The sequence below is a fragment of the Pezoporus wallicus genome, unplaced genomic scaffold (genome assembly GCF_028554395.1).
Source record: "Pezoporus wallicus isolate ANWC-B61680 ecotype Strahan unplaced genomic scaffold, APGP_CSIRO_Pwel_v1 contig_8047, whole genome shotgun sequence".
Classification (NCBI taxonomy): domain Eukaryota; kingdom Metazoa; phylum Chordata; class Aves; order Psittaciformes; family Psittacidae; genus Pezoporus; species Pezoporus wallicus.
The window spans coordinates 2,702,182-2,803,144 of record NW_026639548.1 but is presented as its reverse complement, the minus strand read 5'-3'; the positions used below and the strand labels follow the sequence as shown (position 1 = coordinate 2,803,144).

The following is a 100,963-nucleotide window of genomic DNA, read 5'->3' as shown; positions in this document are numbered from 1 at the left end:
GCTGTACGAGGATAATTCCTTTGTATGTATTCACATTTAGAAACTAGTGCTGGTTTTTTGGTCTGTCTTCACAGGCACTGGCTGTGTTGTAACTGATTGTGAATACAGCGTGGAGCTTGTGATACAGTCGGTACTGTTACTGGCATCTGGTATATCAGGAGAATGTGTAACCAATAACAAGATAATGTCCTAAGAACTTCAGACTTGAAGATTTTCACATTTCTTTTCCAGGGACAGACTTTCAGTGCAAGCCCTGGAAGAGACCTCTTTGTGGACCCAGTTACAGGATCCTGCTGAAGCATCTGAGACCACAGGCAGCAGGTTTGGGCTTTGCAGAAAAAGGGGCGCTCACAGCAGCCTCCCATCCACAGCAACTGTACGTACTTAATTCTTTGCAATGTGGCTGTGCACCAGGAGGCCTAAAGAAGCCCTGTATCACCTGACTGTATTGCTGGAATCTTGTTTCTGATGGTTGCTACAGTGGGGAGTTAAGAAATTGGGAGATCTTCAGCTGGAAGAAAGGAGAGCTTTGAAGTAGTCATGACAAAGGCACTGTGGTGGCTCTGAGTTGTCAGCAACTAGTTTTAGGTTTTCGAATTTCTCAGTTTTGTGGGAACAATATGAGACTGCTTTACTTAAAATTTGGTCAAATACAGTAATTTAAACAACTCTTTAGTATAGCTAATTTGAATTATTTCCTCAGCATATGTGTAACAAACCAGAAGGACTTGAAATGTTAACTCTAGCTTTCCAAGGCACTTTGGAAGGCCCTTCTTGTCTGTAATGTGCTGGGCAGTGTGTCCTCATTGTCTCAGGGGTTTTAATCATAGTTCTGAGGATAAGTTTTTTTAATTGTCAGTTTATACAATAAAACTTCCCCTATTCACACAGAGCAGCCTTCTCTCAAACGAATTCCACTGGCAGTAGGAGCTGCTCGAGAGGTGTCAGTTTTTATTCAACGGAGATTAAGGTTCAACTGAGTAGTCAAGTACTTAAAACTTTGCAAACGGTTTAGTGGTTCAAAGTGTAAGACTTGGGTATTTGTAGGTGTTACAGACATTTTCTCAGTGATGGATTGCTTTATGAAACAAAGCTAATGGGACAAAGGCATTGCTGCAGCAATTGTAGTGTGTAGCCTTGAGTTCTCCACCTTTCTTTCTCAAATGGAAGTGAAACAGATGTTAGGTGCTTGTATGCACCTGTCCTCCAGTCCCTGGTATCGGTTTACTTTAGAGTGTATTTCTCAGTACAGCTGTTTTACTTCATCAGTTTTGTCTAACCTGTCCATCTAGGTCTAATCTTCAAAGTTCAGTAGGTGTATTAAAGATGCTCTAATTTGAATTAGATATGTTCCGCAGCTTACTACTTGGCTCTTCAGTCTGGTGAGTAACCTGTTAATAATAAAGTTAAAATAACTTCGATATCTCGGTACATACTTGTTTTTTTACAGGTGGAGGGACTTTAGGGCAGCTTCTATTGAATTGAGCTAATAGTTTGCCATTGAACAATTTGACTCTGTCAAGAAGCTGACAGCCGTTGAGATATATCTGCCATCTCCTTGCATTGATCACGATTTCACATCTGTTGTCAGTTGTAACTCTTTGTATTTTAACATTTCGTTTGACAGCAATTACTTTGAAATGTACACTTTCTCACTTGTAAACTTCACCTATTGGAGACAATCAAACCCATATTCTCCATTTTTTCAGCAGGGCAACAAATGATAACATTTACAATTCATGTTTTTTGGATTTAATGCTATGTCTGTTACCTTGTGTGAAGACATTTTACTGGGAAATCCTATTACATTTCTACTTAACTGAGTTGTGTTTATCATCTATTCCTCTTCTCCCATCCCTACCCAGCAACTAATTACATGAAGCAAAGAAGTTAAAGACCTGTGGACTGAGGTTAGTAAGATAATAAAGCATTTTCTTTATTAATTTTCCTTTTGCCCCATGATCTGAAATGATGAAATACAGCGTTGCACTTATCTAACATCCTTATTTTCATCTTGTAAATTAACTTGGCTACAACTTTATGAAAATTTGATTGAAATTCTTCTGGATGCAGCTCTTGAAAGCTCAGTGTTTGAATTTTTTTTCCTCCTGTGATTTAAATATGCATATGTTCTGAATATTTTGCTTTCAGGCAGATCCTCTCAGCACCAAAAGAGTAGTTCGGTTAAGAATTAGATGTAAAAGGAAAGGTTTTATTGGAGCAGTTGGTTGGAAACTAATGCCTGCCTGCATTACTAATTAGGTTTCAGTCTTTCTGGTGGCCAGTATTACTTTTGTTATTCTGTTTGAACCAGTGAAAGACCCTTGATAATTCTTAATGCAAAGCATGTATTTGATTTTTTGCCATAATTTTCCCTGCTCTGAATTACACAGGAGGCGAATATAGGTACGGGAATACTTTACTAGTTCTTCTGTTACTCTTAAAGGAAATCCTGACTGTTTATAACAAATTCACTTTTACCTTCCAGTGAACTTCAGACTTCCATGGTATGAATTTAATATCTTTAATTTGAATGGAGATTATAATCTCTTGGCAACAATTAATTCTGAACATCTAGCATGACAAACGTTACAAAAAGCTCTGCCAGACCATTTTAAAAGCGATGGTGATGATCTGCTGTGTCTTCTTGATCTATGCCATACTCTACTCAGGAGAAGTGCTGTAACTTGGTTTTGATAAGGATAAAGTGGCTGCACATCTAAATGCATGATGACAAAGACTCTTTAGACTGAGTATTAAACTGTTGATGACTAAATAGTGCAATGACTTCCTGATGATGTTTGACAGTTATAAATACAGCTGCCTGGTTGAGTAAGAGAAATCCCAGTCTACAAAACTGGAGAAGGGCAGATGTGACTTGTATTTCCTCTATTAAAAAGTAAGAGGATTTGGCGTTTCTTCTTAAAATGCAATCTAAGTGTGTTTGCCTGCAATTTATTTATTACGATATGGTAGCCTTGCTGACTGTAGAACTGTCTGTTAAATTGTTGCTCTGCTTTGTTATAAAAGCTTTTTTCCTTCATAAATGTTAAGACTTGGAAAAAACTAACCTTAACTCTCATCAAGAAATAAGTCAGAGGATTTGGAATCAAAAGGAAGAAAATAAAGCTAATCTCTCTTTTCCATTTTTATTATTATTATTATTACTATATTTTATTTAAATTATAAAACTCTTCTTAACCCATGGTTCTACCTTTTCTGTGATTCTCTTCCCCATGGCACCAGGGCAGGGGGAGTGAGCGAGCAGCAGCATAGTACTTGCCAGCTGGGTTTAAACTGTGACAACTGTCTGCAGGTCTTTGAGTGCCCTAGTTTATGCACAGTGAAGATTATAAATCACCATATACAGTGATTAAAAGATTTTATTAAAATGATGTTACCTTAAAAAAAAGGTGGTATGGGTGAAGCCTCTTTTACAATGGCATCATTACAGTCAATTTTCAGTAAGCTGTCTATGCTGCAAGAGAAGTTAGGAAGCTATATGATCTTGACCTCACCTAGAAACCTTCTCCCAGTGGATACTCAACACAGAGTGAAAAGGCAGCTACTCAGAGGTGTATTTCTGGCAGTAAAGCCCTTATTCCCTTGGATTCTTATAGTGAAATATGTGGGATTTAAGTGTAATGGTATCATAATGACGGGCAGAGGAATGAAGGTTCTCTAAGTGCTCCAATCTATTGTTTTATATTCCCAGTACTAAACATTTCATGTATTTGCATAATAATAAGCCACCAGTGTTGTCAGTTGAATCATGAACTGTGAAAGCCTTTGAGTTTGTAAGTTAATAGTTTTCTCAGAATTGCCTTTGCAAACAGAGAATAGACAATCATTATTCTTTTGTGCTGGTCACTTAACCTGTTTGGGTTCACGCTGGCCCTGTGAGTTGTGCTGCAACTTAGAGATTTGCAGTGGGAAGGTATTTCCAGCTCACTTGTGTTCTCTCTGTCAGGGCTCTGAATACAGTGATAGACCCTAATGGTACTGATCAACATGGCATGCACTTTCACCCACAGCCTTTGACCCAAGACCCTGTTTCAGCTCAGCATCTTCTCTCTCTGCTAAACTGGCTGTAGGTATGTCTCCCTAGGTCCATGGACCTCCTTTTAAGCAGCTGTTGTCATTGCCTAGAGGGGTTGTGAAGTCTGTCTCTGGAGGCAGTCAAACCTGATTGCGCACAGACACTCTGCCCTAACTCTTCTTGCTTTGAGTCAAGGGCTTGGATGCAAAGGCCTCCAGAGGTTTCTGCCAACCTCAGCTATTCTGTGGGTCATGTTTGCTAACACTCCAAGACTGTCCATTTTAATCAGGGTGGAAATGACTGTGGTTTTGCCTCCACTCTGCATATTGTAGGTGAAATGGTCCCCTATGTCTCAGAAATAGCTTTTCAGAGCTATATTAAGTTCAAAGGTGAATTCCTATCTTACCACAATAGGCAATAAAAATGATAACAAAGACAGGAAAAAAGCCCCAGTGTGCTAAAGTAGCTTTTGTTAAACTTCCCTTCCATAAAATATACATTTAAAAATATGGTAATACACTATGTAATGTGGGTAACCTCACAGATGAACATTGGCAGCCTCATGATCCAATTAAAACAGTCCCTGAACCCACACATCCCATTGCCAAAAACTTACGCTTTAAACCTTTGTATGTCACGTAAGTTTGTCTCCAGTTGCATCTTCTGTTTGTGCTTCTTGAATGGGTGTAAGCTTACCTGTTTTTTTTTTTTAATCAGGAAATGGGAGAAAGTGACAGTCTCAAGCTGTCATTGTGCACAGAAAACATCGAGACGTACCTATTAATCCTGCAGAAGCAGCATGTTAAATTCCCGCTGTTCGTAATCTTCCGTTGGAACCAATATTGGCTAATGACTTTAATGGTATTGCACTTGGCAAGAATTAAACGCATCTTTCATCCTTTCCTAAAGCTATTTCTGTTTCAAAGCACTGTAGATAAGGAGGCAAAGTGGACAAAGAATTATTATATGTTGAATTTAAGAGAATAGTGTTAAAATGAGTGAGTTATCAGTTATCTGGCAGATCTGATGGCATTTGTCCGGTGTTTCTCAACTGGCAAAGAAATGTTCACTCGGTTCTGACAACCAAATGATTTTGATAACACTGTGATAGTTTCTTGAGTATGGGTACAATATGTGGTGTTGAAAAGCTGTTGTTCTCATACTGTGACAGTGAAAATTTGCTGGGTTTAAGGCCAGTGCAACCCTGCCAATGAATGAGGTCTTATATCTTTAGAGGCAGAAGCAATTCTGTTTCCTTCCCTGGGTAATGACTACTTTACATGGAGCTGAGGATAACAGGCAGTATACAGTCAGACTGCTTGCTTACAGAAATGATTGAGCTACTGGCCTTCAGAATCATTGAAGTTGCTTCTTCTTTTTGACAATCCTCCAAGCCCAAAGCAAAGGTATGATTTAGGAAAGCTAGGAATGTGTTTTCTGTAACATCTAAGCTAGGTAGGTCTTTTTTTCTCAAGGGCAAATAGGTTGAATGCCGTTTTGTAAGTAGGGGGTTGGTTTAATTGTCTGTGTCTCTATTTGAAGCAATAAACAGTTCATTCTTCCTATGGGTAAGTGGGTGACATCTCACAGAGAGCCAGAAATAGAAACAGCTATTGAGGATGTGCATGGGTGAGAGACCTCTGCTCTGTGAATTGGCTGCTCATGATGAGGCAGGGGAGTACTTAGATTCCCCGGCTGCCCAGTTTAGACTCACTGTCTTGCTGCATACACTGTGCTGAAATTTGTACTGTCACAGTCACTCTGAAATGTCACTGGAAATTAGGTTTTGTATCTTGCTAACTTCTCAGTGTTTTCTTGTGACAATACAAAGGAGCATGAATGTGATGGTCTTACTCAAGCCACAAGCAAACGCAAGACACCAACTGTTCTATAAGGAAAGAATACTGTTTGCTCTTATGCTTTAAGAATATGCAGATACAGTAAATACTACTATTTATCCTTTAAAAAGTTACCTTGTGGGAAATCTCCTTTCCATCAGAGGCCTGTCTGCATGCAAAGAGAGAACAGAATATATTCTAAGTATCAGTTAAAACAGTGTACAGAGTTTAGAATGGCAAGAATAGATTCAAATGAGTGTTACGAATTACATGTAAAAACTTGTTCAGGCAAGTTTTCAGCTGGCATCATTCAGGAAATCAGACCATAGGTTGAACAGAACTAAGTAGGGTGATTTCCAGTTTCAGCTACAGTTCAAGATTATTCCACTATTGTTTTTTTTGCCTTTTTCCTTTATTTTTAAAATACTGCCGGTACCAACCTTGCTTTTAACACTAGAAGACATGGTTCTGTATTTTGATGTGTTTGGCTCAGACTTACTGATGTTCTTTCTCATTTGGGAGTGAAGAAGGGGAACAGTGCTGTGATTTAATGTATTCACAGATTCAAGAACTGAGTTGTAAGAAACTAACAACTTGGCTGAGGCATCATCTAAACAATGGCAGGTGATTCGCAGTGAGTTGAAATGTCAAAACACATGTATGTACAGTGTATGTCCAAAACCAGTGGTAGGTACATGGCTGGGGAGCTGTACTTCCGTTGCCAGTGGTGGTAGCTGTGGGTGAATGTAACGCAGTTGGCTGCTGTTCTTCGTGCTTCAAAGTTGTCCCTTTCCATTTCACCTTGCTGAAGATCTGGAGAGTATCTTGTTAAGTCTGAAAATAGTGACAAATTTGGGCAGCCATCAGCTGATTTGATACTCTCAGGGAAATACTTTCTTGGTCTCTTAAAAGGCTGCTGCGAAATGTCTCCATACAGTCTCAGCAATCTGCTGTCTGTGAGTGTATCTTCCTGGATAAAACCAGCTAGTCCCCAGATGCTTATAAGAACTTTTTTCCTTGTGGTACATGCTTTCTGCTTGGCTAGTGACTCACCTGTGACCAGTCCAGCTTCATCCTGGGCCTCCTGAAAGCCCCAGTCTCATGTCAGAAGTCACAGCATTCCCTGAGGAAAGAAGTAAGCAGTTGTGACCCTAACATAGTACCCCATGCTGAAGTTTCATTTCTAATAATGAGTACCTCAAAGCTCAGTTCTAACTCTGAACTTGACAGACCATACAAAACCCATTTTTTCAAGGTCTTTCATTATCTGAATGCTGGAACTTTCAAGACCAAAGTTTTACAACTTTTAGCCCTTAGCTAGTAATGAGTTTTACACCTTAATAAAAGCTCCAGCAAAGTAAGATCTATCTGCAGTTTCTTTAAAGTCACTGAAGAGTCACTGATTTCATTCAGGCATTATTAGTAGTACAAAAGCAGCTTCTTAACAGTCTTCTATAAATTAACTGTTACCTTAAGAAACAGCTTCCCATTACTGTTCTCATATAGTTACTTTTTCTATCCAAATCACATAGTTTGAGTTGAAATATTGTTCACTCCGTTATAAAAAGCTTTCAACACCATTTCTGTTGCCTAGACAGAAATTAGCAGGAGGGAGGTTTCACAGAACCTCCCTGAAAACATACGATCTTTGCAGAATGGACTGCTTATAAAAAGCCTTCCAAATCCTCCTGTTGCTCATACCACAGAGGCCAGGGCTGTGAATGATCTGCTAATAAATAAAAATGACGTGCCAATCACACTTGTTTTTCTCCACCTTCTTAGAGAGGTATTTCAGTGTTCAGTGCATAGCTGAACTCTCTGAAAAACATTCCAGATGATCACTCATTGTGTCAAATTATGCTGTATTAGGTGGCTGATAGGTGGCTATTTGCTGGTGTGCAGCTGTAATTCAAGTTACATATGTGGGTTTAGTAGTCATGGCTTCAGACAACGGCAGGAAATGAGGGAAGTATTCCATTTTAACAGCCAAAGCAGTATGAAAGTAATGGTTAAGAAGTGCCATTTGGGGACTGCTGCAGGGCTGGGGAGGAGAGGACATGCTTCGATGCTGTCCCGCTGGCAAGATGCATTATATGAGATCTTGCCTTCTGCTGGCTACGCTTCTCAAGCACATCTGCTGGCTCATGCTGGCACCAAGCTTTTATATGACTGATTGGGCAAATAACTTCAGGACTGTTTTGAGAAAGCAGTGGTGACAACCAGAACATTCAGGAGATTTTAATTCTTTCAAGAAGGGAAGAAAAGGTAAGGGTTGAATCTTAAAATACTTAAGCCTAGTTCAAATGTGTGGCTTTAGCCACAGTATCTGGAAACCTGGTTTTATGAAGAAAATGAAACACTCATTGCAATGTAAAAATGCTTCTTTAAAAAAAGTCAGTGGTCTGTAAACGGAAAGGAAGTCAGCCCCACAAGCAACAAATCAAATAGAATGGTTTTTATTCTGCCAGCTATTGATGTCCTGAAATAACAAAGAAAAATGCTGTAAATATTGCTGTATTGGAACACTGAATCACTGAATCTAACTTTCCTTTTAATTGGACTGTCTGGAGGATGAGCCTCTGCAGTGTCTGGAAGTACACATGAAAACTCAAAAGGGAGAAAAGGGAATATATTAAAGCAGCTAATTTGTAGCATGGTGCCACTCTGCCCTTTCCATTCTCCCTATCAACAGAAATCATAACAGGCTAATTCCTCACTGTGAAATGTTCTTTGTTATTTGTACCTCTGAAGCTAATGGTGTGCTGCACAGAGTGAGAAACAGGGAGAGGGGCTGGTACTATCAGAGAAAATAATCATCTCATTCCTTTGGAGCAGCACTGTAAGTTACTCTGTAAAAATGGTCACCCTTACAGAAGGGAGGAAAAAACCTCTCTGCTGCCACATAAAAAGCAGAGGAATTTGTGGTTTCTATTGAATATTACAAATCATATTGCTTACAGTTTTAGTAACAAAACTTGATGAGAAAGAGGAAATCTAAATCTCAGAATCTCCTGTTATCTTTATTGATCCCTGTTTGTAGTATAAATGCAGGAGCTTTATTGAGGGAAGCACTCCTGAGCACTGGAGTTAATGCTCACACCTGCAGGCTTAAGGTATTTGCTGCCACTCAAGGACTGCAGTGCTACGAGTGCTTCCCCTAGTTCCCGGTCAGGCTATTGGCTGTGTTGTTGACTTTTGCAGTAAGAGGTGTTCAGCGATCTGTCCTTCAACCTACCTCCTGCAACCCTGCTGATGAAGAAGTACTGTTAAAGGTGTGTGAAGTCAGCACGTTTGTGTTGTGAGGCCACAGGCAGCAACAGGGATGCAGAATTTACAAATAAAGGCATAAAAGAAGGGATGTTTGGAGGTGTTTTGTTGCTCCTGTGTTGGCTGCTACCAAATTTAGAAGTATTTCAAGCTTTTAGTTAAATGGAAAAAAAAAAAATAGGCAACAAAGCAGTCCTTCCACAGCCAAACTATAACCTGAATCCCAGCAGCACACAGCTCTGCTCTCCTCAAATACTGCTGGTCAGAGAGATCTGCAGGAAGTGCCTTAAAGATTCTGTTATTGCTTCAGCTTTAGTTTATATTCATTACAACTTTTGTCTTTGCACAGTATAGCTTAGCATTGGGAATGTTACTGTCTGCTGGCTTTGATTGTCAGGATTTGTACAAAAATGTTGCTGTTTGACTAATTGAAGTCTGGCCAAGTGCACAACAGCAGGAGTTGGGCTCTTCTAATTGCACTGAGCTTCCTACGTGTTAATTTATTTGGATAAATAGTATCAAAAGGCTTTGATAATTAACAGCTATTCATGGAATGTGCCTATCACCTGTCACCATCCCCTTAGACTGTGGTTGTAAAGTACTGTTGGAGACTGCCCCTCCAACTCTGAGCCCTGTCTGTTTGTTGTCCTGTGCAATGAGGCTAAAATCTTCTGGAGACCACACTGCAATGCAGGTAGTAATCCTGCATTGAGATGTCTGCTGAGATGTCTGCAGCTCGTTCTTGTGAGCGTGATGTTCTTGATAAGAAATGCACTTCCAGTAGTGTAGAGCTAGACTGGTATTTCCTAGTGCTAGAGGTGCTATATGAGACTTCTCTAATGTTTTAAACTGCATTTTTCCCCTTTTCTAGAACTTAGAGCTTGATGTTCAGCAGCATCATAGCATTACAACTGCCTTTTGGGTTAATTTAAAACAGATTAAATTCTTGAATAGTGGAATCTTAACAGTGCTATGCTAGATAATGTGCATTTCATTTTCTTCGGGTTTGCATCCTAAATGCCATTACAGATGAGGCAATGGTTTGCACTTTCGTGAAAGAAAATGAGTTCAGTGATGATGTATGAAGGAACTTTCCTTGCCTGGTTCCTTCTTTTGTGTGGCTGTGCTTATTCTTATTTCCAGCAGCAAGAGCACTGAAGACTTCCTTAACTGATGGCTTCATTCAGGTCATCTCAGAGATAGGTAGGGAAGAAAACTATTGACTTAACAGGTGATGCAACCAATAAGATGAATGCATAGCTAAAAATGACATCTTGGGTTTTGAAACATGAAGTTTTCTGGGCTGTAAATAGTCTCTAATAAAAAAGTGAAGCTGAACCTTAGCAATAATTCTTTCAGCAGCAATGGGTCTGTGCTGGGATATTTTTATATCCTAGTTATTGATCTTCTGGAGAGGTGTTGTGTTGAAATAATTATTCCAGAGATTGAAGGAAAAGCAAGATCATCTTTGCACAATAGGGTGGGTTTTTTTCATCACTTTAAATACATTCATTGTAGAAATATCTTCCTCGGATAAAAGAGGTGAAGATCATTCCCAGCATCCAGGGCTGCTTTTTTTTCTGCTCCATCTGCCACAAGTTTTGCAGCTGGCACAATTCATTAATTCTGATCAAACTGTGTTCTTTTAAACCAGCAATGAATTTGATAATCAGCATGCTAGGTTTTGAACATACAGTTTTCTTTTTACTCTGAGCTACTCACCAAGTATTACTGTGCAACACAATAGCTTTTTCCAGGGCTTTCTCTGGAGTGGCAGAGTGGAGACAGCAGCATATAGATGGTGTGATGGCATTTCCATCTCCTTGGTAGGAAACTGGTTAGTAGCCGTTATGACTAACATCAGTGCTAGGAAGGGACCAGTCCTGTCACCTTCCTAAAGGGAAGATCCTACAATTGCCAGGACAGTCCAGGGCATCAGAGCAGACTGGGGCAGAGATTGAGAGGAAGGAAGAATTTGTAACAGAACAGCTAGGTAGCTCAGGGAACATGGACAGGGATGCAAGTATGAAGAAAAGTTACAGGGGCAGTGGGAATGAGCAGGAATAGTAAAAAAAAAAAACTGGAAAGTCCAAGGAGAGAAAAGCAGGTGTGAGCGACAAGCCTATATAAACTTGCACAGATGTAGGCATGGATAGGTATAAACAGGGAAAAGCCAGGCATTTATGACCATCTCCATAAAGCACACTCATCTTCAAAAGCATACTGTCTACCTCTTCTTATTCTTCTGAAAATGTACTGTTTCATGACAAAACCCCAGTCCTATAAAGGCTCCTGATGCATAATTCATGTAAGTAAAGGATTCTCTTTTTTTTTTCCCCTTGCAGATCTTCCTGGAGTACTCCAGGGAGATCTGTTTATCAGGTCCAAAGCAAAGCTTTGTTTTTCCCTCTCCTCCTTGACAAAAAGCCATCACTAAGTTCCAGTGTTCAGAGCAGCATTAGTCTGAACATGTACAGGACCCCATTGTACTGCCACATTCCTGTCAGCTTTCCTGTGAGTGACGAACTGCTGCTGCCTTCATCTCTGTATGTGTGTAATATTAACAGCAGATTTGTTGACCCTCACGTTTGCTTTAAATGTGTCTCAGTAGAACTGAAGCAACGCACACAGTTTTTACAGGGGAAATAATAGGTGACTTAATGGAGAAATCCACCCTCTCCTTTGACTGCCCTGTACAAATATTTCTATAGCTGCTGGTAAATTCATACACGCTAATGAGCTGAGAGCAGCTTCCCAGGGTGGGAGAGACCAGTCCTGAAATCTTCAGCAAACGAGGGCTGCCCATGAGGCAGCAAGTCTGGATGAGTGGTGGGGAATGCAAAGACAGAGCTGTCAGTGCACAGCTGTGCTTGCCAGCTCCATGTCACCCTTCCACCCTCCTCTGCCCCATCCTCACTTGCCCACAATACTGTGCACTCCCCAGAGAAGCAGTTTGATTGTGGTCAAACTGTAGTGAAGTCCCTGCCTCAAATCACTGCACACATCTCTGTGATCCTTGCCCTATGTGAAAAGTCGACAATTCACCTTATCCACCCTGCCCCATACGCCTCTGATCCATCCTCCACATTGTGTCCTCCACTGCTGCAGAAGCCTTCTGTGCACAGGAATTTTTTTTCCCCATGTCTTTTTCACGTGCCCATGTTGTTTTAAATGTAGCATGGATAAATAGAGAGGTTCCTTTAAATATGTATATTATTTCCTCTGCTAAACCTAGATTAGCTTTTTCTGATGGTTATTATTAAAAATCATACTAATTTGTTAATGACACGTTTACTGGCATTCATGCAACTGTTATTGTCAATACACTTAAACTACTGTATGTGTGTTAATTCAGAAGCCAGCCCTACTGAGTTGTGTTTGCAGCCAGTGGGTGCCATTCTGTTGCCTTCATTGGCATTTCAGGTACTCTTCAGCAGCTGGTTAAACCTGCATGCTGTTGGTGGTGGTCTTGTTCTATGGATCTGGGGGACAAATCAGGAAATCTGGACTAAGTTCAGAGTTGCTGTCTCAATAGATTTCCCATTGAGCAGATTGTTTCCTATTGTTTCCTTAGGCAAAGCAATATCTTTTTCCAGCCCCTGTTTGCAAATAGGCATGTAGGCAGGTGGGGAATCCTGTCCCATGGCCTCAGCTGAAAGGACTGTGATGGGTTGGCCCTGGCCAGCAGCTAAGCCCTCACCAGCCCTCCTTTTCTGTTCTTTATTTCTGTTTGGTTTTGTCTGTTTGTAGCTGGGGATTTGTGGGTTTGGGTTTGTGGGGTTTTTGTTTGGGTTTTTTTGCATTCACAAAGGTACATTGATAAATTCTTCACTATTTATGTATTTCTGTTTAAGATGCATTACCCGTGGGGCAGGATGCAGAGTGCATCCTTTTTGTTGCTGGCTGTTAAACAATGTGTCATGTTTCTACTTTAAAATCCCAGATAATTAGCTAAATGTACCCAAGAAACCCTACTTTATACAAGGTTGCTGAATATTGTTACATTCGTTTAAAATTAGCTAGATTGGAGCCTTTTCTGTTCTGCCTTTGCCCATAACCTCTGGAAACGGTGGGGATCTGGCTGTTTGCTGAAGACAAGGACCTCTGAGGCAGGTAAAACATGACCTTTATGCTACTGGGGCATGTCCTCTCACCTCAACACACTGGCGGTATCTGCACAGGAGGGAAGGGAGTTTGGGATGGAATATGGGAAGTTTTTGATCATGTAATTGACTTCTCTCCTTGTGTGCTGAAATACCTGTAAAAGTGTCTTACTTTCTGCTAAAAATAAGTAAGAGAAGTAGTCTCTAACACCCAATTATCTCAGACTGGGAGAAACAGTTGTGTAAGGTTTTAAGGCAGCCTTCAAACAGGCATCTGAAGCTATGTCCAAATAGCAAGCGTAGGCAGATGTAGGATAGAAGGGAATGTGATTAGCAGGCATTGAGTCAAGGGTTGCATAGGGTAATAAAAGAGGTGTTAGAAGATAAAACCAAGGGATGTGGGAAGAGCAAAGCCTGTGAAGTAGCTGTTGATGGAAAAATGGGAAACTGCTTGAATGGAGATGTTTGGAGGAGTGGTCTAAGGCCATCAGCTTTTGAACAGAATTGGCACTCTGGCTATAAGAGTGGGTTTGCTGCCTTCTGGGGTAGGAGCACAGGAAACAGGGTGGCTGAAAAGCAGGTTTATGGAGAAAATTCAGAGTTTTCCAAGTATGTGTTTTCCTCTAGAGCAAAACCAAAACCTTTCTTGCAGTCTCTGTGTGGTGCTGTTGTAGAGGCAGCCCCTCACCATGCTGCCCTGGCTGCACCAGGGCTGGACTCTGTGCTGGGACAGTCGCTGTGCTCTGCCTGCTGTTCCCCTGCAGGGATTTGCATTAAACTTGGCCAAAGCCATGGGTGCAGGCTTGATGAGAAACACACAGTGCAGACCTAGTCTCAAGAGGTAACAACATACCCTTCTGCATGCCCGCTCTTTAACAGTCCTCTCTACAAAATGCCCCAAAACCCTGAGTTCTGTCTGAATCCTAGAGCAGAGAACTAATTTATTTAGGGTTTTTTTTCCACTCCCAGAAATCCCACTCCTGCCTCAGTGCTAGTTTTCATTCTTTCAAGCCTTCTCCAAACAGTCCCCAGCTTCTCAGAGGCTGAGCAGGAGGAAAGACACAAATCAGTGCCCCTCTTGATGCTTGTTGTGACCTGACACACCTGATACGTTTCTGGCTGCTGGAGACAACCAGAGCAGCTCAAGTGCCTTTTCATGACACTTGCTTTCCTTGCAAAGGAAATGACATCTGACTCTTTCTCAGTAACAAAACCCCACCAGAACTCAAGGGATTTGTTGAATTTGCCAACATGCTTCCATCACGTGCTAAAACACTTGGAGGGTGGAAGCCAGGAAGTGGTGTGGCTGCGGTCCCCGCTGGGCTCGTTGTTGTTGCTCCCTACTAGCATCCATCACGACACGTGTCAAGGCCCAGACAGACACTGAGTGAGGGCAGGGAGGGAGCAGATATCCCAGCTCTATTTCTGCAGATACCTGCAGCCAAAACGGCCAGGGTTTCATTCTTTTATTATCAGTTTTCGGATGTGCGTGGGAGACTTTGGCACAGAACTTGCAGCGGACTCTGCTGTTTGTGCCAGCAATCAGAGCTGAGTTAGGGACCTGATGAAGAGAGGGGACAAGGACACTGAGTCAGTGTGCAATCTAACCCAATATGTCAAAGGCAGAGAGGGGGGGCTTTGGTGGTGCTTAATGGACTGTCCTTTAGAAATGCAATGTTTGCCTCTGGGGATGATGCACTCGCCCGGCTGCGCTGGGAGTGCTTGCAGTGAATTAGGCTGTATAATTTCAGGTTGCCTTTGCGTCAAAGAAAGTTTGTGGAGATTCATTCTTTATTTATTGATGTATTTTCTTTTGCTTCAGAGAAAGAAAAGGAAGTTCCCTGCAAGATAAAAAAATAAAACCACTTTCCATCCTGCCTGTAAAAAGTGCCTCAGGATTTTTATGAATTCCTTGTTAAAGCCGAAGTTAATCGGAAGACTGGACAAAAACCCAGATTGTTTTTTTTTTGCTTTACATGGATTATTGCCTTTGCTTTGTCTGAGTGCACTCAGTGCCTGAAATATCAAATGTGTCCATGTGCTGAATACTGGAAAGTTTAAAAAAAGAAAGGGGGGGGGAAGCAACTAAACCAAGCTCTGAATTGCTCAAAATAATTCTTGCATCGTCTCTCGTTGGCTTAGTGCTGACAGTACCTCAGAGGTACAAAAAAGACAAAGCAGCTGTGCTTTCTCTAGTAAAGCAAATCAGAGCAATATGCCAAGACAAGCTTTTGTTGTTCTGCAGCCCCAGTTTTGGCTGAAAGCACCCAATGTTTTGAGCTTCCCTTTTGCTAATCAGGGTGGCCATTTCTAGGCACCAGGGATCTGTTCCACACCAGCACTGGGAAGCCCTGGTGCATTCCTGGTGCCTGTTTGTAGCTGCATCTTCTCACAGTCATGGTAAACTTAATAAACACCTCTGCTGAGAGACCACTGGCTTTTCTTTAGTCCGGCTCTCACAGCGGTGGAAGAAGCAATGATCCGTGCTGAGAACAAGCAGGAGGTAACAGGTTTCAACGTGCTTTACTGCACGGGAATTACAATGGCATGGCAGCTATTATCATTCATTTAGGGGCATGGAGGCTGACTCAGTGGAAGTAAGGCTCTAAGGTGAAATCTGCTCCATTATTTTCAATCAGAGATGTGCAGAGCATAAATAGGTTGGTATCTTCAACATGATCAGCAAAACAGCGTGGATTAACTACCGTGTAATGCCCTGCTTTATTTATGACACGTCTGGATGTGCCTCGTATGACAAATGTCCCCACGTTTAACCAGTTCCCACCTGCAGCAAGGCTGGTGGCCCCTAGCTGCTCACATCATGGCTCGAGGGCTGCAGACGGGGCAGTAAATCCGTGTTATTCCTTGAGCTCCTTTCTTGGCTCAGCCCAAGGTTTGTGCAATTTATGTCATCCTTTGGCAAACAGCTTCCACACCAATGAACCAGAATAAGAGTAACTTATGTCTCCTTCCTGCTGCCTGATTAAGGTTTTTAGGGTCAGGATTCTCTCATACTAGCTGTGTCCTGTACCTGCTATGGTATGGTCCAGTCTCAGTCAAGCCCTTTCAGGGCTGTTTTCGTACCAATAAATGCAACTAGATGCAGGTTGACTTGGGGCTGGATGGTACCATTATATTGCAGTCACATTCCTGAATGGCAGCCAAGGTTCCCTGCCTGCTAAAGAAAAATATATAGTGGCAAGTTTTATGATTTGCTGGGACTATGGCAAGGGGTGCAAGGTGGAAAGTCTTTCTTAAGGCACTCATTTTCGTGTGAGTTTTAAGGTTAAAAGGTTACTCATTTTCCTTATGTGCTGGAAAATGTATAGAGTGTATTTTCTAGCACAAGGGACTCTTATGTGCTGCTGTGAGCTTCACTGACTGGGCTGACAGGTCACTGGTTTGGGCTGCAGTTCGGCAGTAAGACTCTGCTAATGTGCCCAGCTCACCCCAAGGCACTCCTTGCTGATGGCAGGTCCTGCATGGGATCCTGGCACCTCGTGGAAAAATGCATTTGGAGAGGGGAAAGAGCAGGAGGACTCATGGAGGCAGTAGGGGGAGGCAGACGGATGGGTATCACAGTCCAGTGGCTGCAGGATTAATGCTCAGCTGCTTTTCGTCTTGCACAAAATACCCAGGGGATGAGGAGTTAAAGGAACTGAGCAGTGGCTTATACAGGTGTGTGTGTGTGTGTGTAACACTGGCATAGTGAAGTCCATTGTGTCAGTGGTTTTTGACTGAGCATGACCAGAGCTGCCAGCCAGGCACCAGTGAAGGGGAAGAAATATGGGTCTGGTTCTACCCCTCAAGATGCTGCCCTGAGTCCTGTGCTGGTGTCTGTGTGGAGAGGGAGCCAGGTGCTGGTACTGCTGTGGGACCCAGTGGGACTGGCACAGCCCACCAGCACAGGCACTTTCAGAGAGTGTGAGGACACAACTGCCCCATGGCTGGAAGCCTGGTGGCAGGGAGTGAACCAGCCTGGCTCCTGCATAGTCTTTGGGAGAGCAGAAACCACCTGCCTTTGCCCACCTCAGGGCTGGAGATCTGAGCAGCCACTCCATGCACTAATTATTCTATATGTTGATATACACATATTAGTATTATATAATATATATAATATAAACAAGACCTTGTCATAAAACTTTCCATTTTTAAAAGCCTGCTGGCTCCCTCTGCTCTTTGGTCTGGTGGGGAAGGAGAAACAGCAATACCCAGCTTACCTCCCCTCTGCCACCCATACACTGGGCAAGTCTCTTGCAGCTCATGCTGCATGTGCTCTCTGGAAGCACACAGCACTGATGTGTCCTCTGCTGCAGATCTGTTCTTTTACTGCTGGGCTCATGTTTCTGAGACAGCTTGGCCTGAACCGGACACACCACATCAGCTGAAGTGCCTTGTTTGACATTAGCATGGTTGGTTTTTGGTATAACTTCTTCCAGGCCTTTATCATCTGCATGCTGATTACTGATTTTCGCCTTTTCCACCCCTAGCGAGGTGTGAGAGCCCTCTAATACTTCTCTCTCAGCACATTAGTGTAAAGCCTCATGAATCTCTATTGAATTTGAGAGAGAACATGAAGATAGTTTGCAGCTGCCTTGTTGATTTTATATTTCCCTTCATTGTAGTGCCTTGCCGTGAAGCTGAGAATTAAATGGCTAATAAGGCATCTGCTCCAAGCAGGAGTTTCAAGATTGTGACACAAACAGCTTACATCAGGGTTGGGGTTATTGGTTTCTCTTGCCATCATATAATCATGTTATTAAAATCTTTAGAGATACCTGATTAGAGATAGTGAATGTCAAAGCCAGCTTAGCTGGCTGAGTACATGAGTAGGCAGCAGCTGGGACAGTGGAGCCATCTGCATAGGTTGGATGGATGCTGCAGCTCTGCCTGCGAAGTGTCTGCAACCATGGGGCTGGGCAGCATCTGCAGGCAGAGGACTGCAGATGTATGGGTGCATCATGTGTGATTGATAAGCTGGAATCCTTAAAGAAATAGACTCTGAAAGAAACATGAGAGTGCTGTATTTGGGGGTGACAGCTGGAAAAGGCATTGAACGCCTCCCAGCAGCCATCTGGAAGAGCAGCATCCAATGGGAAAAGAACCATCTCTGGAAGTAGGAGATAGGCAATGGCTGGGCCAAGGCCAGGCTTGCACACCATCAAGTGATGAGTTAGCTGTGGGCCTGGGAAGTGACAGTGGTCTTCTGGCTGCACACTTGAGTCGCAGATCCAGCATGGACCGCAGAACTCTGCACATGTATGATGAGCCTGTCTGCTCCTGAGGAGCAAGATGGGGATCAGCAAACTGAAGGCAGGGAGACTCAATGGCAAAAGGGAGATGATGGGGTTGTTCTGAGCCCCAGGTGCCTCAGCTGCACATGGGGGCATCAGTGAGAGCAGGACGTGTCTGTCCCAGTGGGAAAGCTCAGGGGGCATCTTGGACATCGGAAGATGCACTGTCTAATTTTGGCTTGGGTGCAGATAATTGATTTTTTAATCAAAAGTTAAAAATGACAGGTCTGACAGTGTAGTTTTTATGTTAATTTGAACTCCAAGTTCATACTAATTCAATTAATTAAAGCTATAGCTTGATGGAATGGGTCTGATCCATTCTGACTGTGGCCTTAGTTGCTGTGATGAGCAATGCCTTGAAGATAGATTATTTTTTCAGATGTACTGGGCACTGCTTCTTTTGTCTCCAGTTAAAGTGTTGCTTATTGCAGAGATCACAAAGTTACTGTGGCTGCTACAGCGATGCACCTAGGAAAAAGGAAATACTTCTCTTATTAATGAAGTTGCACCCATTTGCATTGAAATAGGTCTGTGCCACTTTGTTAGAATATTTTCATAATCTTTTTTTCTTAATGAGAATTTGCTGTGGGCTGGTAACACACATTTTTAAAGAGGAGGCTGCAGGTACTGAGCACTAAAACTACCACTATAGGCAGTATGAAGCTTGGCTCATCAGCTCCAGAAATGAGGCCACTTTGGCCTTCCAAGGTAAAAAACACTGGCAGCAGATTAATGATCATCCCGTGTGTGAAACAGAGTCTGATTACATTCTGCTTTGTTGATGGCTTTGTACAAATACCTTGTATGGTACAAATACCATGCTGAGGACTTCTGAACTTGGATTCCTTGTGGTGGTCAGCTTTTTCTTCCTGACATCTCAGATGTGGTACCCAGAGCAGAGGTGCCCCTGCAGTTCCGTATTGCTGCGGAGGGCATACAAGCCGAAGTACTTCGTGGTCATTCTGCTGATTAAACCTTCATTAAAGTTCACCTTTACCATCTTCAGCTCCAAAGTTTTTCACTGCAGTTTAATTAACGTTTGAATGAAGACTGATCTCTAATAAGCAACTGTGTCTTCTAGGTCTTTGGCTGCATTGAAATCAAATTGGGTATTTTTATCCTTTTCTTTCCCACCTCCTCAGACTCACCCCAAGCATAATGTCACCAATTTCAGGGATTCATTAGGCCCGCAGTTTGTAGTATAGTTAAAATACCATACAAAGAACTCTGCAAGAGACTTTCTGCTCTGCCCTAAGCCTCAAGTGCTGTGTGAATGAGAAAGACACACGTTTGTACCAGCAAAGACAATTCTGACAGTTCCTGATGGATTGGTGTGATTTGACACTTCCCTCATGTATTTTTTTTCCCCTGCAGATGAAATACACTGTTAAAATTGGAATTTGCTGCAGTAGAAATCATTCCAATGCATAACCTTAGCTCCTGCTTTTGAATTTCTCATGTAAATATTGAGAAGAGGAGGCTGGTATTGACTGATTTTGGGAAGGAGACTTGTCTGCTTTATGGGTCCTGCTGAATCCCTTCTGCTCTCTATTTTCCTACTACTCCCCTCAGGTAGCTACCTTCAGACTGATTGAAGTGTTGCCAGGCCTTGGGTGGATTCTACAGGCATATTTTACTCCTATAAGACTCTCAAGATGGAAAGTACAGCATGCTTGTCCTCTGTCAGCTAGTCAAATATTCTCATCTCTGCTTGATGCATTCTAAAACCCTTCCTCTAGGCTTTTCCTTCTCCTTAGAAAGGAGAGCTTACGGAAGCATATAGGATCATTTCCATCCCATTTCAGGTGAGTTTGTTTTGCCAAGCACTGTGGACATTGGCACCAGGCTGAGATTTGAATGTAGGGCTGGTCCTTCCTTCATCTCCACATGGGACAGTCCTGCTATGGCCAGACCCTCAAACATTCTTTATGCAGATTAACTTTTGCATAGCTAATCACTGTCTAATGATACTAACCTGACCAAAGTAAGCCATTAGAAGTGCATTGCCTTTATCTGACCTTGAACTGCTGCAAAGATCTAACTTAAAAAGATGTTACATTAAAAAGAGTCTCTGAGTATCTTTTGTCTTAGCTAAAGGTTTCCAAAGCGGCTGCAGAATGTTTTCCCAATGACCTGATAGTGATGTGCTGAGCAAGCTGCTTTTGCTGGTTTCTTATCTGGATCTCCCAGTTTTATACATGTGAACATGTACCCGTGTTTCTCATGCTCTTAACTCCACAAGACCCTTGGTTTCCCGTCTCTTCTCAGTCAAAAGTCTTCATGCTGTGGTTGTAGGAGTAGGTACCACGAGTCCAGGATGATAGTCACTTCACTTCCATTTTAAGTGTCTGATTCTGGTTTCAGCAAGATTGGTCTTCACCCCTTCCCCTTTGCTCCCATCATGTTAAGCATTAAACACCTTCCACGTCTTGTCCCTTTTGGTTTTAACATGCTCAGATTAACAATGACCATGTTCAGTGAGTAGGAAGGAATATATATATTCCACTTGACTTTGCTGGTGCTGTTCAGGTCAATGGGAAGAAATTTTTCTGGTGATAAAGGGAAAGGCTATTTAAAAATAAAGCTGTGAAAGCCCATGCTGCCAGCACCTGATCTGAAAAGATGAGTTCATTTTGGGAGTAGTAAGTCCTCTCCTAAAATACTTCACTATCTATTTCTAGTTACAGCAGGTCCATGTTTGGCTCCAGCAATTCTCAAAGAGCAGGGTGATGGTGGTGACCAAGATGAAGAGTGATGGGAAGGCTGATGGCTGGTTGGGCTAAAGCTCAGGAGAACCCAGTTTCCAGCTCTGCTACTGAACCCTGGGCTGATAATCTCAGTTTGGGGGAGACTTTCCCCATAATTCAGCCAAACTAAGTTCTGATTGTAGCGATGCCCTATTTGAGCACCAAGATGAAAATACCTGATAATTAAGTAATTTAAACGGATTGTAATTATTGCAGCAGTTCCAGGATGGAGCTCCCACAAAGGGCTGAAACATGTGCAACACTGCCCACCAGCCTGATGAGGACATTCTGATAGGGGAAAATGGACTGGGGCATGAAATCCATATCAGGCATGGCCAATAGCCAGCAATGGAGCTAGTAAAGGTCAAGGAAAAACCTCTTAGCTCAGTATGTGGGTTGCTTGTCACGGCCTGGGCTGGTGGGGCTGTCCTGTACCACTGGGGCCCCTTTGTCTCTCCTAGGGTGATGTCCTGGCTGTGCGTTGAGTGGTGTCGCCTTTCGGTAATGCAGAGGCTTAGATGCTTCTTTTAAGAGCTTCAAAATACAACTCTCACAGATAAAACACCTCCTTACACACCCCAAATCCCTACAAAGCCCATGTGCCTCCAGCACAACTTAACCTGTACAGCTGAACTCCACTGTGGCCTCACTACCAGTGCTCAGATTTGTCCCAGTCATATCCTCCAGCACCATACCCCGTTGCTCACAATGGGAGCACAGGTGCCATGGTACCCAAAGGATGCTTAGGATAACTGAGGATCCAAGAACATTCTTCAGTCTGTAGCCAGCTGAGAGTCCTTGAGTGGTCACACAATTAAATGAGACTTGTACCTTAAGTACCTGAAAATCTCATCAAAGAGAGCCCTATTCACACAAGATCTGCAATTTCTGTTAAAGTCTCTGAATTTAGCCCTTAAACTTCTGGGTATCAAACTGATGCGCCTATTCTGATGATGGCTCAATGACACATTACATACCAGCTTGTCTCTTACTGCTTTACAATAGCATTCAACAGGATTTAAATTAGCTTCAGCACTGTAATCGTGTTGCTTTTATAACAGCAGCAAGATAACTCCCAGGCTTTGGTTATGTAGCCTGTGAGGGAGAAAGATTTTGGATGTGTTCAGCAGAAATGCACTGTGTGAGCCATGGTTATAATTTCATTAACAGGATGCTACTCGGCTCCTGCTGGGAGTCGGAGGAGATTAGCATTATAATGGGATCAAGCGCCTTTCCTTGTGTTCACACTGCTCTCCAGCCTGCAGGAGGATGAGCTGTCGGATGATGTGATTTTCTAACCTCTAGCCCAGTATTTGACCCACTCATGAGGCTGCTCTGGAAAGGGGGATGCAGTGCTGCTGCCAGCTGCGGGTTGGGACCCATTTCTCTGCAGTGAGACCTGCTGGGCTCAGGCACCCTGTGCTCAGTGAAGGGTTGATCCCATCCTGACAAGCCTCCAGGAGTGATGCTGGACCCACAGCAAAGCATGACAGAGCACTCTGCGGGTGTTTTCAGTGGGGCATCAATGGGATGCAGTGTGGGAGCTGAGGAGCCGAGTACCAATGGGATGTGCCTGCCACCCCTCACAGACCAGGTTCCATGTGCTTTCCTGAAACAGGCTGTCCCATGGCAGGAGTTGGCTCTGCAATGCCCGAGGCACAGCCCTTGCACGACAAACCTTCACTGGGCACTCAGACAGGCTCCAGGTGGATCAGGGCTGCTTACAGGCCCATCTCTTACCCAAGTATGGCGGCTAGCTGTGGTGTCTGGCTCTGGGGGCAGGCAGGTGGGTATCCATGCAGTGAAAGCTCTGGATCCTTGCCAAAGGATGCTCACAAGTACTGACATTTAAATCCCTGCCTGCTCTGCAGACAGGGCAGCACAGCCCCAGCAAGCCCGGGCTGTGTGAGACTGACATTTCTGAGAGCCCTGGACACCTCCTGCTCAGATTATTGTGTTATCTGTGTGTGTGAACACCGAGCTGAGCTCTCACAGTGCATCCTGTGGGAAACCCCAACCTTTGCATTAGCACCCGTGACTATGCACAGGGGGAAGATGTGCAAAGCCTGTGCTCAGTGGCCAGGAAAGCTGGGACAGCCCAGCTGGAATAACCCCATCCCATAGCCACCAGACCGGCAGCTTCCCACAGTCCTACCAGCGCCAGCAGCCAGATCCCAGCCCTGACAACAACCTGGGGATGCTGAGGACAGGGCTGGGAAGAACAGGCACTGGTGTCTTCTCTCACAGAACTCCACCAGAACAGGCACATGCCATCAACAGCTATCTATGGGTCATGTCACACAAGTGATGGGCACTGACCACGTTACCACAGCACAGGCAGGAGGCAGGAGCTGTCCTCTGACTTCAAGCAGTACCTGAACATTTTACAGGAGATCACAGCAGCCTGTGATTGGCACACACGTAACCCTCAGGGGAGCAGAAGGACCCTGGGCAGGGACAGGGACTCACCAAAATGACAGCAGGCCCAGGGCATGAAGCTTTCATACCGGTTTTCCTATTGCTTTTTCAGGTACTCCAAATTTAAACAGTTTCTCTGGGATTTCTCCTGGAACTCCACTGTTTCTCTATCCATACAGCACCAGTTTAAGTGCTTTCATGTGCAGGAGGGCCCAGGGCAGTTGGTTTTACTGAGCAGATGTACTCCCATGGGTTGTTCACTTCAGCTTGGTTTATGCATTTCAGCTCAAAACACAAGATTTAACTAAACCTGTCAGTGCCAGGATCTGACCCAGCAGGTTCACCCCAGCCTGGGGCTCTCACTGGGGGCCATTTCCCCAGGAAGGAGCTGACCCCAGCCCTGCATGAGCTGTAAAACCAGTGCCGAGCTGTGCCTGAAGGCACCTCCTATCTTCCCGCTGTGCTGGCCATGATGTGGTGATTGAAATGGTGTTTGCCTTTGGGATAGCTGACTTCTTCTCACAACCGCCTCTGGCTGCCTTGCACCTGATGGACTGGATCCCATCAAGGCCAATGCCCCAGCTGCTGACCTTTCCAGCCTTCCCCTGCTGCTTTTCTCTCCCAAAGGAAATAATCTAGAAAGCCAAACTTTTAAAGGAGAGCTCTAAGGCTTCTTGCTCATCCCTTTAACCAATGAAGCCATGCATTTCTGGTGGAAAACTCCAGTAAGTTTAGTAGTTTTTTGTTCTTTTTTTTTTTAATGAGCTGCTGAAAGCATGTTATAAAGCAGAAGGAAAGAATTGGTGCCATTTTACATCTACATGAAGTTTTCACCAATTTTGTTTGAGTGCAGCATCAGTCTCCTGACACTGCAGGAGGGGGCCTGTGCCCTGCAGTAGCGTTTTTCCTTAAGCCATATCTGCTGGTTGGAATAGGATGCAGATTTGTAAGGTTTGGCATGTCTGCTACTTAATATGAAGTAGCTGGGGTTGGGAGGCAGCTGGGGAAGAGTGATGGAGCTCAGCTGTTTGGGAGCAGAGGGAAAGCTCCAGAGAGCTCACAGTAAGGCTCCCAGCAGGCTGGGTGGCTGATGCTCTTACTTCATGTCTACCTTGACCGGCTGTATCCTGTGCATCAGAAGGGAAGCGTGGAGCAAGCATGGCTTGGAGATGTGGGAAAGCGTGTCTGAGTGAAATGGTGCAGGTAGAGCTAAGCGTGTGTATTGTATTTCTATAGGTGTGTTAGGTGTGAGGGTAGGGGTGAGATAAGGGGAAAAGTGACCCTGCAGTGCGGTTAGTAAGGGAGCAGGAGGTGATGTGCCCTGCTTTTTCAACAGGGGGTTTTTGTTTGCTGCAAGTGCGAAGCCTTCCCTTAAATAATTTCTTACAGAAAATGACTAATGTTTTAAAACAGTCTTTTTGTTTGCAAACCATTTCCTCAAATACATCATTCTCCCAGGTAAAAGAGAATCTTTAATAACTGGTGCCTTGGCATTTCCGAGCACTTATTCCCTGTATGCTCCATGCTAGGTTTCAGTGATGTGTTTCCTGTTGTCACCCAATTCTTCCTGGGGTTTGGTCACTGGCTGCTGTAGCAGTGACAGACCTGGCTGCTGCTCCTTCCTTGAGCTCTCCAGAGCAGTGGAGCCTCTTCCCCCTTCCTGGGGGGTTCATTGTGCTTGAAATGAAATGCACTGGGAATAGGGCAGAAACATGCCCTGGGCTGACAGGGCCATGGCTCTGCCCAAGCAAAGGGGCACCTGGGTGCTGAGAAGTTGCAGGGAGCCCCACGTTTCACCACCACCTCCTTGTTCAGTTCTGATGAACCAGAGAAACTCCGCTGGGGCAGCTTTCCTTCTGCTGCTGTGGGGTCACCCCGGGCTGTGTAATACATTTCCTCCCTTAAACTACTCGGGAACAGCGAGTGCTGTGCCCCATTTGCCACTCTGGAGTAATTGCCAGTTCTTTGACTGCCTTAGGGTGGGAAAGCTCTTGCAGGCTGCTGGGAGATGCTGTGAAGGGGAAATGTGGAGCTGGGCTGAGTGCTCCAGGAGAGCCAGGCTGGAAGCTGTGGAGCAGGAAGGCTTTTGGGCTATTCCCTGTGTGGAGCTGAACAAGCACCGAGTTTGTGTGCAGTTTATGAACATAAATCTTCTATAAAGCAGCGGGCCTGTTTCCCTCGCCTTGGTTACTGGCGTCAATAAAAGATTTCTCTCTGATGCTTTTGGAAGAATTTCCAGCTCTTATATGATGGCAGAAATTTTGTCCCCTTGATTGTGGCTGTAAAGGTGATGGGGGCTGTGCTGGAAAGGAAAAGCTTTGGCTGGGAGGGTGGTGTGTGGAAATAGAAATAATCCCAACAGCAGCAGCAAAGAAGCACTGCAGTTATCAGGGTAAAGCAGGAGCTCACCCCAGGATGGGGGATGCTCCTCTGCCCCTTGCCGAGTGGCTCTGGCCATGCTGGAGGTGAGATTGATATGGAACACTGCCCTTACAGATCCCAGGGTGGCTTTCTGGGTGAGGTGATGGGAAGTGTTGTAAATCTGTGAGCAAGGAGCTACTCTTTGGTTCCTGACGCTCATAAAGTGCATGCAGCTGACTTGAAGCATCACTTACCAGGTTTAAACACTGACAGACTCACAATAGGCACTGCAACAAGCTGATCTGGAGAGTCTCTCCTTATTGTGGCTTGCAGAAGTGTTGGAGGTGCATCTCCTTATGGTTGCTGCCTGGGAAGAGGCTTTGGTTTTCTTCTGCCTCGGTCCCCCATGAGAGCAGCCCCTGCCTTGGGCATGGCCACAGCCATGAGGAAAAAGCCTCTCCTTTCTCCAGCAGCATCTGCCTGTGCTGCCACTTGTTCCTCTGGGACACAGCCACCTCCAGGTCCTGCCTCTGTCCTTCCTTCACACTCATAGGGTTCTTTGGTATCCAATGATGAGGATAACCTGGATTTGAGAGAGTTCTGGGGAGAGACCTGACTTCCAGAAAGTGCTGAACACCCAACTGAGCTGGGTCCCTGGGAGATCACAGGCTCCAGCGGGCACCAGGAGTGCTGCAGAGCAGCTGGTCTGGTGTATCCATGTTTGCTAGGAAGTGATTTGAGAGGGCCAAGGGGAAAATGACTGTCAGTGGCTAATAATTGGGCAAATGGTGGAGTTTTCAGTGTTGGAGATCTCAATTTACCAACACAGCACTGCCTAAGGAGGCCAATGCTTGCACTGGTGTTCAGCTCCTGGTATGAGGCTAATCACTTTGACTGCAGTGTGTGATAACTGCATTGCTCCCAGTCTAAAACAGCGCGTCACATTGGATGCTCCTCTAAAGCATCCTCACGGCTGCAGCAAGCCTCCTGCCCTTATTTTGATACACAATGGAAATATTCTTGCTTTTTTAGCTGGCTGCAGTCAGTCACTTCGGTTTATGGCCCATTTGGGAAGGTGAATGTCTTCTCCCAGCTCTCCTCTTTCACCTCTTTTCAATCTCTCTGCTAATGACACATTCAGCAGCTCTCTTTCAACTGCCCACAGGCAATTGCTGCTAAAATTATATATCTTTTACTACAACCTTTTGAAATAAATGGTTCTATTTTAACTGTTAAATCTCTGTGGCTGTCCTTTAAGCATAACAATAAAGGAAAAGTGTTTTGTTTTGGCAAGATTATTTAAAAAGGGAGGGATGAAACCCAAGAAATTTAAGATGAATTTCTCTGGTTACTGTGGATGGTGGGTTGGTTTGGGGTTTTCTTGCTAGTTTCTACAAATAAAACCCTTTATCTGTCAAATTCCCTGTTGATCCAATGCTGCGCTTCTCTCCCTCTAAGGGACTGCTTGCCTCTCTTGGCACCAAAGGGGTCTTTTCTACTCTAAAGTCTTTGCAGCAGCCCCTGTGATGCTCTGCTCTTGAAGCAAATATCAGAGCAAGTCAGACAGGCAGGACATGGCTAATTTGAGAATAGTTCTGTACATTCTGAAGTGTCTGTCCTTAGGCGTGTTTCTGGAGCAGGTGTGATGAAATTCAAATCAGACCTTGCAGGTCTCTCATTTTACAAATGGGTTTGGTTTTTTTTTTTTTTTGAAGGCTAAGGAACTGTGCTTTTATTTCCCCGTTTTCATAGGAGAAGCTTGTCAGAGGGATACAATAGCTTTCTGCATCTAGTATCTGTGTGCAGAGCAGAGGATGTGAAAGACAGGTGTCAGAAGATCTGCTTATTTAGTCAAGAACTCTTGTCCTCCCACGGTACTGAAGATGTTCCTGATCCCATCTATATATATAAAGATTAGTGAAACATCATGGGCCTCAGTAAATTGGCATTAATCATATTCTGGTTTCTTCTTCTTGGGTGTTTTCCCTCCTCCTTTCCCTAAGTTAAGCAAAGCATTGTCCAAAGTTGGCTAGTGGTCCCTGTGAAGCTTGTGCCTTTTTGGAGTCACCTGAGCCCTGTGGGCCAGCAAACCTCATGGGAAGAGTACCCTGGGCAGGTTGCCATCATGTTGTACGTGTCAGGCTTCTTTCAGCAGCCTTTTTTCTTCATCCTTCTCCTCTTTCTGTTACCACCCACCCCTACCTGTCCCTTAACCCTAGCTGCTTTTGGTGCAGAGGACACGCAAGAGGGATCCTGGCAGGGTTGGCTCATCCCGAATGTTCTGCCCTTCCCCATTACCCTGAGCAGGACTTGGCCAGGGGCACGGCTGGGTACATCCCTGCCCCAGACCTGCAGCCCTGCTGCCCTCTGACCATGTTCCAGGAGGTACAAGACAAAACCCCATTGTAGCCATTGAGTGACTACTAAACGCCATTAACTGAAGGAACCACAAATGCACGCAAGCTCCTGTGCTGGACTAGCATCCTCACACAAATTAAATGATGAGTAGGAATAAGCCTAACTGTAGCAGACAGCAATTAGTGTGGCTTTCCTGTCAGGAGAGCCAGCTCATCCTGGGCAGGGAAAAGTTGCTTCTGTTCCCTGGGAGGGGACTTGTGTGCACTGAGAGCTCCAGGGATGGCTCTGGTGGGATGGGGGCTGCATTTGGGATGATGTGTGCTGCAGGAGGTGGGTAATTAAGGTGCTCTGGTGCATCACAGAGCCCCGGCACCCATGTCCATGCACACTTCTGACTGCTCACCCACATGGGTGCAGCTGAGCAGAGCATAATCAGCCACTGGTGTGGATCAGGACCAGGGTATTTCTTGGAAATCAGTGGATTTAGGACCCCAGACCTTTGTCGCAGCCTAATGCCTTTCCACAGGCTTATTGCCACATTGGCTGCCCATCTCATGCTCAGTCCCGTATCCTCCTCGTGAAGCCTCTGAGAAACATGATGGTGCTGGTTGTGCCCAATTTCACACAGCATCTCCAGGCCAAAGCATCACCTTCTCCATCCTGCTCCCAAGCAGTGTAGCTGCCCATTCTCAGGGAAAAACAGGGACAATAATGAGCAAAGCTGGACAGTTTTAGGCCCCATGTCCACTGACAGCTGTCTTCTGACAGCTCAGATGCAACAAGTTCAAGGCTGAGTCACTTGGCAGAGAGGCTTTAGAAACCCCAAACTCAATTGACTGAGGATTTGCAAGAGCTAGACCCTGGTCTCCTCATTGAAGCTTTAATAATGGAGGGAATTAGTGGTAAAGTATTAGATGATTTAAAAACAATAAAAAATTTCTCTAGTGAAGCTTAAAAAAAAGGGGCATTTGATTGTACTTTGATTAAGCACTGAGAGAGGCTGTATATAAAGCATCCCTTTGGACATCTTGGTGCTATAACCACCATAATAAAAGTTTGGGTTATGTAACAGCTTGCAGTCTATGTAATGCACGTTACTCTGCAGTGTGGACATAGAGCTGAGCTGTGCTGTGATTGCCAGGAGCCGTGGTAATCTGTTAGTTTGAGGACACAAGGGGTAAATAAGAGCTTTTCTGTAAAGCGGGGAGACTTTTCAGTTAAGACCTTTAATAGAGCAGTGAGATTTTTTGCCATATATACCTGGGAATCATTGCAAACTGGAAGATTTACTGGTAGCTTCAAGCCAGAAGGTTCATGAGCAATTTACTTCTGAAGCGCTGCGCTATTGCCCAAGTTTGTTGTTGGTAAAGCAAACCATCCAGGTTTTTTTCAGGTTTCTTTTGCTGTTTTTTGTTGTTTGCATTTGTTGTTTTCTGTGGGTTTTTCAGGTCTGATGCTGTACTCCCTGCAGCAGCTTCAGCTTCTAATGCAATGTGACACAAGTAGCTGCTTTGGATCTGGGGAGTAGGACGGAGTCGTTAAAGTTGAATCCTGAGAAATAATGAGGTTTCCAAAGTTACTCCACAAATTATGCTACTCTTTGTTTCACCTGGCTCTGACATACAGAGGCATCCTCCTTCCAGTCTGAATGGGGCTTTTGTTCTTCACCTTTCTTCAATCCAGGGGAGAACAGAGTAAGAGAAGGATATTCCTCCTGGGACTTGCCTTGTGTTTCCAGTAGTGAAGCCTCCCTCTTCCAACAGAAGCCACCCACTTTTGACCTTCATGGAAATTACCATGGGTGAGAATGGCCAGAAAGAGAAAAGATGATTTTTACCCCCAAGAACAGGTTTCATAGTAAGCATTTGCTGTATTTAACTGATACTCTCTCTTTAGGCTTCAAGCAGGGAGGACTGATCAAGAGGGTTAAACTTCCCTTTGCTTGTAGTTTTGCTGAGGAGGTCTAGAGGAGGCTGTGGAGTATTGCAAGTATTGATTTGTGTGGATTTGATGCACTGGAATAGCTTTGCGTGAGAGGTGCAGGGCTTTCCCATTAGGGCGATAACAGGGAAGCTGAGTGGCACTGGAGGAAGAAATAAAATGTAAAACAAGATTAGGAAAACCATCAGGAGTCTGTTCTCCGTCCTTCTGCGCCAGGGTGGCCAGCCATGCCTGAGCTGGTCCCGAGAGCCTCTTGATCTAGCGGTGGGGGTTCCACAGCCTTTGCAGGCAATGGGCTTAAACACTTCACAATCTTACAGCTTTCTATAACGTCTATCTCACATTCTTCTAATCTCCTTTCTGCTTGTCCCACCTTTGTGAAGAGTTTTTTGCTGCCTCTTATTTTCTGCTGACACTTTCATTTGAAAAGATGGGTATGGTCAGTCTTAAGCCCTTTCCCATAAAACATCTGAACGCTTTTCCTTTTGCTCTCTGTTGAATACCAAGTAATCCCCATCTCCCTATGAGTGAGGGTCCCAGAATTAGAGGGTGAAGGACCCCAGGATTTATCTGGAATTCAAACCCAGGACTTGGCACCTTGGATAACTGTTGCCTTCCAAGAGAAGTAGCCAAAAAGGAGCAGGGACCGGCACTGCAGTCAAAGCCCATCTACTGGGGACTGCAGGGAGCTTACAGAATGTGTATATAAGAAGGGTTGGGCAGAGGAACAATTCTGGGGTAAACCATGAAGAGGAACAGCCTAGAGATCAGGGCAAGCAACCCTGATGCAGCATTTGCAGGTGGAGGTACTGCAACACAGCAAGCAGCTGAGGTCTGGGTACTCCTCACCCATGACTCTCTGATGGAAAGCATCGCATTAGGAGCTTGATTGACCTTGCCAGCAAAATCCCCCAGATGTCTGAGCCAGGTCTCTGGAAGGGCTGCCAATCAACGTGTCACACGTGGAAAGAAGATATATAGCTAGATTTAACTGACGAGATGTGCCATTGCTAAAGTGCCGATCTGCCTCTGTAGGGTACAGCGTACGTGTGCATGCCACGGATTGCTGGCTCTTGATGTATGCCACATAATTTGCTCTCTTCTTGGCTGACAGGAAGCACAAACACTTATTAAAGCACTAGAAAAGCAGGTCAAAGGCCTCGTGGTTTTCCTAAGCCGAAGGACCGTCTGCTGGTTTCAAATAGTGTTAAAATCAGTACTTTTTTTCAACTGCAAAACTCCAAATGCTGGGTTTTAGCTTTTAATTTATTTTTGTTTTGGGTTTTTTGATTGTTTTTTGTTTGGGGATTTTATTTTGAAGGACTATGTTCTATTTCTCTTTAATTAACCTCTGGACTTCTCTCTATCGCTTAAACAAGACAGCGCATGAAAAGATGTTGTTATTAAAAAGCAATGGGAATGGGGATGGGAATACTGCTGGTGAGGAGACAATTGCACTTCAGTTTGCTTTAGTATGGCAGTCTAGCCCATCCTTCTGCCTGGGTCGTTATTGCAAGATCTTGATGGAGGCTTTGCTGCATTGAAGCTTGCAGCAAAGCCAAGCCAAGAGAACATGTGCCTCTTTTGTACTGTTTCATAATTCATGGTTGCTAATGCCTTAAGCAGTGTTCTGTGAGAAGTACAGGATGCAATGAGGAGGCAGAAGTGGCCAGTGGTGTGTGATATGGTGTCTGCTCAGTGGCAATGCAGCTGTGAGCTGAGTAATTGGATGTTGTAGCCATCAGTGATGTTACCGTAGTGCCAAGGGACTGGGGCAGTAGATTAAGATGACCTCGTGTTAGGTGTCTCACAAACTTGGGAAATGGAGTGCTGTTACTCAGGAGAAGACACAAAACAAGGGGTGACTGCAAGGAAGGGAGCTGAAAGAAACTATAACTCGTTGGAGCATAGTTGCATTGGAAAAAACGTACCTGTGGGATCCTGATCTTATAGGATCTATTCATAGGCAAAGGGAGGGTAGCAGAGTTGGCTTGGGTTTGCTTAGAAGCAAAAATCCCCAGGCAGAAGGGCCAGCATGTAAGAAAGTATGAGTGTGACTGTTTGAGAGCCTAGCAGAGGAAAAGAGAGGCTGGTTTCATGGTCAGCTGGAGAGGGGAGCTGATTTCTTGCTGCTAAATGAGTAATAAAAGGCAAAGCAGGGTTGACAATGAAAGCCTTTGAAATAAAGATGAGCAGTTTATGTTTGATCTGATACACAGAATTCAGCAGAGAGCGGCGTGGAGAGGAGTGCAGAGAGATGGTCAAAGGGATAGGCTTGGAAAAACACCTCTGAAACCAGACTGGATACACATACCTGTAGGACTGGCAAAGGGAGATAAAAGGACTTTACAGCAGTGGAGAAAAGGATCTGGGGAGAGCTGCCCCTGTGTGGAAGCCTAGGGAAGGCTGCATTTTTCAGGTGTTACATGAGAGAACCTGCAAGATTTAGACTGTAGACTGAGTTAGAGAGGTCTAAGCTTTGTTAGTAGACTGAAGCAGGATGAGCTAATGTGGTTAGTACTGCCTTGGCCTATAGAGCTGGAACTGGCAGATGGATACCAATGAGATGCTGGAGATCTTTTTTACCAGATATGTGGAGAACAAGACTATTGCAGCCAAGAGCATTGCAAGCATCTCTGCAACATCCCTCCCCTCCAGAACCCTGACCTGAAGGAAAATACTTGTTTCCTCACCCCTTCTAACTTTGGCTTCCCTCCTTTCATGTAAGGTATTGAAGAAATGTCAGCAGGTTGTTTATTTAATCAGAGAACAAGGAAGCAAACCAGCTGTATGCTCCCATGCCACCTGTAAATGCCCTATTCTTTTTTTCTGCTCATGGAAAAGAAAGATTTCGAAGCCTCCTGTGACTAATAGAGAACACAGGTAACTGGCTGTCTTCTTCTGGTCTCAGAAGAATAATTGATTACTTTTTTGTCTGCACTGGTCACCCAGCAGTCCTGAAAGTAGGCAGGCAAATAAGTAGCTTCTAGGCAATATTAATTACAAGCAAGCAGATTAGATTCCAGTAACTGATTTTCCCCATGGCTACCAAAGCCTCTAGGAGAACAGCAGGATAATATCACAAATGTCCTCATTCTCGGACTTCACAGCATCAACTGATTCATCACTTGGGCTCAGCAAGAAGCCCGTGCTACGTGGCTGTCCTTTGGGAATGCTGTTTGTGCCGTCGGAGCAGCTGCTCCCAGGGAAGGGGAACCGCGTCAGCCTGGGCCCCGCGCTCCTGCAGTGCTGTGATTTCTGTCTCCCTGGTTGATAGGGCAGAAAATTATCATTTCCCAACTTGCCAAAACATGAGCATCTGCAGTGATATAACAGGGCAGAAGAAGTTATCCAGTGCCTCCTGATAAGAACTGCTGCATACTCAGTGCAAAGGGTATTTTCAGTATAGGTGTGTAATTGGGAAATTAAATAGCCTGAATGTTGTCATACATGCTAATTATACTGAAGACACTGAGAGGGAAAATCTTCATCTTGCTCATGGTGTATGCAGTTATGAGATAATGACTTTTTGGATTCATACTTGCCATCTTAGTGCGTAAAGGTGAAAATACCTTCAGTATGTGCGTTTTGTTTGGAATGGCTGTGGAAAGGAAAGGCATACAGAGTGCTTGTTTACAGGTTCTTCCAAACACGGGCAATAACGGGCAGATCAGGGAAACGCAAACTTGCAAATCAGCTTTACTAGCATTTCTTGCTTTGCATTGAAGTTTTGTGCTAAAAAAGACTATAGGTACCTTTATAAACAGTGCTGTGCTCTGTCTCTCCATTTGCTTGTTCTTACTTACAGATGATTCCAGTTATCTGTGTTTTGTTGTTGTGCAAAGCAAATATTTTGGCTAAAACGTGTTGAAATGCTGTTTTAACTGAGTCATTCATTTGCAACAAATGAAGCATAAAGAATGCATTTTGGAAGCTACACTTAACAGAATTAAAATCATCACGCTGTTCCTTCCTTAAATAAATTCTATTCAGCAACTCTCCTGGGTAATGAATGGCACAAAAACTCTGCCTACCCGCATGTTGTTCTTGTGACACAGACATGGGGTTAAACCTGTGTCACTGAGGTAGGGCTTTTTATTGACTGAAAAGGAAAGAGAGGAAAACATATTCACAGTTCAGTTTGTTCTAAGTAGGTTCTTCACATTGCCTAACTCAGCTCTCTATAGCTGCAAGGAGCATCCATGCAATCTGCCTCGTTATGTTGTGCACAGCTTCCACCTTTCGAGGAAGAGATGTACTTTCATTACCTTCCTTTCATTAGAGTGATGTCAGCATGATTATTCATACACTTATAGTATGTATCCTACAACAGTCTGAGGGTTTTGAGCTTCTCTGATATTTCTTCAGGCCTTGATGATCAAGCAGTGTTTTGTTGGAGGAGGAAGTCTCGTGCAATGAAATTAAACTATTAAAGAATCTCTCCCTGCTGTTTGTACATGATTGTAGACTCTTTTGGTATTGTAATTTGTGACATCTTTTGATTAACAAGCAGAAATCTGCCATCTTGTCTTTTATAAATGCATGCTAAAGATGCTTATAAATATGCTGGGCATTGGTTTAAGAAGCCTTAGGGTATGGACAAAGCATCTACTCATCCAGCATATATAATTACTTACACTGTAGGTTCTTGTGGTGCAAGGCTGGCTCTCGGGTGCTGTCACAACAGATGCTAATAACTAATACCTGGGCAGATGGTGAAACAGAACATGTATTGACAACTGTAGAAGTCAGAGGCAGGAAAATTCAGCCACCTGAAAACTCTGAGTCTTGTGTTGGGTTGTTTTCCTTTGGAGATCTCAGCCGGATCTGGAAAACTCTCCAGCTCCTACCTGTCATGTGGCTCTGTTCCAGTCCCAGTTGGAGGAAGATGAGTAGATAACAGCCCTGGACCCAAGCCCACACCAAAGCTGTTTGGATGCAAGTGGTGATCCTGAGCTGTGAACCGAGGTGCTTCAATGAGTAGGACTGAGGGTGCTGCCCATCCATCCACCTTTACACTAGCTGAAACACTGCCCCTGATGCTGATCACTCAAGGCCCTGTTTCAGCAGCGGAGAGCTACACGCACACCTCTCCTTTTGCTGCTCATAGGCGGGGCCAAGGCAGCACTTGGGCATTTGAAGCTGCAGTCAAAGCTGTCCTGACCACCAGCAATTCAAAATTCCCTGGTGCTGGTGAGCAACTGAACCAAGCAAGCAGGGAGTCCATCCAGCCCTTGCTAACTGAGCTCAGGGTTAAAAGCCCATCTCTTGGGGACCTGTTCCCATCTGCTGCAGAGCAACTGGTGCTAAAGGAGATTCAGAATCGTGATTTGGGCAGTGCTGTATGTGGCTCCCATAATATCTGCAGCTATCCTAACGTCACAGTGCTCCCCAACAGTGGCTGTTACCAGGAATAGATGATGCGTTGCTTCAGCACATCTGACCATCTGCTCCACCAAAAGCTGGTCTGCCCCAATCAGAGTGAAACTCATTCGTGATATGCTGGAGGCAGGAGGCTGTGCAAGGGAATGCTGGTGGGAAGCTGGGCTTCTGCACAGTGCTCCTCAATGGGAGGATGGAGCTGGCAGCTTGGGCAGAGTCTGCTGCAGCAAAACATTTTGCAAGCACCCAGAGCTCTGCAGTTACATACAGTGTAATACATGGATGTGAGAAATGGCTGTGGGGAAAGTATTTTCTTGCAATAGGCAAGTTTTAGTATGGTACATTTGGTGAACATGAGTGCACTCTTACATTTAATGCCACAGGAAAGAATCTAAAAGGATTAAAGTACATTTGACATAGAGCAGCATTTTCCATTTACCCTGCTGTCAATCTGCTTAAAATGCCCGGTCTGATGGAAACTGTGAAGATTTTGTCCCTGATGTGCTGCTGTGAGAGGATGACCCAGGAGGTGAGAGTAAAACTGGTGCACATGCCCTAAAATCTTGACCTCTTGAAGTTAAGAGCAAAACTCCTCCAACTGGAGTGGGCTCAACCTTTATCTTTTGGTCCAACAGCTTTCAGGCTGCCCATGATGAACCTTTATTCTTCATTGCCTTTATGTGCAAAATGGGATTAAAGGTCAGGGTGCAGTGTTCAACATCTTCCAGAACCACGAGGAAGGAGCTGAGGTAACCTTGCTACTTCAGGATGTGGCCAGCACGGGAGAGGTGGCACTGTGCATGTGGTGTAGGACCAAGCCCTGGAGCTGCAGACTTCCTGGTCTTTTTGTGCTGGGCAGTGATAAGAGAGCCCCAAGCCCCTAGAAAGCATTTCCAGGTGCTGTCAGTGATAACCCCAAACCTGTTTCATGTCGGTGAACTTGAGCTGCCTGTCAAGGCTGCCAGTGCAGAAGCTGCTCTCCCCAAGGGCTTCAGGCTTGTCCTAAACTGAGATTTTGAGTGTCCTCGCAGCCCTGTGTGGCTCTGCTTCCTCTGCCTTCGTACCAAGGATTGCTTTTATCTGCCCACAGACAAGTCAACTGGCAACAAAAATGATCCCTAACAAGAGACTCTGGAGCTGCTTAGCAGGAAATTACTACATGTGATGTTGTTAAGCAGTGTCAGGCTGACCTGCCTGCCTGGAATAATGCTTCTCCACTGGAAAACCCAGGAAAGGTTGAGAGGTGGTGGGTGGCTGCTGCTTTCTGCTCAGAGCAGTGGATTTTGGAACAGAGCAAGTAATAATCCTCATCGGGGTCAGTGTGACATTATTGGAAGCAAGAAACAGAGCTCCCCTGAGAGCAGCAGCAGCTGTGGGATGGACAGGATGAGGCCAGAGCAGCAGGAGTGAGTCCCGCAGAGAGGAGAGGGATGTACACAGGGGGAGATGGGTCTTTGCAATGAGATGGCTGTGGGCATCTTCCCAAAGTGACATTAAATGATCAGTGGGAGCTGCCAACCCTATTACTCAGCACCTGGGCATGGGGAGCACCTGCCCTGCAGAAACCCCATCCCTGCATGTATGGAACCAGAGGTTGGGCTTTGATGTGCTTTTTAAGCTGCTCAACCTTGCTCTACTAATGAGAACTCTTCTTGAGCTATAACAGGTACCTCTAGTTTGGTGAGGCTCTGAGCCTCATAATCCAGGGTTTCCCTCTGATTTCTCTGGTGTTGGAGCAGTAATTTCAGCCCAGCTCATGAGAACGCAGAGTAGCATGAACTTGCCTGCAGGAAGCCAGGGCTCCCTGTCACTTCTCTTTAAGCAATTTCTTCTGGACAAAGATTTCTTCATTCTTCCTTTACTGCTTTGCTCTAGTCCTGTCTGATAGTAAATATCTCCAGGAGCAGCTATGGTTCGTTGCTGAATTAATCTGTTTGTGCAGAAGGTGTCATATCAATGTCCATTACAATATCAGCAGCACCTAGAAGCAATTTTTCGTCTCCGCCAATTCTTCATTATTTGCATTTCTTATTCTTTTTAAGAGTACATTTACAGTTTCCATTTTAAAACAGCTTTGAAGATCATTTCCAAAGCTGTTGAGTATATTAATGTGCTAATAGGAACTGGGGAACGCAGATGCTATGAAGTGTATTTTCATCCTGAACTGGCAGGAGCTGGAGATGTCAGGGTGTCCCCTGCCATCTGGCCTGTCAGAGCATGTGGCAGATTCACGGCTCTCGGGGGAGGGCACGCTGCAGAGTCCGTAGGATCCCATTATGCTTTTTATGGGGACAAGCCAGACATTTGTCTCGCTGAGACTCGCTGTCAGCTGGGGACGCACCAACCACCCGGTCTTTAACGCAGCGCCTTAAAAACTCGGAGGATGAGCATGGAACCGAAAGACGTTTCGATGCTTAGAAAGAAGCGTCTCGGAAACCTGAGGCTGGGAGGGGACACAACCTGCCCTCGGTGCTGCGCGCTCCTCCGCAGCCGCGGGGGGGCCGGTGCTCGGCGCTGCCCAGCTCCGCGCCCAGACCGCGCTGCACCGCCCCCTCCGCGCTGGAGCCTTAACACCGCCTCTCTCATTAGCATCCTTCCTCCTCCGCTGACCGGGCGCTCCGAGGCAGAGGGGTGCATGGCAGCGGCGGCGGAGCCGCGGCGGCCCCGAGCAGCAGCAGCCGCCGATTCGTGCTCTGCTCCGCGCCAGCGCCCGAAGCAACTTTCTGGCTCCGCGGGGCGCGGGACGATGTGACCGCGCTCCCGCTGCCCCGCAGCCGCCCCGGCGGCGGAGCCCCCCCGGCAACCCAGCGCGGAGCGGAGCCTCCCCGGCAGCGCGGACGCGGAACGGAGCCCACCCTCCCGCCGCGCCTCCCTCCCCGGCGGCGCCCACAGCCCGGGGCGGGAGCGCGGATGCAGCGCGGAGCCCGGCGGAGCCCAGCGCGGGGCCGGGGCCGGGCCCTGCGGGCGGGCGGCGCGGGGGGATGCTGAGCCCCGCCGCCCGGCCCCGCGCCCGCCGCCGAGAGATGCTTCTCGTGGTCGCCCTGTGCCTGGTGTGGCAAGAAGCGCCGGCGGCGCCGACCCCCGCGGCGGAAGACATCACCCGGGGAGTTGTGAGTTACCCGCTCCCACCCGCACCCCGCTCCTTCCACCTCCGGGCATCGCCGGCCCCTGCGGCGCTGGGAACGCTCTGCGGAGCCCCCCGCTGCTCGGTGTCCCCCTCGCAGCCAGTGCCCTCCGGCTTGTACCCTCTGCTCGGTGCCTCTTTTCACCCCGCGTTTCCCCTTAGCACTCTCCGTGGTGCCTCTCGTTGCACCGCGCCCGCGAAAGGGTCTATTTACCTCCCGCACCCAGTGCCCACTGCACGGAGCCCTTTTGAAGCGGTGTCCCCCCTCCCTTGTAGCCGCTGTACCACGCATCCCCTTGCACCGTTTCACATCCCCTGCACCCAGTGCATGGTGCTACCTGAGCCCACCGTGTTGTGCCCCCCTGTACCCCGGCGCGGTGGCTCAGCTTTCCCCCAGCCCAGCACCCGATGTGATGGCCCCAGCAGCGTTCACACATGGATGGTGAGTTCTCAGGCGCTGAGAAAGGGCTGAGTCTCTCCCAAGGGCTCCCTGCCTGCTGTGGAGCCACACAGACTCCTGCCAGTAAGCTGGGTAAAATGGCACGTTTGGAGTACGAGTGATCCCTGAGGACTCGGACACACTGGGGGATGTGTTAGGGGCTGCTCTGTGCTGGTGATAGGCAAGGGTTGACTTCATTGCAGTAGTCCCCACAGGGTGGGCATCCTCTTGATCCTGCTTCTCCGCTTACAGGTGCCTGCTCGGTTTGCCGTGAGGTGACAGGTTTTAGCAGGCAGCAAGGGCGCAGGTCACATCCCTGCCAGGTCAGGGTGCCGGCAGCTTCATGCTTCTGAGGGGAGAGATGGAGGCTTTGCTCCTGGAGGAGGAAAAGTTTCTTGTATCTGCTACCAGCTGTAGCTTAGAGAAGCTCCATGACCGCACGAAACCACATTGAAAAGCTGTGGCTGGGTATGGGTGGGTATTCCTGAGGCTGGACCCACCAGTTTGGAGAAATCCCCTGAAATTCAATGGATTTCAGAGCGCTGCCGTGAAGGAGAGCGGGAGGATGGATCTGTAGCACGGCAGGGTTACCTAATGAGCGGGGCTCGCACGGAGCAGTGCGCCAGAGCACTGCCTCCGACACCATGTGCGTGCTCTGGCTTGCAGGCTCCTGCTCAAACACCTGCTGGGAAGGACAAAGCCCATCATTCCCCATCGGTTCCTAGCTGAATAGGAGATGTAAGGAGAATAAGGTACATCTGCATCGTTATGGTTCACTTGCTTTCCTCTATAACCAAATGTTAAAGCTGGAATTAATATTTCATACAAACAGCTCGCAAATCAGTGTCTTCTGCTCCAGTGACTTTGACTCAAACTTCATCTTTGACCTGCTTTTAACCTTGCTACTGTACATACTGCACTCAGCTTTTACAGGTTAAATGTTAATACTCAAGGGGGTTTATTAGTTACCTCTAACAATTTTCAGGTGTTAAGGTACCTTCTTGTGTGGACTGGATTTGAGCAGTAGCTCAAAACCACGCTGAAGAGCTGTGCTAGTCTCGCAAGGCAAAAGCTGCTGGGGATGGTGATAACAGTGCAGAAGTGAACTGCAGGAGAAGGGGAATTATGGTGTCCTATGTTAAGACCAAGCTCTATTTAGGCTGGGAAGTACAGAACAGATGATGCCAGATGGGTGTCTGGGTGTTTTCTTCCCTCTGATGGGTGTGCTTTCTGGGGCAAATACATCTCTCTGGCTCAAGATGGTGCTGGTGGAGTTACGAAGGGGTTGATTGTAGAGCAGGTTTGTGCTTATGCCATCTAATGAGCAGCAGGGAGTAGAAATCACCAGGTATTTTCAGAGGTGTTGGTCAGGAAAATACCACTGTGTGGGAAGTGAGAACTTTAAGAATAATTATTTGATACCCACTTGATGAAGTAACTAAGGAATTAGAGCTCTGCGATGCATTTCAACCAAATATTTGAAAACTAGGAAGCGTGAAACCAGAGCAATAGAAAGCTCCACTAACCTTTGGAAATGATATCCAGCAATTCTCTGCAGTAAATAGAGCACAACATCAACCAAGCTTTTACATCCCTAATACCCCCCCCCTCACACCCATGCAGCTTTCAGCGCGGGCAGGACCGTGTCTCCAAGCTGCATCCTCTGCTGCAGTCCCACTATAGGTTTGTGTTAAACAAATCTGTGATGCTGGGCCAAATTAAAGTTCAGCAAAATGAAAGAGGGCTATAATTCAGAGGCAGCTCTTGTTAGAGTGCTGTCCAAAGCAATATAATATTGAATGATTCTCCAGATTTCATTACCAGTGGAATATCCTGCCCAGTTTATAAATCTAACTTGATTATTAATGTTTTTATTGTTCTCCATTAACTTCTCTAACAAAGAGAGCATAAAACAGCAGATGGAAGGGAGCTTGACTTGAGTGTTCCCTTTGATTTTAGTGCATTGCTTTTGAGATTTACTACTTAGCATTTTGCCCTGCTGCCTTTACAGTAAACCCCCAACCCCTCCTCACTGCATTCACAAATTGCATCTTTTTATGGCTGTTGAGTTCGAGAGTCTCGGGGGGGGGGCAAGCAGCAAAAGCTTTGTATATGTTAGTAGTAACTGGGTAGTAAGAGCTCTCACTTCGCTGGGCTTTGAACCAGGGCAGAAGGAAGGTCTGCCTTCAAGTTCAGAAGAGCTGGCAAGCTGGAGTCTGTGCACTGAGGGTGTTGACTTGGAGACCTGCTGGTTTGCACAGGAGCTGGCTGTCAAGGGGAGATGCTTTGCCTGAAGGAGATGCTTTGCCCTGGTGCTGAGTGGTGGTAGCATCACTGAGGTCACCATAGGCTCTGGTATCAGTGCCCAAGGGATGCAGGAGTGCCAGGAAAGTTTGGCTGCAAGAGCACGGGTGCAAAAACCAGACCCTGAGCTGCTCTTTCTTGACTGTGTGGTCAGGGGTGATGGGGAAGGTCTGTGTGTGCCCCCCAGGCGTTTCTTCAGCTGAGGCTTGCTGGGCATTCCTGGGGGCTTGCGTATGACTGATGCCTCTCTCAGCCTCCCGCTCACAAAGCCCCTCTGTGTCGTTCCCAGAGAAGTTGCTCCCAGGAGATGCAGGCATTTGCATTCATCGGTGGAGACCATGGACCCGCATCCCCCTCTGCGTCCCAAGCGGCTCTTTGTTCAGGGCAGGGCCCTCGCCTTTGTGGCAGCTTCTCATTTGAATGACAAGGATACACTTGAGAGGAGAGCCCGGGTGGCACAGAGCCCTGTGATGCTGTACCCCCCCGACTGGCTGTGGTGGGCCAGGGCGACAGACAGAGGTTCCTCTGTGTCAGCACATCAGGGAGTGCGGAGGGCAGGAGCACAGTTTCCTGTGGGTCTGCCCCACGTCTCCCAGGTGACAATTTCCCGAGTAAAAGCCACCCCATGACTGGGGAACGGACTCCTTCTTGCTGTTTCTGGGGTGCTTTCCCTGCCTGCAGAGGGTAGGAGCATCCTGCTGCTGTGGCTGGCAGATGCCCACATGCAGCTACACATTCCAGTCCAGCCACCTCCCGTTCCCACCTGCTCCAGGATCCGCCAGGATCTCTCCTATGTTGCTGCATTTAAACACCTGGGATCAGGAACTGTGTCCCTGAGACGTGGCTTAACTCCTGGTGCAATGCTTTGGATAATTGGCCCTCTGAAAGTAAAATCCTTTTATGTGAATAGCCTGTTCCCTCTACCGGGAGCAAATACCAGACTTGTAACCTTCTGTTTCTGCTAATGGGGAAATTAAAAATAGATAATCCCAGTTGGAGCTTCATTCAGCCTTCTGGAATGGCAAGTCCTGCAGGGTAAAATGCTCACTGGATTCCCTAAACAATGTCTTCTGGCCAACAGCATTAGAGAGGGGAGCTTTGCTTGGTCCCTCTGATATTGAAGCACTTCATTTCATTCCTCTACAGAGCAGTAGCCAGCCCAGGTCCACAAGTTCCCTCCAAGAAAGTCAAGCTACCCTGTTAAAAAGAACATAAATGTGCTGCTGGTTACATTTAAGGTACCTCATGAAGCCAAAGTACAATGCAAACTAAATTGGCTTGACAAAAGGCTGGCTGGAAGCTTTCACATAGACAGGCTTCTGCAAAAGCATTTAATCAGGTATTAAAGCCTTGGCAGGTTTGAACTGCCACTTCCCTTTCAGATTTGAGCACCCCAGACCTCCAGATACAGTAATGCTATCTCCTCCTGGGCTTGGCTGCTTTTGTGGGCCCAACTGTGTGAATTACCCAGTGTAGTTAAGCTAAATTACCTACTTTAAAGAGACTCTGCCTTTGGGAAGGGTTCAGAGCAGGTGTATGAAATCCTGCTGTTGTTGGGGACTTCCCCACTGTTGGCACTGGGAATGGATAGGTGAGCTCCTACCTTAGCCTTGCTCTTCCTTGGGTGCTGCAGTGAAGTGCTGAGGGGTAGAAGAAGCTCCTGGCTGGCAGGCCCCCCCCCCCCCCAGTTAGACCGCACTATCCCTGGTGGCAGTGTGTGATGGAACTGTACCTCAATACCCTCCTTTTGCCCCTAAAAGCTCCTGGGGCTCTCCTGAGGGAGGTTGCTGCCTGTGTGTGCCTGCCTGGCTCTGCCTGTGAGGTTTCATTGCTCTCCCTCATTAAAACTTGCAAAGAAGCAATGAGAAAACAGTGCGTCCCCATCCCCTGCTGGCATCCCACGGGGCTCTCCCGGTTTGGTGTCCGGGTGTGACTCACCGGTGGGACCGCGTGCATTGACCCCACTGAGGACATGGGTGATGTCACCACCAAACAGGGGGGTTTGGATGTCAGCAACACCCTGGTTTGTCCCTGCAGGGTCATTAGCGCCAGTGGCGGCTCGCTCTGGCTTGTCGCTGCGGCCGCACGCTGATTCCTCATTACTTACTCATTGGCAAAAGTGCTGCAGCAATGGGCTGAGCGGCTCCGGGAAAGGTCAGGCTGTGGCTGAGAGAGACTTTTTGTGGATGTTCTGAGAACTGGCATGTCTCCTGCATGGGCCTTGGGTCCTATCATCCTCCTGGAGGTAACGGTGTGGGAGGGAAAAGCTCTTGTGTTTCGGGTGTGAATCACTGCCTCGGGTAAAACTGGACCAGTGCATTGTTGCTCTTTAAAGTGTCTTGTTCAGCGTAGAGCTGCACTTGAAAGCCAAGGATTTGCTTTCAAAATAACCCGAGATCTGACAGCAACAGTTCTCAAAATGCTTTCTTTAATCAAAATCACTTTAAATGGGTAGATTTGAGAGTTTCAGAAGCTCTCGCTGCTCTGTGTGTGCAGCTGCATCTTCTTTGTCCCGGATTTTTATGAGGATTGTCTCTGATTTCTGGGTCAGAGAATTAAGAGATTTGATGTTATGTTAAAAAAAGCCACACCAAACCACATATGCAAAGTTAAATCCAGTGCAAAACAAAGCAGACGTGAGGGGGCTGAGGGAAAGAAGCTGCTGAAGGACCAGAGAGTTTTAGATGAGCTCAGTGAGAAACTGCCTTTGACAACGGGTTTGTTCAGAGCAAAGTCCTGCCGTGACTGACATGGAGTAAATGCTGATGTCTGCTGAGGAGTGTGGTCTTCAAACGGGACTCTGGCAGTTTGATTGGCATGATGATTTAATAGCGAAGAACTTGATGAAATCTGAGGAATTTTCTGCATCAGAATAAACCACGTGCACAGGAAATCATTCTTCCAGGAAATCTGGAGATGATCTACAGTTCCTGGTGAGAACGGTCCAAATGCAGTGATTGGGAAAGCGGCAGCATATTCAGGAGTCTTTTAATATCGTTTTTCCAAGAGGGAGTTCCTGCCTGTTGAGTGTCAGTGGCCAGGCCGAGTTCTTCACACTGCCTGACCTATTATTTCATCCTGACAATATTGATCTTTTGGGTGGACAAAAGCAATTTTACCTGTGTCACAAGGTCCGTGCTTGAAGGTGATGGACATGTTTGGATTGTATCGTCTTGTCATTTAACAAACCCCGGCTGGCACCTCCTGTGGTTCAGCTCCCGGCTGTGGAGATCACCCGACAGCCCAGGCACTGCATGGGGGTGCTCTGCAATTCAAGTGTGTCCCATGCGGTCCGCTACAAACATCCCTTTTTAAAGATGCAGCACAAAACTTTTCCTCATCCAAAATACAAGTGGGAGATAAAGAGATCTGGAATGCTTCATCCACAGGTTTGCCTTCATTTGCAGAGGTTGTCCTACACCACGGTGGGGGCATTTAACCCCCACACAGCTTCCTGAGGGCTCCCATCCCAAACCACCTGGCTCTGGATTTTTCCACTTCCCAACAAATACCCCTTGCTGGAGATGGCAAGCTACTAAGAGATCAAAAGGAAGCTTCATGGACTTTGGGGATCTCACTGTCCAAGGCTTTTTGAGTTTGAGGAAGCAGAGAGCGGTGACGGGACCAAGTGAGTGGCTGAACCCTGGAGGGACCTGAATGAAATAAAAAGGTGGAAAAGACCAGTATGTGAGGAAGGGGCTCCCATGGGATCCATTTGGGAGGAAGCCCTGGGAACACTCATCTGAGGAAGCATGCACTTGATTGGCAGCTGTAGATGTTCCAAAATACTGTGAGTTACAGGTTACATGGCTTGTCCTCAGGCTTGTACTGCCTATGTATTGGTCAACCCTTCATGAAGATTTGCTTTTCTCAATGAGATGTTGTCACATGCAGAAGAGCTACTGCTGATACTGTGGCTGCAGCACATCTCAGGAGATGGATTTTCGTGTTTCCCTTAAAGTTGAAGCTGTGACCCCTGGTGCCCTGATCAGCTGGGTGGCTCTGCTGGGCTCCTCCACAGCCACCCTGGAGGCAGTCCCTTACCAAAACCTTGCTGAAGGGTGTAACACAAGAAGCTGCTCCTTTCATCTTACTGTAGCTCCTGGGAAAGTTATAGGATCCCAGGGAAAGTTATAGGATCCCAAGGAAAGCACAAGGAGCAAAATGATGCCATGACTGCTAAAGACAATCCCACCATGACTCCAGACCTAATTACCTGTAAGCTCTGGAGCTGATGAATTCAGCCTTTGGGAAAGGGTGACAGGTCTCGTTTGTCACTGAGCAAGAGCAAAACAAAGCTGTCTCTCCTGTTTCTCTTGAGAACAATATGTGGGATGTCCTCCAGAGATATTGCATCCACTCAATATTAGTTATGTCCTAGCTGGTGCTTGGTGGAGGCTGCACCTTTGACAAGGCATGAGGTGGGGAGCATGAGGAGCTCCCACCAGCCCGTAGGCTTGTTCCCACCTTGTTACTTGTGTTTACTTTGTCGTTGCTCTTCCTTTTTCATGCTCATGGTGTCCCTCTGGCACACCTGCCAACAGAAGGGCAGTCAGTGATGTGCTGAGAAGCATCTTTGCTCCTTTGATAAATTCTCTGCATTAAATTGGCTTTTATTTTTTCTTGTTTGTTCTCCATTTTGTTGCTGCTCAGACAATTCCCTGTTGCTCTGCACCAAGCCATGCTGTCTCTACCTTTGCATCCCTTGTGTCAGAGATGCGTTTTTATTCAAAGACAAGAGGAAATTGGGTTCACAAAAGTGAAATCCCTCATAGACATGCCTGTGAAATAGCAATGTGTTTTATATAAAGGCTCAGCTAGAGGTAGGTAGTTCGGGACTTTTGCCACCTTTTGTTTATGCTACAGAAATGCATCCTCCAGGTCTGATCAATGAGACTCTGAAATGATGAATAATCTTGCATGGCCTCAGCCGGCACTGAAGTGAACAGCAATCCAGTTCTTCCTCCTGGGCTGGATGCGTGTCATATTTCATGACAGAATGACAGTCCCATCAGACAATCTGTTCCTATTTGGGCATTTCTAATACACCTCGTGCTTTGGTACATACTCAGTGTCCAGCAGGATCAAGACAATCTAGAGGAAATCAGCTGTCACACCCCAGGGTCTCGTATGGGCAGTGAATAGAGCTGCAGTGATTTGAGCAGTCTTCTACAAGCTCACCTGGGAGAAAAAGCTCAGTCCAGAAGAATCTAAAATTATCTTTCTCTGCCTAAAACCTGGAGGACCAAATACCTGTTCTGCTGGGCTCTGAGACATGAGGTGTAGTGGCTGGCTGAACAACCGCACCACTTACTGAAAGGTGACCTGAGCTCTGAGCACCAGGTTTCCAGTAGTAGCGGAGGAAGAAGCACTTGGTGTATATGCTCAGAGTTGTGGTATGAATGCGAGTGCACGCACTTCTGTTACTGGGGGTTTTACTTTCACTGTCTATCTCTTTCCAGCCGGGTCTTCCCCTGCATCAGGGTTTCCCATAAGCCCATCAGTGCTGTTTCTCGAGAGGCGCGGCTCCTGAGGGTTCATGCTCCCTGCTTGGGCTGTGCACAGGGATGCAGAAGTTGGAGGAGATGGGTGGTGGTGGGTGCCCCTCTGGACACACCGAGAAGATCCATTCCCTTCCCCGCAGCCTGTCAGTGTTAGCAGAGCTGTTAAACAAAATCGCCTTTCTGAGCAAGAGGGATTTCTTCCTGCAATAGCAAACATCTCGGCGAGGCAGGGCTCCTGACCTGACACCTCCTCACTCCCAGCCTTTGCAGGGAGCCCTCATGCGAGATGTGCATCAACCGCTCTCCTCCTGCAGACAGCACCGCAGGGCCACATCCTGTCCCTGAGCCACCCCGAGCCTCCCTGCGCCGCTGCTCCTGCCTCCGGGTGCCGGGAAGGGGCCGGTGCGGGTGGGAGCGGGAGCTGTTGGGGCACACCGGCTGTGCCCGTCGGTGTCGTGCCGGTGCCCTCTTGTGGAAACTGGGAAAACATCCGGGAAAATTGGTCGGTGCTGAGCTGGGGAACCGGCCCGTGGGGTGCTGGGGTCTCCCCCGGGGTCTGCGCCCCAGGGCCTTTTCTATTGCTGTTATCAATAGGGGGTGAGGGAAACGGTATTAACTTAGCCTGGGAGGCAGGGGCTCGCAGCATTCAAATCCTGCCCCATGGTGCAGACCTTCGGTCACTAAATCCCTGTGTGGCGACAGTGGCCCATGCTTTAAATGGACAAGGTTTTCAAAGCACTTTCTGTGCCTCCTTGCTCTTGTCTGCAGTAACTGCCACTTACCTCTTAGCAAATACCTTTATGAGCAAACTTTGACTTTCCTCGCGAAATAGTGTACCACAGAGCTGAGCCCGGTGGGTTTCCTGCAGCCGGAGAGGAGGCACAGACTGCCCGTGCTCCGCTGCTGTCCCCAGGAAGGTGTTAATCTGCTTCAGCCACCCGCTGAAAACATCAGGAGGTGAACAAGCCCATGGGACAGCAGTGCCAATGTGCTAGCTCTCGCCTGCCTCCGCAGCCCAGCACCACCCCTTCATCACACTTGGGCAGCTCTGGCTGCAAAGGGTGATGATTAATGTCTGCCCTGGAGCAAACCTGCTGGTGCCAAGCATCCTCTGACCCCACCAATCGCCCCGCTTCCAGGCCGCTCTGCAAGAGGTGTCAGAAATCGCAGTCAGTCTGCTTTCCATCCTCCGTTCTGGTTTCCCAGCCCTGTGGGACCCTGGTGAGCCATGTGCCTGTGTCCCTGCACTTCAGGAATAGCTCAGGCAGTGGATCTAGCCCTATTGTTCAGGAAGCCCGAGTCCCACAGCTTCCCTGAGTTAAAGTGCTCCCTATCTTCTCCAGGATAAGGGGGCAGAGGGGATTGCTCCATTGAGATAATCCACATACCTCCATTTTTTCAAGGGCATATAGGTCTCTATCTACACCATCATGGAGGAGAAGCTCATTCCGGGGGGGGGCACACACCATGGGGACCAACATTGCTGTCTGCTGTGCTTGTATCATGAAAGTCCGGATGGGACATGCTCAAGCCATCCAAAAAGGAGCTGACCAGAACAGACTCTTCTTTGGGGACTGTGCAGAAATAGGGATGTTCAACCGAGTGATCACTGCTGGTTCTCACTTTGCCGTACGTTCAAGGGGCATAAGAGCTTATTAGCTAGAAAAAAAAAGGGCACTTCTACTCCTCATTGAGAAGCATAAAGGAAATTAATTGTTTCCACAGCATCAAAACAGTAGGAAGAAGCTGGTGGGCTTCATTCTGCTCAGGCCTGACTTGCTGGCACATGTTGGGGAGGGAGGTGACCTCGGCAAGAGCAGTGACCAAAACAGCCACAAACAAATCCTTTAAGGACTCTCCTGACTTAAATAAACATGGAAAATAAATGATGTCCCCGGCACTCTGCCCTCAACTGATGGGAAACAAGCTGCATTAACATAGTAGTTCAATAACCTGGAAGAGCTTCAGAAGAGACCTGCTCACCAACCCCAGGAGAAGGGGGAGCACTGCCTGAGAGCATGCAAAACAAGGTTATGAAATGTGGCAGAGCATAACACGATGGGGTAAGAAAGTACTTGTAGTTTGAATTATGAGATATTCTGGTTCTCCTTCGAGGAAGAGCAGAAAGGACAATAGGTGTCTGTAGCTGGTTTTCGGTTCATCACATGAGTAGTAATTGTGCTTTCTGCAGGGGTATATGCTGAGACTCAAGATAAGGGCACACAGAGTACCCTAGGGAACTTAGTGATGTAAATGGCATCCCCAAAGGTGCAGAAGTTGGTGCAGGGGGGCTTCCGGGGGGCGGCTGCTTCTGCTGCAGTGGGCCGCTGCCCTTGCTCTTTGTGGCACAAAATGCCTCGAACTTCACCCCCAGCCCACCCTGCTCCTTCCTGCTTCCCACCACTTCAACCCATCTTCTGCTTTATCCTTTAATTAGACAGGATGGGGCATTACCCTGGTATTCAGTGCTCCCTGAAAGCTTCTCTCTTCTGGCAGTGTTATAGCTTCAGACTGTTGCGTTTCTCCAGCTGCTCTAGAAAATTCCCTTTGTCCATTAAATGACCTGTCTGTTAGGGCCCAGATGGCTGCTTTTCTCTCGGCTTTAGAGATCGCCTGCTTAATTTCCCTGGTGCCCTGCCAGCCCTGTGCCGGGGAGGGGAAGGCGAGCGCACGGTGTGCACCGAGATGCTGCAGCCAAGAGGTGCTTGCAAGGGCTTCCCCAGCACCATCCCTGCTCATGGGGATGGCTCTGGGCAGGACAGAGAGGACTAAAAAGCTGCCATGGAGTGATGGCTGGAGGATGCATGCCACCTGCTCAGGGTCTCCTGGTGATCCTCTTTCTCCCCCCTGCCCTACCAAAACAGCACCACAATGGAGTATTATTCCCAGCACTCACACCTCTGAGAGCCTTTTCTTGTTCCCAGCCTTGTGCTAGTGCTGTTTCATTGCATTTTGAATTTAAATCTTAACATTAATTCTTGATTTCAGTGTGCTGTGCTTGTGATGCCAATGACCTATGTCTGTGGCAGGCATCAGGTGCCCAAAGCATCCCTGGGCATCACCACCTCTGTGTGCCAGGAAAGAGCTGAACATCCCATAAACCTCACACTGTTCGGAGCACAGGGACAAGAAAACTGGACACACTGGAAGATGTGCAAGTGTTTTAGGTAGGGGGGAGAATGCTGAAGCCCTGGCTGGGTCTGGGGAGGCTCTGCAGGAACTGGCCCTGCTCTGCTGTGGATTCAAGAGCAAGAAAGCACAGCTGAGAATTACCTTGGTGCTCAGGGGAAGGTGTGTTACAACCAGGCAAGGCCTGAATATTTCTCATATATTGACTTGAAAGATGCAGCTCCATTCTAGAGGAAATGCTGTTATCAGGGAGGGCTGTTGTGTGAAAGCAGCACTCCATCAAGGCAGCTGACAGCAGTGCCCTGTGCGGAGGCAATGCCGTGTGACTGCTCACTCGTGTGTGTTGCAGCTCTTTCTACTCTCCCCCTAAAGCCACATTTGCAGGGGAAGGTATCCCAGGAAGGCAAACCTTCAAAAGCAGGGGTGGTGACTCAACCAACACGCACCTGCATTGATGTCTTCACTGCAGAAGCAGGCTCAGGACCCACTAAAAGGAATCACGTCTTCATTGCCATTCTTTATTCCTTTGCTGTGGGTAGCACCACAGATAAGAGGCCTCTTTGCTCAGGGGCTGGTGGCTTTTGTGGAATGAACTTCTTGCTCATTTTCACTGCCTCATTTCACAGACTGAGCTTTCAGATCATGTTGTGCTTTTATGTAGGAAGATGAATTTGGGCCTGAGATGGGTGAGGAATGCACATACTGCAAATGCATCTGGGGTTCCAATGTACTGCTGAGGTACTGGGTGCCGTCTTCTGTCAGAGGAGGGTTCAGCAGGGGCCTGATGCTGCTGGACCACTCTTGTTTGCCCCCACCATGGCTACCCTTCCTGGGGGTACCACCTGCCCTTTGCATTTCAGATGTAATGCCGAAAATGCATCTTATCTTGAATGCATCTTAATGCAGTCATGCTGAATTTAAAGGTCACCTTGGCATGGCAGCCTTACTCACGAGTTCACTCATTCATCTTGTGTCTCAACATCCTTTGGTCACACCTGGGTTTGGATTACCCTCCTTCATCTCTTGCTCTACCCTTTTTGGCTGGTCCAGCACAGGAAAATGATTGCTGCTGTGGTTGAGTTAGAGTGGGATGTTACTTGCAATGTATTGAATTAAGTATCTGAGTATATGCCCTTATTAAGTATTTGTATAAATCCTTCTGCATGCCCTTAGGTTAAGCTCTCATCTATATAAGCAAGCGGCTTTCCCCAGAGGGTGCTTATCCTCAATACAGTTCAGCTGTCCATAGGGATGGGTTGTAGGGCTCGATGGGCTTTGCAGTGACTTTCCATGGATTTTTAGAAAGCCCTTTACCTGCTCAGGTATTTGGCTTCCCACCCATTGTGAGGGGCTTGCAGTAGTCTTCCACCTTTAGCAAAAGGCGTGATCTTCTGAGCACTGGTGGTTACTTCAAAAGGGATGCCAGAGGCCGGGCAGGTTCCCTCGCATGGCTTGATTTGCTGTGCCCATCAGCAAGGCAGGGGCAGATCCAGGGATGCCAGGATCAGTGGCCAAGCCTGTGCTGGGCAAACCTGGCTGTTGCCACCTGAAGCAGGGAGCTGACCTCGGCTCCGGCAGCATAAGCCCTGTCTGGTCTGCATTAACCAGCCATCACCAGGGCTGTGACATTCCCCATAGGTGAGCAGTGAAACAGCTAATGACTTCTGCCTTCTGACAAATGTTTCCTGACACCACCAGGGAGGTCGTTGTATTTCCCCCAGAACCATTTGTCTTCTTCTTCCTCCCATGTCTGCATTCAGACCGCATCCTGCCTTCCCTGGCTTTGCACAGCAGCTTCTGCATGGGAGATGCTGCCTGTCCTGGGGTACTGGGGGAGAGGGAGGGCTGCATTCAGCTCTGTGCACACTGTGTTTGGTGCTGTTGAAATCCCCATTGAGTGCAGGCAGCTGAGGGAAGGTGTCTGCGGAACTGCTGCTGCTGCCTTTGCTCTCCAAAGCACCCTGCTGCGTTGGAGAAGATCCCAGAGGATGGTGGGGAATGAGAGGGAACCCCTCTTGGTGCATGTCCAGGTTCCCTGCCTGCCCTCCTGCCACTGCTGGAATCCTCCACCCTATTTTCTGTGGGTCCAGCATCAGGGGTGATGCATCTGGCAGCTCCCATGGGTGATGCAGCTGTTGTGCAAGCCTTCTCCATGCTGTCAGGGAGCCCCATTCCTGCCTGTGCTCCCTCCAGTCATGGCAGTTGCTGCCACACTGAATAATTGACAGGATAGCTGCCTGGCTTTGAGGAGCTGCTGCTGCCCACTGCACCCGCACTGGGCTGGAGGGTGCAGGTTCTATGGGACAGGCACATGCTGGGAAGCGTTTCGTGATGCTGATAGAACGGAAGGAGGACAGGCAGCAAGACAGCAGCCTGGGCAAGTCAGCTCCAGAGATCAAAATCACTGCTGTTGGGGTTCTGCTGGCACAAGCCTAGGGCTCTGCTGCCTGGTGTGGGTCCCTCTTCCTGAGCATCCAGAGCTGCTGACAGTGGGACATGGAAGGAAACTGGCTTTCTGAGCGCTCCTGGTGACCATCATGAGCATGCTGCTGCCCATCTGCCCATACACAGCACCTGATGGAGGGTGGCAGCTGAAGAAATGTGCACAGAGAGAGAAATGCGCACAGAGACAGAAATGCAGTGAGCAGCTCCCTCACCATCCCAGCACACACGGCTGTGCTCTGCTGATGTGCCCCAGCCCGAGCCAGCAACCTGCACTGCAAGGAGCATTTTGTGTGCGATGCCGTGTCCGCTGGCCCCCAGGCAGGGTGACATGCTTTGTATTGGATGTATCTTTAGCAAAAGATGGGAGCTATGACCAGCTCCAGGCAGTTTTGCCTGGGAATCAATGTTTTTGGCCTTGTTCTCTGTTAAAACACTAACTTCAACCATTTAAAACCAAAGAAAAATAAGGTAAGACATAAAAGTCTCCAGCTGAATGAATAGCAAGTCCTCACAAATGAAATCAAATAAAACAGAGAAGCCTGGAATTTTAAAGTTGGAGGAAATGCCTTTTCCTGGATTGATTTCCCCTTGAAAGGGTGAAGCTGCTTCCAACCACCATGGGGGCCCCTTTCCTGTGGTACCAGTACCCATGCGGAGGGCAGCAGGGAATGGTAGGAGGTAGCCAAAGCATCTGGGAAGAGGGAAAGAAGAGCTGGGTCTGGTCTTGCTGCAGAAGAGACAGTGCAGGGTAGGTGCAGAGCCCTTAAGACATCACTCCAAGCTACCCTGGGCTTCACCACTGATGGAGTGGAGCATGGCAATGCCATAAAGGTTAGGGAAGGTGGAAGACTTGCAAGACAGTAAAGCTCTGCTAGGGAGAGCATCATTGCTCAGGAGGCTGGTGGGTGTTGGAAAACATTCCCTTTGATTACTGTTTTCCTCTCGCTGTGCTGGGAGATTTTGGGCTGGTTGGGCTTTTTCCAAATCACTCCCATGCGGGTGGAGAGCCGAGGGAGCCGTGTTTCACGTTTCATAATCCCTGTGACTTGATTAATTCAGCCGTATGTTAAAAACCTCATGAAATTGGCCAATTTTGCTGAGGTTAAAACAGATTATATTCATCTCCTAACATCATGTTTTGCAAAAAACCACTTGGTGGCTTCTTAAAATGTTAAAGATAGGGGGTAGGCTGCACGGTGCCAAGGAGAAGGCATATTTAAAAGAGATAATATGTCTTCTGTGTGAGCTGAAATGAGGAAATGGATGTTTGTGGAGCTCTTTAAAACACGGTAATGTCAAAAGCAAGGAGAGCACATTTCTTTTTCATTTGTGTGTAAGGTGAAGAAAGGGCAAGCAATTCTTTCTCTTCTCTGAACTCCTGCCATCTTGCACCATAGGAATTGGTGATAATGGCTGCAAAACGGCCCAGCTGGGTCAAGGTTTAATTTTGAACCTTGAGTATCTTTCACTCAGTGAGAAATTCAGATGATTTGACTTCGACACCTTGGCAACCCATCACTGGAACTGATAGGAATACTGAGAGTGGATGCCAGCTGCAAAGCAGCATTGATCCTGGGCCCTGAGAAAGGCCATGCACTGCCTCTCCTGACACCTAAGAACCTTTTCCATTGATTCACCTCCTTTTGGGTAAACGGCTCTTGCACATCAGACTGGAAGTGCTTTGGAAGCTGCTTTTTTACCTTTTTCCTTCTTTCTGGAAGGTCTACGTGGGTTTTGAACTAAGAAAGGGGAAGTTTTGAGGTTTTGGGTGAGGATGAACTCAGAACGGCAGGGCAAGGGTCCTCCGGATGCACCTGTGTGTCAGTGGGATGTGGCTCAGCAGCCCAGTGACCCTGCTGCTGGATCCAGCTGCAGCCATGGGGTTGGTGCAGTGTGCTGTGGAGTGAGAAGAGGTTCTATATTGTGTGCGTGCAGTCCCTTGTGTAGGACAAGACCTCATGTCCCCGCTCACAAATACCGCTCTGCCAACCGCCTCCCTGGGATGGAGGAACTCCTGTTTAATTACTGCGGCTTCGACTGTGACAGCACAAATTTCCCTCGCTGCCTTCTGAACCTTCAGGGGCTCCTGCCAGCAAAGATAAGGCCCCTCTGCAAAAGCTGTTTGCTCTCTTGAGGGTCCTGGTGCTCTGATGCTGGATGAAAGCATGGGGAGGAGCAGAGGGTGATGCATGCCATGGCCATAGGACTTTCATTTTACCATCTTGAAAGGTTTGAAAAATGGGAGTTAATCCAGCCTGCTGCTGGATGAACCTGGACCCTGTCCCTCCAGCTTCCTGTGCATAAATGGGGCTGGAGGGACAGGGGCTGTGGTTTGGGATATGCTTGGCAAGGAGCTGAGCCTTTGGGGTTTGGGGAAGAGGCTGGAAGGAGCCAGCTGGGGCAGAACCTGCCCAGCCCTGCCTGCAGCAGTTCCAAACGCAAGGCACTGCAGGAACCTGCCTGCACAATGCTGGATTGGGCCCTTTGCAGAGCAGTGCTGGAGTTGATCCCAGCCATTCCCTTCACTGACATTAGCAAATGCTCTGGGTTTGTCTGTGGGAGGGATCTGGAAGAAACTCATCATCCAGGTGATCACTCAGATGCAGTGCTGCCTGTGCTTCGTTTGACACCATCAGCTGCAAATGTTTTGCCACTGTGTTGGTGCACCAAACCCACTGTCAGTTCAATGAGAGCTGTGGTTTCTTCAGCACTGCTAGCAAAATCTGATGTTACCTTGGAATATGTTTTAATTAAGCATCTTACTGCAGAGCAGAAAGCTTGAACAGAGCCCATGCTGCCTTCCACACAGCACAGGCTAAAGCAGCAAACCCAGAGTGTAACCCCACAGCACACGCATGCACTTGCCTCCCCTTTGCAATGCAGGAGTTGTCTGTTTAGCAGCTGCCCTTAATCTTGCACTTCCTCGAGCTGAAGCCATTCAGGTGCCCTATGGAAAGGACTGGTGGAAGTGAGGGCTCATGGCAGCTCCCTGCATCTCTCCCCTTCCACTGACTAATGCAAAGAGGATCTGTTTCAGGAGGTCTTGGCTTAGAGGTGGGATAGCAAAAGGGTCTGTGTGATGGCAGTCAGGCTGATCCAATCTGGTAGCTTAAAATCACTGATTCAGCAGTCAGTAAAATATGCACATGTGTACTCTCTTCAGTAACAACTTATTCACATGCTTAAAACTTAAGCACCTGCTTATTTCCCATTGACTTTATCAGGTCTTAGACACAGGTGCTCATTGTAGCAGGACCAAAAAGGAGAGAGCACTTACATGTTTCCATCTCCAGGTATCTATTGTTTTTACCTATACGTTTTTAATGCAGCTTCACTAGGGGAATGAATGTAATGTGAAAACGTAGGGTAAAAGCCTGGCTGTGTGGATGCCTGTGGTGGAAGTCTTTGTTCTACGAGGGTAGAGATTGCATGGGTGGACTAATCTTTAATTTCCCTTTATTGGAAGGAAGAAGGGGGGCAGGTACATGAAAAATTAAGGTGTTTTGCTGAGCATCTGTGTAATTAGGAAAGCTGACAGTTGGAAAAATTGGACAATTAGATTGTTGCCTAGGATAACTAGTGGTGTTTCCTTCTGGTACTGCAGGGAGGAGAGGGTCTTGCTTTGGTTCTCCTGGGTTTATTTTGCAGGGATACTGGTGCTCAGCAGCTGCCATCAGTCCTTTTTCATTTCTCCATGTGGTTTGATATGCTGTAACAACTCTTCTCTATCCTAAATGTGCTATTGTGGTGCCAAAAGACATTCATAGGGGAATATTCTTGCCTAGCCCAATCTGTGTAGCTGACTATGGGTCTCCAGGGCAGAGAGGACCGTGCAGCTGAAGATCTCTTTCCTTTCTCTCTGTGCAGCTCTTAAGCTGGTGTTGCAAACTCCCTAGCAGGCTCTCAGCCTCGGTGTGTGCTGGAGACCTCTCTTGTATATTGATGATCACCAAGAGATGCTCTTATTGCACAAACTCCTCAGCTACAGCTTCTAAATGAGCATGTGTAGCTTGGAGGTACTATATATTGTTACCTTCTAGGTGCTCTGGTACGACATCAAAGTGTCAGATGCCGAGAGAGCCTCTAGTAGCCTCATTCCAGGATTGCTGCTTTTGGAGGAATTGGTGCCTTGTTGGGTATTAAATTATTTGTAAGTTGTTTTGTTGGTGGTTGGATTTGAGAATTAAAATGTATTTGTGAAATAAAAGTTTTCAATAATGAAATAAGGTAACAAAAAGATAAAGCCATTATATGCATAATTAAAATGATACATAACTATATGTTCTTTATGTAGCTGCTTCAGCATCTCAACTAGGTCGTTAGGCTGAGTAATCAGCCCCTAAAGCCTCTCCCAGGATGGGTTTGCCTACTGCTCTTTCTAACGATGCTGCAGAGCTGCTTGGAGTGGGGCCCTGGCCAGTCCTTTTGGGACAGTGGTCCCCCCTTATCTCCTAATTTCTGGGCTTGGAGAGTGGGATATCATACAGCAAGGCAGAAAGGCAAAGTCTGAAGACTGCTGAATAATCTTGTTTCATCACATCCTTTTGCTAGTGTATTCCTGGTTCCAGGTTTCAAGGTGCTCACAATCTTCTGAGAGTACACTGGGGGAGTTTCATACATCCCCTTGCCTATTAACTAATCTGTTTCTTGGCACCATGCAGACATCAGACGCAATACTGCAGTAGGCCAGACTGGGAATGCTTCCCTTAGGATAAGAAGCTCTCTCTGCAGGTGCATAGCATAGAGCATGCTGGTGATCAGGGATGGAGGAGGCTGTTGAGAGAAGCTGGGTCAAACCCTGCTTCAAGACTGTCCCAGGGCATCTTATGAGGTGATAGAAATACAATGTCCTGCTACTGTGGGACAGGTCTCCTGCAAGGGGAGCTGGATGAGGGGTTATGGCTCTGCAGGTGCATTGCTTGGGTAGAAGGCCACAGGGAGCGTCTGAACATGTTGGACCTGCTCAGTCCCTCTAAGTAACCAAGGGGAGAAGGATGAGCAGTATCTGAGGATGCTGCTTTGGTTTTCCTAGGGGTGTCCTGAAGATTCCCAGTCAAAAGCACCACAAAATGAGCTTGAATAACAGCATACTTAGACAGCTCATTAATTAAAATAAAGTGTTTTTCACCACTTCTCCAGCTACTCCCAGCTGGAGCCTGCAATGCGCTGGAAGGAGAAGAAGTATAATCTCCTGACAGTTCTTGTTTTCCCTCAAAGCCCGAAGCTCCCACAGCAGCCAGACCCACATGGGGTTGTGCTACCAGCAACATAAGCAACGTGAAAGACGTCACTTCTGAGCCTTTGAGTTCAGAGAGAATAATTTAAGCTTCTTTAACCTTTCCTTGCAAGATCCATTTCAAAGGGAGCCTTGCTGTAAGCCCACCCTTGCGTAACATTAAAATGCACTTATGCGCTGGGGCACTGGGGAGCCTCCCATCACTGGCTGTTCCTTGCTTACCCCCAAACTCTCATTCCCCCTGGCTTCATCTGCCCAAGCAGCAGGGGATTTTGCCTTTGCTTCTGCTCTCCTCATGTCCCTGGACTTGGAATGGCTGGAGCTGCCTGCTATGTGCCCAGATCCTGCCTGCACTGGCTGGGGGGACATTCAGCCCTGCTTGCAGTGCAGGAAGCCAGTGGGGCCCCCAGCAGCAAAGGGAGGCAGGAGCAGCCCACCGAGACGGTATTTCTTGCTGTCCAGGTCAAGTACATCTTGAATTTGTTCTGCTTGTATTTGTTAAATTTGTCATAGCTGTTAAAGTTTTCTGACCCAAAGATCTTGCTTGCCTTCTCTCAACAGTTTCAGTTTGCTATGTGGTGGTGGGTTTATTGTTGGAAATGCTTTCATGCCAGGTTGCTCAAGATGGTAGGGTTCATCTCCGATGTTTTAGGCGCAGGCAGGAAGATAGATGTGGTGGGTGCAAAGGCAGGGGAATGGGGAGCTCTGTGCCCATTTGTTAGTGCCTAACCCTGGGGGCAAAACCATGATGGTTTTGTGGGCAGCATCACTCCGGACTGCAAGGCAGGTGGGGATGGCTGACGCTGGCATTGCTGGTGCAGGAGGATAACCTCACAAGTGGTGCTCGTGGCTGGCACAGCACGCTTGGGGAAGCTGCCCATCTCTTGCAGTGTGCCTGCTGCCTGCCTGCTGAAGACCTGGAGAGGTTTGGGGCAGCAGGAGGTGGCGAGCCATGCTTATGCCGCCTTAGCAGCATCCATGGGGCTGAGGCTTCTACCAGCACTGGTTCCTTCTTGAACCTGCCTTTGCTTTAGAAATCTCTGTAGTGCAGATTGCTGCTGCAATTTTCTGTTTAGCCATATCTTCATCAGGATCTGTCTTATTTCTGCTCTTGTCAGACACTTGCTTTCTCTCACCAAGCAGTCTGTGATGGTCTCTATCAGGGTATGCAATGCTTTCTTCTTGCCCTCTCCTTGCATTTCCTAACTTGATTCGCGTTCTGCTTTCCCACCTGCCAGGCTTTGGTGGGGGGAGTGACCTGGTGGAGCCTGCCCACACCAGTGCCCCACTGCGTGGGTCCCCAGGCTGTCTTATCTGTTGTTCACACTGAGAGCTGGGAAGCTGCTTAACACTCTTAGTAGTGCACTCCATGGTGCACCATATACTCACTTAAACACAAAGCAAACAAAAAGTCTACAGCTGAGCTGGTGGGTGGGGGTTACTACAGGCGTCCTCCTGCTGCTGCCTTTGTGGTTGCAGCTTTTAGTCAGATTAAATTGTGCAATCTGAATAGATTGTTTTCTGCCCCTCCCCATCCATCAGTCGGAGGATGCCTTTTGCTGATCTGTCTATACTCTGGCTTGGAGCAAGCTGCGGCCGTCACTAAGGCTGGGTCTCGCTGTGTAATGGGTAATGGAGGAGGGAAGTGATTTCTCAGACCTCCTCTCCTCGGTGATCGGCTGGCTCCTTTTTTGCTGTGCGTGTTTTGGCCCAGTTTCATAGGAGCTGAGATTTCACCCTTGCTTTGCCTGCCCTGTGCCTCCCCAAACCTGCCAGCCCATGAAGTGGCAAACTGGGAGCCAAACGAGACCGGATTTGAAGCAGCACAAGTGCCGTGTTGTGCTCAGTGCTGGCCTCCAGAGAAAAGCACTTTATAGCTATGGAACTAAGAGAAAAACACAGTCTTTCAACTTTTGCTGCCCTTGCTGTGTCAGAACTTAGTTTTCAGCTGCTCCTCTTCAGGGATAGGTGTGGAGGAGGACCCAGCTGCTGCCCACCAGCTCCATCCCTGCTGGCTGCAGTGCTCCTTCCCTCCCGTCCAGCAAGCTCAATTAATCTGATCTATTAGGGCTCCTGTTTGATTCTTTAGCCTCTCCACTCTATTAGTTAGCAATTACATTTTTTGGAGCTGGTCACAGAGAAACTGCTTCCTGAGTGTTTTCTCATCGTGTTTCCTCTGGAGCTCTGACATAAGCTCCGTGACGGTGGCCTTTCCCCCTTTATTTTGGCAGTTTGGGTAAAGAAAAATGCCTTTGTATCCAGTATCCATCTGGGCTCGTGCATCTGATGTATCAGGTGGTGGAAAGGAAGGTTGGCTTGAGGGTGAGGGATGGTGGGTCAGGCCGGGGAGGGTCCTGGTGTGCTGGTGGGAGCACAGGTCTCACTGCTCCATCTCCAAGCCTGTCCTGTGAAGGGCAAATGTGCTCTCAGCTCCTGCCAGCCGTGTCTCTAATACTGTATGAAATGCTGCTCCTGAAAGGAAAGATTCCTTCCTGCCTGTTGTCAGTCAGCAATTAAGTCCTGATATATATGAACTGATCTGATTTCTTTCTTCCCCACCCCCCGCCTCATATGCCATTATCTGGCTTTGTATAACTTGAAATATTCTTGATGGTCATAAAATTATCTTGGTCTTTTTAAAAGTCAATACTTACTACTTAGTAAAACTGTGAGCCTAGGGGCTGGAAAAGGTTCAAGTCTTGCCAGCCTAGCTAAAAGGCATTAATTCACAGAATATATACATAACAATGCTGTGCTGACCTGCGGTGAGGGCTGCCTGCAAGATTTCTTCCCCTGTCTACAAGATGGACTTTGGACATCTTCTTTTATTGCTTTGAAAGCTCAGTCTGATGGATAGATTGGCCAAAGCCAAGCGAGGTCTTTGTATTAAAGCAAGAAAAGAGACAGATCAAAATTAAGTGTCGGGATGACTGAGATCAGTGTGGGCTGGGTGAACCCACCCCTCTGTGGGTTCTCTGAGAGCAGTGGCAAAGGAAAGGACTCTGATATGTGATTTTGGCTGCTGCAGAGTAACTTTACTCTTGGGGCAGGTCATTTGCTCCTGTGTTTGTTTTTCTTCCGTTGTACCTGGTTAGCAGATAGGCTTCATGCTGCCCTTGCTCCAGCACTACCCTCTCAGACAGCAATGTCTCTGAGCAATTCCCAGCTCCATTGAGGGTCTTGCCCTGGCCACAGGAGGAATGCTCTGCTCACCCAAACCTGATCCCAGCCCAGCAGCCAGGCTGTGCCCCTTGTTAGGGAGTGATGGAGCCTGGAGCAGGGAGGAAATAGAAGACAGTGGCTGGGAGCAAGTGGGCAGCTGTGCTGCAGGACAGGCATTGCATTGTGCTCGGGCACCTCCAAGAGATGGGCAGTGAAGCTTTCCGCTGGATTTGTTCCCCTCTGCATTGGGTCAGGCTGGATTTTGTGCCCCTGTGCTGGCTGTGACATCCCCATGTCTGCAGGGAATCAGGCAATGCAGACCTCAATGGCAAAATCCAATTGATTTTCCCACCCTGCAGTTTCATTCCGTTGGGAGCACAAATGCTTTTATTTAGGGATCCTCAGGGAACCCTGCATGCCTCAGTTTCTCAGCTCAGCCACCAACCACGGTCCCCAAACCACGCTAATGGCTTGTTTGCAAAGCAGGAAGGAGAGGGGAAAGATGACAAAAGGCATTAATTTAAGGAAATAAAGAAAAGAAAGAAGAAGGAAAGGCTCTTGCAAACCCCTTACTCTTCCCACCCAGCCAGCTATGCCATAACCTCATTAAATGCAGGCACTCGGCTATATCCCTGTTCACAGAAACCTGGTTTCTTGCAGAAAATTCACAGGACACTTACATGCAAAACCATCACTTTTCCCAAGGCCTTATAAATGGTGGCATTAACTGCAGAAAAGGGAGCAAAACAAAGGCTATGAGGGGTTCGTTTACCATTATGGCCTGATCCGTGCTGGCAGGGAGCCACTGACAGCATTGCTGCCTTGCCACCTCCCCAGCAATACTACATTGATTGCAGAAACTGCCCAAAAGAGATGAAAATAATTATTTTTAAAATCCATATTTAAAAAAAAAAACACAACAAAAAAAAGGTTGAACCTGAGGCTTTAACCAGGGAAAAAAAAGCCCAGAGAATAATACATAACACAAAGTGCTGCTGTGAGTAATTGCTGACAGGCATTGAGGTTCAATGGCCGGGGCATCTGACTGGGACATAGGGGGCATGTTGTGCTTCCCACAGTGTGACCTCCAGCCCATGCCTCCTCCTCCCTGTTTCCCCTTTGTCATTTCTCTTGCTGACATGGAGAGATCAATCTGGCGGAAGGACAGGCTCTGCCTGTCTGCGTGTAGCCTCTGTGCACCGCTGCAGGACAGCAGCCTCAAAAGCAAAGATGCTATTGCTCCCAGAGGGCTATTATTTGTACTATTGCTAGAAGAATGTTAATTTTAGTACTGCTAGATTAAGCAATAACATAAATATGTGATGGGCAATCTATGTGAAAACTTGAATTTGCATTAACTTGGGGATTTACATGTTGATTTCTGCGTTTATTTTACCAAGAACAAGATTAACTCACTTTAATAGCTTGATGGCTGAAATTGGCCTAATCATGCTTTCAAAGTTCTATCCCTTTGAGGAAGAGGCTGTGTCCTACCCCTGTGGCTGCTGCTGTGGTTTTGCTTGGGGACAGCTGTCTGCTGAAGTGGGTTAATTGCACAGCAGCAGCAGCTCTGCTTGCACCGAGATGTCTGTGTCCTTGCTATGGAAGAAAATGAAGGATAATGTTTACTCTGGTGGCTGTAGGATGTAGAGAAAAAGGAAAATAAATCACCAAACCCGAACAAAACAAAGCTAGTTTCTTATCACAGCTAGTCAGGTCTCAGCATCTACCCTGCTTAAAGCTGTTTGAAGGCTCTCTGTGCTACCTTTGCATTCTCCAGGCTAGATGTACCCCAAAACATCTTTTAAAAGGCAGGCTGGAGCTACAGAAAGCTGCAGGTGTCTGGAAGGATCAAATTGCTTTGTTCCCTGTGTTGAAGAGAGAATAACACTTATTTACAGGTATTTTTATAGCTCTCTTGTGCTCGCTGCTATTTGAGCACAGTAGCATCCTTCCTTTCCCAAGCAAACCAGGAAGAATTGGCAGGTTGGTCAGGAGGAACAAAGATTCACCTTGCTCTTTATGAAAAAGAAACTCATCGCCTGCATTTCTGAAGCTTGTTGCATACTTGAGGCAAAACCCTAAGCCATGCAGTCAGCAGAGCCTGATGCTTTGCCTTGGTCCCTTCAGGAACATACATGCCCTGTTGTCTTCTATCTTTCTGGCAGGTTTTGTTTGCCTTTCTCCATAACAGTGTCTGTTGTAGCATCACTGCTCTGAGTCCTTGAGCCCCAGGTGCTTCAGGGGTGGCCATGGGTGGCTCCTCATCCTGTGGGAAGGCATTTGGCTCTTTCTGGGGGAATTGCCCAGCTTTGTGAGCTTTGGTGATCAATGTATCAGCAAACTGTAGGCATTTTCTCTACTCCAACCAGCAGCACCTATAGACTCTGCAGTTGCAGGATGATGCCAGTTACCTTTCTGCACAAGGTTCAGCAGGAGATTAAATTGCTCTTGTGGTATTGAGGGCAGGAGACAGCAGGCCTGGAAGGTTGGCTTCCATGGAGTTAACAAACGGTACTTGATATATATATATATATATGGCCAAAGAGAATGGCAGCCCGCTCAGCATGCCAGGGCATGTCTCTGCCTCTGATGAAGAGGCATCCTGGTGCCGCAGAGAGCGATTCCCCTCGTGACGTGATTTAGATGGTCACTTTGACGTTTTCAATCAAATGTGTTGACAGAGCTTGTGTCATGAAGCTGAAGAAGTCAAAATATATGAGTCCTGAGGAGAACAAAAGGCAAAACAAACCTGGTGTGAGTAAGTGCATCCAATTTACCAGATGGATTTCAGCTCTGCTGTGCGGGACGGCTTGTTCCAAGAGTTTCTCTGCATTTCATATTCTGCTTATGTAGGAATGTTAGACCTTTCCATTTAATGAGTTTGATTGGTATCAAAACCTAGTCTGAGTTGTTCCTGCTAGAATAGCTCTCGGGAAGGAGCCAGGGGATGAATTTCTGCATAAATTCCTGAGCAGAGCAGTGTCTGCCCATAATGGAGCCATCTGCCTCATCCTGCCATCGCCACCAACACCTACAGACCTCACAGACATACCTTTAGCTCAGGTTCAACAAGATAAAAAAGTCTGTCTTCCTTTACTGCTTATGCCGTAGGGGTTACTGTGCAAGGCAAAACAAGCCGGGGAAGTGTGGCTCAGGGCTGAGAGCAGCAGTAGGTGGGGTGGTTGGATGGGATCCTTCTACCTGGGTCTCAGCATGGAGTATGTGACTGTGAAGCTGAAACACCTTAATCTCAATGTTTGTCTGTGCTGCAAATAGATCTAATAGGGGTATAAAGTCTGGCTGTTCACACGTAGAAAGGTGAAGGATGCCTCCAGCTGTGTGGGGCTGTATCAACACCACAGAGAGGCCACAGAAGATTGGGGATATTTTCCCATTAAAGCTTTTTCAAAGATGTAAGTTTTACAATCTTTTTATCTCATCATTTGCCGCCCAGTGGGGGAGAGATGATCTTTGTGCATAACTGTGCCTGTTGCCAGCCATGCTGGGAAGGGGATGTACAGAGATGCAGGCTGGAGGGCGGTGGGGAGAGTGGGCTCCTTTATTACAAACCTGGAGTGGCTTTTGATGTGTAAAATCGCAGGCACTGGCTTTAATTTGCACATCCCACATTCCTGAGATCAGGGCCGCAGTGAGCAAATTGCTGCTGCTGTAATTAAGGTCAGGGCTGGAACCGTGGTGCTGCACACAGTGGCGGTCACGCGGGTGGCCATCATATTGGGAAAAGGCTTATTCCTGCCTAACAGCTTCAGGGTGCTGCTGCCCCCCACTCATACAAACCCATATGAACAGGGGTTTGAGGTCTTTAGGCTGGTGAGAAAATGGCAGCAGTGAGACCCTGTGGCCATGAGCACTTGGCATCAAGCCACCCAGCAGATACCTGGGGTTGGGGTGACTGGTAGGTGCCCCAGGGATGCTGGTGCTGCTGGGTACCAGTCTCTTGGAGGGGTTATTTGAAGCAGTGTAGGGGTACATACATCAGGACAGTCCATCCTTCAGCACATGGCTGCCTGGTCCCCTTTCCTTTCAAAAAGACATGAGTCACAGCAACACTTTGTACCCATGTTCTTCAAGGGAACATTAAAAGCCACCCAAATACTATTTATTGTCTGCAGCCCTTACATAAAGCATCCCCGCTGGCTGAATGGCTGCTGCAGCTGGTGCCATCAGTCACAGCAGGCACCTTCTTGCTGCTCCTGGTCCAGAGCTGGGAACAAGGACTCCTGATTAGGTATTTAGTTGTCCATGAGTGACGCTGAACCAAGCCTGGTTCCCCCTACCAGGCCTTGGTTTTGGGTGACACTGTTAGAATGAGGAGCCCCTTTCCCTGGTTCTTCTCTGAAGACCCCTGGCTTCCACCCCATTTACAGGAGCCTGGAGATGACCTTGAGCACCTGAAATGCCTGTGCTTAGCCTGCCAGATTGCTGTGCTGGCTGCACACAGCTTCCCTCTCCCTGAGGTAACAGTCCTGAGCTGCCCTAAGCACAGCAGCGTCTGGAAAACTGGGAGATTTGGGCAAAATGGAAGATTTTCAAAATGGGCAACTTGTTGGTAGTATTTCAGCCAGGCACACTCAGGCTTGGTTTGGTTTGGATCTGATGGGCCAAGCCAGCGAAATACTCCAAAGCCAGTGGGACCTTCTGAGGATGTTTCCATCACATTATGATGAGTGCTGGGCAGATGGAAGTTCTCATTGCTGCAAGTGCGATGTGGGGTTTGGATCTTGTTTCCTTCTGAACTACCTGAGTAGGACATAGACAACAGTCCTTCATCTGGGGGTTCCCACACCCCAGGGGTGGGTAGTGTGGGAACAGCAGCCAAAAGCCCCTTGCACCATCTGCAAAGTAGAGTTATGTGCCACTGCCAGTGCCCCATCATTTGTTTCCTTTTACTGCCCCTGCCTCAGTTTCCCCATTAGTAAAACAGGACCTGTGCTAAGAAAATGCTCCCCATATCAGCCATGGAGTGAAAGGGACACATGAAAGGGGTGCAGGAGTTTTCCCTGTGTTATGCATGTGAGCAAGAGCAGTTGTGTGCTGATCACCAGCAGCGTGTGCACTCGGAGGGGGCACTGAGTAGCTCCCCTGTGGAGCTGCAGTCCTGGCAGGGGACGGAAGAGCTGTGTTACAAACAGCAGCCTCTCTCCTAGCAAGGAAGCAGAAAACCTCTACTTCTCCAGTATCCCATCAGTGTGCACTTAACCGGGATGAATCTGTGTGCCTGGAAGCAGCTGGCAGGGGGTGAGCAAGGGCGAACAAAATCGGTAGCACATGCACAAACCATAGCCTGTACCCACGTTTCTGTCAGATAAAGCATTGCAAAGACTCTGCTCTCAGCCTGTTCTTCCATGTGCCAGAGCCATGGGTGCCAGCAGTGGACCTGGTGTTCCTGGGGAGGAGCAGTGGGTGGTTTGCAGGGCAGATGCCAGCTGTGCACAGCTGGAGGGATGCATGGATCCTTGGCAGGAGGAGGGCTTGGGACACGCATCCTTGGCTCTCACACTTGTGTGGGAGCTAGTTATTGCTGTTTGCTCAGTCGTGGTGATTTGGTACATACACAAGTGATACTGCATTAATTCTGTACGGCTTGGCATGCCTAAGGAGATCACAGTGTGTATAGCTGTGCAGGTTTCTTATTATTTAAACAAGCATTTGGGGCAGGGGGAGTGCTGGTAAAAACCAGTTCTGTGTTCAGCTCGTTTGCCAGACTCGGATACTGTATAATTTGGATCCCGCTGGGGAGGAGCACAATCTGTGGTTTCATCTGGTTCCTGCTTTGTTCTGGTTGTTTTCTGCAGAACCGCTTTGGTCCCAGGTCGTGATTAACACCAGCTCTCACTGAAAGTAGAGTCATCCTGGTAGCCACAGGAAAAAGCCCTGGACTAGTCAGAGCAGGTTAATTATTCATTCCAGTTAGCTTGTTTGAATAATTCAGGAGTTTTTGTCATGCTTTGCAAATTGCCCAACACTTTGTGGTGGTGCAGGCTTCTTTTTATTGTAATCTGCTGCGGTTCAGTGTGTAACTCCTTGCAGCTTGTACAGCCTGTGGAGTGCTCCTGAAGTACTTCTGCAGAGTTCCCAGTGTTTGCACCTGAGGGCTGGTCCCCAGACAATTGTGATATTATTGCTTCCTTTGGTTTAATAGCCTGGCTTGCAAACAGAAGGCTTCTTTTTTTGCTGTTTGACAGTTGCCCACAGCATCAATAATTGTTCAAGACACTTGTACAGCTAATAGAAAGCGCCTGTCAACAAGAAAAGCTCATTGTAATACCTCTGTTTTAAAGAGACTGGGGGAAGCAGAAAAGCCAAACAGGTAGCAAATATGTTGTTCCTGCAGTCACATAGATCCAGGGACAGGAGACAATAAGTGGGGCTTAATTTTCTCCCAAATGGATGCTCTATTTCACACCCCGGGACAGCTTCTGATTTATGGGCTTCTTAACATCACAATACTTTCATTGCTAAAAACTAAATGGGAAGGTGCAGCTAAGACCTGATTGAAAAGCTGCTGAAGTAAACACAGCGACTGCGGCTGTTGTTTGCAGCCCTTGGACCAGTCCTAGCAGAGAGCATGGTGATAACAGCATTTGAATTCCCAGTTCACTGAGGACTGGAGAATTTCTGCAATCTCCTGAAAGGCATGTTGAGCCACACTGTGAGCATATTTAAACAGGCAGACTGTGTCCTGAGGTTATGTTGAAAACCAGCCCTACCTAGCTGGAGGGAAGCATGGTGCTACAAGGGGAAGGAAGGAAGCCAGTGATCTCTGAGCTAATGAGCGGAGGGGAGATGTGCAGCTGAGCTGATTTATTAAGGCAAAATGTTGTTGGCTGCTGTAAACAGGCAAACAGTTAAGCCCTGCTGAAGCTTCAACTCTGCTGCCAGGGGTGGAGGCTGGGAGTTGTGAGTGAGGACATGGGCTGGCCAAGGCAAACTGTGGTGTTAGGAGTCGTGCTGCAAGTCTGGAGTCCATCCTGGAGAAGACACTGACCTAATAAAAGATCCAATAATAGGAGTTAGCAAGAGATTTGTTTTGATGTATAGCAGTCTGTTCAGTTATCTATCAGCCGTGGTTTGTTTAATGACTGAAACCAAAAGAGTAGGAGCTCATCTCCACGAGACCGGGAGAGAATATAGATGTAACGCCATTGTGTTCTCAACGTGTCATTGACTTCCACTATGGACATGAGCAAACGTGCTGTTTGGGTCCAATGAGGTGGACAGGCTCATTAAGCAAAACCAGCACCTCTAAAGTCACCCCCTAGGAGAGCCTTGCTGCCTAATCTCACTTTGGTAAAGAGCAATTTGGACTTCTTTTGAGAGAATTCATCATTTTCTTGCTCATCTTGGTCCTGATCCAGCTGGAAGACGGGAGTGTTTGGAAGTTCTCTGCATCGTATCCTTGGGTGATGTCAACAGCCCCACGTTGGATACTTCAGAGCCTCAAAGAAATGTCCAAACAGCTGTGTGCTGGGATGAACCAAATCTCTGGAGAGCTCATCTTGCAGAGCCTCCCCTCTGCGTGTGGAGCCAGGAGACTCAGCTCCCATGGTGGAGAGGCCTTGGGGAGCCTCCTGATGTGGGATTCCCCTTGTGCAAGGGGCACAGCAGCTCCCCTCCCTGCCTGCACTCCTGCTGTATGGATGAAGAGAGGTGGAGCAGTGCTGGGAGAGGAGGGTCAAGGCACAGTCTGTTCCCTCCATCCATCTCCAGCAGATGTTTCCTGAGGAGCACTGTCCAGCTGGCTCTGCTCATAGCAGCCCCCGACAGCACTGGACACCAATGAACCCTTGTGCAAAACCATCCAAGAATCCACGGACATTCCCATGTCCTGTGCCCAGAAATCCCTGAATTCACACAGTTTTAGCTTTGATTTTTCCTCACAGAGAGGATGTGATTTCAGGGATGAGGCAAGCTCTCGCTGTGATCTATTGCACTGTGTTGAGCAGGGAAATCTCTTTGGCTACGTGTGGACAGCAGCCGGGTACACGGGGAGGAGAGCTCTGGGCTTACAAATGCTGTCAGTACTGGATCTGGTAACGTTTAATTTAACCCTGCCACCTGATCTGACATTAGATTTGATCCAGTTGTACCTGCGGGCATGCTCGGAGTGGTGCTGATGGGGAAGGTGAGTGCCAGGGGGATTTGCTGCCTGGCTCTGGGTGCTTCTGGAGCTGGTGTGTAGGAGAAACGCCTGTCCTGGGGCTTTGTGTGAGCTGTGAAGGCTGAAGATGATCATTTGCAGCTGCTTCAGGAGTGGTGGATGACAGGTCTCATGGATGCCAGTTGCTCCATCTCTCACGCTGGAGCTGACCTCTTTCTTATACCTGCTTAGCCGCTGTCTGTCCTACCTGGATTCGTCTGTCAAGGCCGTATTCTGGTTTATCCTGTGTAAACAGAACTGGAGTGAGCCTTTGGATTAATCCAACAGCCACCACCCTCCATGAAGCAGATGAAGCTGGGCATAGCCCGGGTACCAGCAGCACAGATGGTCTAAAGTAGATTTTAAAGCACATCCAAACTCTGCTGCTGGTATTTATGTGCCATATGTTGCAGTGGTAATTACTTACTGTGCTTCTCAATGGGATAGAGTATTGGGGCGGTTTAGAATCCCCATGGTGATGTTACCAGCCTCTGGGCCAACCAGAGGATGAAAACTCATCATGTCTTTATTTTTAGTGCAAGCAATGGCACTTTTCTTTATAGTAGGCACGAGTGGGGATATGCAGGGAGAGCCAAAGACCCAAGGTGCTGTTCAGCACAGGGTCTGGCTGGTGGCATCCATCACCAGGACACAGTGCTGCCAGGTGAGAGCCTCTATACAAAGGAGAAGGTTGATTTTCATAAACCATGCTAAGCAATGGGTTACATGGGTTAGAGCTATTTTTGCAGCGAGATAAAAGAATGCTAATTTGATCATTTACCTAACTTCCCATTACAGTTCAACAGACTATTATACACCAGGACTTTCTTCTTTTTCCTTCCTAAATAAGTCAGTGATGACAAAGGATATTTCACCACAACAGGCAGCATTATGCAAAACTAGGGCTGATTTAAAAAGAAAACCTATTCCCATTGAAACTCCTTTTTGATGGTCGTGTGGAGTTTCAATTACACACAATTTTGTTTGCATCATTCATTGCCTTTGAGTGGAAATTTTTAGGATGTGCTGAGAAACATCCAGTGATTGAAGGCCTCCCTAAAGCCCTCTTCTATTAAATCTCCACCAAGGAAAACACACATTTATGTTGAAAATGCAGGATAAACTGTACCTTGTTTATGTGTTTTGTCACTTTTTCTCACCCTGGAAAGAAACCTAAACCAGCTATAGCAAACATTGTTCTGCGCTACGCTGTTCTGCCTGCCTTCTATGGGTGGGAATTGGTTCTTTGATCTTCAGTTCAAAGAGGTTGAAAAGGCTGTTTCTGTGGTCTGCAGAGAATTCCTTTCTGATTCTACAACATTTCTTGATTAACGCTGTGTTTCTGGGGAAGCTCTTGGTACCCTTCCAACCAAATTGATGCTTAGACCTTGTGTAACATCTACCACAGAGGGCTTGAAGTTTGCTTCCAAATCACTTTGCCTGGTGGAGGACGTCATCCCCCAGCACCCAGGAGAGCGGTGATGTGAGCAGAGCACTACAAACAAGTGTTCAAGGCTAGAGGAAAGACCTGGTCGTGTCCGACAAGACCTGCAGGCAACCAAATTGACATCCAGTTGCTGGCTGGAAAGAGAGCCATGCTGGAGCAGAGGTGCTCCCTCTCTACTGGATCCTTAATGATCCAGATGTCCCATGTCCAATGTCACTGAGTGGTTTGATCTATCCCTTGCCAGGGGACCTGTTACCTTCAGGACTTGTAGGTTGTGGCCTTTTGTAACGCCGCTGTTGTTAACCTAATTGAACATCTAAAGCAAGGAGGAGGGAGAGGGAATCATTAGCAGCTGCATTAACTTTTACCCTGGATTCTGTGCACAGCATTCACTGGAATTAAATGGCTGTTTGGATTCAAGCGACTCCTCCGGCGCGGGCTAATGAAACCAGTCCTGCAGTTCAGCGGTGGCATCCACCAAAACCCTGGTTGTAATCCAGACTGCAGTTTGTTCTGCTAATGAATTAATCAGCTGATTCCGTGCAAGCAATAGCTCATTAGAGAGGTGCGTGGCAACCTTCGGAAGGGGATTATTGGCTTTGCATGGCCCAAAGGCCTTTCCATTGCCCTCGGAGCATCGCAGCGCAGCTCCATATGTGTTCTGTAATTAACGGGCGTTGTTCCTGAGGTCGTTTGATCTCAGGGAAAATGAGTGTAAAAATGTTACTACTGTAAACCTTTGAAAACTTGGGAGTAAAAGTCAAAGAGCCAAAAGCAATTTCCCTTTCATCGAGCTGCTGGGGGTGGTGCCTTCTCTTTTCATATTTATTTTGTAAGCTTCCAGCCTGTTCTTAAGGGTAGCTGCCGAGATAAAGTGAAGTGTAATTTGGAAATTAGTTCCGGATGTTTGAGTTGTGGCTTTATTTTAGCAATCTGGGTCATTAATTTTGTTGAATAATTTGCTTGGATTCTCTTCCCCAGCGTGTGCAAAGCACGGCTGCACCCAGGGTATAAAGGGACTTCCAGCAGGAAAGGGAGCTTGCAAAGGTCTTTCCCTGGTGGGTGACCTTACAAAAACAAAGCCTGTTTCTCTGTGGTTATCTGGGGTGGACAGCAGGGTGCTGGAGTGGTTTGTGCTCCTGCTGCAGCCAGGAACATTGGGCACAGTGGGAAGGGACATCACTGGAGCTGCACTGCTGGAAAGCCAAGGGCAGGGCAGGTCAGGTTTGGGTTTAGCTTCTCAGCCATGACAGGACCCTTTTCATATGCATAAAAGCAACTTGCAGCTTGATTAATGAGCAAAGGTGCGGTTTGGTAAAGCTTTTCAGGGGCTGTTAATGAAATGGATCTTTTGAGTAAAAAAATTCTTCTGCGCAAGCTTGGAACTGCCCTGAAAATGTGGAAATTTGGATATACCGGCATCCTCTCCATGCACACCCAAAGAGTCTCTGGAGAACTGTTGCAGATCACTGCAAATGCAGCTCCTTGTTGCAAAGAGGTGTCTGGAGCAGCACCAGTAGCCGTGGCATGGAGCAGGGACAGGTGCCCATGGGTGTCACCACCAGCAGTGCTTAGGCAGGGTGTTGTGGGTGCTGCTTGCACCCCTGTCAACAAGGACAGGAATTCAAACACAGCATTGGTGGGATGGGAATGGAGCCAGTCTGTGAGTCTGGGATGCTGGTGCAAAGCTCAGGGTCCAGAATAGGGATCTGCAGAGGACCCAGTGACTGGGAGTAATGCTCTGCTTTTCTCTCCGCTTGGCAATGTGCTGAGTAAACTGGGAATAGCTATCTACACCTCTGAGCAAAGGGAGTGCTACAAACTGCAGGATTAAGGCTGTATTTTCCCTCTGTATGTTTATGCAACATTGAGGGTTAAAAAAAAAAAGACCCTGGTTTTAGGGGCTAAACTTTAAAAGCATGGTCATTATAATAATGCAAGAGGAGGCAGAAGCATGGAACTGGCTTGGGTGGAGTTTTTCTGCTTATCCTGCTTTCTGTTTTGCCGTTTATCCTGTTTATCCTCTCCTTGTTATCCTGAACTAGTTTGTCTTCCTGTAAACACCAGCCTACGACTCTTAAAAAGAAATCCTCAGGAAGAAAACTTGCTGACTGAGCCTGTTTCTCGCCTGTAGCACTTGAATAAGCCCATCAGCTTATATAATATTAATATTTGTAAAAGCAAACCTGCAGAGCTCATAAATCTCTCCCTAAAAGAGGGACAATACCTAGATCTATTTTAAAGTGATGCAGATAAGTAGGTTCTAGGACAAAAGGGTATTGATACAAAGGAAGCGGGTTGATGAAAGAAATAAAATTGCCATTTTACTCTGAAAATTGGCCCTGCATAAGTGATACCAGAGGCTTCACTGCTGCTGCAGCCAGCATTTTGCTCTGGGCCATCACTTTGCTCTGGAAAGCCCCAGTCCCTGGCTGCTGCCACAGCAGTGTTGCCTCCTGGTATTCCATACAAGTGGGTTAAGGAGTTTAAATAAGTCCAGCATTGAGGCAGGGTTTGTTTGCAGATGAGAGGACTTCATTGCTATTTTTCCTCACGTTGTGCCTTCTCCGAAAGAGAAAAAAGTGAAAGAAATTCTGCAGTTTGGATTCTGTGAACCATTTTTTAAGGCAAGTAGGCTTTCCTCCATTACACTGTGCCACAACAGTATGGGAACACAGACAAGAAAAACAACAATACAGCTTATTTTTAGTCAACCAAGTGAGCAATCTGTCTCCAGACACATGCACAGAGGGGCTCTGTGGAGGAGCGATGCTGCTGCATCACTGTTAACATAGTCCCTTATCAAAGAAAAACTGCTTTGAAGCAGTTGCTTTAAGACCTCCTCTATTGGGTACCACCCGCAGTGGGATGGGAGCACTCAGCAGTGTGAGGGCTCTTGCTGGCAGCTGTGTTTATGTGGTGCAGAGGAGGGGAGGTGCAGATGGATGGGTGTCTTTGGATGCTTTTGCCAGGCGGTGCAGTTCTTCCTTCTTTCTTTCTTGTTTTTGTCCTCACCCTGAGCACAGTGGGAAACCTTTCATTCTGTGTTGCTCAGTAGTGGAGCTGGATCAGAGGATTCCTCATGGGCTTTGCTCAGTCCCTGAAACTTTCCCCAAGCCTATCTTTCCTAACTCCCAGCACTAGAGAAGTCCATTGCGTGGGTCCACTTTTGGTGATGGCAGTGAAACACATTGGCTGGGTCCAGTCTAGGAGCCCCCCACAGTTGGGGTTAAGCAAAGCAGGGGGTAGGCTGCTCTAAAGAGTTCAGAGTGAGCAGGACAAGTAGATGGGAGACCAAGAAATACCATTACAAGTATTTTATAGATGAGAAACTGGGGGCCAGAGGCACAATGAGGTGATTCCCACAAAAACTGGGCTGTGATCCCCTGAGCCCCAGACCGAGGTACATACCCTGGCCCATAGCATGAGTCATGTAATGCAGCCTTGCTCTTTCCCAGCTCATCTTGGAGCTGGAAGATGATCAGGTCATTGGCTCAATCTGAATTTTGTGATGAAGCAATTTTTTTCCTTTTAAAATAGGGAGCTGCTGAAGCTGCCTCTCCTCCTGGGATTAGGTCAATTCATTTAGCACAGCGTATTTTTAAGGAAAACTTTTTATCGTGCCAACTCAGGCAAGAAATATGTTCAAAGAATTTTAGCATTCGGCTCCAATCACTATTTCATTTAAACATTTTAAGCTTATGAGAGTTGGCAAAAAAAAAAGCTTTTTTTTTTTTTAATTAAAAAAAAAGAAGTGGCAATAAGAAGGGAATGAGTTGAAGTTATCTCAGTGGAAAATGTTTTCCTATTTTCCATTTCTGGAAGTTTATAGGTTTAGCTTTTGTCCTAATGAAGGGCAAGAAAATATCTGAAGAGCTTTCGCAGGGCACACAGATTAGCAGCCAGACAGTTCCTGCTGCTTTTCCTCATCTCCAAGTCCAGCTGCATTTTCCCTAATGAAATTTTCTGCCACAGCAAAGGTGGAATGTGAAAGTTCAATATTATGGATCAGCTTTGCTTACAAGAACAGAGGAAAGCATCCAGAACCTGTACATGGGAAAAGAGATGAATGAGAGTGATATCACAGAGGTCTATAAAACTATGGAGAACCTGAGTAAGGCATGACAAACGATGGTCCAGATGAAAAATCACATGCAGGAAAATCAGGGCTTGCAAGGGAGATCAGGCGAAGGATTAGTGCTACCTGGCTTTTTGTCCCATCTAGCTCTGGATTGCCCACTTGTGTTTTGTCCTTCTTCTGTCACTTTTGGTTAAGAACGAGAGATGACGAGGACTTTGCTGGACCTCACCGTGCCTTTACTTTCCTCAGCCTTTTGCTGCCACCTCCTTCTCCAGGAGAGCCTGGGCAAAGCTGCGTCCATCTCCAGCACAGCAGCATCCCTGTTGTTGTTAGGGGATAAATGACACTGTCTCCATGGCCAGGGAAGAAACCAAATTAAACTCCACCATCCCCAGCAGCCAACGGGCCAGCTGCCGAGCTCCGTGCCACAGCTGATTTCTCACAGACAGTCAGGGGTGAATTGTACCTCTAATTCCTGTCACAAATGTTTTTGCTATGAAAAGAGACAAACAGGAGTGCGGAGAAGGGGAAGGAGCGTTTGGCCTGTCCTTCAGCCTTACGATGAGAGAAGGTTGCAACCATACTAACGTGCTCCTAGCAAGTTGGTGGTTGATGTTGTTGCATTAGGCAATGAGAAATAGGCTCACTGATAAGCTGCATTTTCTGCCTGCAATAGCACACCGTCCACTAGAATAAGGCAGCTATGAAGGAGGGTGAGGAGCAAAGTGAATTGCTGGTGAGAAGCCTGGCACAGAACACGCCTCCCCAGTGGGGAACCACACCAAGCGTGGGGAGATCTGCCATAAAGCTCTGTAAGTGTGAAATTATTCCATTTGGCTTGCCAGATTGGCGCTGGGGATGCTGTGGCATTCAGGGAACACCAAGCCGTGAGACACAGGTACTGACTTGTGGCACTAATCTGACTACAACATATTTGCGGTGTATTGACCACGGTGCAAGTCCAGATCATTATCACTCTTCAAGAGGCTCAGGAGATCAATGCTTCCTTGATACAGATAGACAAAACAGAGGGCAGGTGTTCGTGGCTTTCCCTGCATGCGGTGTTATTATTCTTTGCTGATCCTTCCGCTGAGGTAGGGGAGAGGAGTGAGAAGGAAGGTGAGAAAGGATTTAGGAATATGATTTGCCAGACATTTAAAAAGTGGGTGTAAGAAGGAGATCTTTGGCATTTTCTTCATCAATTTTAAGCTGAGGGCCATCCATCACCAGGAATGACTTTCAGCATTGACCAGATTTGAGCGGAAGGCTGTTGCAGGGTTTTCTCATGCTCCTTGCCCCCATATCCCTTCCTGCCGTGGTGGAAGGGTAATGGCACCCATGGGAAACCACTGGCTCTTGTCGGGGCTGTGTTTAGGTTCCTGGAAGCTGAGACTTTGCAGCTGCAGCGCTCGTTGCCAGGGAGCTGGTGGGAAGGGACCAAGCCAAGGTCCCACCGCACATGGTGGCCTCCAAGGAAGCAGCTTGGTGTGTTGTGTCTCCATGGTGTTTTTCTCTAGAGGGCTGGGCTCAATTCTGTGTCAATGCTGAGGTCATCTGCCTCGGGTCTTGGATGGCTGCGTGGCTCAGATAGGGGTTGGAGACTTGGTGATTGGGTTTGTTCCCAATCAAAACCCCAGTGTTGTGAAGGTCAAGGTAGAACAAGCCACGCTCATAGAATCGTTCTAGGTTGGAAAAGACCCTTAACATCATCAAGTCCCGCTGCCAGCATCAAGTCATTAGGGTGCACGGAGGGGTCTTGGACTGCAGGGATGTCCTTAACCCTGTGTCCCAGCTTGTCTCCACTGGGTGAAGGGAGCCTTTGCTGCCAAGCTCTTTGAATCCTTAATGCACTGCACCCCCAGAGCTCATCCACCCCAGCCATGTGTGGATAGAAAGCAGCCGGAGGTCACAGCAGTTCCATCAATGCCACAGCAGGATGAAAGCATTGCAGCACATTGGCTGAAAGGACCTGTAGAGCAGGCACAGCCCTCATTCCGGCCTGGGGACATGAGGGGACTTGCAGAGGGTCATGGCTTGGTCATGGAGGTGTTCCCTGTGCTGACAGGGACCCCTCCTCTCACCCCCTATGGGACCTTACTGTGGTGCCTGTCGGGTACAGCAGAAAGCTCAAAGCCCAGCACACGTGGTCAGAGGGGTTCCTCCATCAGAGCAGGGCACCAACCCCAGGACCCTCTGTGGGCTAGGACTTGAAGTGGGATCCCGAGGGAGGTGGCATCACCTGGCCCCTGTCATGGGCAGTTCTCCTTGCCTCGCTGCAACCGGTCTGCAGTCGGAGCTGCCCGTGTGCACAGGAGAATCAAAGGCTCCTGTGTGACCCGAGGGTTGGGGCTGCGCTGCCATCAGAGGTGGTCTGCAGCTGTGTGGGGGAATTGGATGTCACCCTTGGAACGCATGAGGGTCGCCAGATCTCAGTATTGATGCGAACGGATCTGCCCATTCATTAGCAGAGACCATGCAGTTCCATGGGGAAGCTGGGTATAAACACATAAATGGGAAAAGCACTTCCAATGAGAACAGACAGGAGCATCTTTCCCTGTGTCTGTACCCCCTTCCCTTCCTTTCCTCACCCCCATTCTCTTTGTTTCACAGGACTGGCTGATGAAATTTGGGTATCTGCCCCCTCCAGATCCGGTCACAGGACGACTGCAGACGCAGGAGGAGCTCACCAAGGCCATCACTGCCATGCAGAGGTTTGGGGGGCTCGAGGCGACAGGGGTCTTAGGTCAGTTGCTCATGGTCCTTCCTTTCTTTGATGCAGAGGGATGCAGGGACAGCTCCTTGCAGGTCTGGACAAGGAGACATGGCACTGAGTTGTGGAGTAGCATCATCTCCAGGAGAAGCTCAGGCGGGTGTAACATACGGCCCAGTTTGCAGCTGTAAGAGTAATTACATGGCTCAGGTGCTTTGTTGCCTTGTGCTTTCAAGAACCTGAGGCAAGCAATTATCTCACCAGACCCACATACCCTGGGGATCCCGTTGTGCTTAAAATAGCTCTTGGTGTGTTGAAAGATAACAAAGACAGAGAAACTAAGGCTGATAGGGTGTCCTGTTCAAAGCCTTCACTGCAGCATCAAATTGAATTCAACAAAAATCCTGATTAAGCCTCCCAGTTTGTATATATAGATATTCTGGTTTCTTTGCTGCTGGGGCACAGCGCAGGGGAGGGAGGGAGGTGCTGTTGCATCACCCCAGCACTGCTCACTCCTGACCATGATATGCAGAGCCATGAAGTGCCTGCAGAGCTGGCAGGGGTCTCCTTGGCTCCCTGGGCACCCCCCCCCCCCCATCTCCTGTGGCCAGATAAGAGCCCATTACCCGCTCCACCAGCCAGCAGGGACAAGGCAATGAGTGCTTCTGCCTGATGTGGTGGCTGGGAGGGAGCAGTCCAAGGCCAGGATCAAGCAACACAAGTTCCCCAGCTGGCTGAGGTCACTCCTATCAATGTCCTCATTGAGGGGAGGAGAAAGCCAGCATTATCCTGGCTGTCAGAAGGGTGCCTGTTTGCTCTCCTCTCTTCCCTGACACACGGCTGTGACCCCTTGCTGGGGGCCAGCTTGCTTCCGCTGCTTGGAACAGGATTAAGGGGAAGTTCCTATTAGAGGGGCTGTCCATCCATCCCAGCACCCCACCAGCCCTCCACTGGTCCCCCAGCACAGCTGCCACTTCACAGACACTGTCTGCATCCCATCAATGGCGCTTTCGCTCTGCTCTGAACTGAGCATGTGAAGTTATTTCTCTTCCACCTTATCACAAGCTGCAGCAGGCCCAGGAGCAAGGACGGCTTTACAGATGCATTTGCGTTTTCAGTTTTGGAAGGGGTGTTTGGAACAGGCCTGAGGGCTGCCCTGGGCAGGTCATGGATGTGGTTTGTGTCTGAAAACAGTGCTAAAGAGGTAAAGCCAGTGCAGAGAATGGGTGAATGCAACAACTCGTCTGTTTCAGCAGTTGAGAACAGGAGCTTTAAGTTTTCATTGAGTTATAGAAATAAACAAGAAGGAATATGAGCTCCTAGCTGAATAGAGACAGGTTATCTACAGGTGAATGTGCCTCTGCTTTGCCAGAGGACTTCAGCAAGAGAGGACAAAACAGAGTAATTTAAAAAGTACTTTCTTAACTATAATCCAATCTGGCCATAGGTGGTTTCCACACGAGTTTCTGAGATCTATCAAACAAGAGAGAACTTGTTGTGTTTTCTCCTGAAATCACTAACTGTCCATTGACAGTAATGGTAGAGCGAGTGCTGAACCCCCAGCCATGGGTGTCACCTCCTGGCAGCCCCAGGTGGTGGGGTGCATGAAGAAACAGGCTTTCAGCAGGAATTGCTGCTGGTGGTGGGTGCACAGAGGGGGCTCAGTGCCCCACGGTGTCACCACAAGTGATGCTGGAGCCAGTGTTGTGCCCCACCAGGCACTCGGGCATTGCCTTTTGTTCTGCTGCTGCATCCTTAGCACTTCACTTCCCGTCTCCCTATAGGACTTCATAACACACCATTCCTTTGAGTTTATGGGGTTTTCCTCACCCTAGACGAAGCCACACTGGAGCTGATGAAGACCCCTCGCTGCTCTCTGCCTGACCTCACCACCACTGAAACCAGGAGGAAGCGATTCGTGCAGGCTGTCACCAAGTGGAGCAAAAGGAACTTGTCTTGGAGGTAGGAATTCAGCTTCCCCCACTGAAATCTTGCAGCAAAGGGCTGATTCCTCACAGACCTGTGCTAAACATGGCTTTGTGATGAGTTTCAAGGGACGTGTTAAAACATGTGCTCCCAGGACCCCATGGACTATTTAGTTGAACTCTTTTCCTGCTGAAACCAGCCTTGGGATGACTCAGACCCACTTGGCTGCTGGCTGGGAATAGTGCATCTTTGGCTCGTGGGTTAGCTAGAAGCCTTTTGCTGCACTGCAATGGTTAGAGCATCGTTTCTCTTGAGCTCATTGGGACTTTACAGTTTCTCAAGCAGCTGCCACAGACTCGGCTCTGCACAGATGGAGCAGCATTTGCTGGGTAATAGAGTCACTTTCTTTCTCCTAGTCCTTTCCATGGCTGAGTATATTCGCCTTGACATCAGGGAGCAGTGCATACGGGTCGCTCTGAACCTGTGCCATGCAGAAGTTCTGGTCCAGCTTCCAGAGACACTGCAGGTCAGGGTTGTCAAACAAGCTGATCCCTGTCCCACCAAGACCTGTGCTTTTTGGGACTCATTTTTCCTCCCTCTAAGCCCGCGTGCTGCAGGGATTGTTCCTCCAAGAAAGATTATCCCACCATAAGGTGTTCCTACTATCCTGGAAACACATGTGGATGCTATGGAGAGATCTCCTTTTTAATAATAAGCTTCTGTGATCCTGACATGGTCCCTAAGGCGAGTCTACCTCCCACTGCAGTAACAAATCTCATCTTGGCTGTGGCTGTCGACACATGTTGAACTGTGGCCTTACCAGGGATTTGGTCCATGTTCCAGCACTTCCCTCTGAGACCTTATTTTCCTAAAAGACAAACTTAATTCAGCTTCAGTAAGAAACAACTTTGGCTTCAGCTTCTTGAAATGCTGTTCCCCTCTTGAGCAGCCCCATCTTGATGGGTAAGAGGAATAAACTTCGTATTCCAGAGGAGAAAATCCCTTTGGGTGAGACAAATCCTGGCACAGCATCCTCAATCCCAGGCTGGAGCAAAGCATGGAAGGGAAATGGGGACAGACTGTCCTGGTGGACAACATGTTTGCTGCAGCAAAGAGGGCCATAAAAAGGGGGGTAGGTCTGAGACAGTTTTATACGTGACATAAAAAAAACCCATCTCCTGACAAACTCGTTTCTGCTTTTTATTCTTCAGTTTTTTCCAAGATCTTGGCTTTTGTTCAACAAAGGGCTGTATTTTATAACCGGAGGTTGTATAAGCCAACAGAAAGCTGTATCATTATAGAAACTCCAACACAGTATTTATTTACACCCAACACTTGAGGTTAAAATAGCTTTTTTGAAAGCGCTGTGAAACCCCACCAATAGAGACATTGTTTTACCTTTTACACATTGGTGAAACGTTTTAAGAAAAAAAAAACAAACCATGCATTTAAAAATTAAAGAAAAACCTGAACAATTGCAAGGCTGGAATAAACATGTAAGCAAAGCTGAGCTGTACAGAAGGATGGTCTCAGGACAGGCATCTGCACTGATGGAGGAGGCAGTGTTTAGCAATAGAGGCATATAGGTTGCTCAGGTTTCTTCTTCTTCCCCTTGAGTACAGCCAGCCTGTGGGGCTGGATCATTCAGGGAGCAAAACAGTACAGGCTGCATCCTGCACAGCGCGCAGTACAGCATCCTGGTACAGCGTCAGACACAGGCGGTCTCCTGTGCCTCATCTCCACGGGAAGTTTCCAGGATATTACAGCATATAAATCTTCTTTTCACGGGATTTTATTATTGTGTTTTCTGCGTTGTATGTAGGTACTCCGGTCCTTGGTAGGCTGACGAGGGAGCAGGGGGATAGGGTTGGGATGCGGGAGGAGCGTGCTGCGGATGCCCTCTGCTGGCATCAGTGCCCGGAGCTGCGCGCAGCGAGTTCCTCCTCGCGTTTGCAGCCTGGTTTTCCTTTTGCTCGTTTTCCTTTACTGCCTCTGGTTGTGCCCCACAGGAGGGGAGTTCACAGCCGGCATCTCTTCCCAGGCGCTCACCATCTCCTTGCAGCCATGGGGAATGCAGCGTCAGGGCCATGCCCCCTCTCTGCGCGGCTCAAACTCCCTGGGGCAGGGGAAGCGCTGAAGCTTTCTGCATTTCCCATTTCCTTTCTTGCTGAAATCTCAGCCTGGTGCCCAACAGAGCTGACTTTCATCCACCTTTAGGTAAGGACAAGTCCCTGGTGATACTTCATCAAAGCTGCAGGCTTTGGAACTGCGATGCTCAGAGCACGGGGTGCCAGAGCTGGAGCAAACACAGGTGGCAGGGGGGCAGTGGTGTCTGTCAGTCACTGCCCACCATGGCTGTGAGCATCCTGAGCCCACCTGCACTGGAGGTGTGCCACTGCCTGAGCCAAGATGTGGCTTTACTGAGGTGTGGAGGGGTGGCAGGTACTACTGGGTAAAGGTGTGCAGCCAGGATAACCGCTGTACCATGCTCCAGCAGCACCCCTGGAGCAGCCTCTCTTCTCACAAACTGAGAAACTGGTTGTGAAGTCTGATTTCACCCACCTCTTCTCTGCAGGATGGATTAGCTCTGTATCGGTGCCCATTCCTGGGATGCAGGGAGCTGCCTAGCACTATATACATGTAAAGGACAGGAGAAGGATTGTCGCCCCAAAATATTTGGTATCATGCAAAGTGCTGGGATAGGGGTGATGGAGGGTGCAAAGATCCCCTCTGCTTTCCTCTTGTGGCACTGGGGTAGCACAAGGACAGGGTTGCCACCCCATGGATGGCTCTGGGCAGATGGAGAAGCACATTTAGCAAGGCAGCGAGCAGCCACCGTTTCAACTGTCCCCCCTTCTCTCCCCAGCCCAGATCAATCTGGGTTTATCAGGCAATCCTGCTGTGTTTGGTAGTTATTACCATTTATTTTATGTCTGTGGTTTCAGGGCTGCAGAAAGTGAAGGAGCACCTTCATTAACCACAATTGATTTCTCATACATCTAACCTCATACTAACACTCTTCCACTTCTCTCTTTGGGAGGACAAAACCCAAAAAGGAACCATGAAATCAAAATAAGCATTGCTGTGGGTGCCCCTCAATAGCGAACAGGGACAGATCAGCCCTCTCTGGCCTCTGCTTATTAAACAGCTTGGACCCAAATGCTCTTTGGGATGGGACAAGCAAAGGAGGGGACTCAGGGGGGATGTGAAGGGCTGGCAGCAGCTGGGTGAAAGTCAGCTTTCATTTGTCTGCATGGCAGTGCTGCTGCCTGGGTGAGCTCTAAAGGCAGAGCAGAGATGCTCTTCTCGGCATCCATTTGTGTCACTTACATCCGTGTACTTCTCAGCTGTGTCAAGCAGCGCGGCTGACGTTGCCTCGTGCAGCTCCATCTGAGATGGGAACAGATGCTCCTCAGGGTGCCCCAGCGTGTGGCTTTGCTGAGGAATGTGGCTGACCCCGCAGCGCAGGGCAGTGTTGGTGGGGTGGATGGAGGGGGCTGAGCAGCCCAGTCCTCATCAGCTTCCCGGTGGGTTCACAGGGACCATCTGGAGGAGAGAGCTTTCCCTTCAATTACTCACATCAGGCTTGTGCCTGAGATTGGAGCTCTGTAAGAGGTGTCTCAGGAGGGATTGACATCCAAGAAGTGCTGCTCTCTGCTGGGTACCTAAGCACCATTTACTGCAAATAATAATAATAATCAAGGTAGGAAGAAGCTTATTTAGTCCCACCTGCATGTGCATGATGTTAGAAATGTGCCTCCTTCAGTGGAACTGGGTAAGACAACGGGGACTAACATCCTATCGGTGTAATAGTCTTCTCCTAATCTCATTGAAAACAATTAGCAGAGCTCCAGCAATCAAATCGGATGCTGAACTGAAAAACCCTGATGGGATTTTCTTGACAAATAACAGTGGTAATGAATAAAGGATGGGGGGTTTTCACTTACACCTGCAGCATGCTAACAGAATGTGGGACAGCTCAGAGGTGCAGGACCTTTTAAAAGAAGCAAAATAAGTATTGATGCTGTTTCTGCCTTCATCTAACATTTCTAGAGTCAGGGCTTGGGAAGAATGTTAATAATGTTTATCTCTGTAGACAGGGCTTTTCATCCACCATCCTTTTACAAGGGGGATCAGACTTCTTATCCTCATTCTACAGCTGGAAAGAGAGGTAAAGGAAAGGAAAAGAAAGGAGAGGAAAAAGGAGCTCATAATGTTTCTGAATCTGAGTCCACGCCCTAGGCACCAAGATCTTGGAGACAGGTCACAGTTCCTGGACTAAACATGCTGTGTTTTGTATGTAAATTGCCTTGTTCAGTAGAGATTAAAGCAGTGAAGGGTTTACTTAAATCCAGATGAGTGCTGTGGAAGATGAAGATGCACAGTTAAAGAATATTTGGAAACCAGGTGGATGGGTTTTTTTGTACTGTAGAGGTTTACACCAGCAACAGGCTCTTCTAGATACTAAAAATTACCTGAAAATTGTCTTTTCTGATCGCATGCTCATACTGTTTGTATCTGTTTGTGCTGTCTTCTTTAGAAATGTGTTTTGTTTGAAGCCCTACAATTATCTATTAAACTAAAAGTAATTTAGTTTAGTAGATAAGGTCTTTATTTGCCCAGAACAGTTTAGGAGCAGCAAAGCCATACCTGAGTGATTTCTGTTCATCTGGCTGTGTGTGTTTTGCCTGGTTCTCCTTTCTCATTCTCAGTCTCTAGGATGGGGTTCCCAAGCTCCTTGGAGAAACTGTTAGTGAGGGTTTTGCTTGTTCTCATGAATCCCTGTTTGCTGTGTCCTGGATTTAACCCTCACTTCTTTTGCCCACGTCAGGAGGTGGTACCACTTTGGGCTGTGTGTCTCTGAGGGCATGTGGTATATGTAAATCTCTGCGAAAGGAAGAGCATCCAACCTCAGTCAGTGAGTGGTTCCTACTCTGATCCACGTTCCAAATCACTGCTCATAGGAAGAGCCTGAGTGATGTGATATCCCTTTCTGACATCTGTAATTACCTCTAGAGGTTTAGTCGGGTCATTGCTTCACATTGGCGCTGGAGACTGGTGTAACGCTGAGCGATGCTCTCCCAGCTATGTTACGCAGGAGGGCAAGTGAGGTGATCATAATTGTTGCTTCAGCCTTTAAAAATCTGTCAAGCCATGAATATTTCATGATCGCTTTTGTTGGCGTGCGGGTACACAAGAAACAAAATATCTGTTATTACTGGGGCAGAGCTGGTCAGGAATTTTCCAGCAGAATTGGTTTTTGTCAATAATTACTCAGTCAACAGTGCATTTTCCTGGATTGTGTTTATTTTGGTCAAAATTGTCACTGAAAGATTATCTAAGCATACTCTTTCAGAAGCCAAGGTGCCCTGCTGCATATTTGTGTTTTCATCTCTCTATTAAACCAACAGTATTAGGAATTCTTTCTCAAGGCTTGGTTATATGGGAAATGCTGACATTCATTCACTCCAGCTCAGACCAAAAGGGAGGTTTGAATCCTGCAGCTACAGGGCAAACATCAGCACACAGCTCATCCTACCTGGCTTCTCTGCCAGGGCAAGGCAGAGCTGAGGACCAGGGGATGGGATGCAGTCCTGCTGCAGGGAGACTATAAAAGCCCTGTGATGTGTGCAGCAGTGGTGTAAGCCCCTGCTCATCAAATGCTTTTTCTACCAAGAAGCAAAGTAAGAGCTTCTCAACTGCAGCGCTCCATCAGATAGGCTGTCTCCTGCAGGCAATAGGCTGGAGGCATTTGGAATGAGATTTCCGTCAAATGAATCCTTTTCTCTTCCTCTTTGTTATGGATTGCAGGCTTGGGCATTGCTGGCATTTATTGCCTTCAAGGTATATTTTACACATCCAGCAGACATGCTGGGAAATACACAGAGGCAGCAAATCCTTACTGGATTTCTGTGTGCTTGTAATAGGAATGGGCAATGACTTGCTGCTTGTTTCAGGAAAACTCATCGGTCTGTGTGTGGTGCAAAGGCTTCAGAAGTCAGTAATCTTTGCATATTTGGGTTGCCCTTGGAATGAATAAATGGTGAGAAAACAATTGTCAATAGGTCTGAAAGGGAGCTTGGGAAAAAAGTGGGCAAGTTCTGGAAAGGGATTCATGGCGTTGGCGTTTCCCAGGCTGGGCAAGGGTTGCATCCCTGGGCATTGACAGCAGTTAAGTGTGGTTCTGAGGCTGGCTGACACGTGGTACGGCAGGATCGGGAGGTACTGGGATTCAAACCCTGGTTGTGTTTCACATGTGTGGGACAAGGCTGGCTCGGTACTTCCAGAGGACCCAAACTCAGCCTCTGAAATCCTCATAGCTCTGGAACTGTTGTGAGTCAGAGACTTAAAGATACATCTGTAAAGGGTGTGAGGGCACTTTGGAGGAGTGCTAAGAGCTCTGGAGGCCTCACTGATGCTCTGTGAAGCGCCAGCTACGCGCAGAGCGCTTCCAGGTGGTCCTCAGAGATGTTTCATGTTTCTGACCCATTCCCTTTTTTGCCCTCCCTATTTCAGAGTTCGTACCTTCCCAAAAGAGTCCCAGCTGGGCCACGACACGGTCCGAGCCCTGATGTACTATGCCCTGAAGGTCTGGAGTGACATTACCCCGCTGAACTTCCACGAAGTGGCCGGTAACAACGCTGACATCCAGATAGACTTCTCCAAGGCAGATCACAATGACGGCTATCCCTTTGATGGGCCTGGCGGGACAGTGGCACACGCTTTCTTCCCCGGAGACCATCACACGGCAGGAGACACTCATTTTGATGATGATGAGTATTGGACCTTCCGATCATCAGGTAGGGCAGGGTGGGAGTGCTGCAGACAAACGCAAGGGCTCCCGGTTTCCTCCTTCTGCTCCAGTGCTTAGAGCGGTGTGGCCACTCTCAGCCTGGGGATTCCAGCACCTTCTCCTGGTTCCTCCTCAGTGAAATGAGAGGGAAACCAGCCTTGCTAGTGAAATAACAACAGTTGCCATCGAGGACCTTTTGTGCTCCTGAAAGCCTCAATGACATCTCCGTGTTTCTCTCTATCCCATAGGCAGTTGCAGAACTCCTCGGTCCCCATTTCATATGGGACCTGGACAATTAAAGGTTGGACAGTTACGGGCTGTTGGAGCTCTTGGAAGGAGACTGTATTCTCTGATTTTAGTGTCTTTTGGGTGGCTTCACTGCCATGTATCCTGGTTTCCTATTTTCAAAGCATATTTATAAGCTGACCTGCCTGGAAAGGGCTCTGTGGTCTGGGGGAAAAAGCTCCCTCTGAACAGTAGTTTTTTCCTGCCATCTCATGTGCATGACACTGACATCAGGGTGGTTACAAGCTAGCTTTACTCCTTTTTCTCCTTTTATTCCATCTCATGCGGCTGGAGCAAAGCTTTAATAAGCAGAGCGAGCTCAGAAGCCAGAGCTCCTCAGCTGTGCGAGCCATCTGTGGGGATCAGGTCCCCAACCTTTGTGGCAGGCGTGTTTTGACAGAATAGATCCTCTGCAGTCACCAGCTGCTAATTTTCTTGTCACGCCGCCTCCTCCGCCAGCCTCCCCATGGGCTGCTGCTGCCTCAGCTTAATGATTTCATTTAGACCTAATTGCTGTGTTTCCTGAAGCCAGAGAACGCCTTCTTCCTCCCCACCCCTGTGCTCTCCGTGCCCTCCTCAGCCCTGCTGAGTGCTCGTGGGCAGGAGTGTCAGCCAGATGTGCTGGAGGAGGTCTGAGGTTAAGGGTAAAGGTCTGGACAGGCTGATGCTTGGGTCATGCCGCTGCGTCTGTTTATGGGGAAGGAAAAAAGCAGCAGCTCTGCTCTGCAGACATCCATAGGGGAGGCAAGCACTGAGGTCTGGGATCTCGCTGGGGTGGATGCGTTATGTGACGAAGCAAGGAGTGGTGCTCCTGTTGTAGCTGTTGTAGAAGAGGATCTCATGGAGGAGCAAGCTCAGGGCCAGTGGGCAACGCAGGGAGGATCCCCCCAGGCACCACAGGGGGATGAAGCTGACAGCAGGAAAGTTGCCCTCTATTTTGAAGGTCTTGGAGCTACCCGAACTTCATCTTTTATTTATTTTGTTCTCCCTGGTGATTCCGAAATAACAACTTGTAGGTGATATAAAAATATCCCCAAGGTTGTCAGTTTGGCATTAAAATGTCAGAAAGCATATGTCTTGTTCTCCCCTAGTGCCAAGGAAAACAGCACAGGTTATAAAATCCTGGCTGTTTACAGACATGTAAATAATAGTCATTATGGAAAAAGCAGAATTCAGCAAAAACATCCCCCTTCAACACCCCAAACCCGATGGGGAGTGCTAAGGACAGTGCAGGATCAGCCATGACTGCTCCTTTATGATATCTCCTTTGGTCCTGACCATGGCTCAGGGAACACGAGGCTCCCCTGAGCTTTGCAGAGACCTTTCCAACCTCCCTGCCTGTTTATTACAATACTTGCAACCACAGTCTTTGTAAGAGCTGTACTTAAAATCATTGCTGCCCTCTGGTATTGCTCTGCAGGGCATTGCTGTGCAGCAAGGAGCAGCAATTGGATGGATGCTTGGCTCAGCTGGGGGGTGGGAATGCACTGAGCAGGATGAGTCCCATACAGCTCCTGGAAGCAGTTCTTCCTGTGCTTTAGCAGAATTGGTGTAGGTTTGGAAGTGGACATTAACCCCCCGATCTGAGTGTCTGAGGCTTTGAGAGCACAGGATGGGTCTGCGCATGTGGTGTGAGGCACTAGGGGTTGGATTGCAGATAAGAAAATTTGGTGGAAAAGAACAGAGAGCCCAGACTGAGAGGGAAAAAGTCATCACGGGAGGTATCAACGTCCAGTAAATTCCCCTGATGCCCGGTGTGGTGTGTGAGCATCAAAGCATTTGCCTAAGGGAGCAGACCCTGGAGCTGCAGCCTCAGCAGCACATGGTGTGGAAGGGGAGAAGGGGCAAGTCCTCCAAAAGCAAGCTGGCTGTGGTCACCTTCCCCTCCTGCCATGTCCTGTCGGGACAGCAGAGATGAGCAGGGTCGGGGTGTGCCGAGCGGGTGACCAGCTCTGTGTCTGTAGGCAGGAAGGCATTTGCTGTGGATTTGGCTGGCATTGTGAGGCAGGGAAAGCCCAGAAGAGCAGCGTGGGCACTGCTGGGCACTCACTGCTTACTTGGCACATTGTCACAGGCTTTGAAGAGCTCCTGGCTCCCGGCTGCAGCAATGTGGCATTGTGGGGATCACGAGGACTGTGCTGGCAGTGCTGCAGGGTGAGATACGGGAGGAGGCTGCTCTGGCCTGGGCCCTGCAGTGCTGGTTGGTGGAGATGATGGATGGTTGCGCTGAGGTCGCTGTCTCAGACGTTGGTCCAGCTCTTTCTCAGGTGCCATCAGTGACCTGGGAATAGGAGGGGTGATCCCCTTATGTGTGTGGGGCTGAGGACACACTGTGGGCTGATGTCTGCCTTGCTTTCCATTTTCATACGATACTCTTCAGTCCCCTTTTTCCAACTGGAGAAATATGTCTTTTCCAAACCTCACCTATCTAAAGCTTTTCTTTCCAGTTTATCCAACATCTGCCGACACTTTCTCTTACAGCCCACCCAAATCCCCAAAATACAACCAGCATGTAATGACTTTTATATCAATTTTGTCTTTATTTCCAGATGATCATGGAATGGACCTGTTTGCTGTAGCTGTCCATGAGTTTGGCCATGCCATTGGTTTGACTCACATCTCTGCCATAGAGTCTATCATGAGACCCTACTACCAAGGCCCAGTGGGGGATCCGCTCAAGTATGACCTACCTTATGAGGACAAAGTCCGAATCTGGCAACTTTATGGTAAATTTGTGCCCCTCACCTGGCAATGGCCCATTTCTGCCATGGGGCACACTGCAATAGCTGTTTTCTGGGGTGAGTGCAGCTGGTGCGAGGATGGTGTTCCCCACTACTTCTTCTTTGTCTTTACACATAGGAGTCAGGGAATCTGTGTCCCCCACAGCCAAGCCTGATGTAAGCAAAGCTGACGACCACCCCGTCCTGCCAGAGCTGCCAGAGAACCGCTCCACTGTCCCGTAAGTCAAGTTTGTCTCTTTGCTGCAGAGGACATGTAGCAGTGAAGCTCCATTTAGCGAAGCCTGCTCACTATGGCTCCACTATTTCCCTCTGGACCTCTTGCCGCCTGGAAAATACACACACAGAGTGCCTCTTCTTTCTCACATCTGGTTATCCCCTCCATACGCTATTGCTTTTTCCAAGCAGTATGTGGCCAGCCAGCCCACAACTGGAGGACTAACAGCGAGAACAAGTGACAGCTGCTGTTTATCTCTTAAGTAATTCTTATCATTCAAGGCATGTCCAGAAGTTCTGTAGCATCTTGCAGTGCTCTGCATTTCCCTGAGACTCAACCTTTTACTCATGTTAATGGAAATCTGCCCTCATCACCCTCAGGTAAACTCCTCCTTGCTGAAACTTTAATCAGTTCCTCTGCAGTACCCTGGATTGTGCAAGCATAACTTGTTAAATTTCTTCACGGTGAGCAACTCCCTAATGTACCTGTGGGGGTGAATATTGGAACAAGTGGACCGATAGCCTGCCTCCAACGCAGGTTTGCGTTGGCAAGGGACTGCTTACGCTGAGTGTCATCAAGCAACCAGCGTGCCCTCATGAAGGGATGTTCTAGATCTACTTCATTAATAAATGCTGGACTTACCACACTGTTTTACTACCAGGGCAGCAGGACAGTAAAGAGAAGAAGGGTCACTGAGCAAAAGGGCAGGAGTTCATGGCCACGCATATGTCTGCCAGATACCAGGAGTGGCCCAAGTGAGAGCAGCAGAGGTGGAGCAGGTCACCTTCACCTCCTGGTCTGCCCCATCTGGGGTGAGACCTTCAGGAAGTCATTTCACCTCTCTGTATCTCAGTGACCCGTCTTCAAAGAGGGGATCACAGCACTGAAGCATGAACACCCAGATTAGCCCTAAAGTAATTGAACCAAGAACAATTCAATCTGGAAAAAGTATCCCTGCGCTGCAGTTGCTTTTCTCACCTCAGCACCTTTTTCATCCCATTTTGCCTAGCTTGGTGTGATGCCCACAGTACAGAGGTGCTGAGAACCCGCTCGTGGTGGAGGTGTCCCAGCTGCCAAGGGGTGAAGAAAGGCTATGAGGGCCCTAAGGGACCCTTTTCCTTGAACATGCTGAATGCTGTTAGCTGTCTTTCTTCCTGGGTAGCTTCTAATGGAGCTTGTCCACAAGGCTCTGTGTGGCCGTGTTTTGACCTAGAAACATGAGAGCATTTCTCCCTGCTGCTGTAGGAGATTGTCATCTCACACCACTAACAGGAGGAGCAGGAAACTTGTTCGTGCCAACCACTTCTTCCTGCCCAGTGTGTGACTGGGAAGGTGGATGGGGTTCATCTCTGTCTGTTGCTTTGTGGCTGAAAAGGGTTGTGAAGCTGGTGCTGGCAGCCCAGCAAAACTTTTCTATCAGCAAATTAGGTTTATGACTCCCTGTCACTCACAGCAGCTTTTCCATGCATGTTCCCAGCATCCTTTCCTTGTCCTCCATCAATCATCATTTCTTACATAGGCTTTGTGGCTCTTTCGGTCCTTCATACTCTGCTTTCCACACCCACCTTGTTAAAAGCAGCTCAGTACCTCACTGTGACTTGCCAGGTGGCGTTCACTAGATATCCCATGGCACCATCACTCCTTTGTGTCCCTCTGTTTTGGCTCAGCTGCTTTCTGCTTTGTAGCTCTGTCACCCCTCATTGGCATTTCAGACAATGGAGCAGCAATGTCCCCAGCTGCTGGAGCAAGATGCTGCTTGGCTCTTATCCACCGTGTGTCTTGCTGCCCGGTGCAGCCAGCCAAGCCATGCTATGCCACCAGGGAGCAGGAAGCCAGATCAGCCCTCACCAGTCCCTCTAGCTGGTAGATGTAGAATGTGTCCATGCTTGACTCCCACTGATGGTCTCTGGTGGCTCAGGAAGCATCTGCCACAAAGCTGTCTTCAGGCTGAGGGTTGCCCAAGCTCACCTTGGCAATCCCTGTGCATGGCTGGGTTTGGCCATGAGCAATGACAGACTGATGCAGCCTGTAGTCTGCTGCTTGGGAGATGTGGTCCATGGGATGGGGGGCATCAGGGAGGAGGCAGACTTTCACCACCCATCTGGACCGTGCTCACCTGGGCATCTCTCCACAGGATCAGGCGGGATGTGCCCAACAGATGCAACACTCACTTCGATGCGGTGGCACAGATCCGAGGAGAGGCTTTCTTCTTCAAAGGTAAGCACACGCTGTGGTCTTTGCCCATGTCACCCTGCAGTGGCATTGCTGTGGTGGCACACACCGCAGAGACAGTGTCAGACAGGCTGGGGTGGGTGATAAGGGTAAACTGGCTCTGGGTATGCAGGCTGCGGGGTCAGCAGGCCCAGGGAAGTGTCTCACATACCACTGATTGCTTCTGACTCAAATCAAAGGGCTTAGACCTTTAATCTGCCCACTGAGGCTGAGGATGGGTGATAAGGAAATGTTAATGTCAATGCAAATCAATGCAAATCCTGCCTCTGGTGCAGAAGGAAACCACCTGGCTCGTGCCCTGACTGTCACAGTGCAGCAGAGGCTCATGGCTGGGGATGTGTAATGGCATTGCTGGGGAACCGTCAGAGATCACAGCTAAATGGGCACTGTGAGGGAGGAGGAGGAGAAGGGATGTGGTAGAGGTATCCAAAAGACTGAGCAGTAAATTGGGCATTTCTTCTATGCAAAAAGGAGAAGGCCAGGGAAACTTAAATACAATTTATTTTAAAGTTATAAAAATGGATGCTCTACCCCAGACCATAATTAACCTGTGGGATCTGTGGCCAAGAGCAGCTCAGTGGCACAAGCAGGTTGGGTTCTGGCAGGTGGTTATGAAGGAGAGACCATTGGGAGCACTGGCCTGGTCGAGTCACTGCAGTGTGGTGCCCACAAGGGATGTATGTCCTGACACCAGGGCAGGTGTGTGTCCATTACCATGTCCTGGGGTTTAATGCTTCCCTCTGAAGTGGCTGGTAACAGCCCAGCATGTACCATGCCACACTCTGATCCATCATACTGCGCTGCGCAAGTGAAGGACTACAATCTGATGTATGCACTTTCAAAGTCAAAATCTGCGTAGAACCAAGGATGAGCAGAACAACAGCAGCCCTCCACTGCTTTTTTCCATGGATACCTCCAGCTTTCCTTCCTCCCACACTTCACCTTCCCTAATGCTGCTTGCTGAGCATTGCCCAAAGACAACATGCACGTGATTGCGGAGCCATCTGGTTCTGTGTCAGCAAACACTTGTGTGTCCCTGGGGTGCCCGGCTGTTGACAAGGATCCCATCGGTGCCTTCTCAGCTGTACAGAGCCCATGGAGGCTGAAGCTTATTTTGCCATCTTTCCAAAATGGAGAAATGCCCACTAGGCACTTCTTTCCATCCCTGGGCACTGTTTGACAACCCCAAAGCCATCCAGCAGGGAAGCAGAAGCATCTTCCCCAAGGATCAAGAGCAGTGTCCAGGCGCATATAACCCATCTGGGTGTTACACTGCGAGTCTCATGTTGCAGGCAAGAACAGCAAAAGGGCTCTGGAGAATTCAGTGTCTGTGCCCTTGGGGGAGCATAATAGGGAGGCTGTTCCCCTGTGGCATTTGCTCAGATGCCAGCTCCGAAAAGCCACAGTGAAGAAGGGAAAATAAGAGACAAGAACTGGTGTTTGGGATAAATGGCTGTCTCTGTTTCAGAGGGGGAAAAAACAGATGAGAAGTAGAGAGAAATCCATCTCAGTGTCTATTTTTGGATATATTTATTGTGGGCCAAAATGCAAATGCAAAGAGCACAGTGTCAGTGGGTGCCAGCTGCACGACTGCATCCGGAGTCCAGCATCCTCCCTCAGAGCCCCCATCACTGTCACCAAACCATCCAGGGCACCAAGGAGCAGGGATGTTGCCTTTGAGGCAGGATTTTAATGCCCCCCTCCAGTGAAGAGCTCCCTCCACCAATGGACATCTTGTTTTGAGCTGGTCTGGATGGTTCCCTAGCTGGAGAGCAGCATCTCCCATCACACAGGCACCAGGACCAGAGCTCCCCAAGGCTCCCAGGCTTGTATTGAAGGAACAGTGGGTTGGATTTAGGTGCCGTGCTACAGACTCCTGAAGTTTTTAATATGACTTTGGCCTCTGCGTGTGTCTGCACAGTGTGTGCAGCAGTCTTGCCAGAGGCAGCCAAAGTCGAGAGAGCATCATACACAGCTGGGATCAAAATCACTTGGTATTAAAGCAAGCAATTGCTTCATCCCTTCATCCGTATAAAATGAGATGCTTGGGACTGCAGGACTTCACACCTGACTTTCATCCTGCTCTGTTTTCCAGCTCAGACAGTGGCTTTAAATCAAGTTTTTGAAACAAGCATGGGGTGGGGATTATTTTGTGTGTGTTATTATTATACTTCTGCATGCTAATGGCAGCAATTCCCCATGGCTCTGGCTTTGGCTGATGACCATCCAGCACTCTGGCAAGCAGCTTGGCTGTGACAAAGCATGAACACAGGCAGACTGGGGCTGTTGCATTCCGAATTCCTTGCTACTTGCTTTATTTCTTTGCTGATAGCTTACCAAAAAACCCAACCAGACCAACCGCCAGCCCAAACTGTGCCTGGCTTTGAGGGTAGGTTTAAAGCGTGCTTGCTGCAGCTGCACACCCGCTGAGCCCATTGCTTGCAAATGGTTGTAATGTCAAGAGCACTGGGGCTTCCCTCCTTGTCTCAGAGGAGCCCAGACCACTCGGAAGTTCAGTGTTTGCTAAAGAAGGAATTATGTTGAGCTGTATTTCTTGTTAAAAAGTGAAGATCTGTCTTTGGTGCCTCGCTAATTAGAGATGCAGAGATCATCTTTATTTAAATACATGTATTTCCATCGATACACAATGACCACCACATTTCAATCCTTTTTTCTTTTACATTCTTCAAAAGAATCTGTAATTACAGCAATTCCTACCACATGTGAATGTATTATTCATTGGTGTGCTTTGGTCAGAGCAAATATGCAGACTGGAGCAGAAGAACAAGACTATGATAGAAATCCTTATAATTAGAATAAAAGCTGCCTCTCTGCAGATGTTGAAGTGTTAAAGTTTTGCCTCCTGCATTATTAGGCTAAAATCCAATTTCCATAATGTTTTAAAAGATGGTGTCACAATCTGCTGGCTCTGGAGGAAGGGCTGAGTGTCATGAATACAAATCTGAAGAGGCATCTTGGGTTTCTGTTGCTTATCCCCCCCGTGGGAATGCATGCGAGCAGACGTAAATAACATGCAATAATTTCTAGCAGGCACTAGCAAATATGAGACAAAGTTGAGAGCTGCCTTTTGGACATGTTGCTCCAGCTCGGATCTCACTGTGTGGAGCTGTCTGGGGAGAATGCAGCACAAGGGGTGTTGCACAAACTGAGGCTGTGAAGCCCAGAGACACTGCAGAGAGTTGGGGTTTGGGTTGCCCCTAAAAATCCATAAGACCCCTCAGGAAATCCCACATAAGGCTCCTTCAACAGGAATAAGCTTGGCATCCTTCGCACAGAGAACCAGGCTGTTTCTTTTTCCATTACCCTGAATATTCCAGAAATACCCCAATCCAAACCGTTTTCAGGCTGGGGTAATGATGGTGCAGGTGCTGGAAGTGTGTCTTCTTACACCACCAGTACATTCAGCCCTGTAGGAGCATCCTAGTTATCCTACACCTCTACATGGTACCGAACTCCTCAATTGTGTCTCCTTCCCCACCTCAATCCCTTCCAGTTTTATTACTGTAGCTTAGAATCATAGAATAGTTAGGGTTGGAAAGGACCTTAAGATCATCTAGTTCCAACCCCCCTGCCATGGGTAGGGACACCTCACACTAAACCATGTCATCCAAGGCTCTGTCCAACCTGGCCTTGAACACCACCAGCTTCCTCCTCCTCTATTTTCTTTCTCCCTTTCTTCATTAAAAAAAAAAGCCTCTGATATTTCCATGTTTTATCATAACCTCATACACCTTTCTAAACGTGAAAGCAGGGAGGGAGGGGATGAAAGGCTCCTCTCACCTTGCTCCGGTTCAACAGTGCAGCTTCACACCACAAGCAGCAGGATAAACACTCCAGTGCAATGTCCAGAGGATTGTTTTGATCCCCCAAAGGGGATTTCTTCTAATGGCTGCCAGAAATAGAAAGCAGGAGCAGCTGCTGCTGGAAAGCAGGATGTGCCTCTAAGTCATAGCTCCCATCTCACGCGCTTTGCTTTCGGCTGCTGCCACGTGCCCAGCGCTCATCCCTGCCGGTGCCGGTGGGTTGCGGTGTGGTTCAGTAATGTCCAGTCTGTCCCTCCAGGCAAGTACTTCTGGAGACTGACTCGCAATAAGCACTTGGTCTCCCTCCAGCCGGCTCAGATCCACCGTTTCTGGCGGGGCTTGCCTCTCAACCTGGACAGCCTGGACGCGGTCTATGAGAGAACCAGTGACCACAAGATCGTCTTCTTCAAAGGTGAGACCAAATGGAGGTAGCACGTGTGTCTCCCCAGTGTAGAGCTCAGTGCCAAGGCACCTTCATAGTGTTTTGACTTCTCCTGAAGGCAGGAGACACCAGTAGCAGTCTTTGAGCATCACCCAGGGCAGATCCGAGACCTGTTGTGTATGAGCAAGGCCAGAAGAAAACAGCTCATAGGGAGGGCAGGCAAAAAGTAGCAGTCATGTTCCCTAGAAGATGAGGAAAATGGCATTGAAGACAAAGCTCAGCCACACCTAACTGAACTCTCAGCTTTCCAAGAATGAAATAAAAGCAGGAATCACCCATGCACACATTCCACAGGCTTTAAGTTCCTTCTTTGGCCTCTTCTCTCTTTAGTATTTGCTGCCAAGAAGAAAAGCAGCAGCAGAGGGGACAAAAATGAAACCTGAAGAGCTTGGGTTTGCTGATTATATTTCTGTTACTTTTTCTTTCCCTTAAAATAAGTGGCATAATCCTCTCCTGTTATCCACAACTAACAAGTTTCTTTCTGAAGAGCTGGAGGAAAGAGATTAGCCCTTGGTTCCTGTACACATGTCCAAGTGCCCACAAACCATCTGCCCATGCTGGTTCGATGTTACCCACCTGATGAATGTCACTCAAGCCCCCAGCTCTTGTTTTGGACAGGTTGTGCACGTGAAGAGCTAAACACATCCCAGCCTTCCGTGCTCCCCAGCTGGAAACTGCTTTTGTCCCTGACTGTCGTGCTCCAAGCTTGGTGCAATTATCAGTTGCAGAAACGCTGAACCCAGTGCTTCTAAAAGCAATAATTTGGTTTCGATTCCTGCAGCAGCGCTAAAGGAATGGCTAATCCTGTGCGAGGCTCTGTGCTCACAGAAGTGTTTCTAAGCCAAGCCAAAGCCCTTCCATGCACTGAGCATCACAGAGCAGCGCCAAGCGCTGCATCTTCCCTAGGGACAGAGCGCAACAGGCTCTGCTGCACTTTTCCAGCTGCCTCGGGCAGCGCGCCCTGCTCTGCCTTTCCATTAATCCAGAGGGAATGGGGCCAGCCGGAGCCTGGCAGCCCTTGTGCCTGGCACTAGACCCTCAGCCTGGGTTGTGGACCATAGCAGCACTCACTCCCTTCCTTCCCTTCTCTCCATGCTAGGCACAGACAGATCTCAGCAGCTCAGGTCCAGCGGCTGCTTGTGAGGCGAGGCTACAGCTGTGCCACAGCTGGAGGCTTGCAAGGCACAGCGCTGCATGGTCACACATGATGTGTGACCATGCATAGGTTTGTCTGCCTAGCCTTGAAGATTAAACTCAAGATTTTATTTCCAGCTATAAAATACTGTCTCACCCACTCTCTCCAGCGCTGTTTCATTAGTCCCTGGATACAAACCAAAGCACACAAATTACCCTGGCCTCTAAGGTCCTGCTGCTGATACATGTGCATGTACTTAAGTGCCTCTTCAGATTTCCTAGAAAACCAAGAGAGGAAAAAAACTGGTCTTTAAAATAGGCTGTGCAATACCTAAAAGTTTCCTAAAAATACACTGTACAAACAGAAGGACTGTCCCAGTGGTTAGAGGATTATGTAGGAATTAAGAGGTCTGGGTTCACTTTCTTGTTCTGCCACAGAGCAGGGGCCAGTCGTGCTGTGCTTCATTTTCAATAGGGGGAAAATAACCCATATTGACAGTTCTCTCCTGCCTAGGGTAGGGCTGATGTAGGGTGCCTGTGTAGGACACCTAAAGAGCAATGAGCTGCTCAGACAGGGTTTGTTGGCCCCTGTGTATCTTCCTTACATCCCTTAAAACCCATAGGTTCTTCAGCCTGGCTGGCTCTAAAAAGAGTGGTGATTTCTTTTCCAAAGCGGGACTTCACTTTGCTTCTCAGGAGTCAAATAGTAGGCAGAAAGCACCCAATTTGCCTACTAAAGCTGCATGTAACTTCCTGTTTCTTGCAGCTGGATATCAGGCAGGGGCAGAAAACCAAATGCCACCACCTGCAGCCATTCAGGAGTGAAGGGGGGCTATGCCTGACACAAAAAAGGCAACTATCTATTCAAAGATATAGATTCTGCACCATCCGCATCCTTAAATGCCGAGTCAGTGCTGAGGATTGTCACGGTAACAGATAATGAAACATCAGCTCGTCTGGGGGGTAATGATGGTTTCAGCTGCGAAAGTGATTTTGCTCTGTGCTTCTTTCCTTTAACAGGAGACAGATACTGGGTCTTCAAAGACAATAATGTGGAGGAAGGGTACCCACGGCCCATCTCGGACTTTGGCCTGCCACTGGGAGGAATCGACGCTGCTTTCTCCTGGCCCCACAATGACAAGACTTATTTCTTTAAGGACAATCTTTACTGGCGTTACGATGACCACGAGCGGAGGATGGATCCTGGGTACCCTTCAGAGACCATGCTGTGGAAGGGAATACCAAGCCCTTTAGATGATGCCATGAGGTGGTCAGATGGTGAGTCCATATGCTGGTCCAGAAAACAACAAGAAATAAGCAATCAGTGCTTCATTTGCACTTGAGCTATGACCCTTTCTGACATAAACTGCTAAGCCCCAGATGGGATGACAGTTCCTGGTGTCTGAAAGCTGAAGGGGAGGTAGGCTTCTAGCCAGAGCTCCCGGCATGCTCACTGAAATGACTTTGTAATTTCAAGCAGAAAACAGAAATATCTTGGGGGCCTAATAAATTGATTTCATTAAAAGAACACAGTTGATGTTGTTTTGCAGCATTTTTTATCCTAATATATGCTGATTTGCTCCTCACTGAATTTGTTGTCATTGGATTTTTAGCCAGCTATATGAGGATGTGAACAGAAAGTATTTTTAAGGGAGATCTTTTTCCCAGAGTTACAACTTATTTTGCAGGGATGAGATTTCTCTGTGGTTTCCTCCCCTTAAAAAGACCACAACTGGCCCTTGATGGCCACTGAGAGATATGTGTGGTGTGTGCAGCTGTGTATTTACTAGAGCTTTTACCCTGCATACCCTCGTACCAGGGGAATGCAAGTGTTCTAGGACCCACCACAGAAGAGGCAACATCTCACCCATTTGTCTAGTGGCTCCTGGCTGGTGTGAGAGGTCCCAGCTGAGCACAGCATCATCTTTTTGAGCATCCCACCAGCAGCCACTGTGCTCTGCAGTGAGCGAGGGTACTGGCAACAAGCAGTAGTATTGCATATGCCTCTCATAGAGGGCTCAGCTCCTGTGGGAGTGCTCCTCATGCTCCACTGGGAAAGCACCCATCACGCTCACCTTGCCTTTGGGCTTTGGTCTCTTTGCAGGTGCAAGTTACTTCTTCAGGGGCAAGGAGTACTGGAAAGTGCTGGACAGTGACCTGGAGGCACAGCCTGGTTACCCGCAGTCCATCGCCAGAGACTGGCTGGTGTGCAGCAACATGCAGTCCGACTCGCCCGAAGCGGCTGGGAGCACGAGGACTGGGGCACGCTCCAAGCCGGGGCAGCACGATGAGAGCCGCTCCGAGAATGGCTACGAGGTGTGCTCCTGCACCTCGGCATCCCCGTCCCTCCGCACGTACCCTGTGCTCAGACTGGCAGCCAGCCTCCTGCTGACCAGCGTGTGGACAGCAACGCTGCTGCGTCCAGCCCTATGACGTCTCATCCCGCACAGACAACACCATGGTGCTCCGGGGAGGGGAGGATGATATGATCCCGTGATGCTAACTGTTGCAAGCAAAAAAAAACATTCCTAGGAACTTGCCAATGAAGGTTTTGAATTCTCCATGAGAAATGAACAGTGTTTTTTTGTTGTTTTGGGCTTTTTTTTCTTCTTAATTTTAGTTTAAAGGTCTAATAACAGATTTTGAGTTCTGCACCTTCTTATTCCCCATCCAGTTGAAGATGAGAGCAGCCTAACGTTGAATTTAGAAATATTCCATAGAGATGTGTTGCTTTGGATGTTTAAACATGGCAAAGGAGGGAGGGGAGAGCTCCTGTGATTGAATGGGAACAGAGGAGATGCTGCTGAGACAGATGGCAACATCCTGGAGGAAAGGCAGCAAGGCCATAGGCAAGAGGTGGTAGTTATGCATCCTATTGGATGTACTAGCTAGGAAGAAACTTTGACTCCACTAAGATTAACTGCAAGGTGATGATTTCATATCAAACCCATTGTGGTCACTGATGTCTCAGTAACCTGTATCAGTTTCTATGGGTCGGAAACACCTTTGCCTTTCAGAAGGCACTGCAGCTTATCTTTGTACCTGAGTCATTTGAATCTAGCAGTTTCTCTAATAAACCTTGGCTGCCTACACAGAGATCTCCCAGTCCTCTGCCAGACCAAGCCTGCCACCTGCAGTAAGTGCTGACTACTGAGGCTGGGGAGCAGCCTCACCTCTGTGCAAGGAGCAACCTTGTGCAGCCAAATGAGATGCAATTACACCCATCTCCCCTGCCAAATCCACGCACATGAACTCCTGCTCTTGGAGCTCCTGTTTCAGGTTGGTTTGTGTTTTGAGAGGGATCAAGATATATTGCATTCATTTGTGACTCTGTCAACCTGGCTGCTCTGTGGAGGATGGGCTGGAGCAGAGAGGGATGCTAAATAGTCAGCATCAAACTCTTCTTGATGCCTCTGCCAGGAGTCTGGGGCCACAGAAGCAAGGTCAAGCACTGCATTAGGATGCTCCTGGTAGGGTTTTTTCGTAATCTATTTTCTGCAGTACATTTTGGGCATCTGAGAGGCCTTGAAAATGGCGAGAGAGAACCTGTGGTAGGAACTGCATGTGATTGAGATGTCAGGAAGGCCAGGGTCCTGCAGGCTGGTGTTGTCAAGGAGCTGAAGGAGACAAATAAGCAGCAGCAGCCAGGACATGCTGTTCCCTGTCCTGCTTCTATAAAGCTCCTACAGAGGTGCCTCTTGCTGCCTCTGCCAGGGCCAGCTCTTTGGAGAGATCCATCAGGAGGCAGGAAGCCACAGGCAGTGAGTGTCACTGTGGGACCCAAGGCTGCTCCACTGGCCCTGGTGCCAGCCAGGGCTTTTGCCTTGGGGCCAGAGCCCTCTGTGGCACAGCAGGAAAGGCAGAAGTGCCTCCTGACAG

At 47.8% G+C, this 100,963-nt stretch overlaps 1 protein-coding gene across 1 annotated transcript; it reads left to right on the top strand.

Moving 5' to 3' along the window:
- Positions 1 to 38,699: 38,699 nt before the first annotated feature.
- Positions 38,700 to 100,176, top strand: MMP17 (matrix metallopeptidase 17). The gene is made up of 10 exons (XM_057414930.1): positions 38,700 to 38,858; positions 77,394 to 77,521; positions 79,324 to 79,455; positions 85,936 to 86,219; positions 89,047 to 89,223; positions 89,357 to 89,456; positions 91,587 to 91,669; positions 95,768 to 95,920; positions 98,105 to 98,362; positions 99,189 to 100,176. The coding sequence occupies exons 1-10, from the start codon at positions 38,730 to 38,732 to the stop codon at positions 99,515 to 99,517; spliced, it is 1,773 nt and encodes a 590-aa protein (XP_057270913.1). The 5' UTR covers positions 38,700 to 38,729; the 3' UTR covers positions 99,518 to 100,176.
- Positions 100,177 to 100,963: the final 787 nt, after the last annotated feature.

Excerpts from the sequence above, each read along its gene's own strand:
- MMP17 (XM_057414930.1), top strand. The coding sequence starts at position 38,730 with ATGCTGAGCCCCGCCGCCCGGCCCCGCGCCCGCCGCCGAGAGATGCTT. Across the intron at positions 77,522-79,323 it reads GGGCTCGAGGCGACAGGGGT|CCTAGACGAAGCCACACTGG; the intron begins CTTAGGTCAGTT and ends GGTTTTCCTCAC. Across the intron at positions 98,363-99,188 it reads TGCCATGAGGTGGTCAGATG|GTGCAAGTTACTTCTTCAGG; the intron begins GTGAGTCCATAT and ends GTCTCTTTGCAG.